At 42.8% G+C, this 121,896-nt stretch overlaps 2 protein-coding genes across 2 annotated transcripts; both read right to left on the bottom strand.

Moving 5' to 3' along the window:
• Window positions 1–333: 333 nt before the first annotated feature.
• On the bottom strand, window positions 334–25,296 carry PLCXD2 (phosphatidylinositol specific phospholipase C X domain containing 2). Its single transcript, XM_082221281.1, has 4 exons — window positions 24,209–25,296; window positions 7,203–7,663; window positions 4,792–5,033; window positions 334–957 (listed from the first exon to the last, which is right to left on the bottom strand). Exons 1-4 carry the CDS (start codon window positions 24,297–24,299, stop codon window positions 807–809), a joined length of 945 nt encoding a protein of 314 aa, XP_082077407.1. The 5' UTR covers window positions 24,300–25,296; the 3' UTR covers window positions 334–806.
• A 12,865-nt stretch (window positions 25,297–38,161) lies between these two features.
• On the bottom strand, window positions 38,162–71,156 carry CD96 (CD96 molecule). The gene is made up of 12 exons (XM_082219754.1): window positions 70,937–71,156; window positions 67,802–68,206; window positions 62,863–62,909; window positions 60,746–60,836; window positions 59,977–60,150; window positions 59,088–59,162; window positions 58,512–58,592; window positions 50,408–50,482; window positions 48,222–48,311; window positions 45,342–45,434; window positions 41,298–41,421; window positions 38,162–39,238 (listed from the first exon to the last, which is right to left on the bottom strand). The coding sequence occupies exons 1-12, from the start codon at window positions 70,995–70,997 to the stop codon at window positions 39,067–39,069; spliced, it is 1,488 nt and encodes a 495-aa protein (XP_082075880.1). The 5' UTR covers window positions 70,998–71,156; the 3' UTR covers window positions 38,162–39,066.
• Between the last annotated feature and the right edge of the window lie 50,740 nt (window positions 71,157–121,896).

The raw sequence follows: 121,896 nt of genomic DNA, 5'->3' as shown, positions 1-121,896 counted from the left end.
ATATATTCTTTCACCACCCACTAGATGGTACACAATCTGGGAAACATTTCCTACAAAATACACAAACTTATTACATCCACAAACTTATTACATACTTCATACCACCATAGATATTTCAATTGCTACAAAATAAATATCATTGTATTTTAAAATGCCCATCTTTCTGCTCCAATAGTTTTAACTTACCACATTTTCTTAATAGATTAAAATGAGAATTCAAGTAAAAAAAGAAAGAAAGAGGTTTAAAAACTTCATTTATACCTCACAATAATCTCTTGAAAACTCATACACGGTACTATATTTACAAAAAGGTCACTCTTAGCAATTGAGATGCTGTTTGTGCTTTGTATTTTAGTGACTGAGGTAGTTTAATATACAGTACAGTTGAAAGGAAGAAAGCAGGGCTCATGCCTGACTTTTGTCGCCAAGAACAAAATCTTTTGGCTAGTCTGGTAAATGTGTACTTAGAGTTCAATAATTATCTTTAGAGTTGGGCTCCTGGGTTTCATAACATGCAGGATGCACACACTCAGCAAGTCTAGAGAGAGGCTCCTGCTAATGATTTACAGATGTTGAAGTGTCCAGCCGGCACACATTCTGTATTTCAGCAGATGTAGGCAGAGCAGCCATATATGCAGCACAGGGATGAAGGAAGCCGTGCTGTTGAGGACTGTGCAGTCCAATCAACACATGGCCTTGTGCCTTGGCATTGTGTGAAACAGCAAAACTGATAGGTGGAGAGAGAGCTTGAAAGAAAATTCTTGATATGACTGGACAACATTCCCACATTAAAACTTCTCCCGTTGTCAGGATTCATTGTCTTCTAGGAGAAGCTCATTCAATGCAATTACGGTAGCTGCAAAGTCAACTAGCTCCACAAAATCTGATGTAATTATGTTAACGCCCATGACGCCTGGTTTCTGCAGCTTCACCCAGTCCAGAATCGAAGGGAGATTCCTAAAGGGAAAAGAAAGGAAAATGTAACATGATCCTTCGTCGTGTGCATGAGGCACATTGCATCCTGCATATAATCAACATGCTGGCACTGTATACTGGATTTTACAAATACAGCATTCTCCCAAACTGTATTGTCTTGAATCCAGAGTTCTGTGAGTGGAGCTCAACTCACAGAAAGGAGTGCACTCAGGTCTCACCCCCCCTTCCTCCTGCAGCTCACTATGCCCCATCTGCTGTGGAGTTGGGGATGGGGGCTCTCCAGACCTGGGGTCTGCAAGGGGTTTTGGCAAAAATGGTCCTTTCTGTGCTTCTATTAATGTAAGCCTCCTTTGGATCTAAGCCCTGTTTCATGAATGGAGGAACTTTTCATGAGTGGAAGGCTTTGGATTCAAACCATTATGCCAATAAGGAACTGTCCCTTTGAGAAACAGGGGTGGCAGCAACTCACCCAATATGAGATGCAGCAGAAGCTCCTAGGTGAAGTTATCAGTGGAGCAAGCCACATCTGATAATCTCTCACCCATTAAAAGCAAAATTCTGATTGGCTCGGGAACAATGCTACAAGGTGTGTGAGAAGGAAATAAACAAGGAAATGTTTTGGAGCTATCCTTGTATCTGGTTTAGAGGCTGCAGCTAATGCAGAATGAAACCGGCAGCATACTTTGCTACATGTATTATACCAGCATTGAAAGATCTGTACTGCTGCCTATTTATTACCAAGCTAAATGTCAACTACAAAGCCTTGAACCCAAGGCTCTAAACACCTTGGAATCAGGTACCTAGCACACCATCTCCCCTTGTACAGACCAAGCCAATCTTTAAGATCTTTTGATTAGCAGGATGTCCCCTGGTGACAATACAGAAACAGATGAAATCACCTGGCATCTGAAATGCCCCCCACCTTGGGTAATTTGTGAGGCAAAGCGAGTATTGACCTTTAAGCACTTCTTAAAACCTTATGTTTACCCAACCGATCCTAGACTCTGACTCTTCATTTTTATTTTGTTGTTTTGTACCCTGCTTGGCTTTGTTTGTGATATACAATTGGGTTGTATTTCCTTGTGTTTTGGAAATGTTATTGAAAGTTGCTGTATTTTTATTGTTTTTATCTAAACTGCTTAGAGGTTATCTAGCTATATATGCAAACGAGAGAAACAACGTTGTGCAACATTTTTGCATTCTAGCTAAGATACTAGGGTGAATGTATCAGTGTCCGAGTATAGGATTCCTTTTCAAGGTCTAAAGGAAACCTCTGTAAATCACAGTGGCCTTGTTCTGGCACTCAAAATATATGCAATGAATGTGCATGGAAGTGGCAGGTATATGTTCACACATTCTTAAGGAGTTGTATGCTGAGCAGTTTTTCACCCAAGCTTCCCTTAAAAATTAATATTGCTGTATGTTATTCTTTCAAAACTCTATCTGAATGAAACGAAAAACTACGGTACATTTTGGCAGTAGACAGCATGCCATGACAAATTTCTCAGGAAAGCTGCAAGTTTAAAAGTTGAGATTATCTGGTACAGTAGTAAGTCTTTATAAATGTAATGTGGAAGTTATTTTTTGTTTGTTTGTTTGAATTGCTTATAAAATATGATGTATTGGTTTTAACAGTGGAAGGTATTGTACTGAAAGGAAATTCTCTATTAAAACTGTGTTAATAACATCTTTATGTATTACCAGGCTTTGCAGTAATTTCATTTCCGCTCTTTTTCCTAGAAGCCTCCTTCCATGCTAACAAAGACTACCTGGGCCATTATATACATATTTGGCTTGCATTTATAGTCATCTTTACGTCCAGAAATTTTCAGCGATGGCTTAGTTGCAATGCTGGATTAAACCATGCAGAGGCCCCAGGCAGTAGAAATCTTGGCTCTCCCCCCTCACATAAGCTCTAGTGGGATAGCATTGAACTAATAAAGTTTGATTTTACTTTTCATTCAAGATTAAATCAATATTATTTTGGTCCATTGTTGCAGGACCCCTAAAAGGCATGGAACCCATAGGCTGGGGCCTACCCTGCCTATTCGGTAATCTGGCACTGCTTAGCTGGGTGGCAATGAGGAATTACAGAAGGAAAAGTTAAGCAAAAGTGTTAGTCACTGTGTTAGACAGGACAATGTGTTAGTCCTGTCAATGGAATGAAGCTACTTGATTTCAATGACCCATAATATTTGGTTGAACAAATACCACGTAATTTATACTAGGTATTTCGGGGTATTTGTATCATTTCTGAATTGGCATGCTGATGGTAATCCATTCTTTTTACATTTTTGCTATTAAACATTTGAGTAAGGGGACTAAATGCACAAAAGTTCTTAATCAAATACATTTGTTCCTGAGAAGGGAAAAAAGCACTTTAGCACCATCTAGTGTCTTATTACTGCAGGTACAACTACTTTGGAAAAGTGGCATTGACAAGTTGTGGATATGAGCTCCTCCACAGAGCCTGTTTGTTGAGAATTAATCATGATTTGCTTGTATGTAGCTCATGTGGAGGTTAGACTATATTCAGTCTTTATTAACCATTCATCCTGATTTGTTTGTGAGGTATTCAAACAATCTTCCTGTTCATCGTTCACCCCACACTTTCCAATGCTTTCTCACACTTTTCTCAACACCCTATCAAGTGCAAAAGACACCCCCCCAAAAAAGCGGATTATACTAGGGTGACAGAATGATTTAACCCATTTTATCAGCACAAACCTAAATTTCCTGCAAGTGCTTGGGTCCCTCTCACAAAATAGTGACAGTCTGGAGGCAATGTATAAGAAATGTGTCAGAGATGAAGATACGTCAGTGACATCCTAACCCCATATATGATTTTACTGTTAAAATTATGCATTTTCCACTTGCAGCCAGTATTGCTGGTTGCTATACTAGCACACCATGCCACTGTAGCTTTAATAGATTGATAGCTGTGTTGAATTAAAAGTTCTCCTGCATTTAAAAATATTCACTTCAATAAATGCAGTGCTTTCTCATTTCATTCAGAGAGCATTCTGAAAGTAATTAAAGCATTACATGGCTATTTTAAATTTGATCAGTTAACCAAGAAATGAAATGAAAGCCATCACTACTTACTAATATGTTAAATGCATGGATATGTAATATAGTGAGGAGATATGGGCTCAATTCCTTACTGTGGTCTGTAGGTGGCAGCAACTTGCAACAGTATCGGCTACAGTTTCTAATCACATCAACAGTAAAATGGAATAAAGTTTTGAGCACAGAATTGGAACCCATGGAACCATCAGTGTGTGTGTGTGCGTGTAATGGATTTTTGCCTTCCTAGTGAAAACATTTGATCTGATTCAAACTCTGAGCAAAATGCCTGCAGTTTAATTAAAGTTTGCCATCCTTTGAAATTTGCACTGTTCTGAATTTTGCAAAAGCATGCAACATGTGCCTATCCAAGGAGAAATTGCACAAAAATGCTGATGAACTGTCATAAAGACTTTTTTAAAAATTGCAAGCTGATATGGAAATGTGGAAAACTGAATTTAAAACTGGAAAAAAGAAAAAACAGAAAAAATGAAATTGGCAGATTCACCCAAACCTACTTCCAGTTAAGTGTGAACAGGATTGCACCCTGAGTAAATTAATAAGTGGAGTCAATTTATTCTTTCTATCATTTATCTTCTGTTGGCTGGAGGTTTGGGAGAGGACTCTTGATTATTTTTATATGCATTTCAAGTAAGAAGGACAAGGCTACCATATCTACTCAGAAGTAAGTCTTATTGAATTCAGCGAGTCTTACTCCTAGGTACCTGGGTTTAGGACTGCAAGCACAGGTTAGCAAGGTTTCCAAAGGAAGCTAAAACAGGCACTTACTTGTGGACAAGTGTGTTTTTCAGGCCACGGATGAGGTTCCTTGCAATGGTTTTGACCCTTGGTGTAAGAATAGCTTGGGAAACGTGAAAAGTTCCTTGTTTTGCTCGTTCCCCACGAGTAGTGTCCAAGAACTGTAGCAGTTTATGTACGTTGGTCGTATTTGCCCATGGTGCTGGGATTTTATTCCCGGGCCACAGAAAGGGATGTTGTTCATAGAAACAATGATGGTAGAAAATGAGAACCTGGGAAATTGAGAGAGAACATATCAGAAGCCTTTTTCCCCACACAAGCTCTTCTTTCACTTACATTCAGCGGTAAAAAATAATTTCACACAAAATGTTGCTTTTTATACACTGGGCAAGCAGGACGACAGCTTGCCCAGTGTATGTAAGCCCTATTTGCCACAAATAGGGCTTACACAGAGGTTAAAAGCAGGAGCTGGGGAGTTCAAGACTCACTTCCCTTCGCAAGGTGACCATAAGAATGCAACTATTGCTCAGTCTGCTTTTTGGATTACATCTTTGGGCTGTGAGGAGGTGAGGATACTTTCCTTGGCTGATTGTAGGTGAGAGACTGTGTGTGTGTGTGTGTGTGTGGTACCTTGGCTTCTGAGCGAGAGCAGAAATGCTGGCTGAATCTGTGGTAAGTGCATGTTGTTGTTGCCGTAGTTATATGTGGCACGACACTAAGTACATTTGCTGAGAAACAAGTCCCTACAAATTCCATGAGACATGCTTTATTAGGTGTGTTTTAGGACTGCACCTTTAGTGGCACTAACCCCCACCCCCCGCTATACTCATATGTGCCACCAGGAGGAGCTCCTTTAGCACTGACTGCTGTGCTGTCAGCCTGATTGGTTACTGAGAAAAAAGGAACTGAAAATCAAGTGGAAGAGTGAAAGACAGTTTCAGGGGGTTGGTGCGCTGACCATCTGGTTGGTGGTAGGTACAGGTGACCATGTCTGCAGCAATCCACAGGACCAACAGAACATGGTAAGTTGAGAAGGGCAAGCATAATAATAATAATAATAATAATAATAATAATAATAATAATAATAATAATTTATTATTTATACCCCGCCCATCTGGCTGAGTTTCCCCAGCCATTCTGGGCGGCTCCCAATCAAGTGTTAAAAACAGTACAGCGTTAAATATTAAAAACTTCCCTGAACAGGGCTGCCTTCAGATGTCTTTTAAAAAGAGGATAGCTGCTTATTTCCTTCACATCTGAAGGAAGGGTGTTCCGCAGGGTGGGTGCCACTACCGAGAAGGCCCTCTGTCTGGTTCCCTGTAACCTCACTTCTCGCAATGAGGGAACCGCCAGAAGGCCCTCGGCACTGGATCTCAGTGTCCAGGCTGAACAATGGGGGTGGAGACGCTCCTTCAGGTATACAGGACCGAGGCCATTTAGGGCTTTAGCAGAAGCAGGGCTGTCACCACAATAAACAAAAGAGACTGAAGGCCACAGTAGCTCAGGAGAAGAGAAAGCCTGGGGTAACTGCATCAGACACTTGTTCATAGGAAAGGCAGTGATTAAGGAAAGCACAAGAGCCCTGCTGTACTAGAACACATGTCCATCCAGCCCACCTCCTCTCACAATGGTCAACCAGATGCATATGGGAAGCCCTAACAGCATTCTCTCCACCTGTGATTTCTAGCAATTGGTATACAGATGCATAATGCCTCTGATAGCAGAGTAGAATATAGCCATATCCAGCCTTTATGAGATGTGGATTTCAGACTGGAATCTCACAGGCAACAGGAGCAGAGTAGGTTGGGAACTGGTCACTAGGACAGTGGGGTAGCCAGATCATGATAGGTGGGGGATCTGGAAGGTGGTGAGATACCAGGTGCTTCAGAGCAGGAATGGGGAATCTGTGGCCCTCCAGATGGACACTGTAGACTCCAAATCCCAACATTCCTGCATACTAACTATGCTGGCTGTGGCTGAAGGGAGCTGAAGTCCAATTACCGGCTTCCCAGCCGTACTTTAAGGAACAGCATTTCAGTTGCCATACCATGATATAAGTTTTAGTTTCATTCAGGCCCCATAGCAGTCTTTTAAGGGGGTGAGGGCCCAATAAGGAACAGAAGCCATGAAAGATCACAGCCCAAAAGTAACCCTAACAGTACTGAACACACACAATTAATGAATGTTATAGACAGGAATCAAACTGGGGCTTGTCTTACTGGCCAACTAGAGTTCTGTTCATGAAGGGACAAGGTATTATGCTACGCTTCTGAAATGCAGGATGAACTCAGGGGGAAATCTTCTGCTCCTTTCTCCAGCTCAGAGCAAAAAAGGTGCACTCCATGCTTGCCTCCCCATTCCAGCTTCAAGCAAGACACTTTCAATTCTAAGAGTTCTTTGAATTATAGAAATTTGTTGCCAAATGAGAAACGCTTTCCTACCTGCTGCTGCTTTTCCCAGAGGTTTTGTAATGTCACGTTTTCCACACACTCCTTTGGGCAGAGTCTTGATCCAAAAACCTCTTGGATCCTACTGATCAGGTATGCATGGTGGTTGTTGTCCATAGCATAGAAATGGTTGAAATCCAGGAAGATCACTTCCTTAGGGTGGTGTTCTAGGAAAGTGTTGATCTCCATCAGCCCATCCCATACTTTGATTCCGAACAAACCATGTATGAAGTAGATTTCTTGTCCTGCTTCACCTGGTTTGGAAGATACACGCAGGTCAAAGTAGCGGATTCCACCTTCAAGCTGCTCCTTGAATGTTAGGTTTTGTGTCACTGACCATTTCTTCATTACCTTCCTCACCAAAGAGATTTTAGCCAACCGCTTGATTGCTGTGGCTTGATCTGGTCCCACAGGAGATTTCTCATCAACCCAGTAGCTGAAGGAATCATGTGACCCTACAGAGAAGAAAGACAACATCATTTTAGTCCTACAACTTGGGGTTTGCCAAACGCTCTTTGCTGAAGCAGATTCTGGAAAACTGGATTCCATTCTTGTGTTGCTCATTTTTAACACTAGGAAAATCACTTAGGGCCACTTGTTAACACTTCTAAATCACTACACACAGCTGTAAATAGGGGTTATAAGACCAGATGGAGCTACTGCTAGGATGAGTTTGGTTCAACAAAAATGGAATACCATCAGCCAGGACTGTTGGGGGGAAACACAGTTGCAGTCACTGACATGTGGGCACCTCTCTCTCTCCACATGTTATTCAATTCAAGAGATTTATATTCTGCCTTTCTATACCAGAATTCCTAAGGCATTTAATTAAAATCAAAACAGTCACTGTTTTGCAGCATTACAAAAACATAGAAATGTTACTAACAATTATTTTTTTTTTAAAAAAACCATCATATATAACAGCTGCACGTATCCTCAGTGGAGGAATTTTACAGCCTGAACTGGCCCTTAGTTGTGGTGTTTGTTTTTGTAGTTGCATTCTGGAAGCCAGGATTTGGAGAAACAGAAGCTCCAATGTTAGATGTTTTGCACCTCAATCTCCCCACCCAATATTTGGTGATGAGAAAATGTCATCCATGGGTCATCAAAGGAAAGCCTTTGTCAATCTGCTGTCCTCTAGTTGTTTGGGACTGCAACTCTCATCAGCCCCAGCCAGGACAACTAAGGGCACCAGATTGGTAAAGGCTGCCTAAGGAGATAAGCAGGTGACCAGACTCCTGTGTAGACTCCTTGAAAGAAGAACCATGCACACAAAGGAGAAAAAGAGATGTTTCCGGCTTGCAATGTCAGGATTCACACACACCTTTACCATCCACCAATTCAGCATTTACCAACTCAGAATTTAACAAAACCTTGAACTTCATGTTTCACTGCCAAGACACTATTTTCTGTAAAAGCTACTGATATCCCCAGCTGGGACCTTGTCTAATGAGAAATGGTTATACAGAAATATTAGAAGCTGACAAGCAATAACCCCATTACAGTGGTACCTCGGGTTACAGACACTTCGGGTTACAGATGATTCAGGTTACAGACTCCGCTAACCCAGAAATAGTACCTCGGGTTAAGAACTTTCCTTCAGGATGAGAACAGAAATCACATTTACCTCAAGTTAAGAACAGTTCCAGGTTAAGAACAGACCTCCACAACGAATTAAGTTCTTAACCTGAGGTACCACTGTATTCAAATGTCATTTTTTGTAATACAGAAGTGTCTTCGGGAATGCAGTTAAAGGGTTAATTCTCCACAAGTCAGCAGAGACAACTCATTCCCCACAATGCATCTGCAGGCATCTTGCTACTCTCTTATCTGTGTTACTTGGTAAGTCACTTTGTATATAAACGAGCTCAAGTTACAGCATACTGTGTGGGTCCTGGTGGAAGATTGCAGGAATTGTTGATGGCTCTCTGCTGGAACTGTGAAGACTGTGAAGATTTGAGTGAAGACTTTTTCAAGAGATTTTCTGAGGAGGGAGTTGGAAAACTGCTAGACTTCAGCACTTGAGAGAATTCCGCCAGTTGCAGGACTTTGAAATCAACTGAACTAAAGACTTGGCTACAGACTTTAACACAGCAAGCACTTTGAAGCAGAGAGCCCTCTCTAGGTTCAGAGAGAGAAGACTACTTATAACAGGAGTACTGCAAACCCATAGTCACCTTAGACTGGATGTAACTGTCCAGGGGTCCTTTACCTTTGTGTGTGTGTGTGTGTGTGTGTGTGTGTATGTATAGTAGTGTATAGTAGTGTATGTTGGTGTTGACCTAGTAAAAACAACTCTGCTAAACAGTTGTTTTCTGGGGTGAGCTTAATTGCTTGACTGAACTTCCCCAGAGTGTATACACCCAACACACCCAAATAAGGTGCTCCAGATAAAGCCATTCATTCCTGTGATGATTTATCCTCTGACACTGTAGCCTACCCTGGCCTAAGAAGGCGACATCCTATGTCTGCTATGCGATTGTGTTAGGTGAGAGAAATGCTTCCTAGATGTTTGCAGATCAAAGGCTTTAACTGCACATTCCATGTGCTAATATTGGACTAGTCTTACACTGGACAGTCTTCCAGCGACTGGCACCGGCAAACAAGTCAGAGATAGGGAGTAGCAAGCAGTCAGCTTACCATTAGCTTTTCCCTCTGGATTACTTAGCCTGCTGCGTTGAACACTGATACATAATGTATCACCATTGTTTTGTTATCTTAAGAAATATCTTCTTGTTAAAGGTACATCATATGCTAAACACTAAAGAGCACATGCTGGTATGATGACACATCTAGGCTGCTTCAGCATGTCATGGAAAGGCATAAATCATAGCTTGCTGTGCATGTACAAAACTGTACTCACTTCGCTCCTCCTGGCTCACAGAGGGATGAAAGGAAACATGATCTGTAGCCAGAGTTTGTTCTTGGAACATAGTCATTGTAACTAACATGATATTTTATTTTTAATTTCACCAGTTGTTTCCTTTAAAAAAACAACAACACCGAACAGTAAAGTTTACAAAAAGGGTTCCTTATTTGCAAAGAGTTATCAGACATATGCCATTTGCTGGGGGTTGGAATCCACCTAGAGTGTGCTTGGAAGCAGACTCTTCAAAAACATGTCTCCTGCCATGCCCAGTTTGAGCTGCAAATGAGATGAAGGTCTTAAATGGATTACCTTGTTAGTGGCATTGAATCCACCTGGATGCCCATACTGTGTACAAATCAAAACATCAATGTGCCGCATTCTGAGAATGCCAGCAACAATCAGCATCACGAAGGATTTACGCTCCTCACTTCTTTGTTTGGGACTTTTTTATTTTTACTTTACACATTTGTTAAAAATTGGTTCTTTTGCTTCACACATGGAATTCTTGTTCAAAGCACTTCACATATTTGATCTTCAGAGACCGAACAACAGAAGAAAAATAAATGTTGAAGAGATAAGAGCTTCTTTCGCCTGAAGCCAGAGCAGATAAACAAAGAAGAATTTCTTCCTCTGTGACTGAATATAAATGACAGTGAGCTGGCACAAAACCATGTAAAAGGAAAGATGCCAGCTAATGAGAGTTACTCATACTCTGATCATCCAGGAGGAACTAAACGATGTCTCATAATCAGAACAAATCCAGCTCCCACACAATTCAAGGAAGTGCACAACAGCTTTTCAGCATGCACTTATCGGGGAGCAAGTCCCATTACATAAGACTGCAAGAAGAACCTGCTAGATTGGGCCAATAGCTCACCTCGACAAGCACCCTGTTCTTACAATGGCCAATCAGATGCCTGTGGGAAGCTTGCAAGCAGGAGCAACAGTACTTTGCCCATCTTCAAGTCCCCGTAACTGCTATTCAGAGACATACTGCCGCTGACAGTGGAACATAGCTGTTGTTAAGTTGTGGGCGAACATATCAGACGACACAGCGATTCTTCCAAAGCAGCTCTTTATTTGTAAGCTGGAACAGAACTAACTGAGGAGCTCAGTCAGCCTGCTTATATAGAGCTCCAGAACAATGTAGCTGTTGCCATTTTCTAAAACTATCCAATCACTGAACGTCACTTTTGATCCTTCATTTGCATACAAACTATCCAATCACTGAACGTCACTTTTGATCCTTCATTTGCATAACTATCTACAGTATCCCCCTGCTGGCCCAGGGCGAGAACTTCAGTACATAACAATAGCCATCATGGTTAATATCCAGCTGAATACTCAGATGTGAATAAACATGCACTGTATTGCACTGAAAAGTCTAGAAAGCCACCAATGCACATGTACCCTTGGAATGCAACATAGCAGGGGCAAACAACTGTTCTACAACCTATTTGCATGTTCACAAAATTAGCATATGGGCATATCACGCCCCTATTAAGCTCTCCCCCAGCCCTCTTATCTTTTTAATCATAGAAGGTAACTACAGATGCAGAATTGCTTTTTTAATCTTGCTGTTTAGTGTCACAACTCAACCATTCTAACAGTGCGATGGTAAAAGGCCTTGTGAAAGAGTTCAATGTAAATTTAGCTTCCTGGCCACTCCATGCTCTTCAAGGCTATGAATGCACACATAAATAGAGCTTGATAGCAATATTCATGCATTCAGATTCTTCTCAATATACAGTACTGGTCTCCATGGGAAAGTTACTATTCCAATGAAAACCAATAAATGTTACTGAAAAAGAAAGAAAATTAATGTTGCCATTCCTCCCTTGCAAGAATTTCAGAATGACAATGGAATGAAGATGCATTAGCTAGCAATCAGAGCACAGAGTTAAGTACAAAGATTTGCGGGCCCTCACATGACTATAAGTACCTCCAGTGTGAAGTGAGGCTAATCCCTTATATGTATATTGGTTTTTCCATCTGTAATCTACCTAATTCGTTGCACTGGAAGAAGCTAATATTCACAATCCACAAAACCATTTTAGAGCCAGCTGATTCCAGCAAATCATGCACACTGTCAGTCAAACGGTTGTATTCGAAAATCTAAGAAAGATTTGCAAAATGCCCTCTCCCAGTTTTCTAGAAAATAAGCTTTTTTTAAAAAAAAGGACTACAACATTCTGCACCTTTACAGCAGAAGTCCTGTCATTTGAAAAAGTACATATCAGAAGGGAAAATGCATGTTAAAACACACATATTGAAACTAATATTTCTCAGCTTTAAAAAGAAAACTGATTTGTCTTCCATATATTTGAGAAGAAAGTGAAAAGGCTGGATTAGTTGTGTCAGTTGAGTCAGAGAGAGGGAGAGAGGAACAGGGGAGAGTGATTGACTTTGCTTAACTTAACATGTCATGCCCTTTGGATAATCTCTTTAGCCTTCCTAACATTCTTGCAATTAGCCCAGCCAATTGCAAACCCATCACTTGCCCATTCTAGCACCCCTTGCTAAGCAGTCACTATGTTGAATAACAACAGCAAGTATATACACAACATTTGTAAATTATTTCTATCATTATTTCTAAAGGAGTTACAGGAGCCTCATTTGAACTTGCTGTAGAGTGTATGGGTTATTCTAAACACATCTGTCCAGGAAGTGGAAAAGTAGCTACACCTCAAGGAGCAGACAGGTCTATCTGTGTGGGCCCTATGTTCGGGATGGAAAACTGGTGTGCCTCCATATGTTGTTGGATTCCGCATATCTTCAGTCCTGGCAAGCATGGTCTGTGATCAGGAGATCCATCAGTTCTCCATCCTTGTCCTATGCAGGAAAACAATAATTCCCAATCTTGGGTCTCCAGCTGTTTTTGGACTACAATTCCCATCATCCCTGACCACTGGTCCTGCTAGCTAAGGATGATGGGAGTTGTAGTACAAAAACAGCCAGAGACCCAAGTTTGGGAAACCCTGCAGTAAAAGGCTAAATATTATTTTGGTCCCAGAAAGCTACCCTCTGTAGTATATACTGTAATTTCCAAACACCACCATACATTTTCAGAATAGCATGTGCTATAAAAAAAAGTCTGTATGAAAATATGTTGCATTTTGTTCTCAAATAGTAGATACACCACCATAAATCTTCATAAAATGCCCCCTCAGGTCAACTGTGGAAAAGTGCTTTTTTATTTATTTCCTGGCTGCCAGTTTGGCACTGCACTGCACTAGCAAAGAAGCAAAGCTGACCTAGTTGGGAATGCACCCAGTAAAACCTCATGAGGCTTGAGGATTCAAATCATTAATAAGCCGATTAGTATCTTTAAACCAGCCTTTAAAATATAAGCTAACAGAACTGCTCACTTCGCTTTGGTTGTTAGAAGGCTAAGGGCTGGAGGAAACATTATGTTGACAAATTAAGCCAAATGAATAACACAACTGACCTCTCTTGACAAGCAAACTGATTTAATAGAGTTCTCTTCAGTGCTGCAGCAAAGAGACAAGGAAGGCCATCAAGAGCCTTCTTAGGGCCAACTTAAATGTTCTGCACAGTTGGGTTGGGGTTCTTGTTTACAGCAGATTCAGTGGCAACATTTGAGACCGGGAGAAAGATGGGGCAGAGGCTGCTTAACCATTTCCCTTCTTGCTATTTTTTTCCACTTTAAAAATGCAGCTTCTAGGGAGATTTTTCTCTCACATGTCAAAGCATTTGAATGCTTAGGGGGTTCTGCGGAGTATTTTTAGACCATGTTCTCATAGCCACATAGGGGCATGGTAGCCGTGGGATACATACTCATCTTCACTCCTAGCCCTACCCAGGGCATGCTGAGTCAATAACATGCACTCACTGCCATTTCCTGAACCCTGTTTTCAGCACCCCCATCACTAACCCACATTAAGAAACGTTTGCAGACATGGTTCAGCAGCAGAGATCAGCATGATGTGACGATGCACACAAGATAGCAACATGGAATTCTGCCGAGCATTCACACATGCTCTCTCTCTAAGATCCCATTTTTACAGTGAATTGGATCTTTTGAGATAGATGCTCAGTGGTTTCAAAACACTTATTCAAATTCAGCCCAGGGTCATTTGCTGTTTGAAATCAGCAGGTCTAATGCATGCAACCATATATTTTTTTTTAAGATAAAAAGATCACCATTATCTTTCTGGGATAAACGTGAAAATGCCATACACAGCAAAAGTGGCAAATACACAATACTAGGAAACTAACAATATTCTGGATACTGAAATTTGTTGCTTTTCCAGGGACAAATTATCTCAAGATGATGAAGATGATGATGATTTTTACAGTGGCTCATCCACATCCTTCTCCTTTCTCAGAGATATGTTCTCATATCTGCTTTTAGGTACTGTCTTTGCAGGTGTGATATGATTTTGACTTTTGCGCACTTACTTCTTTCCCATATAGAAATCCAAGCAGAAGTTGTAGGCTATCGATAAATGTTATCAAACGTATGAATTTGGCATACTAGAGCTGAAGGCTAATCTGACAGCAAAGTCAGTATCCACTCCTTTAGGAAAAAATCTAGCAGTCTAGTAGGCAATTGTAGACTGACCTGCCCACTGCAGTGCACTGTTTGGAAGCCCAATTAACCAGCATTGAGCTTTTAAGTATAATGCTTGTTCTATTCAAACTGTTTTGTGGAGTCATAATTATGCTGCTGTAAATTGGAGATTAAATAAAGCAGGGGTGTTTTTTTTGTAGTGGTGTTGCCTTCTCTAAATTTGCATCTTTGCATTTTCATGCTGACATGACCTCCAAGAAAACAGATGGTCAAGCTTAGCTGCTTTGCCCTTCAACGAATCTCTTCATCAGCCTATTCCAGATTGGTCCTCATGCCATAGGAGTAGAAATCTGTTCCCCTCTTAGCCAAGCTTTTAAAGGGAAGCATTTGCCTTTATGCTTCCTACATTTTTCCTGGGCTGTGTGTATTTTCATACTACAGAAAATGATTTTGCTGTAGGTCAGGGTCCAAGGTTCAAAGTTAAACCATGAAGTATTTTACAGTTGTTATCTGTAATCTTCTGTGAGTTCAGTTCCACACTGTACAAGAACATTGCAAGCTTATTACTTTCCATGAGTATGTATTACAAATGAATCACAGCTTGAGTAAATGAAATGACAATTGCAACAGCATTCTAGGCCCTGCCCCAAAAGTGACATAAGGTGGCATGGAATCTTCAAATGCCTCCACTGTGTTGCAGAATCTTTATTTTGTTGAATCAAGGAAGGAAAAATGTGGAATAGAAAATGCTGATGGGCAGAATTGCAGCATACGTCAGAGAAGTCAGAGGTCGCCTCTTGTGCAACATTAAACAATGTTTCCATTTAACCAAGTTTTGTTCTAATTTCAGTGCTTAACATGGAATGCCTTCTGTCTTTTACTAGACGATCATCAAGGTGCAAAGGTAATTTCAACTACGTACATGTTAACTTGGGGAAGTGGAAAATTAGCAGTGAGCACCCACTTCAAATATTTCGTCCTTGTCTCATCAATGCACACTTGCCCATCAACACCTGTCCTCTTCAAATTTATGCTCACCACATTCTCTCTCAAACTGAAATCCTGGAATTGCAAACACCAGAAATATATGACAAGCAAGTCTGTGATGGAATTTCCTCGTTACCACTGTCAAAGGGTTTAGCCCTCTCAAGATAACAGCTTCAGTTTTGGGGCGATTTCAATAGCTATTGAAAACTGCTATCTCAGGTGACACATGCATAATCTCACTGAAGGAGATCCGCATAGTAATAAGCCTACCACAGACAAGATCTTTTGATGTCAGTACTTTTCATAACAGGATGAAACAATAACACGGTTAGGGTGTGTGATGGTGTGTAAGTGGTATGTGTGTTTGTGTGTATGGTGTGTGAATACATGTGCATAAGAGTGTGGACCTTACTGCATATTTGGCTATAACCACTCTGCTATGCAGCCCCCAGAGAAAAGTGGCCCCTCAAGCTGAAAAGGGATATCCATCCCTGGTTTACTGTTAAGACTTAACACATCCAGAGTAAGAATAATATAGGTGTGGACAGCTAGGTTGGTTAGAGTGCGGCACTGATAACGCCAAGGTTGCAGGTTCAATCCCTGCATGTGACAGGTGCATATTCCTGCACTGCAGGGGGTTGAACTAGGTGATCCTTCCAACTCTACAATTTTATGATTCTATTATTAATGTGTGCAGCAGTAATTGATAAGAATAACTGTTTACACCAAGAGCAGATCAGTGTGTATTAAACTGGTTTTTAAAAGAAAAGAAAAACATCAACCCAGAAATGGTTAAAAGCATCTGACACTTTTAGCTTTTTATGAAGCAAATCATTCAAAGTAGGGTAATAAACACGTGCAGTCATAGACCTAGCACCACAGGCTGTAAGAATCATGATTTTGCTAAGTGCTGAGGGAGGGACGAGAGCGGAAGGGCGTAGTGCAGGCTGTGAAGAGAAACAGCTGAACCTATCCTCATGGAAAGAATTGTGTCAAAACCCAGTGAAACTACTATCCAGCACGGACACAGAGAGATGAAAGGAAGGGAGGAGGGGGGTGGAAGAGAGAAGGGACAGTTCAACAGATGCCACAGAGATTAAAGGCAGCAGCTAGCAGATCATCATTTTCCTGGAGTTAGTTCTAATACTGGAAAAACAGTGCAGAAAACATAATTCTTGAAACTCGGACCATAAGCCACTCTTTCTTATGTTTTATCCTGAATCACACATTTTAAATGTTTGATGAGTTATTTTAATATTTTGTAAAAAGCAATGGTAACATATAATTAATCATTGTCATTTACGGTTTTCTAGTTGAGCAAGTAATCAAATAATTAAGCAATCAAACACAGACTTTAAAAGAACCTGTTGCTATTTGTTAAACTTCAAACAAATGTAGTACAGATTGAAAGGAGTCCAATGCAACTTATTTTTTTATTATTTGAACTAATTCAGGCTGGTTCAAAACTATTTTGAGGAAATTGTAAAGAATACTTTATTCATTGCCCTCATACAAGCACACACAATCCTCTTACACCATTTCGCCAAATTAATTTACCATGCTTTACTCATGCTTCTGTTTAAAGCAGAGCTGGGTCTATCGACACACACAAGGGAGCTTTTTGGAGGGGCTGAAGATGTTATTAGACTGCTCCCCTTCCCCGGAGGTGCACCATTGCTGGTGGACATCCGGGACCTCGTGGTGACCCAGGAGTGGGCGGAGGGTGCTGCCCACGTCATCAGGGCTCCCGGCAGTGTCACACACCCCGGACTTGACGTTAATCTGGTCCCAGCTTTTGGAGAGGCGTTGTTGGCAGGATTGCCCCCATCTGGCGGCAATCAATAGGGCCAAGAGAATTGCTAATTGTGCGGTGGAATGGAAGGGCTGGGTGATACGGCACCCCGCTATTATGTCCGACCAGGTGGCCTTGTTTCGTAACGATGGTGTTCACCTTTCTGATAAGGGTAATGGTATTTGGCTGGTTGATATTGTTGAGGGCATTAGGTGTTGGTTGCAGGTGAGGTTGTTGGCGGCAAGCCTTTTGGCTTGAGTGGCGGTTAGGCATTGGGTAAGCCTTGTTTATGGGAGGGGAAGTTGTTGCCTCTGCCTGCCCCTGCTTGTTAAGGGTATCCCATTAAAGGGATCTGGGGGTGTGGTTCCTGTCCAAAGCCTGGGCGTGGGCTAGGGCCATGCCATGACCCCATCAGTGACCCTGGGGGGTGCTCTCAATTGATGTATATCATAGGGCTCCCCCTTATCGGTGGTTGACCCTTGAGAGACTTGCTGCAGATGGGCAGGAGAGCCAGGATATAGTCTGGCTTCACCCAAATGCCTAAGCCAAACCACTAACATCTGTAACCACTAAAGTTGTGGCGTAATTTATCCCATTAACCCAACATACTTGTGTCTGTGTGTTTATTTCTGCGGGGAACTTTGGAGCCAGGGCCTTGTCAAGCAATTCTAACCAATCAGGACCACCTGCAAGAAATCCACCATTTATATTGCATTTGACCAATATAAACTTTAGTGTAACAATTCTGAATGAGTTAAACTAGCCAACTTGCCAAAATGAGTTTACTTGTTTACAATGGTAAGTTAAAGGACACCAAATGGCTAGAAATTTGGCTTAGCAAACAGACATACTGGTGTCCATGAATTTGAATGTTAGAAGCCCGTGACATAAAATGTCATGTGCTATAAGTAAGTAAAACATTTGTTCCTGATGTATGCTGGTTAAGGAAAAGTGAAAAAGGCAAGTCAATAGCTTGTCATCATTTCCCTGCATCTTCCTAAACTTGCTGCTAAAGAATAGGAACCTTGTATGTGCCATCACCCAATCCCATGTGTCTTGTTTAATCATATGCCAAGCTTGGATGAGCATCTATTAAACTTGATGATTTAACAAGCACCTATGTATTCAGCACACTGCTATCAACTCTTCTTCATCACAGGGATTACACTTGCACAGGGTTCATCCACGCTTCTGTTGGTGTGACGATTTCTAGTCACAGGTTCATGATTTGTAGGTACAGGTCTGAGCAGTGGGGTGGGGGTGGGGGGTTGTCCCACTGTTTACTGTTAAATCATAACATGTGAGATAACCAGCCTCATATAATCAACATACAGTGGTGCCTCGCAAGACGAAAAGAATCCGTTCTGTGATTCTCTTCCTCTAGCGGTTTTTTCGTCTTGCGAAGCAAGCCCATTGAAGGATTAGCGGATTAGCACTATTAGTGGCTTTTAGCGGCTTATCTGCTGATCGGATCAGCTGATAAGTGGCTTAGCGGCTTAGAAAAGGAAGGGGAAGGGAAAAAAACCAGCAGGAACTCGCAAGACATTGTCGTCTTGCGAAGCAAGCCCATAGAAAATTTGTTTTGCGAATCACCTCCAAAACGGAAAACTCTTTCGTCTAGCGAGTTTTCCGTCTTGTGAGGCATTCGTCTTGCGGGGCACCACTGTACTTAAATCTAATGTATGAATGGGTTAATACCAGGCTTAGCAAGGTCACTTCCCCTTACCTTGGGAGAAAATGCATAATCAATCCTACTATTCAACCTCTAGTCTACCTGAGCAGCTCAACATGTGAAGAGGTTTGAGCTGGTTGCTCCAGCTCAGAATACATGGCTCTCCCATTCCATATTGTCACAATTTCACTGAGCAAACATTAACCAAGAAACAAGTGTTTTTTTATTGACACATATAGGATACATAACTACTACTGAGGAATATAATTAAGGTTTGATGCATCCCTTCCACTCATTACTAATATTCAGCAGAAGACAGCATGCAATTTCAGCATGATCAGTTATGTAAGGTACATCAAGTACTATAACATATTCATATTACACCATAGGACAGATAAAATTACAAGTAACTGAGGCTGAAGTCCTATTCCCACTTAAATGAGAGTAAGCTCCATTGATCTCAATGGGACTAACTTCTGAGTAGATATGCATAGGATTGCACTGTTAAATAGATACAGAGACGGCTTAAGTTGCTTAGTGTAAAAGCTGCAAAGTATCTGGCTCATGATGTAATAGGAAATGATTTCAGTACTCAATGTGACTTACCAATGTACAGCATCGCTCAGAGTGAACTGATATGCTATGCTTACTGGAGAAAGAAAACAACAACAAAATATTGGATAGTATTAACTTCCAGGAGGGAGACTAAAGCCAGTTATAATTCAGCTGTGAAAACTAGAGATATGGGGAGTTAGCCAATATTAATCATACTTGAATAAGAAGAGATATAACAGAGATATACAGAATGATGTGGAGAAAGTGGATAGAGAAAAGTCCCCCCCTCTCCGCCTATAATACTAGAACTCAAGAAGAGCCAAAGAAGCTGAATGTTGGGAGATTCAGGAGTGGAAAAAGACAGTACTTATTCACACAGCTCACAATTTCTCATGTTATCTTTATGTTAAGGCACACCAATGGAATGACTAGAATAAACATTAGAAATCATTTGAGCATTACTCATTATCAGCATTATGGCACGTGGCTATTTATGATGTAAGCATTAATAACTAAAGGAAGCCATACCTAAAAGTTATCATTGTTAGCTATGTTTCATTCCATATATGCTTTGACTGAAGATAAAGTCCTAAAGGACTCAAGCAGCCTCTGGGGCTAGAAGTGCCTATGCCCAGCCAAGGCTAGTCTGTTAGCTATGGCTTCTCCTGAATCCAGATAAGAGAAGCACCATAGCTCAGTGGTAGAGCATCTGCTTTGCATGCAGTCCCTAGTTCAATCCCTGGAGTCTTCAGGTAGGGCTTGGCAAGAATCCTGCCTGAAATTCTGGAATGCTACAGCCAGGGAGCTCTTCTTATCTCTCCCCATTCTATTCCATTGGCAGCATACACAAGGCCTCTCACAACTAGATAGAGGAACTAGATTGGCGTAGATGTGGTGCCCTCTACATTATTGGACTCCACTTCCCATCAGCCCAACCAATCTAGCCATTGAACAGGGATGATGGGGGTTGGCTATCCCTGAACTATAGAAGACCTGCAAATTTTGATAAAGATAGCCTCTTTTTTGCAACATTATAATTATCAGTTTTATGGTCAATTTTAGATGTTGAGCCATTTTGGAAAATGCAGTAGCAGGATCTGGGTTTGGAGAAAGTTCTTTCAATAAGCCAATCGACCTCTAAATTCAAAGCATGTTTTCATATCTCCTCAGTCTCACTAGACATTAAAATGAGATTAGTTTTAATAGGGATACACTCCCCATCCCTTATCAAGAAACATATGGAGGATTATGAGCAGACATTTACTGGAGCAGTTGTACTGTTATGCCCCAACAGGGCCTTTCATAGACTTATTAATATCTTGAAGAGCAGGGCTGAAGCTGTGGTTCTGCTGAACTGTGACATTCCTTGTTTGACAAGTGTCCTGCAAATGAAAACATGACAAGCCAAATGCCAGGTCGTGTCTAGCTGTGCTTTGCCAGTTCTGGGAGATGAACAGACATGGTCATTACTACAGCAGAACAATGATTCATCTAGTCTGGTATCCTGTCTCTAGCAGAAACCAACGATGAATATTTCTAAGAAAAGGTCACCCTTCCTCAATAATAAGCCTATAATTGCAATAATACACAGTCTACCTAGGCTGTGTTGGGGAATGTTGTTTGACCTCAGCTAGTTATCCGATTACATCCTAAAGCCGGAGACAGTACTGAACATTTTATCCTGGTTAACCAGGCTCATTTACAGTAATGTTCAACCACCATCCTCTTTATCTTAAAAAAGGGGAAATTATTCTATCACACCTTTATGGGCACTGGGCAGAGAAGCGTATCATGCAGAATACATATGAGTATGTATATAAATGTGTTTCCTCTCCCCACTCCCCAGGAAGAAACCAGGCATATATAGTCATCTGTGCTATTTCAATTCAGTTCAATAACAAAACATTAGGTCACAGGAAACCCCTTTAGAGAACAGCTTGACCCTATCACCTTTTTGATAAGACTTTGGCAGTGGTACCAAGAATCAGTGGCGTAGCGTGGGTTGTCAGCACCCGGGGCAAGGCAAGTAATTTGTGCCCCCTAACCCGTGCATTTGCGCCCCCTAACCCCCAGATGTTGTGACCAGTGCGGCCAGCCCCCCCTGCACCCCCACGCTACGCCACTGCCAAGAATGAGTATTCTCTGCAATCAAATGTCAAGTTTTGTGCATATCTTCTCATTAAATCCTTCACATAAATAACTCCAACTTTCACTGGCGCAGTGACATGAAAGCTATTTAGGCAGCAGAGACTCAGGGGGGGATTATGGGGTATATCCAAGTCCTCTTTTAAAGTGGACTTCCACTTGTGCAGTGGAACTTTCTCATCCCTTCCTCTCCCCTCCCCACAACATCAAAATCTAGTCCAGACTGCCCGGAAACCTTGCAGAGCAAGGGGTAATCAGCAAATCTGTGCTTTCCAGTGCTTAGCTTAGTTGCCCCCATCACACACACATCCCCAACAATGACAGATACAGGTGGGAATTCTGCCTCCACTGATGGTTCTACAGCAGTGGCTAGTAGTCCCCATAGGAAAGCTTCTTCAATACTGTACTAGTATGAGTGTTTGAACAGGCCTTTACTTATTCAGAGGCTGTTTGAGGGGGATACAGGTTTGGGAACCTGAGCAACAAACCATTTAGGTGGATTCTTTTTTAAAAAAACAACAACCACAAAACCCCAGTCTGTATCTGTACTTGTTTTTCTGTTCTTTTTTCAAGAAAGCTTTTATTGTTGATATATATTTTTTTAAAAAAATTGCTAATCACTTTTGAGATGTTTCACCAGAATATATGCGTAAATGAAAATGAACAAATGGTAAATAACCATACTGTAGCCAGGTACAAAAGTTACTGGTAAGGTGGTCCATTTCAGGTGGAAGATTAGAGGATGCCCTTAAACAGCAAGACACTGACAACTAGTTACCACAGATTTAACCACAAAGAAAGGATCATTTCTTGAATAACACCAGATTGTTTTGAGCCACATTTGACTAGTGCTCAGATATTTAACAAATGGATATGTGACTGGGAGAATGGAATACCTCTGCACCAAAGAGTGTGAAACATAGGAAAAAAACACATCCAGGGCACTAAGCTCTTCCCAAGATATATATTTCAGAGTCAACACTTTCTAGTTGTAAATACATCTAGTTCTTTGATCAAGCACTAAGCAACTAGTCTAGAGTGTTTTCCTCCACTTCCTAATACTGCAGCCCTAGAAGCACCTTGTTTCCTTATTTTTTTTAGGTTTTAATAACTTGGGTGATTACCCCAGTTTCCAAAAACTCAAAAATTATGCTGCAGATTGGTATTCTGAAATAACCACACACACACACATTCCTTGAGAAAAAATAATTGAAAAGAGCAGCTTCTGATCGCAAACCTTCCTTTTGGGTACTATCCAAAAGAGGCCTTTCATTTTTTGTTGTTCTGCCTTGCCTGAAGATTGGTGAAAACACATTAGGGAAACAATAGTATTCCAAAATGTTTTTGTTACCTATGGAGTATCTAACCTGTTTCAGTGAATACCCCTGATTTAGCTGACAGCATAGAATAAATCAACAATAAAATCTGAAACCCCATAAACAGGAAGGGAAAGACATCTTAACCCACCCTCATAAATAAAACTGCAATCAGAAGAACTATATGTTTGTGTGTTAGTCACCCCACCAAAACAATACAATTTAAGATCTCATTTTCCTCATTGTGATAGTATGGTTTAAGATTGATGATTTACTCCACGAGTGCCTAATAACAGCAAAACTGTATTAATACTTCACATTTTGTACAGCACATTAAAATGTTTCACAAACATTATCCAACATAGCTCAGTTGGCAGAGCATGAGACTCTTTATCTGGGGGTCGTGGGTTCGAGCCCCATGTGGAGCAAAAGATTCCTGCATCGCAGGGGGTTGGACTAGATGACCCCTGTGGTCCCTTCCAACTCTTTGATCTATTATCACATACATCCAGTGCTTTTTTTCTAGGGGGGGGCACATACCCCTAAAGATTTGTGAATCTTTTTACTTCTGCCCATTTACTGTATTTATTTTCCCCGATTTGAACTATAAAATGGGGATTTTCTCGAGTCAAATTGAGAGCACCCCCAGACATTTTTTTAAAGGAAAAAAACCACTGCATACATCTGTAATCGTTACAACAAGCGAAGTCAGCGTTATCCCACCGGAGCGGTGGTGCTGAAATAGAGAGTGGCTTCCCTGGGATTCCCTAACCGGTTCGGCTAAGTCTCTTAACCACTAGGCTACACCGCTTAGGAAACAAACAAAACCCCCTTCCTAGTAATTCGAGTGGATTCCCCGACACAAGCAAGCCAAGAAGGAGCAGGTGCTCCAGGGCAGTGGCGTAGCGTGGGTTGTCAGCACCCGGGGCAAGGCAAGTAATTTGCACCCCCTAACCTGTGGATTTGCGCCCCCTAACCCGTGGATTTGCGCCCCCTAACCCGTGGATTTGCGCCCCCTAACCCTAACCCCCAGATGTTGCGCCCGGTGCAGCCGGTCCCCCCTGCACCCCCCACGCTACGCCACTGCTCCAGGGATACCCTAGAGGAGCCCAAAGTAGAGCAGGTCTTACCTGGGATGGCCAGATTGGCCAGAGGAAGGGCGCTGAGGGCGGACGGCAGGGAGCCCATCCAATGCGCGCTGCTGCTGCTTTCCAGCGCCATCCTCTCCGCGGCACCCCGTTGCCCGTTGCCGAGGCTGCTCTGGCTCGCCGCTTCCCGCTTCGCCCCAGTCCTCCTCGTCAGCAGCCGCGGCGTCTCCTCGGAGGTCTCGTCCACCTGCCGCTCTCTGGGTCAGCCAGCGCCCGCGGCTCCCTTTCTGCCATGCTCCGAGCGGCTGCCTCGCCGCCGCCTCTGCGGCTTAATCCCGCCTTCTTCGCGCCAAAGGGGCTCGCTCAGGACGCCTGACCTCACGCTCCCTCTGCCAGGGGCTCGAGCGGAGGCCCCGCCCTCCCCGCTGACGTCACAGCGCGCGGGTCCCCGCGGCGCACCTGGCAGGCGAGGGCAGAGGAGTCCCGCCTGTGCGCCAAGAACAAGCCTGAGGACATCTCCCACGGGAGCGCGCACCAGCGAGCGGTCAAAACAAATTATCGCTCTCCGGCCAAGCCTCGGCGCGCTGATTGGCTGGCGACGAGCTGATGGCACAGCCCTCCCTTCGTCGCGTGTCAGGGTTGCTGGCGCAGCCGGTTGGTACAGGAGGGCAGTTCCCAGCCAGCCGCCCATTGGTTGAAGGCTGGCTCAGCGCTAATTGGGCTAATTTTCTCCAGGGCGCTCCCAACGTGCTCAGTTTGCGGATTCTTTGAGGGCACGTGGCGCTAAGGTGGCAGAATCATAGAATCGGAAGGGACCCCGTGGGTCATCCATCCCAACCCTCTGCGCTGCATGAATTTCAACTGAAGCGTTCGTGACAGATGGCCGTGCAACTTCTCCTTAAAAACCTCAAAGGAAGGAGAGTCCGCAGCCTCCAGATGGAGATCATTCCCCTGTCAAACAGCTCCTGCTTTCAGAAAGCATCATCTGGAGGGGACACAGGGTTCCTTTCCCAGTTTTGAAGGAAACATTAAAAATGAAACTCCAGGATGGACAAACGTCTGATGAAGTTGGTTCTCTATTCAGCAAAAGCTTCTGCTGCAATAAACATGTTAGCTGCAAGGTGATACAGGCCATTATTGTGTGTGTGTGTGTGTGTGTGTGTGTGTGTAACTGTTTGTGTCTCTGTAGTAGGAGTGTAGTAGCCAAAAGGATCTTCTGAATGTCCTTTATGATTTTTCTTTTTTTTGGGGGGGGGGAGGGATGAGGCTCGTCATCTGACTGTCATTTGTGAGAGAATTTTACCCACTTTCTCCAGAAGTTGCTTTTATCTCTTTTGTCAAGATCCTTACTTTTTAAAAGGGTGAAAAAGCATTGGACAAAAATCGTTTTTGAGATTTATTTTTTTTAAATTTATCATTGTGTGTAACTATTAAAACAAAACAGGATCAGCACAATGAGGTTGGAATCCTTTATCAAATAAATAAATAAATAAATAGAAACTCTTCCTCTGTAATCTCATTTCAGCTGCCCTACTTATTTCCAAAGCCTTGACAACATGCTTCTACCGTTTCTTTTCTGTAAAGTAGATCAAACTGGAGCAGCAGGATAAATAAAGCCACGTTCTAATGTTTGTTGAAATGTGCTTAGTGGCTGTGGTTGCAAGTCTGCTTTGAAACAAATACTGAAGCACACTCACTCTGTTTCTTCTTCTTTTTGATGCTGGTGCATGTAATAAAGTTAAATGCAAAACTGTTCTGAATAGCTATACTCTGTTACAAGGATGGGAATTCCTCCAAATGTTGTTGAACTATAACTCCCATCATCCCTGACTTTTTGCTGCACTGGCTGGGGCTGATGCAGTATAGAAGCAAACAACATCTGGAGAGACATAGGCTACCCACCCCCCTTCAGCAAGATCGTGCTACTGTAGCAGTAGCAGTACAGCTGAAACAACAGTATTTCCCATGGTTTCCACGAATATTTTTGATGCGAGGTCTGTATGCTACTATTCCTTCTGATTAGCTAAAGCAAAAAACAAAAACACAAAACATGCAAAATAAGAGGACTCAAGCAAATGTGCATTGTTTCTCCGGGTTGCAGAATTTTGCTTTTTTTGTGGGATTTGGATTAGCTTGGCACAGCAGTTTGATTATGTTTTGTTTAGTACAAAGAACGCACAGAGCACAATGATGAACTGAACTGGTCTTTGGTCTGATCTTGCAGGGATCGCTTGATGTTCTTAATGTTCCCCTCTATTTTCATGATCAAATCATCTGTCCAAACTGTTATGTTCCTCAGTGGTTAAAAAACAAAATACCAGTGTCTGTATCATGCCTGTATTCTCTCTCTGAGATAGCAACATGCCAATCTTGTTCAGAAAAATCGTGCAAGAGAAAGGGTTATGTATCCCCCGCGGTCTTCATCACAATAACAGCCAATATAGCTGCATTTAGGATATATCTCACAAATGTCATAGCATAAGGTTTGACCTCTTTCTTGTAATTCCGCCCTTCCATCTTACTTTCAAAGATAAACAAATGCACTTTGCTACCAATAGGCCAAAATACACAAGACCCTGCATAACAAACATCCAGCTGAAGTTAACTCTGATTGACAGTGCAATCCTATTTATGTCTAATTGGAAATAGATATGCCTCTACAGTTTAGTTCAGTGGGGCTTATTTCCTGTAAGTAGTCCTAACTCCCATACACTACCCTGTGTGAATTTATGGACTGACAGGGCTACTGCCACATGTGCATTCTTGCTTTGCAGAGGGCAGCAGCACTGGGGGGTGGGACAGCTCCATCCAATTCAACTTCCTCACCCAGCCTGGCATCCCAGCCAGAAATACAGCTTCAGTTTGTTGCAACCAATTTGTTCTCTGAGGTTCAATGGAATTCAGTCACAAGAACTAAATTTCAATGGGACAGAGCCTATCTTTTTATTCCTGCCATCCAAATCTATTAATGCTGAAGCAGAGCTCAGGTTTCCGAACTACAGCACTGAAGTGAATTTTCTCTCTCTTTCATCTGTTACCTCTTGAGCTTAGAAAATAATAGGCACCGGTGCCTATCTTAAATAAGCCCTATGTCTCTGAGACACATAATGACTAATGTGTTGCTCATTCACCTTAATTTAGGAGTGTTGGATTTGAAAAAAAAAATGTCAGTGTTGAAGCTGAGCACACGAATTTTTGGTGTGACCTGGAACAAACCTCTTGGCCATTGCAATGAAGTCATTGCTTTATTAACCTTATGGAAGCAATTGGAAAATGCAAAGCCTTTATACAGAATCTGGATTGCATTCTGAGATGCCTGGAAAATTCTCCAGTGGCTTTACCTTATGTCCATAACCTTTGAGAGATTACAGTTTTTCATCATCAAATGTATTACGTGGTTTCATTGTCACTTCCAGAAAATACTTCATGTTCCTAATTCAGTAACCTGATCCCAGAGGCTCCTTTTAAATATGTGTTAGACGCGACACTTTGGAAAAGAGCCCAGTCTCTGCAGACCGAACACCACGTGTACTTTGCCAAAACATTTCAGGGTTTTATTTTCACTGAGGCATGCATGTCCACTATACTGACAAGTGATAGTGCTGGTTTCAGAGCTGGATCCTGCTGCAATGATATCTGTCACATTGCGAGGTTGAGAATGAATTCACAGGATGAATTTCATCCCAGACTGTGGGATCAACTTAAAACTGAATTACAGTGGAGCTCTTTGTTTGCCACACTTGTATGCAGTACTAGTTTTTGTGGCTCCCTACCCTTCATGTTGGCAAAAAGGCACATACAGAAGGGGGGGGGTAGAGATGAACTTCCAAATTAACTCTTAAGACTGTTTCACAACATTACAGTTTTGATGCCAAAAACACATGCCCTCGAGCACATACCTGCCACTCTCACAGCATGTGTTAAAACACACAAAAGATGTAAGTGATATACAGGCTGTAACTATTTTGCATGGGGGTTCTATTCCTGGCCCCCTCGTGCATTGGGTGGAGTGTGCCATGCCCCGTTCCTCCCCACCCATGTTCTGCCTTCTTCCATGTCCAAAAGGACCTGCGCACCGGCAGCTGTATATCAACTGGAAGTGCCAAATATGGCCACCTCCTTCCTGTGGTATAACATTACAGGGGCCAGTCTTTCCTACAGATAAGAAATCTGAGGTGTGATTTTAAGGTAGGGTTGGGAAACCTGAGAGCCACATTCTCTTGTGGGCACATGCCAATGGGGCAATGGGCATGATACCTTTATACAGTAAAGGTAAAGGGTAAAGGACCCCTGGATGGTTAAGCCCAGTCAAATGTGACTATGAGGTGCAGCACTCATCTCACTTTCAGGCCAAGGCAGCTAGCATTTGTCCACAGACAGCTTTCTGGGTCATGTGGTCAGCATGACTAAACTGCTACTGGTGCACGGAGGACCGTGACCCTTATACAGTAGGCTGCATTCCAGGCATGCAAATATCAGAGTTGTTGTTATTACATACAATCCTCCACCCAGGCAAGCAAGAACCATGGAGTTTGGCCTCACCATCAGCCTGACAAAGACCAACAACCTGGGTTGGTAACCACATGCTTGAGGTGGTCGACAATTTTGTCTACTTGGGCTCCACCATAACCAGCAATAACCAGCAACCTCTCCATCAACGCAGAGCTGGATAAGACAGCTACGGCAATGGCTTGCCTCTCCAAAAGTGTGTGGGAGAATGTGATGCTAACAATCAATACCAAGATGATGAAGAAGAAGAGTTTGGATTTGATATCCCGCCTTTCACTCCCCTTCAGGAGTCTCAAAGCGGCTAACATTCTCCTTTCCCTTCCTCCCCCACAACAAACACTCTGTGAGGTGAGTGGGGCTGAGAGACTTCACAGAAGTGTGACTGGCCCAAGGTCACCCAGCAGCTGCATGTGGAGGAGCGGAGACACGAACCCAGTTTCCCAGATTACGTGACTACCGCTCTTAACCACTACACCACACTGGCTCTCCAAGACTTGCATGTCGAGCACACTGCTTTTTAGAAGTGAGCTGTGGGCAACTTACACTTGCCAGGAGCGACGCCTCAGTGTCTTCCATATACAGTGCAGCAGGAAGATTTTGGGCATCGCATGGCAGCACAGATTCTCAAAGATGTACTCTCCCAAGCCCACCTTCCCAGCATGTTCACACTTCTGTCCCAGTGATGTCTACGCCGGCTTGGTCACGTCCCCAGAATGGAAGGTGGCAGGATCTCCAAGGATGTGCTCTACAGGAGCTGCCTTCAGGTACCAGGCCTGTTGGCAGACTAACTTTGCATTACAAAGAGGCCTGCAAATGTGACATGAAGACTGGCAATGTGAACCCCACCCTATAGAAATCCCTTGCAGAGCCAGTGTGGTGTAGTGGTTAAGAGCGGTAGTCATGTAATCTGGGGAACCGGGTTCGCGTCTCCGCTCCTCCACATGCAGCTGCTGGGTGACCTTGGGCCAGTCACACTTCTGTGAAGTCTCTCAGCCCCACTCACCTCACAGAGTGTTTGTTGTGGGGGAGGAAGGGAAAGGAGAATGTTAGCCGCTTTGAGACTCCTGAAAGGGAGTGAAAGGCAGGATATCAAATCCAAACTCTTCTTCTTCTTCTTCTTGCAGGTGACAACAGTGCCTGGAGACAGACATGTTGTGTATCCGCAGCAGTGACCAGAGGAGGAATGACTGCTTGGAGGAGCACAGAGAGAAGAAGCACAATGGTGCACCAATAGCAGAAAACTGGATGTCTTCATCCAGCCAGTGTGGTGCAGTGGTTAAGAGTGATAGACTCGTAATTTGATGAACCGGGTTCGGCTCTCCGCTCCTCCACATGCAGCTGTTGGGTGACCTTGGGCCAGTCACACTTCTTTGAAGTCTCTCAGCCTCACTCACCTCACAGAATGTTTGTTGTGGGGGAGGAAGGGAAAGGAGATTGTTAGCCGCTTTGAGACTCCTTCGGGTAGTGATAAAGCGGGATATCAAATCCAAACTCTTCTTCTTCTTACATCGGCTGCAACAAAACATGCCTCTCCTGCATTGGTCTCTACAGCCATAGCAGGTGCTGCAACCTTCCAATAGTTTGACTTCATCCCCAAAGGCACACTTCTCCATTGTCTCCTGAGACAGACATGCTCTAATATGTACAATAATGTTGTTTTCAGGATCTTTTTAATGGTAAATATGACATGTCAGCACTGGCTGTACAGCTGTGATAGACATGTAAGGCTTGTTTTATCTGTTTTTCTCAATGCTGTGAATGCAAGTCAATAGCCAAAGTATAAAGGAGAGGAAGGGCTTTGATGTGGAATGAGTTAGTTTCAAATAAACATGCACTCAATTAGATAAGGCATCTTGGAAGGAATTGGATCCACTTTCTATGCGAATACAAAAACTGGAATGTGCACTCTCTCTCTCTCTCTGTGGTGGAGACAAAGTTAAGAATGCAGTAGGATATCAGCTGTTGTCCGGATGAAATCTCACCCTCTCCCCCAGGCATCAAAAAAGAATCCCTGGCTTCTAGTGGCCTGCTCTTTATGTTCTCCTGAGTCAGCCTGCTTATGTTTCCCACAATTCCATGCAACTTCCTCCTCCTGCACCAGCTGTCCACACAGCAGTCAAATAAAGTGGTTGCCTTTCATTCTTAATGCATCCATCCTCAACCTCTATGCATATGACGGTTTCTATATACCGTCGTAAAATGTAAAATGAGAAAGAGTCAGAGGTAAGGATTAAGTAGGATAGCACATGTCATTTATACAATAGGCTATATTACATTGTCGTTAAAAAGGTTGACAAACTATTATTTTCCAAATCCTTTAACTGAAACCTGCTGTATGGCAAAGTCAAGAAAGTAGCAATTATAACTGCAAAAAATGTTGTCCTGCAATATTACTGTGTAACTAAATCTATGGACAGCAATCATGGGGATTTACTATACAGTGGTACCTCAGGTTAATTACTTAATTTGTTCTGGAGGTCTGTACTTAACCTGAAACTGTTCTTAACCTGAAGCACCACTTTAGCTAATGGGGCTTCCTGCTGCCGCCATGCCACCGGAGCACGATTTCTCTCTCAACCTGAAGCAAAGTTCTTAACCTGAAGCACTGTTTCTGGGTTAGCAGAGTCTGTAACCTGAAGCGTATGTAACCTGAAGTGTATGTAACCTGAGGTACCACTGTACATATTTTCATTTAATGTGTAGTTTGGGTCTCGCTTCCCTTGACACCACAAGGGAAGAAGTACGAGTGTATAGTCTGAAGGTGAATGAGGCCAATACCTTGCTGAAATTAGGCAAGTCTGGGGCTGGTCACACTGGAAGAAATGCAGGAGATATATTGTATAGGGGGGGAGTTGTCTGACTATATATAATGTATAATAACATACTATACAGTGGTACCTCGGGTTAAGTACTTAATTCGTTCCAGAGGTCCGTACTTAACCTGAAACTGTTCTTAACCTGAAGCACCACTTTAGCTAATGGGGTCTCCTGCTGCTGCCACACCGCTGGAGCACGATTTCTGTTCTCATCCTGAAGCAAAGTTCTTAACCTGAAGCACTATTTTTGGGTTAGCAGAGTCTGTAACCTGAAGTGTATGTAACCTGAAGCGTATGTAACCCGAGGTACCACTGTATATGGATACAATATAAATGTGTATCTAGGTATATAATGTGTAAGAAAAAATGTTGTCACATTGCCAATAGGCATCCAGGTCAACTGCAGTGTGATGACAGAGGAGGAGGCAAATAAGCGAGCACCCAAATGGCCCGGGTGGCAGGTGGCACAGCCAAGCAGCAGAGGAACAGTCAGAGCAGGGCAGGGCAGCACCTCAACAGCCTCACACTGACAGCGCCATTTGGTACTCATCAGCATTGGAGGCCGAAGAGGAAGAAGGTGGAAGCAAAGCAGACAGTTGCATGGAAGCTGCTCAGCCTTGTCTTCCTGCTTCCTCTGCAGCTCACCTGGACTTTAGTTTGTAGGACAAATTGTGCTGGTAGGTGGCAGGAAAGGGCAAGCAAGGCTGCTGGGATCAGGAATGGGAGCATCTTGGAAGTGTGCTTAGTATTGCAGCCTTAGGACATTAAAAAATACTACTTGGAGGGCAAGCAAGAGCAGGGAGAGGGCTAAATGCCTCTTTTGCCCGGCACATAGTCATTTATTTAAAAGCATTTATAAACCGCTGAATATTTTACAAAATCCCTAAGCTTCTGATGGCCTCTGCAAGCTTTGACAGATGGTCATTGCATGCATGTGATTTGGGCTTTAGGCTGCAATCCTGACCCCACTCATCCCATTGAACTCTGTACTGACTAAGCATGTTGAGTATTGCCCTGTTGAACCTTTGGTTTTACAAATAGTAAAAAAAGTTCTCCCAGGATCATAATACCCCTTGCAGGTAGCAGATGTACTTTTTATGCTTCAAACACACAGAGAGAAAGAGAGGGAGAGGGAGGGAGGAGAGAGAGAGAACACTATATACTCCATAGCACAAAATACAATGAATCCTCACACAGTGCTTCTGTCATTAGAATCTATGGACCCAGCATAGTTCATGTCAATCCCATTTACGGGCAATGTTGCACTTTGCTTTTAAAGCTACTGAGGTCAATCAGAGGACAGCTCAGGTGCCTGGAGCAGGAACGAGTGCAAGGCCCCGTTAACCCAAAGCAAATCCATAACTCTGCAGCTCTGAAAATCGGAATTTTTCAGGAACAGAAAAGCTGCTTTAGAAGAAATGTGGACCAGGAAACAAAAGCATCTGGTGAGATGTATCATCCATAATAAAAGTGAAACAAATTGTTTCCACCTCCCAAGTGTTCCTTTGTTTTTCAGGTAGGTACTTCTATCGCCTACACACACAATGACGCCAAACTGGAAGAAGAGAAGTTGCACTTTGTAGGAACATGGGAGCCTGCTGTTTACTGACTCAGTTTGTTGATCCATTTAGGTCATTATGGTCTGTACTGACAGGTAGGAGTTTTCTAGGGTCTCTCCCAGCCCTATCTCAAGATGTCAGGGATGGTACCTGTAACCCTTTGAAGGTAAAACATTCCCTTTACCATATATAAACAGTCACTCTTTCCTCCTCTTCCACACTGTTCTAACCATCCCTAAGCATATCTCATTCACTGATTGATTTTAATTTTTACCAAATCTGTCCCTGCTAACTCTCTTCTCAAGCATGCTGGAAAGACAATGCACTGTAATTATCAGCACGCTAGCTTTGAATGAAGGATTGGAATCTTCACTCAGGTGAAACTTAATAATGACTTCAACCTAGGTGTAGCTAACACACTGGCTACATTCAATGAGGCTCCTTCAGGATAAATGGCAGGTTATAGAAAGAATGAATGAATGTCAAACCATTGTTTGCTACTGTAATTAAGCCTGAGGAAGCCTTGGTTTCATGAGGTCCCTCATCCACTTTCTCAGTTTTGCAGTGACACCCTTCTGCCGGCAAACCACAGTGGCATGTGTGTGCTTGTGTGTTTATATGGAGGTGTTTACCTCATACGCAGCGCTTTTTTTCAGCCAGAACTCACCGGAACTCAGCGTTGGCACCTCTCAGGTGGGCGCCATTGTTATTATAAGAGAACAAGGAAGGTGTTCATGGAGAATTCCATCACCTCTTTTTCTAGAAAAATGGCACTGCTCATATGAGCCCACAACTGCCACTTGGAGTGGTTCAGTTTACACACAAGTTTACTACTGCAGTGACCTAAAATGATTAGGGCAGTTCTTGAACTGCCACCACCAGTGTTCTCTGGGTCCTCTAATTATATTGGGTGTTATCCACTGAAGTGATGCTCAAAGTAGACCCCCTTGAAATCAATAGACTTAAGTCTTGATTTCAAGTAATCTGCTCTACAACTTTGTATGGCTATCACCCAAAGATAATTAAAATAACAATTCACCACTGAATTGGAGTGTGATTGTACTCTTCAAACTTAAAGTAAACAACAAAACAAGGAAACAAAGTAAACAGAACAGAGAAGAAGGTTTTAGTTCAATGTAATTATTGCAACAGTTCTTTGGGATCACACCCTATAGAACTAAAGTGCAACACTGTGTTTCTGTCTTACTTTGAATGTATTTTTACATGATTAGGAGAGCTTATTAGCAAACCTCTTGACTTCCTGCCAATAAAGCTCTTGGGAGCTATGCAAGGGGAAGAGTAATCGGCTCATATTCACCAGGGATCAAATCTCAGATGAAGATCAATGTGATATTTTAATTTCATGCTCCTTCTTCAGGGAGTTTCTATTATGGATGGATTGCACATGTTTGGCTGTGGGGAAAAAAAAGATTTCCAAACCAGTCAAACCAGTCTAGAAATCTCGTTTGTTTTGTTTTTTATTGTTTTAACCTCACAGGCACATTTGGAAGTGATGGTAAATTTAAAATGACTTTAATATTTTTGGAGGGGACATAAACTCTTCTTCTGAACAATCACCATGCTTGGCTTCTTACACCGGAGTAGCTTTTGAAAATGGTAGGTTGTCTTTATAAACAGCACACTACTAAGAAAAGACAGAAAGAGAGAAGGGAAATTTGAAGCGATAGCTTCACCAACTCACCGTCATCTAAAATATAGATTTGAGCATTTACTAATTAAGACCTTTTCTAGAGCATAAGAAGACTTGTAGGGGAAAACAGTCTAGTATTTCCCAATCTCAGTAGTCAGGAAATCTTACTTTGGTTTCGAAACCACAAAGTAGCACTGAGTCAAACAAGGCAAAATCAGCAGACAACTTTTTGACGTAAATGAGTCTTTCCCATTAGCTGTCTCTCATTTAAATAGTGGAGTTTCAAGACCTGTAAATTAAAGGTATAGTGAGAAAAGGGTATTGAGAAAAGGGTAGTTTTAAAACCTCAGTCCCGGATGCTTTTGAAAGAGCAGTTTCTCAACACTTGTCCTAGCTAACTTGGGGCACACATCCCAGATAATCAAACTAGATGTGGCATTAATTTCATTCAGGAATGCAAGTGTGTGTGTGTGTGTGGTTTGTTATGCAAACAGCCTTTGTGGGAAGCAGCTGAGCAGCCTTGGGATTGGAGGTGGGAAGGGAGAGTTTAATCCTTTCTATCCCAGGCAAGGTCCTGTTAAAAAAGGGAGGGGGGCTCTCTGAAGCCATTTTCATTTCAAGGTAAGCCTCCACTGATGCCAGTCAAACAGCTGTTTGAACATCAATTGTATTCACGCAATTAACATCAAATATGATTAATGTCAAATCTAAACCCTCAGCTGCTTCTTGAAATCTTCCTTTACCCACCCAGTTCACACAGCTCTGCCAGCTACCCACACCCTAAACCTTCAAAACTGCGGTATTATCTATGTCACCTGTCTGTTTTTAAAACATAGTGTGCTTTATTAATGAATCTGGAAGGCGAAACGGCTTGCCTTGAGCCTTGGAAATCACATGCTCTTCCAACGTTCTGTTGCATTTACAGGATGTGACGATCGTCATTTGCTGGGCATGGGAAGATCACATCACGATCAACATGAGCGGCTCTGCTAGACTGCTTTCCTGATGCACTGCTAAGATTGCCACGTGCCCCATGCTAGCATTCCATAAGTACCTATGCATACCATTGAGAGATTCATTAGATGGCTTCATGACTGAACAAAACACCTGATGTGAGCTACAAGCTTCCTGCAAAGGAGAACTCTGGAGAAGTTTCTCTTGAGCAGCGTGCAGTTATTTTTTGCAGTCATTTAACAAAATTTTGATACCACTTGATTGCAAGAAAGCCTCCAAGTGGCTTACAGAAATATGAAGTATTTTGATTTTAAAAAATAGTTAAGATTGATATTTAAAAATATTCAAAATATTAAAATCCACACTAGCTAACTAGAAGTAAAGCACATGCAACTTCTGCATGTCTGGATAGGCTTGGCTAAAAACACACATATTTAAGCAAGTACAGTGGTACCTCGCGTTAAGAACTTAATTCGTTCTGGAGGTTTGTTCTTAACCTGAAGCACTTTATCTAATGGGGCCTCCCACTGCTGCCGTGCCACCAGAGCACAATTTCTGTTCTCATCCTGAAGCAAAGTTCTTAACCCGAGGTACTATTTCTGGGTTAGCAGAGTCTGTAACCTAAAGCGTATGTAACCTGAATCGTATGTAACCTGAGGTACCATGGTACTGAAAAGAGTACAGCCAAGGCACCTAATGTCAGGAGGCTGGGAGTTCCAAAGATCATTTTTTTACAACAGACCCTCCAAGTGTCCCTATTTTCCAGGGACATACCTAATTTAGAGAAGCCATCACGGTTTCTGATTTGATCCCAGAATGTCCCACTTTTCCTTAAAAGGTAAAGGGACCCCTGACCCACTTTTCCTTAGGATGTCCCTATTTTCATTGAAGAAATGTTGGAGGGTATGGCATTATCTGACCCCCAATATTTTAAAAAATAAGTTTAATCATTTATTATGTTTTTATATATGTTGGAAGCTGCCCAAAGTGACTGGGCAACTCGGTAAGAAGTCTGGGGTATAAATAGTAAAATTATCATTATGGAATGGGACATCCCTATTTTCATCAAAGAAATGTTGGAGGGTATGTTACAAGTGCAGAGTCCGTATTATGCGGCATCTGTAACAGTACTAGTTCCACAGAATAAAGTTGTCAAGTGGGCATATGTGAGGTGAGGAGATCCTGCAAGTACAGAACACAGTCTATCAGGACGGTTACATCTGTGACAAGACAGCTTAATTCTCCTAGTCCATGGGTAGGCAAAGTAAGGCCTGGGGGCTGGATCCGGCCCAATCACCTTCTAAATCCAGCCCACAGATGGTCCCGGAATCAGCGTGTTGCTTTTATTTAAAATGCATCTTTGGGTTATTTGTGGGGCATAGGAATTTGTTCATTTCCTCCCCCCCCCATATAGTCTGCCACCCCACAAAGTCTGAGGTACAGTGGACTGGCCCCCTGCTGAAAAAGTTTGCTGACCCCTGTCCCCTAGTGGTTAAAAGATTAAAGGTGATGGCTCTTAATGATATCTTCTTGGCTCCCTACTCCAGTTTTAGCCAAATTATGACCCCACCTCTGATAACTTTCTAAGAAACAGTAATTAATCATGGGATATCACAGAATATGAGGGGGCGGCCTCCCTCTGATCCTCTGGAACTGGAACACCAGTAACCGTGGAAGGCTCAGTATTCTGTGTCATTTGAAAAACTGAGCGATTTGATTGAATGTCTTTATGCAAACACTTATAGGGTCATGGAATTGTAGGGTTGGAAGGAGTCACGAGGGTCATCTTGTCCAACCCCCTGCAATGCAAGAATCTTTTGAGAGCCAGCGTGGTGTAGTGGTTAAGAGCGGTAGTCTCGTAATCTGGGGAACCGGGTTCGCGTCTCCGCTCCTCCACATGCAGCTGCTGGGTGACCTTGGGCTAGTCACACTTCTTTGAAGTCTCTCAGCCCCACTCACCTCACAGAGTGTTTGTTGTGGGGGAGGAAGGGAAAGGAGAATGTGAGCCGCTTTGAGACTCCTTAAAGGGAGTGAAAGGCGGGATATCAAATCGAAACTCTTCTTCTTCTTTCACCCAACGTGCGGCTCAAGCCCAGGGATTAAGTGTTTCATGCTCTACCGACTGAGCTATCCAGACTCAAAATATGATTAAAATTAAACTGGCAGCTGCTTTCACATTTCCTTAAAGACAAAGCACCAAACCATTTCAGGGTGACTTTATCTCAAGCCTCCTAAATAAAATCAGATAATCTATCCATCTGCAAGACTTCCTAACAGCATGCTTAATCGTGTCAGAAGTAAGTCCTATTGAACTCAATGAGCCTTACTCCCAGGTAGGTGAGATGAGGATCGCAAACTCAGTATCACTTTCCACCTTATAGCAAACATACATGAACTGTGGTTAGGGGGAAAAGAATAAATCCATTAATATTTAGCACTCATTTAATTTTATTTTAAATTGTATTTTTAAATTATGATAATAAGCTTAGCAATTACGAGATTTGGAAACCATTTGGCAAATATATTATTTGCATCCTAGTATCAGAGCTTTTCAGATATGAAGTTCACAAAAGTCTAGCTACTGTTGACAGAAAATCAGAGGCAAATTCTGGTATGGATATTGTTCATGTTTGGTTTAAATTCGTACATTAAAAAAAGAAAAAGAAAAGAAAAAGAAAAATGTCAACTACTCAGCCTACTTATCTCTGTTTATATCCACAAATCACTTATTTTGAAACATATTGCATATTAGCAGATTTAGCAGCTGTTTATATTCTGGGTTATCACCATATTATGGGAAACATTTTATATGCAAAAATTAAGCCTACAGAGCCACCTTCTGGTCCTACATAGTTACTACAGCATTATTTTTTAGCTGTTTATTATCCTGAAGTGCCTTTAAAAACATACACAAGACAGTGTTTGGAAAATCAAAATACAAGGGTAATTTAAAATTGCACGAAAACTACATTAAAATTCTGATTCCCAAATGCCTCACAGATTGCATAATTATGGCATTTTCCAAATCATGGGACAAACAAGAAGGAAGAATAAATATGTATCTGCCCAATTTGTGTCCCCCCCCCCCTTCTTAATGGCATCTCAAAATCACAAGGCAAGCTTAGAGATAAGGAGATCTGGAAATCACCTGGCAATGATTTCATTAAAATTCTGATGTTAGCGCTTTTCAGAGACGCTGCCGTTACTATGCACTGAATCCAGACAAAGTAGAATGGATATGATATGGATGGTACACTTAGCTCTGATTTATGCTTTACTTCCTGCAACACAACCACTTCATGGTTCCTCCACAAGCTGCTCAACATTTGCATTATTTTCTGACCACGTAGTTATGCTATATTGCAGCTTTCGCATCCATGCAGGTTTAAGCAGTCTAAATTTCCATGTGGCTCACTGCCACTGCATGCCTGTGAGGTTCATACGATAAAGACTCGTATTATCCTGGAAGGCTTCAGGCCCATTTTCCTGTTCATTGCATGATGAGTACATTCCCTCTAATTCTTGAATAGAGGTGTATTTAACTGGAGGAGGAGGAGGCTTGAAAGACGGCGGTCTGTTCAGACTAAAATGAAAAAACAACACCCAGTGTATTTAAAAATAATACGCAGCAAAACACAACAGCAACACACAATAAAATGGTAGGGAAGGTAAACAAAATTAAGAAGTCATCCTTCTGAGGAGAAAACAACCTCATACATAAAGTTTCTGGACAATATACAAGGGCAGCCCCACATAGAGCAGATTACAGCAATCTAGTTTTGAGGTTGCCAATGAATGGACTACATTAGCCAGACTACTCCAGTCCAGAGGTGGGTATAGACAATGCTGATAATCCTAACCACAAAGGTCACTTAGGTCTCTGATGGCAAAGGTGCATTGAAGGCTACCCCCAAGTTATGCGTGTGCTCCTTCAGAGAGCATGCAAGCCTCGGTCCAGTATATCTGAAGGAGCATCTCCATCCCCATCATTCTACCCAGACACTGAGGTCCAGTGCCGAAGGCCTTCTGGTGGTTCCCTCACTGCGAGAAGCCAAGTTTCAGGGAACCAGGCAGAGGGCCTTCTCGGTAGTGGCACCGCACTGCGGAACACCCTCGCACCAGATGTCAAAGAGAAAAACAACTACCAGACTTTTAGAAGACATCTGAAGGCAGCCCTGTTTAGGGAAGCTTTTAATGTTTGATGCATTACTGTATTTTAATATTTTGTTGGAAGCTGCCCAGAGAGCCTGGGGAAGCCCAGCCAGATGGGTGGGGTATTATTATTAATAATAATAATAATAATCAAGAACAAGCGATATGAAAATCTGTTAAATCTCAAGTTTCAGGCCAGGGCAAAGAGGTGCATCTTCATAATAAAACAGAAACTACTCAGGCACACCTCTGTGGTGAAGGAACTACGCATCTTAGGGACTGTCACAGAGAAACCCCTCTCTGGACACCTTCTGAGGGCAGTGGAAACCCCTCCTTCCCAAACTTCTGAGGCAAGTGGAACTATCAATCTTAACATCTGAGAAGGTCTGTAGGGAAGGAAGTGGTATTTCAGACATTTGTGAACTAAGCTGTTTGGGGTTCACTAATGGTGAGTACCTTGAACTGGGTCTGGAAATGAGCTGATAACCCATGCAGCTGTCTTAAAAAATAGGGTCTATGTCAGCTGCATTTTGGACCAGTTGAAGTTTCTAAGTCATCTTCTAGAGCAGCCCCACGTAGAACATATTGCAGTAGTCTGGTTTATAATTATGACTTGCCCCAATCCTGTCCTTGTCGTACGCAATAATGGAGGTCATGGATAGTTATATAAAAAGACACAAACAGCCATTTCAAATAGTATAGATGTCTCTTTTAGGCAAAATGTTATACTTCATTACAGTTGACAGGAGTTGGAATTGCTTGCATGATGCCTCACACTTCTGTGTATATGTGAGTACATAAAATGCTGAGGATTTCAATAGGGATGCCAGCAGGAAAATATGTTTTGTCTCTTATTCATCATGCTTGATAAGCATCTGTGATTCTGATGTTGTCTGAAGAAATTAGCCAAGGTTTTACACAGCACCACTCGTGTTGTATTCCATTTCTTTATTGTGATGCAGCCTCCAACTGGGGCAAGTCAATGGGATGCCTTGAGATGTTGCTGGATTCAACCTGAATGGCCAATATTTGGGGGTTGATGGGAGTTGTAGTCCAGCAATGTTGAAGAAGGGTGCCATCTTGGCTACCCTGCATTATGCAGACTGGCGCAGATGCACTGAACATGCTCAAGTCCCACTGTGGTCAATGGGACTCAGCAACTGCAATTTCAAGAATGCTAAATTACACCCCGTCCTAATCAGATTGCAAATCTCAGGCATGCATGAAGCTGCTTTATATTGAGTCAGACCATTGGTCCATTTAGCTTATTGTCCACTGTGACTGCCACCATTACCCCAAGTTTTTGAGACAGGGGTCTTTCTCAGCCCTTCCTGGAGAGGCTGGGGATTTAACTTGGAAGCTTCTCCATGCAAAACAGTTGTTCGGCCACTGAGCTATGGCCCTTTCCGAGTGCTTTCGTTGGGGATTTATTTCACAACAGCACATTTTGTATTAGCATGCAAAATGCCAGGAGGGCATGTACTACTTACATTTCTCTTTGATACTGACACCATTTTCTGACTCCCAAAATGAATAAGCATGTGCATAAGAGAAGCAGAACGGCTACAACTGCTGGCCAGGGGAAGGAAGTCTTTCCTGGTCTAGTTGCAGTACCTGAAAAATGAACCTCAGCTATCATAGGCAAAAACAATACAACTTCAAACAGCTGCTTTCTCCTCCGCCATTTCTAAATCAAGGGCTGATTCAGACAATACATTTTTCTTGTCAACATGCGAGTTGTACCTGGTAGTCACAATGAGAAACAAATTGTGTGAAATTGCTGTTTGCAAGTAAAGCGGCAGCGCTTGTTCACAGCAGCTGGCAACCGAGGGGCTATGAGTCTGAGGTTCCTCTAGTGGAGCTGTTAATTGAACAATCATTCTGATTTGATGGTACAATGCATGCATGACGGTTATGCAATGTCCACTATTTAATGAGCATTCCTTCTGATGTGTTTGTGCAGAGGCTATACGACTTCCCGTCAACCAACCACTATCTATTTCTAGTGCGTTTCCCTGTCACTTTCCTTACAGCAAAATGTCTGGGTTTCTTTTTCTTTTTTAAAGCAGATTTGTTATGATAGGGTATTTTAATCCTTTTTAATTTCACAAATCTGCATTTTTGGTATGCAAACGAATCCCTCCCACGAAACAGTGGCAGTCTGGAGGCGACCCTGGAAACTACGACAGCCATATCTGCTTTTGACTGACTGACACATTAATACACATCTCAATCCTTGCAGCGTTGGAAAGGTAGAAGTGCCAGTTAGCTCTGTGAAACAGAAGCTTGAGACATATGAAGTACTGTCTGAAGTAGTGTCAAGATCAAGGAAGCCTTACTCTGACTGGTACAGACTCTCCAAGATTTCAGACAGGGGTCTCCCCCAGCCATATCTGGAGATGTAAGGGATTGAACCTGCAACCTTATGGGTGCAAAGCAGATGTGATAGGACAAAAGGTTCTGTTTCTAAGCAGGCAAACCATCCCAATGGTTTTCAGTTTCACAGTCAAAACCAGCATCTTGCAGCATGCCTAGCAAGCCATAAAAAGTAGCTCTGAGCAACTAGTTCCCACTCAGGATGTGAGTAGCCACATCCTGCAGTTTCAGTCTTTCAAGGCAACTGCATGTATGTCACATCTATGTCATTAGAAGCATTTGGGAGGAGCTGTCCAAGCGCTCCTTTGCCTGTTGTCCTCTGACAAGGGGAAAATAGAGGCTTTTGCTTATCTCTGCTCTGCTCTAACCTATATTTTTGGTGTTGCCCTTTCTGCCCACACAGAAATTCTCAGATTGGTCTCAGAGGAGTGAATGGTGCAAAGGGAAGAGCAAAGAACAGGAAGCCTAATTTAGTTTTGTATGACTGCTCAGGTGGTTATAAATGGCACTGTGAGACACTGACATATGCAAACTAGTGGCTGTTACTTCTAGCAAAAGGAAATGAGGCAAATGTAAGATGTTTCTCTGGAGCATGTACCATGGCATAATGGTCACTGAGGATTTTTAATTTGAGTCAAAATAACAAAATCAAACACACGCTCGTGTCTCAAATTGTCTGTCGGTTCACCGGATGTATGTTTCAGACTTATGAAATTGCTCTTGGCGGATATGCTTAGAGTTGCTCTGTGCCACTTTTAGGGCTTATTTGATTGCATTCACTGGCTTTTGTTAGGCTGTTTTATTTGTTTTTGTTCCGAGTACATTGTTGTATTACAATTCAAAATTCAAAAATATCACAAAAGCTGTACAATGTACACACACATACATAATTGGTATGCATTAAAAAGAACTGACCAAGAATAGCACATGTTTCCTGATTAAGAAAGGGCAATTTATGCACAGATTTATATCTACAAAGAGCAATTTTTGCATGAGATTCTGTGCTATTCATTTTTCTGCATGTGCTCTATGACAGATTAGGTCTCCCAATAAAAAAAACCTCATAAGCGGCACCTACTGCTCCTGTACCACATACACAGTCCCAAATGAATGGTTAGTACTGGTGGTGTTCAAACAGCCCACTCCATGCAGACATCTAATATGTGGCTGCACCTCCAATAGTGTACACTCTGCTGGCACCATCACCCTCTGATGTCCATGTGTGACATTTGAAAGAAAGCCGGCCAGCATATGTACAACTGTATAAGCGTGGGCTCACCATCCAGTCAGCTGTCCTGTGAACAGTTTTTAACTGAATGGAGAGCCCATGAGCTATACTCATGTGGGCTCCCGTTTCAAACTCTATGCTGAGCATGTGGACAAGGAAGTAAAAAAACGAAAAAGAAAGGTAAAGGACCCCTGGATGGTTAAGTCCAGTCAAAGGCGACTATGGGGTTGTGGCTCTCATCTCTCTTTCAGGCTGAGGGAGCCGGCGTTTGTCCACAGACAGCTTTCCAGGTCATGTGGAAAGTCCAGGTCATGACTAAACTGCTTCTGGTGCAACGGAACACCGTGACGGCAACCAGAGCACATGGAAACACTGTTTACCTTCCCACCACAGCAGTACCTATTTCTCTACTTGCACTGGTGTGCTTTCAAGCTGCTAGGTTGGCAGGAGCTGGGACAGAGCAACGGGAGCTCACCCCATCGGTGGGATTTGAGCCTTCTGATCAGCAAGCCCAAGAGGCTCAGTGGTTTAGACCACAACGCTACCTGCATCCCAGATAAAGAAGATAGGGATATGGAACCCATGGTACTGGAGGTGGAAACACCAGGCTCAACCTGGTCCTCCCTCCACCCATTGCATGTATGCATAGAAAAGGCCACTTGAATGCTCTTACTGCTAGATTTAATGGTGTTGTGGTGGAGAACCAGTATGGTGTAATGGTTAGAGTGTTGGACTAGGACCTGGGAGACCAGAGTTCAAATCCCCACTCAACCATGGGTGACCTCAGGCCAGTCACCATCTCCTAGCCTAACCTACTTCACAGGGCTTTTGTGAGGACGCAATGGGGAGGAGAAGAACCATGTACACCACCTAGAGATCCTTGGAAGATAAAGGTAATAGATATATAGATGATAGATGATAGGTAGATAGATAGATAGATAGATGATAGACAGATACTGTCAGGGGCTCAGGAGCAGAGGCACAGGGGAGAGAGGAGATGGAGAGCGAAGAGGAAGGATCTGAGGGCAGCGTAGGGGAGTATGGCAGTGACCCGAGAGATTCCATGAGCTTCTCAAGCGAATCAGATGATTCCCAGAAGGAGGCGCCGATGGTCAGGGCAAGGGGGGTCCCAGGGAGGACACACCAAGAACGGGGGGCCAGCGGGGACTCCCAAAGCAGCAGCTGGAAATCAGGACCAGCTTCCCCACCAGAGCATAGTGGGGGGGAAGAGTCTCAGGTGTCAGGGGCAGCATCCCCTCCAGCAGGAAGAGAAGATGAGTCGGAACTGGCCACGCCTCTGTCGGAGGGGAGGTCAGGTTCAGCTAGCCTCCCTGAAGGGGGAAGCAGTGACAGGAGCAGTGAAACGGTCAGGAGGAAGGTTGGCGGCTGGGCGCGCGCGCCAAGTTCAAATGTACAGGCGCGCGGGACAGCAGAAAGCCCGGATGGGGAACCAGGTCCTAAAGCCCGCCAGAGGCAGGGGGAAGACTCAGGGGACTCAGCGTCAGAAGAGTCTAGAAAGGGGGAGACTCCAGCTGACAGGAGGACCCAGAGGCGGAAAGAGCAAAGGAAGAGGTGGAGCAAGGCTAGAGTCTTAAACTGGTGTATGGGGGGAGGAGACTCAGACGGAGCTTCAGCGGTCTAGAGTTTCAGACGCAGAGCTGCACGCTGCTGATGTGAAAGACAAACTGAACTTCAATAAAGACTTTTGTATATAACAACGAAGTGGCGTTGGTCCTTTGTGAGCTGGGACCTAGGGCAGTTCTGACAGATACAATCATTATCATCGAGGGTTGAAGGGTAGGATTTAAACATGAACCCCCCTTCATATAATTCTCTCACCTAAGAAATACATGTTACCAGAACCAGCACTGGAAAACCTACTAGATCTGGGCCCAAATGAAGTAGGTTTTAAAAAGAAACAGTAACTCACCTGTGCTTTTAAACTGGTCCTTTATTGTGGATGAATTATCATGGCTAGTCAGAGGGGTTTCTTCAGTCACTCTTCTGGTGGAGTTAAGATCACCTTAAAAAAACAAAAACCCAGTGATCCCCACATGATATGTTACAGAAACTTTAAATTCCTATTCTGAAATGTTAACCATCTTAGCCTTTTGTTTATCTTGATGATAAAATTGTAGCCAACTAGATAATTTCTACTTTGAAAAGGGCTGAAACTGGCATCAACATAAATAAAACAATCTTAAAAGCTCAACCACACCCCAATGGGTTATAAGGTAAAGGTAAAGGTACCCCTGCCCGAACGGGCCAGTCTTGACAGACTCTGGGGTTTGTGCGCCCATCTCACATCTATTGGCCGGGGGCCAGCGCTGTCCGGAGACACTTCCGGGTCACGTGGCCAGCGTGACAAAGCTGCATCTGGCGAGCCAGCGCAGCACACGGAACGCCGTTTACCTTCCCGCTGGTAAGCGGTACCTATTTATCTACTTGCACCCGGGGGTGCTTTCGAACTGCTAGGTTGGCAGGCGCTGGGACCGAATGACGGGAGCGCACCCCGCCGCGGGGATTCGAACTGCCGACCTTTCGATCGGCAAGCCCTAGGCGCTGAGGCTTTAACCCACAGCGCCACCCGCGTCCCTCCAATGGGTTATAATTAAGGGCTAATTTGTTTTGTTTCAGGCACTTAAATTCAGTAATGCACACACACAAAAAGCATGGAAATGTTAAGTTAAGGTACCTGCCTTAACTTTTGTACACGTAAGCATTAGCGCATTCTCTAGCTGCACATTTTGTGCTCACTTGTGCCTGAACCTTCATATATCCAAATGCATATGATGCCATGCAATTAATTTTTATGTATATGCTTGCTGATACACAAAGGGAGACCCATAATGAGCACCCAGTGCCCCTGTACCAGGTAAACACTTCCAAATCAATGGATACTACTAGAGGTGTTCAGGTGACCCCTTTCATGTGTACAACTAATGCATTCCCTCTTCTTCTTTCTTCTTCTTTGGTGATCACTCGTAGCTGAGTAAGATTGTCTTCCATGAACACGGTTTTAGCAGTGAGTCCATAAGTGACTGTGGAGGCCAGTTCTGGATCCACACGTCCTTCCACAGTGGGGTCATAGGTTTCTAGGTGGGAGTTGATCCTGGTGAAGGTTTGCCAAGCGTGCCTTCCTCTTAGCACCTTTCTCCCTTTCATCCTGAGTTTGAGCATCTTCAAAGTCCATGACACCTTTGGTAAAGGCTGTTCTCCAAATGGAGCACTCACAGGCCAGTGTTTCCCAGTTATCAGTGTTTATACTACATTTCCCCCCAATTTGCCTTGGGAGAGTCTTTAAACCTCTTTTGTTGACCACCAGCATTACGCTTTCCATTTTTAAGCTTGGAATAGAGTAGTTGCTTTGGAAAATGATACTCAGGCACCTGCACAACATGACCAGTCCAATGAAGTTGATGTTGAAGAATCATTTGCTTTGACACTGGTGATCTTTGTTCCTTCCACTCCACTTGCACCATGCAAGGTTGGAGGATGGATGGCGGCTAACTGATTGAGGTTGAATCCTGACAAGACAGAAGTACTGTTTTGGGGGGACAGGAGGCGAGTAGGTGTGGAGGACTCCCTGGTCCCTGAGGGACCAGGTGCACAGCCTGGGAATCATTTTGGACTTGCAGCTGTCCATGGAGGCACAGGTCAATTCTGTGTTCAGAGCAGCTGTTTACCAGCTCCATCTGGTACGCAGGCTGAGACCCTATCTGCCCACAGACTGTCTTGCCAGAGTGGTGCATGCTCTAGTTATCTCCCGCTTGGACTACTGCAATGCGCTCTACATGAGGCTACCTTTGAAGGTGACCCAGAAACTACAACTAATCCAGAATGCGGCAGCTAAACTGGTGGCTGGGAGCGGCCACCGAGACCATATAACACTGGTCCTGAAAGACCTACATTGGGTCCCAGTATGTTTCTGAGCACATTTCAAAGTGTTGGTTCTGACCTTTAAAGCCCTAAACAGCCTCAGACCCAGTATACCTGAAGGAGCATCTCCACCCAATCATTCAGCCTGGACACTGAGGTCCAGCGCTGAGGGCCTTCAGGCAGTTCCCTTACTGCGAGAAGTGAAGTTACAAGGAACTAAGCAGAGAGCCTTCTCGGTAGTGGTGCCCGCCCTGTGGAACACCCTCCCACCAGATGTCAAAGGAAAAAGCAACTACCAGTCTTTTAGAAGACATCTGAAGGCAGCCCTGTTTAGGGAAGCTTTTAATATCTGAAGGACTATTGTATTTTAATATTTTGTTGCCAGCCTCCCAGAGTGCCTGGGGAAACCCAGCCAGATGGGCGGGGAATGAATGAATGAATGAATGAATGAATGAATGAATAAACAAACAAATAAATTTCTAATGTCCACAGGTGACATCTGATGGGGACTCCAAACATATCCAGCTGTACACACATCCGTTCCACCCAATACACAGCCCTGTTTGTGAACCATTCTCAATGTAGAGCCAATACGTACATATCTGTACTCTTGAGGGCTCCCACTTCAAACATGGTGCTGAGTATATGGACAGTGAGGGAAGGGTTGCTGTGACACTGGAGGGAGAGACACCAGGCACACCTGGTTCCTCCAACACACATTTGCTGTATTCGGAGAGAAGGTCATTTGAACATCCCTACTGCCATAATTGATCGTTATGATCATGGAGATTTAGGGAGGGGAAATTTAAGCATGAATCACCTTCCTTTATTCCCACACCTCCACCCAAGAGATCAATGGAAAGATTTCTAGATCAGGATCAAAAAGAAATGTTTGAAGCAGGATACATCTGAAAGAGAAACAGTAACTCACCTGTATTATTAAACCAGTCCTTCCCAGTGGATGAAAGATCAAGTGTAGTCAGTGTGGTTACTTCCGGCTCTCTGCTGGTGGATAGATTCCCTTTAAAAACAAATCCAAACCAACACCCCCAACATGATATATATTATACTGGCTTGATTTCCGTGTTCTGAAATTGTAACAATTTTAGCACCATTATTTATTTATATGATAAAAAATTAGCCAACTAGATATTTCAGTTTTGTAAAAGGGCTGCTGTTGGCATCAACATCAAGCAAAACAAAAACATTGGTTAAATGATGAACTAGTGAGTGTAAGATGTCACTCACTGTGTTGTATCCCAGGGTTGCCATATTTTAAAGAGTGAAAATACAGACACAAAAATTGTTGAGTTTTGTTTTGTTTTGCCAAAGTTGTTGAGCTTTGGGCAAAATTGAAAAATAATAATATTTTTGAGATATTTTTAAGAAAAATCAGCAAAAAACCCAACATAGATTGCCATACACCCGGATTTCCCCAGATATTTTTGCCAATTTCCAACCACATACTGCTTCCGACTGCAGTATTCCAGTAAGCCCGGGAAATTCCAGACATATGACAACCCTATGAGCAGAAGTGATGTACATGGTGGCTTTAATTATACATGTTTATAATTAAATTGCAGACACACAGAGATTTTTGAATATAGTTATAACAGAAAAGCAAATAATGTTCTAGCATTCCTCCCAACATGTCATAAATATATGTGGACATATCTTCATTTAGCCCCATATCTGAAAACAACCTTTGTTGTCTGGGCAATTTCAGACATTGTGGTACAGGACGAGGGAGGAATTCTGTGAGAATCGTCCATCTTTCCCCAGATTTCCATTATAACATCCAAAGCTTCTCCCCCCGTGGTGAGGGCATTGAGTTCCCTCAGAATCTGCAGCTCTTGCACCTCTGCACTGGGGAGATTTGAGCAAATATAATTTCTTTTCCAGTGATCTATTGCACCCCATGTATTTGGGGTGGGTGGGTGAAGGAGGAAAAGGGTATTCTTGTCAGACCCTCGCCCTCCACATTTCATCCGACACTTCTCACTTGTGTAGGAAACAGTTTGGGAGCGAGCGATCAATATTAGTTTGTTGGATCCTAATTGCGTGTTATGTATGTGAACTTTTAAGCAGAATGACTTGCCACAGGGAATAGCTTTTCACAGCTTGTAAGTCAAGCAAGCATCCGCAGCCTGAAAGAGGAGCAGCCTGCTAAGCGTGTTACACATGAGAAATGATTGTGTTAAGAGAATCGTAATTGTGAATAGCAAGCACTAACCCTTAGGCCACTGGTTAGAGTCTTCCCGGATTAATGACTGGGAGCCTTTTTCCAGGCAGCAAGACAAGCAACATTTCAGTCAGAGCAATATGGTACAGCTGGGGGGGGGATCTAGCACGGTTTGAACTATTCCGTCTCTACGGGAAGGGCAACAGAGGGCTCAGAGTCTGGATGAGCCCAGAGTCAAAGGTAGAGGTGTAGTGGGACAGAGACAGGCATGGATGAGCTCCTCCCACTTAATCCACAGCAGGGAGGAGGATATAACCTTCTGCGTGCCATATAAACGAGCTTTTCTCAAAGAGAAAGCCACCTGATAAGGTAAGCAGAAGAAGGGGTTGGTTGTATCTGCATGCCCGGCTAAGGGTTACATTGCCACATTTAGTTTGATAAAAATAAACAAATCCCAAATTCCCTGTCTTATGGACAACCAAAACGTCACAAAATAGTGAGCAAGCTCTATCATCTTTCTTTGATAGTACAGTTATACCTTGGTTCTCAAACGCCTTCTGACTCGAACGTTTTGGCTCCTGAATGCTGTAAACCCAGAAGTGAGTGTTCCGGTTTGTGAACTTTTTTGGGAAGCTGAACGTCTGACGTGGCTTCTATGGCTTCTGATTGAGTGCAGGAAGCTCCTGCAGCCAATTGGAAGCCACACCTTGGTTTTTGAATGTTTTCAGAAGTTGAACGGACTTCCGGAATGGATTACATTCGAGAACCAAGGTATGATTGTATATGCAAAGGAATAGTTTGCATTTCTCTTCACTTCTGGATCTTTCATTGAAGTTAACTTCCCTCTCCCCCCCCAACCAAAACAACTGGTTTGTGTTGGGCAATGGGAAAGCGCATCTGGCTGTTAACATAAAAAGCTACTGTAGGCTACTTACTTTGTGGCACTGCAGAGTAACTGGAGATCTTAGTAACGGTGTTATCTTGCAGGTTTTTAGTCGAAAGCCCGGGCTCTGTGGAAATCAAAGTGTCTTTAAGGTCCTTGTTCAAAGTGTTGCATCAATCCTTTGTTGAAGAGATTTCCCATGGGACAGGTCACAACGCTAGTGAAAAAGCTTCATTTTGTGGGGATACAAATGCCCTGTTCATTCATTTGAACAACATGCATGGACATGAAGTGTGGCTCGAGTAGGGGTGTGTGCTGTGCATAGCAACACCAATGCCATGTTCCTGCCACCTCCAACTCTGAAGGGGTATTATTCCTGCATTTGGTAAATGGACTTAGAATCTTCCACATAAACAGCGGAACGTACTTAAAATCTTCCTGAGCTTCCCTTTAGCCTCCTTGCCCCTCTCCCCCACTTCTTCTGGCTTCTTCCCCATTTCTTCCTCCTCCTCCCTCCTACTGTAGGTTCCAGTGCTTTTTTCCCTTAAAAAATATTTAGGGCGACTTTCATTTTGATTCAAGAAAACCACCATTTTATAGTTCCAATCAGGAAAAATAAAAACAGTAAATGGACACTGGAGGTAGCAATGGGACTTATGATTCACCATGCTAGAGAAGAAACTAAACATTTAATTTTTTTTTTAGTTTCTGCTCCCATTAGATTCACAAAATGTTTAGGGGTACGTGTAGCCCTGCGTACCCCCAGAAAAAAATGCACTGGTAGGTTCCCTCCCTTTCTCCCGGCCGCAGCTTTCTCAATACCTCTTGCCCAAATTTTACGGAGACCATGTTTTGAAGGATGACACATTTCAAAGTCTTATTTCAGACATTTCTATGGGAAGAGGTCAATCATCCTTGACATCTATCTGGGTTTGGGGAGAAAAGAAACTGGCTCTTTGACACTGGCTGCAAGCTTGAGAAGGAGAGACGTACAGTGATTAACACTCTGTGTCAAAGTGTCTCTTAGTGCCTGGCGCACAAAGGATGTTCCTATGGAAGCTAAGCGCCGAACAGCTGTCATTCGGATTATCTCACTGAGCAAAGTTGAATGGGAAACTTTTACAGTGAAAAGAAGAAGGCAAAGGGAAGTTACAGCTTTATTAAGGCAAGCAGGGGATTTGTCAGGCAGCAAGAGCAACAAAAGCACTTTGCAACCAACATGACATTTATGAACCATGACATGGGGCGTCTAAGGAAGTCGAGTGCCCTGTTCAATTCGGCAGCGGAGATATTCCACGCACGCAGTACAGATAGTCATGTTGAGCAGTGCCAGTCAATGAAGTGAATAAAGAAGGACTTCCGCAAGTGTTTTCTCATATAACATTGCTGCATACAAAAGAGGAGGCTGTACCAGGGCCCCCTACACATCAACTAGATAAGAGAGCATACTTGAAAGCAATGGAGTTTGTATTCAGGTTCATGTTTTTAAAAGGCAAGTACATGTTGACATTTCAAAGGAGCACAGGAATCTGTTTTATACTGGATAAGGATCCCTCCTCGTTGTCCTTCCACTGGCAGGTGAAGACTTTCTTTTTTTTTTATAATAATTTTTATTACACTTTTCCAAATTACAGAAAGAACAGAAGAAAAAGCAGAACAGAAGAAAAAAAAAAAGAAAAAAGAACAAAAAATCACATCCATTTCAACAGCTTATTTCAAATTTCCATTGGACTTCCCCACATCTCCCGCATAATGCATTCTTGATAATAAAGTCATCAGCAAATTATACCCTTATTTCGTGTGTTTCTGTATATTTTCAGTTGCAATTTAAGTTTAAATCTCTTATTCTCCATTTACTCTAAAAATATAACATGATATCATTTTTACCCATTTAAACTTTGATTCTTTCACAAATGTTAGCAATTTCATAGATAATTAAATTTCATTGCTGGGGCTAACGTTCCAAATCATACGACGTCTTATGTTTCATACAACTTATAATACTTTTGCAAATAGTCTTTAAATTTTTTCCAGTCCTCCTCCATTGCCTCTTCTCCCAGGTCTCGGATTCTTGCAGTCATCTCGGCCAATTCCATGTAGTTCATCAATTGCGTCTGCCACTCCTCCAGTGTGGGCAAATCTTGGGTCTTCCAATGCTTGGCGATAAGAATTCTTGCTGCAGTTGTAGCATACAGAAAAAAAGTTCTATCCTTTTTTAACACCTTCTGGCCGACAATGCCCAGAAGGAAGGCCTCTGGTTTCTTGGGAAAGGTGTACTTAAACACCTTTTTTAACTCGTTATAGATCATTTCCCAAAAGGCCTTCAATCTTGGACAAGTCCACCAGAGGTGAAAGAATGTCCCTTCAGCCTCCTTACATTTCCAACATTTATTATCAGACAAATGGTATATCTTAGCGAGCTTGACTGGGGTCATGTACCACCTGTATACCATTTTCATAATGTTTTCTTTCAAGGCATTACATGCCGTAAACTTCATACCGGTGGTCCATAACCTTTCCCAGTCCTCAGACATAATATTGTAACCAATGTCTTGAGCCCATTTTATCATGGCTGATTTAACTGTCTCATCCTGAGTGTTCCATTTAAGCAGCAAGTTGTACATTCTCGATATTACCTTGGTCTTTGGTTCTAACAACTCTGTCTCAAGTTTCGATTTTTCCACCTGGAATCCTATTTTTTTATCTAGCTTAAAAACCTCATTAATTTGGGCATAATGTAGCCAATTTTGCACCTTATCCTTTAATTTTTCAAAGCTCTGCAACCTCCAATTACCTCCAATGTTTTCTATTATTTCCCAATATTTCGGCCAATATGCCTCCATATTGGATGTTTTCCGAGCTTTGGCCTCTATTGGTGAAATCCACCTCGGGGTTTTACTTTCCAATAAGTCTTTGTATTTTTTCCAGACCATAAATATTGCTTTTCTGACAATATGGTTTTTAAACATTCCATGTGTTTTCCCCTTGTCATACCACAAATACGCATGCCAACCTAACGAATTATTAAAGCCTTCCAGATCTAGGACATCAGTGTTTTCCAATAAAATCCAATCTTTCATCCAGCAGAAGGCCGCAGCTTCATAGTATAACCTTAAGTCCGGCAGGGCAAACCCCCCTCTCTCCTTTGCATCAGTTAGTATTTTAAACTTTATTCGGGGCTTTTTGCCCTGCCAGACAAATTTAGAGATGTCCTTCTGCCACTTTCCGAAACAATCCACTCTGTCCACAATCTGCAAGGCCTGGAACAAAAACAACATTTTTGGCAAAACGTTCATTTTTATAGCTGCAATTCGGCCTAACAAGGATAGTTTCAATCTTGACCAAATTTCTAGATCTTTTTTAACTTCTGACCAACATTTTTCATAATTATCTTTAAATAAATTCAAATTCTTGGAGGACAGATTGACCCCCAGGTATTTCACTTTTTTTACAATGTTTAGTTCTGTTTCCTTCTGAAACCCCTCTGTTTCAGTAACCGTCAAGTTTTTCCCTAACACCTTAGTTTTTTGTTTGTTCAGCTTAAAACCCGCCACCCGACCAAATTTCTGAATCAATTCCAAAACTCTTTTTGTACTAGGTTCTGGCTCCTGTAATGTTAAAACCAAGTCATCTGCAAATGCTTTCAGTTTATATTGTTTCGCTCCGACCCGTATTCCTTGTACCTGCCGATCCTCCCTTATCATATTCAGCAAAACCTCCAGGACTGAAATAAACAACAGAGGGGATAGGGGGCACCCCTGGCGTGTTCCTTTTTCAATATGAAGTTCTTCTGTCACCACATTGTTCACTATCAACTTAGCTTTTTGTTCTGAATAGATTGCCTCTATTCCATTCTCAAACCCCCTTCCCACTCCCATCCCTTCCAAGTTTTTCTTCATGAATTTCCAAGAAATGTTGTCAAAGGCCTTCTCCGCATCAATAAAAATTAACACTGCTTTGGTGTTAATATTTGTTTGTAAAAGTTCCAGAATATCGATAATGTTCCTGGTATTATCATACAAATGTCTACCTGGGAGAAAGCCTGCTTGGTCCTTATGGATTACTTCATTTAGTACTTTTTTAAATCTGTTAGCCAAAACATCCGCAAATATTTTGTAATCCACGTTTAGGAGTGAGATGGGGCGGTAGTTCTTGAGTTGAGTCTTTTCAGTTTCCACTTTAGGTATCAGTGTGATGAATGCTTCTTTCCACGTATCCGGTGCCCTCCCTCCCCCCATAATCTGGTTGCAAACCTCCATTAATGGTTGTATCAAATAGTCTTTTAAAATCCTGTAGTACTTGGAGGTGAGTCCATCAGGGCCCGGAGATTTGGCAGGTGAAGACTTTCTTGTTCCAACAGGCTTTTGGGAACTGCCTGCTTTTATTGAAAGAGCTGGGGCCATGCTGTTTTTACTGGAATTATTGGTATGTTTTAAGCATATTTTACACACACACACACACACACACACACACACACACACAATATATATAATTGGTTTTTATTGATTGTTTTTTTTCTATGTTTTTAGTGCTTCTTATTTTTATTGTGTAGGGACGCAGGTGGTGCTGTGGGTTAAACCACAGAGCCTAGGACTTGCCCATCAGATGGTTGGCGGTTCGAATCCCCGCAACGGGATGAGCTCCGATTGCTTAGTCCCTGCTCCTGCCAACCTAGCAGTTCGAAAGCATGTCAAAGTGCAAGTAGATAAATAGGTCCACTCCAGTGGGAAGGTAAACGGCATTTCCGTGCACTGCTCTGGTTCGCCAGAAGCGGCTTAGTCATGCTGGCCACATGACCCGGAAGCTGTACGCCGGCTTCCGAGATGAGCGCTGCAACCCCAGAGTTGGCCACGACTGGACCTAATGGTCAGGGGTCCCTTTACCTTTACTATTTTTATTGCAATCCATTCTGAGTCCCACCAAGGAAAAAAGGTGAAGTATAAATATATAAGTGTATTGGGCCATCTCAGGAGCTAAAGCCAAGAAATCAAAGCACAACATGGTGTCAGTGAAATCAATCCCTTATTCAAGAAACCAAAACAGCGCAGGACTAGTGATCCCAGCAACTCTTCCCTTGCTTCCCCAGCAACAAGGAAGTTGCAAGGACTGAAGGTCCCCACCTTCCCCTCACTTCCTAAGGCTCCTCCTCTCCAGGGTCTTTCCCAAGCAGTCATAAACTGTGCCTGCACACAACCCCCCTCCGTTCTGCCTTCTTCATTTCTTTGAGTTCTAGGAAACTGGTGGGGAGAGACAGAGCTAGTCACAACAGGAGGGGGGAACTGCCTGGGTTTTTCAGCAGCCTGCCTCTCTGTGTCCTGGCCCTACTCCCCTCCAGCCTCTACTTCTACCTCAGAGTCTGAACTGCTCTCTGCCACAGCCTCTTCCTTCTCACCAAATCTTGTTACCGCTTCTGCTTCTGACACCTTCTCTTCCCAGTCTGCTCCTTCTTCTCCCTCTGACCACTCATTATCATTCCACCACCACTCCCCTGGCTCTGAGCCTTCTTCCCCTAGGGGTGCCCTTGGGGGTTCCTCAGCTGATGCCTCCTACCACTCCTAAGCATCCAGCCAGTCCATGACAATCCATCTATCTCAGTATTATCTACACTCAAGGGCAGCGACATTCCTGGGTTTCAGACAATGTATCTTCCCAATCCTATCTTGATGTCAGGTATCGAACCTGGGACCTTCTCTGTGCAAAGCAGATGCTCTACCACTGAGCTCCATCCCACTTTCTCACAGACATCCATGAAAGAAATTAAGAAATGTTTTAGAAAAAGTTAGCTTGGCAACAAATGCGGCCGCAAGAAAACAAGCTCAGGAGTAGGTGAATCTGAACTAAAAAAAGAAAAGGAGAAACAGCCGACTGCTGCCCTTTGTCAGATGTATGAAATCTCATCATGATGCTATGCTGCCCCTGTCCTACAAGGAAATCCGAGCCAGCTCAAGACAAATGTTCAGCAAACAGCTGACTTTGTGCTCCATCTGGACCTCCGCAGCTCCTAATGTAATTTCACATGTGCACAATGGCTCCCAGGAGAGATGGATTCAGAGAATATTTTAAGAATCTCTCAGACTGCATTCCCTTTTGGGCTGCATCACTTGGCTATGATGAAGTCACTTCACTGCCGGTACTTTGTCTGCTTATTTTCTGAGGTGGACTTAAATATGTATATTAGAGATTTGGCAAATAAAAATAAAAATGCTGCAGATGAACAGAGGAAGCGGGTTAGTCTTTTGACAAGTCTGTGACTTGGCCAGGGAAGGCAAAATGAAGAGAAAAACAAAGGAGAGGACACAAAACCACCCTATAAGAACTTGGAGAAACACACACATAGATTATCTGCTGTTTCATGTTCCCCTCTCTCCTTCTCTACCTTGAAAGGTCACACTCCTATATGTAGGGTAATGGGGAGTAGATGGGGGAATATAAGGAGAAGGGAGATGGTGGTTGAGAAGATTTGGCAGTGGTAGTAGATTAGCACAGAGATGGGGGAACTCAGGCCTGAGGGTTGAATGCAGCTTTCCAGGCTTCTCTATATGTCTCCCAGAATCCTCCCCAAACCATACCCCCTTCTGCCCAGACCAAACCCCTGCTTTCCACACTCATTTTTCATCTCCGCCAAGCTAAGCAGTTGGCTCCTTATCTCTCTCGCCCTGACCTAGCCACTGTGATCCACGCAATGGTCACCTCCAGACTGGATTATTGTAACTCGCTCTACGTGGGGCTGCCCTTGAGACTGACCCAGAAACTCCAGCGGGTGCAGAATGCCGCGGCGAGACTCCTTATGGGGTCTTCACTGTGAGATCATATTCATCTAGTACTATACCAGCTGCACTGGCTCCCGGTGGAGTACAGGATCAGGTTTAAGGTGCTGGTTTTAACCTTTAAAGCCCTATACGGCCTAGGACCCTCGTACCTATGGGACCACCTCTCCTGGTATGTCCCACAGAGAAATTTATGGTCTGCAAATAAAAACATCCTGAAGATCCCAGGCCACAGAGAGGTTAGGCTGGCCTCAACTAGAGCCAGGGCTTTCTCGGCTGTGGCTCCAATCTGGTGGAACGCTCTGTCACAAGAGACTAGGGCCCTGCAGGACCTGACATCTTTCCACAGGGCCTGCAAGACAGAGCTGTTCCACCAGGCCTTTGGTCAGGGCGCAGCCTGACCCCCTCCTCTGGCAATCTGCGCAGAATGTTGCTTAATGGTTGCCATTAATTTGATTTTAATTAATTTTATAATGAATGTTTTTAGAATGTTGGATTATTTTTATTGTTGTTAGCCGCCCTGAGCCCAGCTTCGGCTGGGGAGGGCGGGATATAAATAAAAATTTATTATTATTATTATTATTGTTGTTGTTGTTGTTGTTGTTGTTGTTGTTGCCTGGCTAGATTGCATCTTTGAACTTTGCCCATGCTCCCTGTTTGCCTGGATGGGGGATGGAGAGAGGTATGCGAGTGAATCAATGTTTTGCTTCTGGCCCCTGCCCACCACTGACCTGTGGCTGGCTGTTGGGAGGTTGGCTAGAAAGGAACTGCAGCCGTTTGGCTGGAAAGAGGTCCTCAACCCAAGATCAGAACATTCTCCCTTCCTTACATGAGCAGTGTGTAAGAGCAGCTTGAGAACATATTTGCATACTTGATATATCTTTCGTCTTTCGAGGTGCAAATCAGACATTCCTGAATCCCTACGCAACACCGGACTGTAGGAAGCTGCTCTAGACTGAGTCAGAGCAGTGGTTCGCCTTACTCAGTAGTATCTGTTGGCTGACAATGGTTCTTCAGGTTTCTGGTTTTCATTGTTTCTAAGCTTTACCTGGAGATGGTGGGAATTGCAGCCTAAGATTTCCTGCAGGCAAAGCACACACTCTACCACTGAGCTACCACCCTTTCCCCATCCTTAGGCTTTGAGGGGGAAACTTGATGCCACTTAGCCTAGGGGCATTGCATGGAGCATGTGGGTTCAATTTGCCATATTGAACTTTCCACATAAACAACAAATGTAGTGAGATGTTTTCCAGTTGGACCATCCTAGGTGGAATGGGATACATGTTGGAATAGCAATATCAGAGCTTGGTAAGTATTTTAATCATTTATTGTTGGATGAATTTCTCAGAAAAGTGCAGAAAGTGATTCATGCAGATAAACATAACTTACCGGTACTTTTTGTGAGGGAATCCAAAACTGGAGTAACCTGACTACTGGATTTTGAAGTTTCCATCGCCGTAGTCTGAAGCCCTGTTGAAAATAACAATAGTCTCAAATGTAGTGGATGAACTGTCTAATAATAGCTTAAGAACAACTTAGTACTAACCGAGAGATTTGATCCTTGGTACGTTAAAGCAATAGTAGGGTTTGTATGGTGGGGTAAGTCAAACTATGGTTAAGCAAGAATTCAAGAGTGCAAGAATTCGGGTTTCTCACTGGTCATTTTGCCACTGCACATGTGCTGTGCCATGGTTTGGCTTAGGATATTGACTGAACCTGGTCTTGTGGTTTAGCTCTTCCAGCTTAGTGAATATCTTTGCTTGTTAAATTCATTCTTCTTACAACAGAGTTTACAATGGAGCTTTAGTAACCTCCCAGAAACTTTATGGTTCTGTATTTAGGTGGGGAAACAACATCATGGTAGCTGAGAAAATGCTCTACCATGGCCACATTTACTCTCAGTATTTATGTGATTTTTGTGTGTGCAGGTTTTAAGCAAAGCACAAAAATATAGACTTCACTTACTTTGTGTGGAGGTGTCCGAGACTGGAGTAACTTGAGTAACAGATTCTGAGAGTGGCAAAGATGTAGTCAGAAACCCTGTTGAAAATAACCATTGCAGTGAACAATCCAATAATAGGTTAATGACAACAATAACTGAGAGTTTGATTGGATTCTTGATGTACCAACACAATACACACAAAACATGACTTTTCATCAATATTGCAGTGACCTTACAATGACAACACAGGCTAATCCCTGGAGGCCAATGTTTTAAGATGAGAATATAAATTTCTAAGTACTCTGTGGTGCTGGGCAACATAGTAAAGAGTGAAGTTTCATGTCTATTCTAAATAATTTCTAGATTATGAAAATATTGTAGAGAAAGTGAATAGAATTTTGAGGCCACAAAAATCCAGCAGCATTTTTTGCAAAGCAATGTTTGCACTGACATTACAAACTTTTCTCCAACAAACGAAAACATTTTTATTTGCCCAGGCATTTTAAATTTGTTTTACTGCCTGAGCCTGCTTCATAGTATTGCTGCCTTTCAGGGTTTTTTTTCCCTATAAAAGATGTGTGGTGTTGATGTGATGTATTATCATTTTTACTGTTGCTGTACACCACTGTGGATTCTGTCATAAATGTGGTTTAGAAATTTTATAAATAATACAAAAAAAAGTATTGCCTGCTGAACATGCATTAGTACTGAATATATACCAGCATATTCAACTGTTTTCTTAGCATGACTGAATTTATACCTTGAAAACATGTGTGCGGTGATTTATGGAATGAAGTGTTTTTCTTTTGTTTCTGCAGACGTCGCATTGTCAAAGAGGCTTCAGTTAGATTGAGTTCATGCATATCATATGCTCTTTGGATTTCAGGTGGCTCATAACTTAATTTGACTTACCATAAGGGAGAACTATTTCTTCAGATGAAATGTCATTTCCAGGGAAGGGATACACAGACATGCATTTGAAAGCCTGATAAATGGATGGCCAAGTTGTACTTCGTATTGTCAACAGTGATCTCCTCTCATAAAAACCTCCCTCAAACTTTGCATCTTCTTTTTGTATGGATATTCCTTTGAAAAATAAGTAGAAATGAGATCGGTCTTTATTTATTCCTTTTTTAACCTTTAAAACTCATATTCAAACCTTTAAAACTCAAAGAAAACTCAAACCAGCTAACAAGAAGGATAAACCCATAGCTCAGAGCTTTAGCACTGGGCCACAGTAAAGTGACAGAGCATCTATTTTGCATGCAAAAGATCCTGGGTTAAATCTTGGTGCTTCCAGAAAGGGCTGACAAAGACTTCTGCCAGAAACCCTGGAAAGTCAATACTGAGCTTTCTGGAACAATGGTCTGACTTAGCTTAATGTGAACATCATTTCAGTGCCAGGTTAAATTGCACCTCTTCTCCCTGCTTTTGAGGAATTATGATAATGGAATCCTTACTGTTGTGTGTGCCTCTTTCTCTGTATTTTTGAGGAAGGTGGAGCATTAGTTTATCATTAAATGAGAGTTGTGTTCAGCATAAAAGCTGCTTTTCCTCCCACATAGATTATGAATGTTTACATTCTCCTGCTCACAGAAAGAGTACTGTGCTCTCTGGTTACAGCAGGATATTTTTTAAAAGTGAATTTTTGAAATGCCATTTTAGATAATGTTTGCATTACCTCTGGATTTGTCCTTCAGTATCTCTCCATCCATGTACCACCGAAGGTCGGGCTTAGGAAATGCCTTCCTTACCACACAAGTAATATTAGCCTATTAGAAAATCAAAGGAGAACAAGTCAATAATGGCTTGGCTATAATGAACATTACATTGCAGAGTAATGTTGGATCTTTGTGTGGGATAATCAGCCTCACGTAACCTGTCTTTTGTACTTATTTATTTACAGCACTTATGTGCTTATCTGCCAAGGTACCCAAGGTGGTTTACACTTTTAAAATACCCAAACAAATACATGTTATTAAATGTAAAGTTGCCCTGTGGTGGCGATGAGACTGTCCAACTGATGTTTTGTTTACCTGTCTCCCTCACTGCCTTCTTCCCTGAAGAAGTCCCAGTGTCCTTTAACCTGAGGGGGAGAGCAGTTTGACTGGAACAGGGACCAGGCCTTTTCTTTTGCCTGCCCCCTTTGCTTTCTCCCTCTTCCCCCACAGGGAAGATGGTCTAAATCACCATAGTAAAGGTGCCATATCAATCAATAAATCAATAAGATGTTTGAATACTTCAGGGTAAGCTTTACAGAAACATTCAGTCTTTGATCCTCTGTCCCCATAATCACCCTGAACATTTTGTACAGAGCTGCAGGTGTAATGAAACCACTAAAACATTACCACTAAAATAGTTCCAAACATGAAGGAAAGGACGATCATAGCTGTGGCTCCATCTGGCATGCGTTTAGTCTAAAGGCAGAGAGGATGTGGTTTGGTACCCCGTAGACAGTGCTAAATATGAGGACACGGCGAGCAGACCGCAAGAGCCTTATTCTCGATGCATACAATGCAAAATACTAAACTACCTAGAGAAAGATGAGCTGTTAAAAAAACGCTTTTACCTTCATAGATCTGCTCGTACCTGCAGAGTGTTTTGTTAACTGAAGTTTGAAACTGAATGTGATCTGAGGTGCAAAATATAGACAGGGACTTAACATTTCCAGCCGTTTTAGAAAGCTCAGAACTGTGGGTGGTTGCTGTATTTTTTACTGCCCCCCTGTTGACCATATAAATAATTTATTTCACTTTTCTCTGCGGGTATAAAACTGAGAACAAGAAATGCAATAGGAAGATGGACAGATATAGGAACAACATCACATGAGATTGAAATGATTCCTTAGGCTATCGAAGCAGGGATTATGTTAAAAGATGGACCTGTGTTTTCAAGCATATCAAACTTAGGGAAAATGTTATGATCTGAAATGGGCCAAAGAAAACATTTTATTTTAAAATTAAAATAATATTGTTTTAATTATATATATATTTGTTAAAATCTGAATTAGACAGGATGACTCCTGGAGCCTTCTTCGGTTGCTTCAGTTGTTCTTCTTGCATGTAAATATATACAGTTACCAGTGTACAAAGCTTGGCTCTCATTACCAATCCCCTCTATGCATTGCCTGATAATGCATAGAGGGGATTGGTAATGGGCGTGGTCTGCTCCTGAGATGATCCCATTCATAAGAAGGGAACGACATGGAGGGGAACGACATGGGCAACTGTCTTATACTGAATCAGAGCATTGGTCCATCTAGCTTTTCATTGTGTACATCGACAGGCCTCAGCTCTCCAGGATTTCAGAGAGGGGACATTATGAGCCCTGGAGATGCTAGGAATTGAACATAGTGCCTTCTGTATGCTTCCAACTCTATGATTCCATGATTCTATTCAAGGCAGCTGCTCCAGCACTGAGCTACAGCCCTTTCCCTGTGGTCAGGTAAATCCTGAAACAGGTTGCATGTGAACAAAGGACAAGGATGAGATAATGAGATAATGTGTTGTTCTTTTCTATTCTTTTATACCACCTGCAGATGTCAAAGAACAAGTACTTCAAGCTAATGAGCATTCTGAATTCTTTCCTTCAAAGGTTCAATACCACCCAAGGGCCACATAATTACTAGGAGGAAATTCTGACTGGATGATTCCAAACTTGAGGGGGAAATGTTCCCAGATCAGTTGCCCTAGCTGGTTTGCTTGTGGCTGAATTCTCAATTTTGTCCCATTTGATTGGATGACTGGAGCAATAAAGCTATACACTAACTCATGCATTTGTACCTCTAAATTTACTAACCTCTCTTGTGAAACTTGCTTGGAGTCCAATAGAGATTTCTGGTTTCACTTGAGCACAGAAAGAAAATACACGTTTATATTAGTTAGACAGCAGCCAAGTCAGCACTGCAAATTCTTACACAATAATCATTACTTTGCATTTATGAAACAGATTCAAATAGAAGACGAGATGATGTTCAAGAACAGTACTACAGATACTAGGATCCATTCAACAGCCTAGCAATAGCTCAGTTATGGCTTTGGTTTCAACTCCCCACTGAGTGCAGTTTCTTGGGGGAATGAGACTAGTTTCCTTATTTCTACTTCGCCAAAATCTGAAGGACAATTCACAGAGGCTTGACTGTTAAAATAACTTAAGACATTTTCTTCCCATTTCTTCCTATGCAGCCACCTGCATCCTTTCTCAATCTTGGGTTCCCAGATGTTGTTGGACTACAACTCCTATCTTCTCTATCTAGCAGGCCAGGGATAGCTGTATTCTGTTGTATTCTGAGTTGTATTCTGACAACATCTGGGGACCCAGGTTTATTGCAGATATTAATATTGCACAGCATGAAGAAATTGGATGCATAAAAATGGAATAATTTTGGAATATAAATATCCATAAGTATTATTCAAAGTTCTTCAAAAAACAGATACAAAACAATCAATGATACATTCAGAAATTTGTATAAAGCATATGCATATTCAAGCATAGGTTCTTCTTCTTAAATATATAACATAATTGTGATCAAATCAAAGATCAAAGCTCTGTTTCTTTCATATCCTGCATTAGTCTGCATCCAGCCTAAGGTTATGCAACTCCTGGAGAGGCATCTTATCATATCCTTTTCTCACTGTGCCAAAAGGCAAAGGCAACTACCTTTCAAAATGAAGATTTGCAAGTGAATACCTTGAACACGTGATCTAAGGTTAAACATTCATGTGAAGAGAACATCAACAATTAATTATCAACCCAGTTAGAAGCTCAAAGAGCTCTTTCTAGCTTAGCATATTCCAAATAAATTTTCCAATGTTAAACCCTTAGCAACACACATACAGGCATTCTCTATTTCAGTGTGCAATTAAACAATTAACAAAGTTGAGCAACTAGAGGGTCAGGGAGGCTTTCTGAACAAGGTGAGGCAAGGCAGATGACTGCTGAGAAAGGATTTGCCACAAATTGGGCTTGGATCCTAAACCAAGATAATTTAAGGAAGTCCCCAGAAGGAAACTTTGCTGTCTTTTCTTTCCTCCCCTGAGCAGCCCCCTGAGCTATGTCCCACATTTTTCCCCCTCTGAGGAAGGTTATAGATTGGTGGCAGAACATCTGCTTGGTCAAAGGGTTCACTCCCCAGTATCTCCTGGTAGATTTGGGTAAATATTGCTAAGCAAGATGGAGCAATGATTGACTCAGTATAAGACAACTATCTATGTTCCTCCATAGAGACTTTCTTAGGGTTGCAGACGGCAGGTAGTGGGAAGAGCTGACTTGAAGCTTTCATTCTGTGAACTCCCTTCAATTCACTTAGATTGGGGTCCAAGGCAATTTTCCATCAATGGCGATGATCTATGGGCAAACTCAGATTGTGCGAGCACCCCATCTCAAGCCCAGATGCCAAGCACTGGGCATTCCAGTACATGGATACTGAGGCTATTAAAACACTCCAGATATCATAAGCCACTGGTACACCAGATCATCAGAGGATTTGGGATAATATCTAACATGCTCAGGATTGCAACGCTGTAGAGCAGAGCCAACAAAGGGATGCATTTCCTGAGACTTTATAAGGCAGGCATTACTCTCCCTCACATCGTTGGCATGCCTTTCTTCATTCAAACTCCCCAGTAGAAAATCTATTTATACAATTAGGATGCAACAAGTTGCAATGCCATCATTCTGTTATAGCAAGGACATTGGTAAATAGAATCCTGTTGCAAAGAGAACGGCCTGCTTGTAATTAATTTTTGGCTCCTCTGTGAATGTAGGCTTTGTACTGACGAGCACTGGACAGAATGTAACACAGGAGGGGGAAGAACTTGTGGTCCTCCAGATGTTAGAATCCTAGAACCATAGAATTGTCAAGTTGGAAGGGACCCCGACTCTACAATTGTTGGACTCTAGCTCCCAGCAGACCTAGGAAGCATGGCCACTGATCACAAACAATGGATGTTGCGGTCCAACATACGCATGGCCACAGTTTCCCTGTCCCTGCAGTACAGCATTGCCACACAGTGGCCTTGTTTAAACCATACTATGGGGTTGGACAGGGACGCGGGTGGCGCTGTGGGTTAAACCACAGAGCCTGGGACTTGCTGATCAGAAGGTCAGCGGTTCGAATCCCTGAACCGGGTGAGCTCCTGTTGCTTGGTCCCTGCTCCTGCCAACCTAGCAGTTCAAAAGCACGTCAAAGTGCAAGTAGATAAATAGGTGCCGCTCCGGCGGGAAGGTAAACGGTGTTTCTGTGCACTGCTCTAGTTTGCCAGAAGCGGCTTAGTCATGCTGGCCACATGACCTGGAAGCAGTATGCCGGCTCCCTCGGCCAATAAAGCGATATGAGCACCGCAACACCAAAGTCGGTCACAACTGGACCTAATGGTCAGGGATCCCTTTACCTATGGGGTTGGACTAGATGACCTTTAAGTGCTTTCCAACTCTAGAATTCTATGATTCTATTCAAATGAGTTTAGATGAGTCTCAGGTTTGCATCACCTCCACCACCACCACCCCGCTTCACATCCTCTCTTCTTCTAGCATGGCTGCAAGGAGGCGAAGAGAAGCAATTGCTTCCCGTTTCAAGGGACCGTGGTTTGGTTTTATGTCTGTTGCTCACCCAGCCTTGTTCCCACAGTGCTGAATTGTGGTGTTTAGCATCATAGCCAAGGACAGTGTTTGCTAGAGAAAGAGCAGGCCAATTATATAGTCAACCAGTAAACACCCCAAGCGGATGAATGCAAAAAATGCAGACCAGGTGGTTTAAATTAAGGTCAGGAAGAGGTTGGTTAAGTAGCTGAATATTTTGCAGCTCCCAGAGCTGCTCTCTGCATTCTCACAATGCTGCGTCAACAGTCTTATTGTGTCATCCTTCCTTTGATCCAGTTCTGCAGTAACACTCATTGCCTCCACTTTGGTCCTCCACGTCTGCCAATTATCCTTCCCCAGTGACTTGGGTTGGGCTTTGTTCCCTCCAGATGGGTTTGTTTTACTTTGAAGTGAAGTTATGTTTTCTTAATGACTAATATCCTTCATCCCCCAACTCTGTTTCTGAGCATCTTCTAACCCAGTTGGGTGAAAAGACAAATTTTGCAGGATGTTGGGGTTTGTTTGTTTTCTTGCTAGCTATTATTTTGTACTCTCAACCAGGGAATGCAGCAGACAGCAAGGGCTAGTGCTATTATATGGAAGAGAGGAAATATAAACTAAACAGTCTGTCTGACTTTTGTCCAGTAGTTAGTGATAATACTGGGGTGGGTGGTCACACTTCTGTAAGAAGTGAAGAGCAAAGCTTGAAAAGGGCAGCATCAGGAGCAAACACAAATCTATCTCAAACAATCCATCCATTCCACTAGGTGCTCTATCCATTTGACCAGATCATCTTTATGGTCTTGTATTTTTTCTTATCTATCAAGTTGTCAATGGCAGATAAAAACCCTGAACTATGTATGATCAGTGTGCCTGTCACAATCAAAACTGCATTTATCAGTCCAGTTAGTCCTGCCTCCAATACTCGGTGACCTTCAGGTTTCCTTCCAAGTCTATAATTCTATGATTATCAGAACAAACAAGTCCTGCCCCTTGTTTTCCATGCATGCCTGCAGCAGGACGGTCTGCAAGAAGGGAGCTTGTACAGTAAATCCTTGCTTGCTATGATCCTGCCTCCAACCTTTGGCAAGCATCCTTATTCAAATGCTTGTAACCTCCCTAGACTCATATAGACATGCTCTAGGAAGTTTCTTTCCACAGAAAAATAATAATCCACATATTAAACTACATATCAAGGAGAGGTGTCGACTCTGTCCTAGTCCCTGACATGTTAGTTTTCCATATGCAAGAATGTCACTCCTCTCCTCAGTGGAGTGCATTTTGTTATAGAAACCATCACCAGACATAGACTTATCTAATCAATGAGAACTGGGACTAAGGGCTCATGAAGACTGCCACTTGCCCCTGGGAAAACCCAATCTTTACCGCTGAATCGGAGCAAACATCAATTGGGTTTTCTGCAGATTGACATTTGCTCTGATTCAGTGCTAAAGAGCAGGTTTTCCTGGGGGAAGTGGTGCTTTCTAGACATGGCACAAGCGGGTGTGTGGGCAACCCGATATTTCAGGAGAATGGTAAATTCACATTATGGCAACCTTTCCAGCATCTGAAGTATTCTATATTCCTTTCACTCTTCATCTCAGCTTTCATGGAGTATGATTCCCTAACACAGATGCTCAATCAAATTCTGATTGCCATTGGAGCTCCTGCTCCAGATCTCACAGCCATGTGAGGAAAGGCAGGTGTCAATTTGGATTAGGGCTGTTGCTGCTGGGCTGCCCACCCAAGCATGGTGTGACAGGTAACTTCTTTGTGGGCACCAGGCAGAGATGTGGCTTTTTAGTAAAACATTTTGCTGATGAAATAACTTTTGGGCTGCCTCAGCTTGCATTTATGTTGATGACTGCTGGATTTGTCAATTTGAGTTTTATTGCACTGGTAAAACAAACATTATTGATTTTACACAGCACGATTATTTAATCTGTTGGCTGCGGAGCAGAATTTTTAAAAAACTTGCCCTTTTACTGTTTCTGCCCTGAATGGAATGTAAACTGAAGCACATTACTTGCAACAGGAACACGGTCAGTCGAGCAGCAATGTAAATGCATTATCTGGAGTCACTGCGAAAGAGATACTGTTTAAAAGATTATAATGCCCCTCATTAAAAACAAATCTTAATGTGTCAATTACTGCTTACCACTGTTCTTAACAACAAGACTGATTTCTGAGCGGCTTGTTCCAGTTGGATATGTAGCAAAGTTACACTCATACACGCCAGACATTTCCAGACTCACATTCTTCAGCTGCAGAATCCATTGACTGCATTCTATGTTGCTGGCTGTAATATCAGTGTGGCCACCCAGGCAATTGTGGACATCCTTCCTGAAACTTACAGAGTAGTTGTAAGCCTTTTCATGGTATCGTGTGCCATAGGTAGGGTGGTATACAGCTATCTTTCTCGGCCGACCATCCCGAATCTTTGTCCACTGCATTTGTGTTACATAGATATCCTTTTCCTTCGGGATGCTACATGATAGAGTCACATTGCTGCCAGGCAAACCATAGACAGTTTTCCCGTCCTGAAGGATGATGTTAGACTGGGCTGCAAGAGAACACAAATGCACACAGTGTCATTTTCACATGCTCTATATCCTCATGTTTATAATTCCTAGGTTCCCACCACACACCTGGCAGTAGAATATGGGGAAACTGGCATGAGCAATGTGATGGAGATAGTGGTGCAAAAACAGTGGTTCTCAAAGGGTGTGGCCTGGTGTGGCAGGAGACTCTGACAAATGTGGCATGAGATTCAAGGGCAATCAATATTATATTTGGGAATGATCCATGTTATTACATAGCTGCATTATTTTATACCTTCGGGATGTCCCACAAACATTATAAATTAGCTGTGTTCTATGTTATAAATGTAGCACTGCTAAGAGTTGTCTCTTTTTGTTTTCCATTGTATTTGTTTTCAATAAAAATTGGAATGGCACGAGCAAATTTTTATTCTGAAAGTATGGCCTAGAGAAAAAAGGCTAAAAGATTGGCCCCCACAGCCCTTTTCTACCTGTGTAGAATGCTTCAATGCTGGAAGAGTCTCTTTGCCTGCTATCACACCTCAGAAAGCCAAGAGATCTGGGGACCCCTTCTTATGTGCACATAAGGTAAAGGTAAAGGTAAAGGTAAAGGGACCCCTGACCATTAGGTCCAGTCGTGGCCGACTCTGGGGTTGCGGCACTCATCTCGCTTTATTGGCCGAGGGAGCCGGCGTACAGCTTCCGGGTCATGTGGCCAGCATGACTAAGCCACTTCTAGCGAACTAGAGCAGCGCACAGAAACACCGTTTGCCTTCCCGCCAGAAGGTGTCCTGGGCATGCTTGCAAATGGGGGTGGGCCAAGGTAGCCTGGGCTGGTAAGGGACGGGGGGGTTGAGGGAGTGTCCCCGATTTGGGACAGAAAATGTTGGGAGCATATTCCCGTGTGAGAAGAGATTGCATGGGTTTTTATGAGATGGTGCAGGGGTCAAGTGAACAGCTTTATCTAGGACCTACAATCATAGTATCCTGGCCTTTAAACACTGTGTGAGTACGCCTTAAGAGACTTTTTAGAATAAAGAGCAAGAGTATATATTTCTCTAACGAGGAACAAAGAGCAGTATAAACAGCCCAGGGATCTCAATTCAGCATCTTGCATTCAGGAAGCTGCTTCACTTTTGAGAGAATTCTACACAGGAAATTCTTCCTGAGAATTATGCTTAAGAGCATGCATGAAGATCAAAGTGCAACATCAACAGGGAATTAGGAATAAATATTTTAATACTTAACTTTTATTAATAGTCCTTTTATCTCAGAACGTGCTGCAACTCTTGAGTATCTGTATCTTTCAAGTTGTCATGAGGGGTCTATTATCAGGCCAAAGTTGTTAAGTATGGGCTGACTCTAGTTTGACTGTCTGGTCTGCATTTAGGTTTATAATCCTAGCCAGAGAGATTCAGCTGCTTGCCCTATCTGATAGGATCAAGTCTATCCATGAGACTCGCTGAACCAGCACAGGAGCACTTAGGGAGAACCAGTAGATAGAACTACGGTAGCACCACAGCCATTTTGCTTATATTGGTTTTTGGCACATCCTACCATAGCGGTAGGGATAGGGGAGAAACTTGATTCCATTCACTTTTAAAGGCAAACCTGCACAATTTGCCCTTTCTAAAGCATTACACAAAGCAAAGCAGCCAATTTTCTAAATTCACATTTCTGTAAATTCAGCACTGTGGTTCTTCAGTCAAGCAATGTGTAGCATACACTAGGCTGAAGTCCACATAAAATGCATTACCAAAAAAACCACACCATACAAAATGCATTATATTAGGGAGGAAAATTGTTTTTAAAAAATGTATATTGTAGGCAAAACTGCATACAGCTTCTCCCGTCTGCAAACATGCCCATAGGCTCCAAAAAGGTTGGCGACCCCTGTCCTACCAGGATATTCCAGCAGCAGACTTAGGGCACCAAGCTGAAGAGATGCATAATAATAATAATAATAATAATAATATCTATATTTATATAGGTACCTACTGAGAAGATCCATTAAAAAGAAACTGTACTAAAAGGAATTATTGTGAAAATAAGAAATATTTGGGAGGGTGACCAAATTTTGTTTTCACTCAGGACACCATATTGCCAAAGTCCACCCATGGATATTCTCTTAAGCCCCACGTGAAGGAAAAGCTGCATAAGATCACTATAATTTGTGATTAACTAATTCGTGATCAATTCGTGTACAACTAACACCCTTACTTCTGAAATGTTGCAACAGAGTGTGGAACCTGCGGCCCTCTAAATGTTATTGAGCTAAAACTCTTACATCACTGACCAGTGGCCGTGATGGCTGTGGCTTATGGGAGCTGGAATCAAGTATCATCTGCAAGATGCTTCCTGTTTCCCCATTCCCTGTGTTACATTCTGTCCTCTTTAGTGCAAAGTCCACACTGACAGAGGTTCCAAAAAACAGAGAAAAACAGACAACCCAGCACTTTCCTTCAGAAATGAAATTACAGCTTATTCTTGAATTCTTATTAATAAATAGTAAGAATATTTTAACCACATCGTTATTAGCAAACTCCCCTTGAAAATACAGTTATGGTAAGAACCAAAATAATTGTACTTCATATCCAAAAGTGACTTTTCGGAAGTCCCCAAGAAATACGACCATGGCTATAGAGCTTGAAGGAGACACCACATAATTGACTTGGGTCCTCACCCTCAGCTCAGGCATGCAACAGACTTATCAACCTAACAGGAAGAGGTTTCTTTAAAGAAAATGAACTTACCATTGATCAAGTGTGTGAGGATGAACAAATAATGCACCTGAAACTGCCATCTCCTCTCCATCTTTACCTCACGTTGCTAAGAAAAATTATTTTTAAAGAAAGAGTAACAACACATTCAGATGTCTCTCAAAGAAGATAAAATGTTCTGTCCATGGTTAGATATACAACAGAAGGACTTTTCTACTATTTGCATGATGAGTTCTGCTTTTCATGCTTTCTTTCTCACATCTCTGAGAGGAAATAGATGCTTACAGGAAACCACTGTGTTTAGGGTTTTTTTATTTGAATAAACGTATGTTCATATGCAGTTTGCCAGGAAGAAGGAGGAGGAAGAGGAGGAGGAGCAGAAGAAAATGAAACAGCGTATGATAAGAAAACTTGCCCCTATTTCCAAAATATTTTTGGTCATGTTTAGCTGGAGTTTTCAGCTCTAAATAAAACAGTTTGACCTGACAATGGACATTATTATTATTGACTTACCGGTAATTTGTATAGCGCCCTTCACCCAAAGATCTCAGCGTGGTTCATAGCATATAAATGCTAGATGAGAGCCAGTAGTGGTGTAGTGGTTAAGAACGGTGGACTCATAATCTGGGGAACCGGGTTCGCGTCTCCGCTCCTCCACATGCAGCTGCTGGGTGACCTTGGGCCAGTCACACTTCTTTGAAGTCTCTCAGCCCCACTCACCTCACAGAGTGTTTGTTGTGGGGGAGGAAGGGAAAGGAGATTGTTAGCCGCTTGGAGACTCCTTAGGGTAGTGATAAAGCAGGATATCAAATCCAAACTCTTCTTCTTCTACTTCTTCTAGATAAAAACACAAAATACATATTACAAACAAGAACAAAACAAACCAATAACACCTTCTGGTTCCCTGGGAGAACATGAAGCCATTAGTGACATATGTATATCTCATGTGGTGTTAGAGCAAATGCTTGTTCTTTCCCCTTTTATATTATAGCAGGAGTTGTCATCCTAATACCTGTGGGCACTATTGTGACTGCCAAAGGTCTAAATAAATAGCCGCTCCAAAATCCACAATACACAAAGGTCCATTTGCACTTCCTATTCGGCCCATGTTTGCAGCAATTCAGTCTTTCCTACATTGAATACACACCCTTAAGTACACCCATATTTTACTGGATGCTACGATCGCACACCCACCCCCCAATCTGTACTGAACAGGAGTGCTGTAAGTAGGACCAGAACCACTGTAACACAGTGCCCCCAGTTCCCACCCCACAGAGCCAAACCAGGAGGGAAACATGGTCAGCGACACCAAAAGCCATAAAGAGATCAAGAAGCAGGATCAAAGTCACATTCCCCTTGTTCCTCTCTTTGTAAATGTCATCCATCAGGGTGACCAAGGGTGATTCGCTCCCAGAGCCAGGCCTGAACCTGGTGCCGTTGATGAGAGATGCTCACCTAAAGCTCACATCCTTTGCTGGTGGGAAAAAGGTGTGTGCGTGTCTGTGACTGCTGATGGCATTACTGTAGTATAGATGATATTTGAAAAACAAGAGGGTTGTGACAAAAATTCTTAGCAAATGTACCCGTATTTATGGTGTGAAAAGAATAGAGTGCATAAGGGTTTTGAAAACCACATCTTTAGAGGATCGTTGATGGAAGTTTGGAATAGGTATAAAAATTTACTAGAGTCTAAAACTCCATACTGGTTATCACCATTGGAGATAATGAGTGTGAAAAAGATCAGTATGACAGGGAGATGGATTACTTACGAGAATTTGATAATTAAAGAAGGTAATAAATTGAAATTGAGACCATATGAAGAAGTTAAGGAAAACGTAAATGATTGGTTGCATTACTTTCAGTTAAATGCAATGTTCAAAAAAGAGTTGTCAGAAAGAGGTTTTCAGGAAAAGAAATCTAGGTTTCATCAAGAAATTTTGGATAGTGATGTTAAAATTTTATCAAAAATGTATAAATTATTACTTGAGTGGCATACAAAGGACGAGGAAGTTAAATCAGTTATGATTCAGTGGGCTAAAGATTTTGGTTATAATATACAATTTGATGAGTGGATAAAATTGTGGAAAGAAGGAATGAAATTCACTGCATGCACTACAATAAAAGAAAATGTTATGAAAATGATGTATAGATGGTATGTAACACCAGTGAAACTTGGTAAGATGTATAAAGTTAGTAATAAATGTTGGAAATGTCAGGAAAAGAAGGAACATTCTATCACATGTGATGGGAGTGTAAGAAAGTGAAAAGCTTCTGGGAAATGATTTATAATGAGATGAAGAAAATGTTGAAATATACTTTTGTTAAGAAACCAGAAGCGTTTTTATTAGGAATATTAGGGAATGAAATTAAAAAGAAGGATGTGAAACTATTTAGGTATGTAGTGACAGCAGCTAGAATTTTGATGGCCCAGAAATGGAAACAGGAAGAAATGCCGACGAGGGAAGAATGGAGAATGAAATTGATGGAATATGCAGAAATGGACAAATTAACGGGGAAAATTCGGAATCAACGTGATCAGAGATTCACCGAGGACTGGAATAAATTTACAGAGTATACCAAAAATGTATGTGAGAAGCAAATAACGCTTGTTGGCTTTCAAGAAGCTCTGTGAAAATGATGGATAGAAATGTTGCTTAAAAGATATGATAAGATTAAGATTGTTAAAGTGCAATATAAATTTAAGAAATGTGAGTAATTGTGATTATATGGAAAATTGTCAGATAGGCTGAGGGAAGTCTAAAAGATGTATATGTTAGAAGTGGATGTTATATATGGATAGAATGTATATTGGAAACTGAATAAAAATTATATATATATATATATATAAAGATTCTTAGCAAATGGCTTTTTCATAATTTGAAAGGAACCAAGGATGGGCCTCTGCACCATTATACGTTTTGCTTCAGCCAACCAACTCTGAAATGTGAATTCAACTGCAGAAGTAGATGGGCGGAAGCTCAGAAGGGAGACTGGGATGTTACTAATTTACTGTGAATTGGGGGTGAGTGTTGGTGGGGTCCACTGGCAGATCTCTGGATGGTTTGAAGTACGTAAATCAGTGAGGATTGCTTAGCAATGGCAACCATAAATGAATTCCCACCCTACCCCAAATTATTTGGCTGAAATGCCAGAGATGGGAGGTTCTTGGGACTGTTTCCTATGTAAGCTCAGTTAAGTTTCGATACTCAAAATAAATTCTTGTGCTGAAAATTCTTCACCCTTAAATGATAACACCTTATATGTACAGTGGTACCTCGGGTTAAGTACTTAATTCGTTCCAGAGGTCCGTTCTTAACCTGAAACTGTTCTTAACCTGAAGCACCACTTTAGCTAATGGGGCCTCCTGCTGCTGCCGTGTCGCCAGAGCACGATTTCTGTTCTCATCCTGAAGCAAAGTTCTTAACCCGAGGTACTATTTCTGGGTTAGCGGAGTCTGTAAATTGAAGCGTCTGTAACCTGAAGCGTATGTAACCTGAGGTACCACTGTACTTTATATACTCTGCTTGGCAGATCTTAGGGACCTAGGAGACAACAACACAGTAGACCCCACAAGCCTGAAGTCTACTTTCACCTGATTTATATAACTGCTTCAACTTCCACCCTTTTTTGGGAGGCACACTGTTCCATTTTCTGCTTTGTTGCCTTCTACCTCTCTCTCCCTTCACCTACTTCTCCTTTAACAGCAGGAGGGAAAAAAGAGCAAGAGGTCAGCATATACAGCTATCTGTGTGACACAGTAGAAAAATTGCACAGTAGCAGTTTTATTGATCCCATAACTATTCATCACAATTGGAGACGACAGCCCAAGCGCAGTATGATATATGCCATGTGCACAAGAGGGTCACTCTGAACTCCACTGTAGTTCCTAGGTCATTAGGTCCTGTCCTCAGAGAGGTATGCTAACAACCATTATTCATCTGCACTGGCTTTCCTTGGACCCTGTTTGCTGGCCCTTGTCATAACACTGGGAATGGGCACGTCAGGGAAGATGAGACAAGAGGTTCCTGCTTGGTGGTAAGATTTAATTTATCCTGTTCAAGCTGATGTGGACAGGACCGCTAGTCATTTACACTTGAGATAAAATATAGCATTGGAAAAGAATGTAAGATCATGAGTTACGACTCCGATTCAAAACGTGCCTTGGCTTGCCAGTGGTATCCTTATGCCCGAAATGCTCCTTTGCAATATTCATGAATGTGCAGGATAAGATAAACAAATAGCTTGCTTACACACACACACACACACACACACACACACACACACACACCCTAACACTGCAGTCCCTTCAGGTCCTGCAGTCTGGGCAATAATATCTCAAAGAGCAATCTTGCAGAACTGATTGCTCAGCAGAAGACATTGTTTCTTTCAATGCAATATATGGAGCGATTCTGAAAAATCTCTCTCTCCTTGACTCTTGCAGACGCCAACTTCAGAATGCCGGTGGAATGGAGTTCTTCCTTTTGCCAATGGGTCATATGAGGCAACATAAACCAGGAAGTAAGGTTTGTCTGATACAAGGGTTTGATCGACTATGTACACAGCAGATTGGGCACTGACATTGCTCAGAAGAGGGCCATTAGAGAGAAAAAAAGAAGCAAAGCTACTGAACAGATATGAGTATCTCGCCTATAGAAAAGTCAGGGCAGGGAGAGGTTGTTGCAGCACAAAGCTGCTGCAACTCTTCAATATCATGTAGGGAAACATCAGGAAGAACTTTCTGACAGTAAGAGCTGTTCAACAGTCGAACGTTGTGGAGTCTCCTTCCTTGGAGGTTTTAAAGCAGAGGTTGGAAGGCCATCTTGTCAGGAGTTCAGCCTACACTCGAGTAGGACCCTGGCAGAGATACATGCCCGACTGGCATGTTGCTTCATAAGCTTTCTTCAGCCCGAACATCACAGCGACCGATGCCAACCAACACTGGCACACTTAGGGATCTGCAGAGTTTGTGCATCATGCGTAACAGACCTCAGCAACTCAGCATTTTGGCTAATCTACTTACATAATCTATTTACATATAAACACACACAGAGCACTGCAACATGGCTCCCTCTCTCTCTAGCATCAGACAGCAAAGAGAAAAAGAACAAAGGACAATAGTCCCACTTCACAGAATACAGTAACACAAACATCTTGTCTCCATCACTTCCCACTCTGTGGAGTCAAAACATATACCGTCATGTGGTAGACAACAATCCCATGACTGCAATCATGGAGCAGGAATTCTAACACATCTGTCATGGATGCTTTAGCTGAGATTCCTGCATTGCAGGGGGTTGGACTAGACTGGCCTGAGGGTCCCTTCCAACTCTACAATTCTGATTCTAAGAGCTCCATTATAGGATTGAGTTTTGGAGGATGTTTGGGCAATGCCTTGTTCCAATTAGTCTATGCCTTGTCCCCTTGCCTTATCCTCACACTGCTCCTGGCAGTCCACACTGATACATTGGTGCAAAGACCCCTGGCCTCTATTCTGTCTCTTGAATCTGTACTAGGCACACAGGTATTTCTGACGTCACAGGTTAATTGAAAGGATTATAAACAGATCCATGGCAGGGAACTATGCAGAGGACCTGAAGCACAGTGCTGCTAATCCAAGAGGAAAGAGGAAGAAGGCTGAAAGCTAGGCCACAGTGCGCAGCTAACTCTCGAGAGCCAGTGTGGTGTAGTGGTTAAGAGCAGTGGACTCATAATCTGGGTAACCGGGTTCGCTTCCCCGCTCCTCCACATGCAGCTGCTGGGTGACCTTGGGCCAGTCACACTTCTTTGAAGTCTCTCAGCCCCACTCTCCTCACAGAGTGTTTGTTGTGGGGGAGGAAGGGAAAGGAGAATGTTAGCCGCTTTGAGACTCCTTCGGGTATATCAAATCCAAACTCCTCCTCCTCCTCCTCCTCCTCCTCCTCCTCCTCCTCTTCTTCTTCTTCTGTGTCTCAGATAGGGATGGAATTTGCAGGATAAAAAAAATGCAAACCCTGACAAAAATTCATTAGACTTTTAGTGCAGATTTCTCCTGATATATATACACATTTTTGTTACATTATTTTCACTACTATTATAATTCACAGTTTCCCCTCAGATACATACTTTCCTTTGGTGAACAACACCACAAAATGAGGGGAAGTGCAAGTTTTGAGGGAATTCTGGGTTTCAGATCACACATTGTTCCAGGAAGCACGGGTTAGGTTGGCATTACAACGCAAACCAAACTAAACTTCTTCCGCATCCTTAGACTGAATATAGCACAGCCAGTGCCAGGTGAGAATCCTGGATGGAAGACAATGTGCAAGATTCTCTGCTTTGATATGCAGACCTCCCTGGGAAATGTGCAGAGCTTGCAGCTCCAGAAGACACGATAGTTGGGAGGGAGAGTCAGGAAAGAGCTCGGTGGAACTGTGGCCACAACTTCACAAAGTTGGAATGCTAACCTAAAACGAGACAAATTCTGTGTTCTGTGTAGACAGTGTGTAGTGTTCTGCTTCAAAGTCATCAGTTTAGGAGGCACTGTGATGCTCTGCTTTAGAAAAGACAGAAGTCTTTAGCCGTATCCCAAGGACATACGCTTTCATGTGAACATGATTCAATATCTACGTTTCAAATCGCCAGCTATCCATGCTGGAACACTTGCTGGTAAAACTGAATTACTGTGTCGCGAAATGATGCAAAACCGAATTACTGTGTCGCCAGATGAGGCATGTCTGAAAAGTGTGTCACCAACATGAAAAGTTTGGAAAGCTCTGTTTTAAGTTCTTGGCAGTTGACCCGGATCCCACTTTCGGAATTCACTGCTTTTTGCTACCGCTCCCCAGAGAAGCAGTATTGAAGAACCGTCGGTAGGTGGCGCCGCAATCTCATTTGCGAGCCTCGACGTGCAGCTAAGGGAAATCAAATCCCCGGGCGCGCGTTAACTTTGCTCACATTTGGAGGATGGCGACGGGGCTCCCCAATTATCTCCTCTTGGTGCTTTCACTTCCAGTGAAGGCAATCCTGAAAGTTTTGGGGTTTGTTTGTTTTAAATGGCTTTCGCAACCCAAGGCCCACCAGCCCCTTCCATTATCCCTCCCGCTCAGAAAAACAACATCAATTGCCTGGCAATTCTTCGACGGTTGCAGCCGCGCCGCCTCCGAGAGAGCAGCGCAGGCATGCAGCCCCCCCCCCCTCCCAGCAAAAGAAATCCTGAACTCTGGGGACACTTTCAATTATTCACAAAGCGAGCCTTTTTTTTCAGAGAACTTGGCGCGAGAGCTGTTCGTGCTAGAGGCGAGAAATGATTCCCTTGCAGCCCGGTGTCCTCTAAACATCGCTTAAGGAAACGCAGCTCCCCACCGGCCGGGGTGGGGGGTGGGGAGGACACTTTGAAGCAGGAATGTCATTAAATGATAAACTAACTTTGCAAAAAAAAAAAAAAAAAAAAAAAAGACTTGTGTTCAAATACCACGCAGTCTTACTTTGGCCTATTTTCTGTTCCGCAACTTTAGACAGCTGTGTTAGTTAGCAGGGGGAAGGGAATAACTTTCAGTCTTATTCTTTTTAAAGGATATATCAACTCTTCCCATTTATTACATTTAAAACCCATCTTTCCTCCAAGGCAGTATCCATGACTCTCTGCCCTCTGTTACATGTTCATAACAACCCTGAGAGTTAGGATACCCTAGTGGTTCCTACTCTCCCCCCCCCAAGTCAACGCTCACTGGGTTCCATAATTCAGGTAGGTAGCCGTGTTGGTCTTACACAGTTGAAATAAATTAAAAAATTAAAAAATTGTCCAGTAGCCCCTTAGAGACCAAGTAAGTTTGTTCTGGGTATAAGCTTTCATGTGCATGCTCCTAGCGCCCCTTATCCTATAAAAAGCACTACAGTGGTACCTCGGGTTACATACGCTTCAGGTTACATACGCTTCAGGTTACAGACTCCGCTAACCCAGAAATATTACCTCAGGTTAAGAACTTTGCTTCAGGATGAGAACAGGAATCGTGCAGCGGCGGTGCAGCAGCAGCAGCAGCAGGAAGCCCCATTAGCTAAAGTGGTGCTTCAGGTTAAGAACAGTTTCAGGTTAAGAACAGACCTCCGGAACAAATTAAGTACTTAACCTGAGGTACCACTGTATTCAGAACTGAGGCTCACACAACCCACTGAGGAAGACAACACAACGGAATTCAAAACAGTCACAATTAATTGCACATTTATTCGAAATCCATGCACTCCCCAATCTGTTCTGGGGGGCTGGGGGACCCCAGAACTATTTAAGGGGTACTGTAAGAGAAAAGGGAGAAAGCTCTATCGTGCAAGCATGAATCCTTATGCCGACAAGACATTTAGCACTACATTGGATGCAAATCTTAGATTGCTCTCAGGCTATTCAAAGGCTGCAGTTGACTCTCTCTTCAACACTATCAACAGGACAGGCTGTACTGGCAGGCAGAGGCTAGCCTAGAAGGGGCAGAGCAAGCCACATGACACACACACACAGCCCTGTCCTCAAACAACTCACCATCACTCCCTTTCCCTTAGGATCTGTTGCCTGAGGTAGCTGCCTCACTCAGCCCAATGGTAGGGCTGACCCGATTGTCCCTTATTTTGAGGCACCTTTTGAGGTGTGACGCACTTGATGGATCGCACCAGATGTCAGCTCAAAAATAAAATATGAGCACAATCCTGCTTCTTTCACAGAATCTCCCATTGATTAATTCTTAGGTTTGTCTATCACACAGGTTACAAAAAGAGTTTTATCAAGAGAGTTCAGCTGTATAATTTTATTGTGGGCCTCAGACCTGTGAGGTCTCAGTTCAGATTCTGGTTCAGCCTTGAATACAACTGGTGGAGTTTCTCAGTCGGTATTTCTCTGCCTCACCTGTTCACCCGTCATACGGGAATAGTAGCAGTTTGCCTCAGAGAGTGAAGACAAACAAGAATAAGAGGGTGTCTCACCCTCATATTAAATAGCCTTTAAGCATGCCTCACACTATTTGTGCATGCAAACAGTCCAGAAGTTTCTGGATGTTGCTTACCCCTGCAGAATAAATATTTCATGGAGGAGCCGTTCAGAAGTCAATAATGTCTTAATTTCTTTCTTTCGTTCTTTTCGTGTGGAAACTGCATTTCATGCTGCATCTTAAAAAGCCAACAGTGAGGATTAAGAGTCAATTCTCCAAATCCCCAGAAATTAGAAACATAAGAGACTTTGAATCAAAGCAGAGACAAAAATAAATACATAAAACAAACATCCTTCCTTCCTCCCCAATCAGGGCTTATCACTGTCGTTTTTTCATCCGAGCTGCCACAAAGCAGAGAAGAACAATTGGCAGAATCTGTCTTTCCTGCAGGAAGGAAACAAACCCCTACTTCACTCGCCAAGATTAGGGTTTTTTATATAAATAAAAAAACTCCCAAAAGTTGCATGACTCATAGACGTAAGCAGTTTGAACTAAATAAAGATTAAAATGAAAACCAAGCAACACATGTATTTATAAAGTTTGAAGATGCATGGAGGGTATTCTGAATATTATGAGCTACTGTGCAGACCAAGCAATGCATAGCAAAGGACCCTGGATGGTTAAGTCCAGTCAAAGGCAACAATGGGGTGTGGCACTCATTTTGCTTTTCAGGCCAAGGGAGCAGGTATTTGCCCACAGACAGTTTTCTGGGCCATATGGCCAGCATGACTAAACTGCTTCTGGTGCAACAGCACACCATGACAAGTGCCAGAGTGCATGGAAACGCTATTTACCATCCCATCACAGCTGTAAGCACCGTATTTTTTGCTCTATAAGACTCACTTTTTCCCTCCTAAAAAGTAAGGGGAAATGTGTGTGCGTCTTATGGAGTGAATGAAAGCTGCGCAGCTATCCCAGAAGCCAGAACAGCAAGAGGGATCGCTACTTTTGCTGTTCTGGCTTCTGGTATTCAGAATATTTTTTTTTCTTGTTTTCCTCCTCCAAAAACTAGGTGCGTCTTATGGTCTGGTGCGTCTTATGGAGCGAAAAATAGCGGTATTTATCTACTTGCACTGGTATGCTTTCAAACTGTCAGGTTGGCAGAAGCTGGGACAGAGCAACGGTCATGTGTATTTGAACCACCTAGCTTGAAATCAGCAAGCCCAAGAGGCTCAGTGGTTTAGACCACAGCACCACTCACATCCCTTTACCTTTACCAATGCATAGTATCTAGATAATGACTGTAGTAGGAAATCAGAATCACCTTGGTTTGTCATGAGGGGAATGAGTCTTGCTCCCCCTGTTTCCACCAGTTGTAAGGAGGTGCTCAGAATGTTTTACGTCCCTTCTTGATTAACTACAGCTTGCAATAAACTGTGATTAATCTTATCTATGGCTTGCTTGAAACAAGCCAACTTCATTTTGCAGTTTATGAAGCTGGGTTGTTTTTCAATAAACCATCATTAAGATCAACTACAGTTTCCTGTTCAGGTTTAATGCTAAATTGTGGCTAATTCCAATCATAAGCGAAAGTATCTAAGCCGTTACTTGTGGCTATACCAGAAGAGGACACGGGGGAGTTTGGAAGCCCAGGGGAAGGCTGGGATTATTACCATGAGGATAAAGCATAGTTTATCATGACATTCACATGTACTGTAGCAAGGGACTTAACTTTTCAAAAGCAGGAAGCGGCTCATCACCTTGCTTGGAGGCTCAGAAAAGTTAAGTCATTGGTCCTGATCCAGAAGCAGACTTCCTGACTGTGATGCTGAATAGGCAAAGAGCTCTGAGACTTGGATGGGCAGAAAGCCGTCAAGGTGTTGCCTGGCATAGTTGCCAAGGGGAATCAGTTACACACAGATGATCTGAATTGCGGTGCTTATTTCTCATGTTGTTTCTCAGTGGTTAAACACACAGAGACATGCAAATGATTGACATTGTGCTTAGCACAGTTTTTTGAATACCCCAACACCGCTAGTCTTCTCCTCCTTGGACTAAATTGCTCAGTAAACTTTCCCTTCTAACATCTCGCATTTCAACCTTTTTGTAGTTTTTATGGCTGTTCCCTGAACACTCTCCAGTTCATTAATCACCATAAGTTGTCAAGTCCAGGCAACCACTTGACTAATAGCAGAAGGCTAGGAAGGAGGTTCTTTTTTCTAGTACATTATTTCCAACAGGTTTTCCCCTCCTCTTCAGCTGGGGGCATATGCTGCATTCGAAGACCCCAAAGTAATGATGGCTAATTTTGATCTCTTTGCATTTGGGAAGGGTTTTATTGAACATGTAGTATCCAGCAGTAAACAGCAGGCTTAGGTCAATAGCATCAATGGTTACTGGTCCATTGTTTCCATCTTAATACCACTTGCTGGGGGAAATGAATGGGAGGGATGCTGTGGCACTCGGATCTTCCTTGTGGACTTCCTGTAGGCATCTGGTTGACCAAGAAAGTGGTCATCTAGTTAGATCATGATGTGCCTATTTTGGCCATTGAGATCAGGAAAGGAGGTTTTTTGCTGGTGAACTACCTTTTGAGTTGAGAATGGTTATATTGATAATACCTTGGATCCCGAACACCTTCAAGTTGAACGTTTTGGCTCCTGAATGCCGCAAACCCAGAAGTGAGTGTTCCAGTTTGTGAACGTTCTTTGGAACCTAAATGTCCACTGCGCTTTGGTTTCCGAACATTTTGGAAATCAAACAGACTTCCAGAATGGATTCTGTTTGACTTCCAAGGTACCACTGTATGGCCTTTTTGATGCTACCTCCTTGATTGCTGATTTCCCTGCCTCCTTTTTAGAAAAGCCATGAAAACCATCCTTGACCAGTCCTATGAACATGATTATGGGTGCTGAAATTTGCTGTTTCGAATCTTGCCTCCTACCTTATCTTGATTTCTTTAACTGATGTTCTTTTCATGTCTTGCAGTTACTGGGCTGGATCCTAAGGTAAGTTAACTTATGTTCAGAGAAAGAAGTTTTCCATCTCTTGCTCCCCCTGCAACCACCTGTCATGATCTCACAAGATTTGAAGGTCTTCCTGAACAATGTGGTCTGGGGTAAGGAGAGCAATTGCCCCAAATTAGGCTCAGATGCTAACACATGTTAATTGAAGGAAAGCTTCCTCCCTATTTGAGCATTTTCGTGTGCCTCCCACAACTCTCTGAAGAGGCTTGTCGAAAGAAACAGGGGTCAGAAAACTTCGCTTCTGCAAAGTTATTTGGCAGAGACAAATTGGCTTGGCTTCTAAGATAGTCATAAGTCATTTAGGGGAGGTGAGCAGGTTATATAAATCAGTAAAGTGTCCTCAACTAGAAGTGGCAGTTTTGCCAGGCCTGTGCTGTGAAACACTCTTCCAGCAGAGATTTGTCAGCCATTTTAACTTTGAATTTCAGGTGTCTCTTGAATGGAATTCAATGAAAGAAGTACAAGATCCAATTGATGTGGGTGTGACCCAACAATCGGCCACTGGTAGCTGGAGCTGACTAGATGATGCTTGATACCTGCTACTGCTGCCATGCAACTGGTTATTTTAAAAAAGAAAAACAAAGAAAAACAAAGCCTTTCCTAATACTGCCTGATAAGTCAGGGTGAAGGCAGCTAGGAGAGCAGACTGACCAGGACACTGAGGAATGGGGAGAAAACAGGGTAGCAAAGGGACCAGAGTGTTGTTATGGGTTGCCATTCCTCCCCTAAAACCTAGTTGTGTTCCTCCACATACATTAGTTCAGTATTTATTACAGAACACTAGACTCCCAAAAACACCCCTGGAAATGGATGGAGGTAAGTATGGTGAGCTATGAGCTGGTTTGGTTATTAAGTAATCACACATGACTGATTTACTGTGGACCCAGTAAGCAACACACACAAAGGATGTGGATACTTACATTGGACACCTATATGGCACTGCTAGCACAATAATACCATGTCTATGGTGTGGGCGGGTGGCGCTGTGATTTAAACCACTGAGCCTCTTGGCCTTGCCAATCGGAAGGTCAGCGGTTCGAATTCCCATGAGGAGTGAGCTCCCGTTGCTCTGCCCCAGCTCCTGCCAACCTAGCAATGCAAGTAGATAAACAGGTGACGGGAAGGTAAATGACATTTCCGTGCGCTCTGGTTTCAGTCACAGTTTTCCATTGGGCCAGAAGCAGTTTAGTCATGCTGGTCACATGACCCTGAAAGCTGTCTGTGGACAAACGCCGGCTCCCTTGGCCTGAAAGCGAGATGAGTGCCGCAACCCCATAGTTGCTTTTGACTGAACTTAACCGTCCAGGGGTCTTTTATCTTTTACCTTACTATGACTTCCTCCCCCCCCTCTCTGTGTGTACACACACACACACACACACACACACACATATATGACAAGCCATCCTTCATTTGCAGCAAATTCATGGTACCATTTCTACAGCATGGATTGTGCAAGTCCAATTGTAGCATTTATAAACATTTTACATCAACATCGGCTATTCCTCATTCCTTTTGGGGGTGGGGGATAATCAACTGAAGCCAGTAGAGGCTTGCCCAATGTCAGTTAGTAGATTAGTAATTGATTTTCAGATTTTTCATTTACCTATTACTCTCTATATTATTGTTGTTTAGGCAACTCTGAAGTTTATAATTATTTAATTGTTCCGAATTGTTGCAGCCAACTCCTGCCCCTTGAAAAATCAATGATACAGTAAATTAATTTCAGCCTGCTTCCATAATTGGATTTTGAAGAGAGCAACTTGCAATATCTTTTTTAAATTAAAAAAAGGGCGGGATAAATGCAATGTTAAGTGTTTTGAAAACATCATAAGCAGCTTCCCTTTTTTATATACTCCCCCCCCCTTGTTTATGCAAGGGGGTGCACAGGGAGGGGAAGGAGAGCGGAGATTGCTCCATCACGCAAACAGAAAAGTATTTGGCAAATAAAGGGGTAAGTTTAATTGCCAAACTGAAAGCATATGCATTATGGGCAACTACTTTTTACATATAGGCTAGAGAGAATGGCTCTCTCTCTCTCTCTCTCTCTCTCTCTCTCTGTGTGTGTGTGTGTGTGTGTGTGTATGCATGCATGCATGCATGTGTATATCATTACACAAGAACGAACAACAGAAGCAGCTATTGAATTATATTATCTATCATGAAAGAGGACGAGGAGGAGAGAAGGAGATTTACAATGGTAACTTGGAGCATAATTTCCCAACAGAGTTTAGTAAAAGGGCACTTAATTCGATTCATTTTAATATCAGCTTTACTGTTAAGTGAGAATGCTACAGATAAGTTGGCCTAGTTGCTCAGTTTTGCGTGTGAAGACCCCCAAAACCACCCCCAAATGAAGACACAATAGACACAGATTTTAGTTTAAGGTTTTTGGCATTAAATTTTGGCCACAACTTTATTGATTACAGCATGTGAGTGGTTGCTTAGGCATTGGTTCCAGACTACCTGAACGTGGACAGTGGCAGGAACAGGACTGACACTGGACTCCACCATATGTCAGTAAGGGAAAGCATCCCGGGAGAGCGATAACTCCTTTGATCTCACAGCTCACCCCAGATGCTCCCAGGGGTCTGGCGTGGCCCTAGCCCCTTGACAGGGTTCAGAAAAAAGCAAGGCGAGCCCCTGGATTCCTTTAATGGAATTCCCTAGCAGCAGCAATGGAGGGACAGGAATAGCCAACCACGTCCCCTCCGCAAAACATTGAACCAAATGCCTAACCGCCAACCTTACAATGTTGTGATGATTTGCTGCACGGTAGGCAAAAACCAAGTGGCACCAGCCAATCAGCCAAGTGGCAAAATTCCTACCGGGCCCCTGTTCCGAAAACAGACGGCCCCTAGACAGGCATGGCAAGGCCAAAAGAACAACCCTAAATATAGTGAGAGGAGGGCGGGTGATCTGCTGCACTTCGCAAGAAAGTGAAACTCTCCAGCGATGTGCAGCGATTGGCAGCTTAAGGAGCCCCTCAGCAGCCAATAGCCAACCCAACTGATCAAATTTCTGCCCCAGCAACCAATGGGGTGTTGTGGCCATCCAAACGGTCCCACCCCACAACAGGGAGACAGTTTCTGGTGATCTCACTGCAACACGTGCCCTCCATGATGGAGGACCCAACTTGCAGATATTTTTCAAGATGTTGACTGCAGTTCAGTTAAAGTTCAGTCAGTCACTCAGCAAACAACAATAATATTAGCAGCCTAATGTTTTACTCTTCCAATAAAGCTTATGACAAAACCAGAAACGAAATGCTAGCAATAATAATCAAGGCAATAATGTATGCCTATGGAATTTGAGCCACACCATCACATCCTGTTCTGATGTTGGTACATTTCAGGCAGGTTCCTGTGCTGCTTTCCTAATGACTTCCTGGGGAGTAAATGAACAATCAGAGCTAAGATTCGTTGGGCCCTGATCATATGCATGCAGGTCAGACTCTGCCTAGACCTTCCCCTGAATGGGCACAGAGGTTGGGGCAAGCACTGGGGGTGTTATCCTCCTCCTCTTCCACACATACATGGCATTGGCTTCATGTTTTCTCTCCAGGTGCCTTCAATGGCTAGGTTCTACCCAGGGCTATTATTCTAGAGAAAGAGGTGCTGGAACCCAAGTTGTTGAGCTTTCTTTATGTCTCTGAATACCAGTTGCTAGGAATCTCACATGGGAAAAATGCTGTTGCATTCAGGCTTCTGGTTGGCCACTGTCAGGACAGGTTGCTGGGTAAGTAGGGATAGCTCAGCTGATAGAGCATGAGACTCTTAATTTCAGGGTCACGGTTTTGAGTCCTACATTGGGAGGTTGGACTAGATGATGCTTGTGGTCCCTTCCAAGTCTACAATTCTCTGATTCTCTGACAAGAAGAAGAAGAAGAAGAAGAAGAAGAAGAAGAAGAAGAAGAAGAAGAAGAGTAGTAGTAGTAGTAGTAGTAGTAGTAGTAGTAGTTTGGATTTGATATCCCACTTTATCACTACCCTAAGGAGTCTCAAAGTGGCTAACATTCTCCTTTCCCTTCTGTGGTGATCACATAGGGCCCCCGGACGTTTGATGGTCTATTGACCCTGTGCCACCACTGTGATTGCTTTCTTCGCTGCCACCAACCCGTTTCTCCTCACGGGTAATCACGAAGTCCAGACAGTTGTTAACATTAACAAATAATCAAGTTTATTTATAGGCATGAACAAACTTATTGTTTCAGTTAATTTTTCTTGGCAGTTTCTTAATCTTAGTTCCGTAACTGTTCTATGTGTTCCTAACAACTTCAAACTGATTATTCCAACTATCTATCTGACTCCACCTAACAATCCCTATCACTCCCTCACCACACAACTCGACCAACCCACAGACTAAACCTCCCTCTTCCTTCTTCAACTCCCAACTCTCAACTGACTTTCACACAACTCCCCCTCTAATCCTAACTCCTCTTATCAGTTTCCACTGGCCAATCACATCACACTCATTTTAACCCTTTCCTTATGACCCACCTAGGAGGCAAACACCACACCTTCCTTCCCCACAACAAACACTCTGTGAGGTGAGTGAGGCTGAGAGACTTCAGAGAAATGTGACTAGCCCAAGGTCACCCAGCAGCTGCATGTGGAGGAGCGGGGAAGCGAACCCAGTTCACCAGATTACAAGTCTACCACTCTTAACCACTACACCACACGGCTCCTAGATGATGTGCTGTTGGGATGATCTAGCAGGGCTCTTCATGCATTCTTATTTTGCTACTGACTGACTAGGCTGTTGTCAAACAAAACATTTCACTCTCTAAGTACGGCCATGGCTGCCTATTCTACCTCTGTCCTTGTCAAGCATTGAGTGAAGGGAGATCCGTTTTAGAACCCTACCAATTAACTTAAATTCAGCCATTTGTCACAACATCAGGGATGGCTGTTTATTTGCTTGACTTTAGCTAGCAAGCTCAAGTTGGCATTGCATATCCAGACACAAGGAAGGTGCTTTGTCTGGCTTCTGCAGCCAGACCCCCCAGTGTGATGTACTTTGAGAAGCAGCCAAGTGCAGTCTCAGGGGATTGTTGTCTCGTTTCCAGAGAGCAAAATCCACCCATCCATCCTTGCTTAGTGGTTCTGGAATGGAAGATTAGGACTCTCAAGGCAGTGAACTCAAACCTCTCAATTAATTTTTCCAGGATCAGCTAGATGCTCATTAAGTCAATTATCAACGCAATTGGTCAATGTGCATATTTTGTATGACATCGCTTAGCATCGTTATTATCAAAGCAGTAAAATTGGGGAGGGGGAAAACTTTTTTAAAAAAGAGATTTTGTTGCTTCTCCAACCTAGGGAAAAGACACACTGTCCTCTCCTTTTCTCTTTTGGAGAGCTTGACAGAGAAAGATGCCAAAACAAGAAGGGACTGAATTCAACTTTGCATTTATATTTCCTACAATGCAACAGGGGCTGAAGTTGGACTCTACATTATTCTTCCTTGCAGTGTGAAAGGTGAAGAGCATTGTAACAATACCAGCATGACAAAAGTTCCCCACTCCTGCAGTTTCATGTCCTGGAGCTGGCTGTAGATCTCATTGTTGCCCATATTTAATCCCCACTTCTAGCCAAATACTGAGAAAATCCTGAGATTGCAAGATCTGAGTCATATGAAAACAGAACTGAGTGCCATCAACATATTAATGGTTTTGGCACCTTCATCTAGTCTGGTATCCTATTTTAACTGCCAGTAGCTTTCCAAGACTTCAGGCAAAGTGTGTGTGTGTTAAATTGGGACAATCTAAATGCAAACAATGTGCTACATCACTGAACTATGTCTGTTCTGCAGCATCTGATTATTGGAAACACCTGGTATAAAGGCAGCTAATAGCAAAAAAAAGTGTGTGTTTTAGGTAATCAAGCAAAGTCCTTTTTCATTTCCTAGAATTTCCAAACCTTGTTTGCATTTTTGTACACGGCAACACCTAGTGCTCCCATTAAGCGAGTGCTTCTCTTACCCAGCAGAGCGATAGGAATCTTCCACAGTGCTGGAAATGAGCCCTAAAACAATGGGATCCATTTCACATGCAGCATGTAGTGTGCCTTCGAGGTCTATGTATTTTCGGAGTGAGTTATGGAGCAGTTTTTCTGTCTGACAAATGATGGTGTGGGAAGCCTTGCCAAAGGTAGTGGCAGTGGGCACAAAACTATTACGCTGCATGCAGATTAAACCGCCCTGTGGAATTGTTGAGCAGGAAATCAGTATAAATGCTGTCATGCTCTTTTTTCCTATTAAAAAATGTTAAGTCTCACTAATATATCCTCTGCCCAGCTTCCACTAGGAAAGTAACATGGTACCAGGCCACTGCTTACCCACTTGTAAGGGTCACTTACGAGAGATAGTTAATCATGTCACACATAAAAGGCTGGATGATGCCAGTAGTCTCTCAATCTGGTCTCTTGGTGTAGGGTAAATTCCTGCCTTGAGTTGTAGGGAAATAAACAAATGACATTGTCTGATAAATGGATGGGAAAATCACAAAGGGCAAAAGGAAAGGAGCAGATAAGCAGGAAAAAATAATAATTGTGAAACCTTACCTAAATAAAGTGATGCATCCTGGGAGAGCTACAGAATGAGATATGGAGTAACCTTAGTGATAACAGCTTCAGGACAAGCCCACTTCTAACTCTATCCATCTCCAAAGATTTGTATTGCAATAGTAATAATCTACCTCACCAATTAAAAATGAGCAGATGGATTTTTTAATTATTATTTTATTAGGTCAACAGTGATGCTTTGTCTCACAATCTCATTTCAGATATTCCTTTTTGGTTGCCCAAAAGCAATATGGTCTAGCATAGACATAGATCAGGAAACCTGCACAACACCGCATAAAACTCAAACAATTGATGAAATCACATCAAGATTGCCACTTTTGTGGTGTTTTACTAATGCACATTGGAAACAGTGATGCAACTGAGACCGAATGCTAAACCACAGTGTCTGCATGGAGCCAATTTCCTACTCCCCTTCTTGTGCAGCTGCAAGAAAGATATCAGAAGCATTCACTTTTGGTTTAAACTGTGCTTGTTGCCTTGTCTGAACTGTGGTTAGCTGTAACAATGGTTTAAAGAAACAAGCCAGAATCGGAAACTGTGGTTTGATCTTGGCTTGTTCAGACAAACCATAGTTTAAACAAACTGACAAACTGTGGGTGGTTCAAAAAGAAAGACTCGTCACAGCCATGCCAGAGGAGGACAAGTGTGGAGCACACAAGGCTGAAATATGATTTAACATTACATTTGAAACAAAGATGCAAATGAACTAAACACTGCAGCAGATTGCAGAGGTTCCAATTCCAGAAATAGGTTTTTTTACAATAGAAATTCTCCTAGTTAAACTAGAATTTAGAAGTGGAATGACGGGGCAGAGTAATTCAATGTAACAATAAAGAAACTGAATGGCATGCTTATCTTTAAACAGAACCCAGTGGGATGTACTTCTGAGTAAGCATGCTTAGGATCGGCTTTGAAGTGCCTCATCTCACCGTTCTCCCCCACCACCACTGACATTTTCTCTGCAGCGATCTTTGGGAACTCATTTCCTTCCTTGCTGTGGAGGCATTAGGGCAGCAGAGAGAGTACATCATGTGCAAGTGATGAAAAGTGTGATGAGGCCCCATGTTGCCTGCATACTGATGGCTCTGATACCCAAAGGAGTTGCCTGCTCCTCATAATTCCCAGGGGCTTCATTTACATGCAGTGCTGCAGATGCCCTGAAATAGAGCACTCTTGCGAGATAGCTCCTGATGAAGGCACAATTTACATCTAAAAGAATTTGCACAGAATGGGAGAGAAATTGTATCTTTACGGTCAAACACTTTAGAAACCCTGATGAATGCCGTCCATTTGTATTGGATCCTCACATGGCAGGCGCCACTGGGCAAGGACAGGCATGCATGTTAAAATATCACATAGTAATATTATATTAGCAGGATCGGCATGAACAAAAACGGTCTGCAACAATATTTAGCATTATGAATGCATCATGAATGCATCTTAAGAACCAAAGTATTTGATGTATTAGTTAGTTAGGATGACTCTGGGGTTGCGGCGCTCATCTCACTTTACTGACCAAGGGAGCCGACATACAGCTTTCGGGTCATGTGGCCAGCATGACTAAGCTGCTTCTGGCGAACCAGAGCAGCACACGGAAATGCCATTTACCTTCCCGCCAGAGTACCTATTTATCTATTTGCACTTTGAAGTGCTTTCAAACTGCTAGGTTGGCCAGAGCAGGGGCCGAGCAATGGGAGCTCACCCCGTTGTGGGGATTCAAACTGCCGACCTTCTGACCGGCAAGCCCTAGGCTCTGTGGTTTAGACCACAGCGCCACCCACGTCCCATTAGTTAGTTAGTTAGTTAGTTAGTTAGTTAGATGTTTTATTGTATTTTTAATATTTTGTTGGAAGCCGCCCAGAGTGGCTGGGGAAACCCAGCCAGATGGGCAGGGTATTAATTACAATGGTACCTCGGGTTACATACGCTTCAGGTTACATACGCTTCAGGTTACAGACTCCGCTAACCCAGAAATAGTGCTTCAGGTTAAGAACTTTGCTTCAGGATAAGAACAGAAATTGTGCTGCGGCGGTGTGGTGGCAGCAGGAGGCCCCATTAGCTAAAGTGGTGCTTCAGGTTAAAAACAGTTTCAGGTTAAGAACAGACCTCCGGAACAAATTAAGTACTTAAGCCTAGGTACCACTGTATTATTATTATTATTATTACCAGCAGGACAAAAGATAAAATGGATCAAGCCAATGGCCCATGTACTCCAGCATCCTTTCTCATCATAGTCAAACAGATGCCTTTGGGAAGCCTGTAAGCAGGACCCAAGCACAAAACTGCTCTCCTTTCTCCTTGGAGCAGCTGTTACCAATCTAGGCTGGTGCACCAACAGCAGTTCTTCCTGGACCGGAACAGCCTTGCTTTGGCAATCTATATACATTAGTATCCTCACAATTAGACTACTGTAATGTGCTGTATGTGGATCGACCCTTGCACCTGGTTCAGAAGCTGAGGCTAGTGCCAACTGCAGTTGCAACGATGCTTCATGGGGCACTTGGCTTTACACATCACACACCACTGTTAACAGGTCTGCACTGACAGCCTAACAGCTATAAGGCCAAACTATAAGCTTTTGTTGTTGCTATTTCAAACCATGAACAACTTGAGACTGGGATATCTAGTAGATTGCCTTCCCCAGTAGGGTACAGATCTGGGAGATCTTCCTCATTGTTCCACAACCAGCGGAGAGCCAAGTCCCAGCATATGCTCCAAAGAACCGGCTGAGTAGGTCTTGCTAACCAACATTGTTACCTACAGCGAATGCTCAAGCATTCTTCTCCATCTGCTTACAGCACCTGGACTTCTGCTTGTGAAAACTCATGGCAAAAATGGCACTGAGCTTCTATTCTCAAAGTAAAGGATCATTAAAAGTTCACTCAAGTACACGCTTAACCTTCACTCGCAAACACCAGCCTTTGAAGCAAACTTCTGTCTCATCTGTAACCTTTTGCCAGTACAGCTGAGCCCCCTGGCACTGAGGGATAATACATTAGGTTTAGAATCTTGCAATATAAATCTCCAGTATTAGGACTTAACAAGGAAAAATACATTTCCAACAGGCACTGGTGTTCTGTTCTCCTCTTTTATCTGTTCAGCACTTTGAACTGAAGGGCGCAATGTGTTTACATTCTATTACTATAAATTCAATTGTTTGCAAAAATTCTCTCTCAATTTTCTGCCCTCTGGCTATAAAAGCTACATTTAGAGTGGCTTGTCTTTAGCAATTGCTTCCTTCCCTTTTATTGATGGGTTCCCTGGACTTTTCACTGCGTGTTTTATTCTATTATCCTTTTTAATGGCTCCTCATTTCCTTAGCATAGCCAGGCAGGCACAGATGTATCCAAGGGAGCATATCTCAGTAACAGGTGGAAGCGCTGTTGCTCACTATCCATGGGGGGGGGGGAACAGCATGCAGAAGATGTGTGGTTTTTTATCCAGTAATTCAAGAAGTGATTTCATAATTCACTTACTAAACTGAATTTAGCTTTTGCATACTGTTCAACTCTAAGTGGTATGGATTATACCTCGGGATTTCTTTCATTTTTAATGCACTCCTTAGGTGTAAAGCTGCTGAGATGCATGTACTCTCCTCTAGAGTAAAGCAGTGCCAATCAGAACTCAGATGTGACAGGTGATCTAAGACAGGTGATCTCATTTGGCATTTTTGTGCCATGTACACATTTGCTCTTCAGAAATGTTATCATAGTGCTAGCAAAATATATGATCTCAGGAATAATTTCTTGTTATTTCTGAGCATGCACACTATTCAATATTCCATCGGCCTGCAGATTCATTGATAATGGAACAGCATGATTCTTTATTGGGAAGGTAGATTAGTCCACCATCTTCAAAATGCCCATAAAAAGCAATGTAATAAATGTTAATTGCTGACTGGAAATTTACATCGCGTGGACAGGCGGAGTCCCCAGATCCCAAGCAGTCCCCCCCGCCATGTGTAATAACGACTCAAGACAACGTGCTATGGGATTAAATTGGCCACAACTTTATTAAATTTCAAATGTGGGTAGACCTTGGCTCAGGCATTGGGCGTTCTCCTTTCCCAGTCCCCAGCCGGGGACCTAGGGAGCATCAGGGTTATCCAGTGGGGGGGGGGAATGGGCCGGCTCTGGAGAACATATGTTCAAGCAGAGATAGCCGCCCCCATTACGCCGCCGCTGCAGGGGAGAGCAATGACTACCTTTCGGCGTACGGTCAAAGCCTCCCTTCAGAAACCCCTTTAATGGGGAACCCTGGTATCGCCGCCGCAAAGAGGAAGATGGACTAAAGGATTCCGCCCAAGGCCTGATACCGCCAAAGTTGTGACGTTTTGCTACGGGAAAGGCGAAACCTGCCAATGCAGGGAAATTCCTTTCCGGCCCTTTAACAGCGACCTTATCGTAGCAGCGCCCGCATACCTGTGAAGAAAAGTTAACCTGCGCACGTCCACGCAAAGGGCGCCCCCCATTTTAAGCGGGGAGCGGTCATTATTCAATACAGGCAGTACCCCCGTTTATGCACGTTCACTATGTGTGTGACTGTGTAAACATGCATCATGCCAAATCTGGAAGTGAACTGGAAAAATCATGAAGATGTCAGTGAAACATCACTAAAAGGCCAGAACGAGGGTGGAACAGAGTCAGGGTGGGGACAGAATGGGTGTTTGCAGGCTTTTTTCAGTGGGTTTCAATTATATGTGATTTCACTGATGCTCACAGTTCCTCAGAATGTAAACCCCCCGTAAACAGGGGGCTGCCTGCATTTTAGAGGCTATAGATGCACAAAGGTTGTGATTGGCCTCACAATGAAACTGGCGAAAGATAAATGACAAATGACTTACATGATAAAAAGTTTAAGGATCCCCCTTTTGCCTTCCTTGTTCCCCTTGTGCAAAGATTATTTATTTATTTTGCCAAAGTTCAGCGTGCAATACAAATACAAACCTATGCGGAAAGGGAATGCCGTGGGTTCAAGGTGGTAGGTCCCAACAATATCTAACATTCATTCACTAGAGAGAAAATGAATGAAATCAGGGGCGCCGACATAAAAAATATTGGGGGAGCCCGCGAAAGCTCATGAATAATAAATAAGCTCATGAATATGCAGATAAAGTGGCACCGCCTCCTCGTGAGCGAATAGGGGAGAGCGTGCTGCGCCTATTAATCAGCTCCGAAGGAAATTGGGTGGAGCTTTTGCTCGGGAGGGAGGGCAGGAGGCATGCAGCCCGACCCTGTGCATTTTGGGCTGGGGGAGGGGCGGCGATGGCGCTCTGCTGGAGGGGCGCCCGAGATTATTGGGGGGGCAGAGCCCCCCAAACGAATTTTTGAGGGGGCTCGGGCCCCCTCAGGCCCCATGGAGTCGGCGCCTATGAATGAAATGCCATTGCTTCAAGTCATAGTTCACCACAATATAAATTATAGCAATCCATTTAACATATTCAGTAAATATATATATACAACCCCTCCCACGCCAAGAAAAAAAACCCAAATACTCCCCGCATAATATAAACCAAACATTGTCCCTCCACAGGGAGCTATACATGTGTTAAAAATACAATAGAACAAAAGCACATTTTACCCACTCACCCTTCCTGAGTGAAACTCCCTGGAACCTGGAACCTGGCTTGTATGTTCTTAGCTGCCAGAGCAAATTTTGCTACCTTGATCTTAGTGAATACATGTTTGCCTGCAAGTACTGTAGATATCTGGCCCAAGAGGGATTTATTTGACAATGATCAAAAGATACAAATAAGAAATTTGTGCATAGGGTAACTTAGTAAATAATTCTAGTTACAGGTAGGTAGCCGTGTTGGTCTGCCGTAGTCAAAGCAAAATTATATATATATATATATATATCCTTCCAGTAGCACCTTAGAGACCAGCTAAGTTAGTTATTGGTATGAGCTTTCGTGAGCATGCACACTCACGATACCTTAGTAAATAATGGGAGACATCCTTGAGCTCACCTGACTCACAAAGTCTTTTGTGGGTTGGAAAGTTTTTTAACCACCCAACCAAGAAATCAGAGGGCAATAAGGCTGTGCTGTGAATGATTGTCTTAAAGGGTTACAAAGTAATTCTCTAGACGAAGTATTGTTTTGTATAATGGGTCCTAAGGTGAATTAGACGTTTGTGTGATTGATCAAAAAACCCCACCCCTTAAAATAGAGATGGATGCTTTCTTTAAACATCTGCTTGACTCTATTAGAACAAAAAAATAGGTTATACCTCATTATTAATCCCATAAGCATGCAAGGTAGTGCTGAGAGAATTTAGGGGATCAAATTTGCAGTTGTTCTTGAAGGCGTTTGGGGGGTGACAGTTATTCATGAAAACTAGCTTCAACGAAGGCAAGTGCAACATGAACACAGGTTTCAACAGAGAAATCTTAAGCCTAGTCAGGGCTGGGAATGCTCAGTAGTCACAGACTGTTGAGTGTGAATTGAAAGAGGAAAACATTAAAGGAAAGTTGGTGGGAGCTTCAGTCCCTGACAATATGCAATACCCTGCAGGAGGGTATGGCTGGCAGTAATTCTTACCACTAGCTCTCCTGCTAGTGCTGATTATGCTCTGCAACATTTGTTAAAACAAATATAATAGCTGTTCTCCAGGACGCTCTCTCCTCCACTAACACTGTCCTTGGACTTCTTAACATCTGGAAACGTGCAGAACACTTAACAGTAACTTTTCGGAGGTCCATATAATTAAGCTTCGTAATGAAGCAAACTTTCTGAGCATCTTCAGAAGCAAATGATTGTTTTATTTTAGAAGGGCAGTGAAAAAGGAAGAGAAAATAATCTGGGGTCAACTCATCATTATACAATTATTGGCTTAACGTTGCTGCAATTTGCATTATTAACACAAAAGAGGTCAAGCCAGTAGAAGGGTGGCATAAAGGTTTTCAGTGCTCCATTCACAAGGAGTCAAGAGGAGAGGTGTTTGGGAATCATATTAATAGTGGGAAACATTTGTTGAAACATATTTCCACCCTTCATTTTGGGTAATGTTGCTTCTTGGAACTTTTAACCTGTGCTTCCAAAATATAATTGCTTTGCTTCTGATAAAAGCACCAGAGTGAGTGGAAGAGACTCTTTTCTATTTGACTTTTAAATAACTTTGGTAGATCCACAGACTTTTATAGCACACTGAAATTTCTTTAGTCCACTTTAGGGCATTCCATGAGCTCCTAAGAGTTCCCCTAGGGATCCCAGGATGTGGAAGCCAACTCCTAGGGGCTGAGGGGTCTTTGCCCCTGCCCAATAAAATATTTGAGATAGCTGGGGAGCCCCAAAGTTGATGGGTATTGCCATTCAAATGGTGCTCGTGCACTGCGTCATGTGATTGATTATGTGGGGTGGGGCTTAGCTGCCCCCCTCAATATTTTCTTCAAGTTGGCACCCCTGTTCCAGGAAGTGTTGATTGCATCACTGTGAAGATTGTGGAATACGGCATATGTTCACCAAATCCTATTGCTGTGAACTGCACTAGAAATCGGGATCACTCTCAGAATCATTTCCTGTCTTACTATTTCTGCCCCAGTTTTATTTGTCCACAATTTACCCATCAGGGCTGAAAAATGTATCTGTGTCACCTTCTATCCTATCTTCAGGAGATCTTATCCCTACAAATTGTAGCATCCCCTTATCGAAGCTTGACTGTGTGTGACTGTTCTTTCAAAGCCAACCTCAGATCCCTTCCTAACTCAGCCTCCCATTCACTTTCATGGCAGCTGCACGTGACTGAGGCCTAGTGAGTCAGAGTGAAAGAAGAGATAAGTGTACCACTTCAAGCAGTGCTGAGGACTCCTCTTCTTCTGCAACCCTGTGTTGCCTCATAATTCAGATTACACTCTCTTTCACTCCTCCATTTCTATAGACTTACCCTTCACCCACCTCCTCTAATGCCTCATGCTCCTCCTCAAGTGTGAGCTGTATATGCATTAGTTTAGTTGTGGCTAGAATTATCTAGCTAATTTTTTCAAACCACACACACACACACACACACGGGGAATAATTTATATTCCTAAACTAATCCCCATTGCCATAATAAATGTGCCTGTTTGCGAGCTATTCCCCACTGCTGTAATAAATGTACATATTTTGATTCCATGTGTATATTCAATAAATATTATCCCCATTTTAAGACCTGTATGAATGTAAGTTACTGGATAAATCTGCCAGATGCCCTATTGCACTGTCTAAAAGCTCTAATACATGAGACTCTTAGAACATCTGTAAATGTCTATCAAAGAGGCTTCCTAACACAGCATAAGATTATCTGTCCTTTAGTCAGAATTAATTGCAAATGCTTCTACCTCTCTCCTTCCAATAGCAAATTCCCTGATAAGGGTATTATTATTATTATTATTATTATTATTATTATGCATGTTAGAGCATGGTAGTTATCAGTGCATGTGTGAGTTTGTGAGACTGGAAGATAAACTCTCTTACACATAGATGTATAGGCATAATATAGGATAAATGTACACCTAGATTCATAGCTTATGTTAAACTATGCTTGGGCTGAATAATTTTATGCAATGGAACAAACCTATTTTCCTCTTTCAAAGCTCTCTTTCCTTTTAGTTGTCATGGAAAGACATTTGGAAACGATTCTATAGAAACATGAATCAAAATGTTCCCATTTTTTCCCATCTTCAGAATGATGCATCCCATCATATTATATAATCCTAAACTATCTTCACCAACTACATTGGGGGTGTGTGTGTGCAGATATGGAGAAATTAAATTCAAGCATGTTTGTGTGAATTTATATCATCACTTTGGTTTTACCACTATAAAGCCTAGGAAGGCATTATGCTTGAAGATGTACCTTCAAGGGGAAAGAGCTCTCCTGGATGCATTTTTCCAATAAGTTCTTAATTTGCCTTGCTCTATAAGGTTTCATATTGTCATTTAATATCGTAATAAAAACCAGTGAAGCAGCTAAAGTCCTCACTTTTATCCTTAGCCTTGATTTATCGAATAGCAGCCAGGATATCATTGGTCTGTATAATTGAAAGTCATCCAGTTTCTACAATTAACTTCCACAAGGCAGCTTTGAACTATCTGTTCTGTTTATGAGCAAACAATATTGAATCTGGATAACAATGGAAAGACAGAGATGCTCCCATGATACGGAAATCCCCACAGAAGAATACTGTCAGTAGCAAATGATACAGGGTTTATTGTTTATTTCTAATGCGCACATCATATCCTCACCAACTGGGAGAACCTATACCTGTTATAGAGGACCAGGCCAATGTCCATTGGATTTGGCCAAATCCTGAACCAATTAGGACCCATCTGGGCTTTGGCTAAGTCAAATCAAGATAGCCCAAAATTGGGTTAGGCTGCCCAGGGTGATCCAGAGCTTTCAGGAGGTGGGGCATCAGGCAGGAAGGCAGAAGGCTGCTCCTTCGCCTGCATGTACCCCACAGTGAATGCGGTAGGAACCACATCAGGATTGAATCTTTTGCTCACCAGCTACTGAGCAGACAGTTCAAGCCTGTAGGCTGCTCCTTTGCCATGCCATTGGTTGATGATGAGCTAGGATGAAGTTACATGCACAATTTCCCCTTACCTATTCCATAGGGTCAGATCTACCATTAGGCAAAGTAAGGTAACTGCCATTTGATTGTTACTATTAGTAAAACCCTAATGACCGATCACGTTGTTGGACTTGATTTCTGTACTGGATAAATGATTTGGTGAGCAAGGCCTCTCTGAAAGCTGTATCATCCAGGGGATAATTATTGCAATGTGTTTCAGCTTTGACAGTTCAATCTCTGTTGTTTCTACTTATTTTCTCCAATGTTGCATTATGCATGGTGATGGCTTCTGGGATATAAATGCAGTATACAACTTGGATAATTAATGTATTAATGTTCATTAATACTACTATGCAGCATTTAGCCCACAGAGAATGTTCTTCCGCAGAAACAACAAACAAAACCACACAAAGAGAGCAGGGTGGGAGTCCAGTCCTAGCATCCAATGAAATAGGAACGTGGAGGCATCTTCAATAGGGTTGCCGTAAGTCAAAATCCAGACACAAAAGTTGTTGAGCTATTTTTAGTGGAATTCATGAAAATCTACACTACCGGACATTTCAGCGATTTCCGCCTGGATGCTGTTTACGAGGGCTGAATACTGACTGTGTCCAGGAAATTCTGGACGTATGGCAACCCTGATGTAGGAGATGTTGAGCCAGTTGAAACAGGAATTAAGCATGAAGAACAAACAGTCTTGAATGCACAGAAACTTTGCGAAGGGACATTTACTGGGACCCATTGCTGATGCCATAGGAGGTCCTGGCAGGCATACTGTGGGAACTACATTTTCTGGTCCCTGACCAATATGCACTTAGAAATTGTGCCCATCGCTATGCTGTTTTTCTCCAGACAGAAAAAATGGGGAATTGTGAAGTGAATATGGAAAGTGCAGTCCACATAAATTAGCTCAGAATGTTCAGTCTCTCTTTCGTGTGAGGTACTACTCCTTGCACTTCCAATTCAGCATGAAATTTTGTATTAGCACAGCTGCCCTCTATATGGATGCAGTTTCTGTTTCCCCATCTTTGTAGACAGGTGCAGAACTGTAGGCCCTGACTATGGCTAAAAGACCATCTCCAGTGGACAGGTCGTGTAACTTCACTGTGAAACAAAGGCAATGATTTGCACAGCAAGCATCCTGAAGCTATAAATAACTTTAGCTGTGGCCCAGGAAACAGTAGATTTGTCACTGGAGCTACAGCAGCATCAGAGAGTCGAATTAGCTGGCTCTGGCTCTCCCATATTTGCAAACCACATCCTATTTTCCCTGTGGATTGACAACATGGAAGGAAGCCAGATTTCTCCAGCCTCAGCCAAAAGTTCATCAGTTAGGCATACATGAGATAGCCTACAGCAGGGCTTCCCAAACTTGGGTCTCCAGCTGGTTTTGGACTACAATCCCCATCATCCCTGACCACTGGTGCTGCTAACTAGGGATGATGGGAGTTGTAGTCCAAAAACAGCTGGAGCCCCAAGTTTGGGAAACCCTGGTAAGGAAGCTTTCTCCAACCTGGTGGCCTCTAGATGTTTTTGGGCCACAGGTCCCACCATCCCTGACCATTGACTGTGCTGGGTGTGACCAATGGGCATTGTGGTCCAGAACCATTTGGAGAGCACCCAAAAGGGCAAGGCTGACCTTGGACCATGCCTCCTTTCTCTTTTCATACTACTGCCACTCAGATATTATGGTGTGCAACATACCCAACCTTGGGAGTCATTGCCAGTGGGCAATAAGACTAGATTCCTTCATTCATTTCAACAAAGGTTGAAAAGAAGATGGCCAGAATCCAACAAAAGTTAGTTTCATTTGAATCCCATCAAATCCAATGGGACAAGTCAGTCACAACGAAACTCTCATTCATTTCAATGAGATTTTAGCATTCTCTGGGCTTGGGCTAAATATGTTTAGCATGCTCTTTCAACCGATATGAATGCAGTCAAATCTGAAATCTTCTCTGCCAGAAATCCCACTGAGCATGAAGGTATTTACAATGCATAGATATTATTTGCATTCTTTTATACTGGTGTGTTGTTGTTGTTGTTGCTGCTGCTGCTATACCCCTCATTTTCCCCTGACAAGACTCAAGGTGGCTTATGGATAAAGACTAAAATGCTAAAAACACAGAAGGTAAAGAACTCTTAGCTTAGCATAGAAGCTGAACATGCAAAAAGTTAGCTGGATGCCTGCCTTTTTCAGTGTTCTCTGCAATAAATCAAGATACACCTTAAGCATTCAAATGATAATGTAGAATATTTGTCCTAATTAGACTGACTAATAACATGAATCAGAAAGCAGACAGAGAGACATCATGACATGCTTGGTTCCAACTGAAATCATACGACCTCATCTAGTCAAGGGAAATAAACTCTGAAGAATTTGAACAAGGAACGCAGGCTTAATGGACAGCAGTCAAGACGGTGAGATATTTAATCTTGAAACGACAGCCTTTAAAGTTAAAGTCCATGATGTGCAAGATGGTCTTTGCTTCTTCCTGTTATTATTTTTTAATATTATATCCAGAGATGCCTCAAATGAAATGCAAACTTTCAGTGCCTGCTATTTTTACTTTAAAAGCTTCAATGTATTGTGCTTTTCCCCATCACTTAACAATCAAACCACTCATAGCCAGTCATGCAAATGAATTAGAGAAGGCTGTGGACAAAAAAATATTTTCTTAGTTACAATGAGCTCAGCGAAGCGTAACACCACAGAATATTGGGCAGCCAGTTCAGGTTACTTAATAACCAGCATCAGATCTACAATTCCTGAGTGGTTAAGCAAACAGGCATCTTCTACATACAAGTGGTTGTACGGCTGAATAAAAACGGGTTAGCTAAGATAGCTCAGTGTTGGAGATGTGGCAAGGACAATGCCTCTCTGAAACACATGTTTGTACAGTGTCCTTTACTTAACAGGTTTGGGGAGAAAGTGCTGGACTGTTTAACTATGACTGTGCAAAAAAAGTTAAATGTTTCAGCGGAGAATATTTTATTGAACTATATACCTCCACTATGAAAATTATCAAAGGGACAACAGAAATGGATTTTCCATGCCCTATATGGTGGCCAAGAGATTGATATTGAAGAATTGGGGGGGGGGAATAAAGATGTGATACCCTTCAATCATTGGACTGACGATATGACATCCCTGGCAAATTATGAATGGACTGCTTCCAGGCACAGGCTCTGTGTGGATAAATACAATAACATTTGCAATGAGTTTATACAAAACGTAGTAGGCTATTAGCATTTACATAAGCACTAGGACAATAACACTATACCAATTTATACAAGGATGTATGGGAATATCATATATTGCATCTTCCTTTTTGCATATTTTTGCTTTTATATGTATCTTTGTTGTTGTTTTTCTCCCTCTCACTTTTCCTTCTTTTTTTCCGTATCACTTTATTTATTTTAACTGAAATCACCTTAGTAAAATATTGATATTAATACGTACAAGTGGAGAGGCTCAATCAAGGCAGATATAGAATGTGGGTCCCTCAAAGGATGACTGATGTGTCTCCAGCTGAAATTCATCCCCTTAAACCTACAACATAAACCTATGTTGGTGCCTTCATCCTGTGTTGGATCAGGAGATACTTCTCAGTTTTACCTTCCTGGCTTTTAGCCAAAGCTGTTGGCATCTGTCTGTCTTGAGGTACAATGAGGGGTGAAATCAAACTGCTGCATTAGCAGCACCAAAGTGACCTCTCTGGGGCGCAAGCCTGGCTGGTGCATCTGGAGATCCTGGGCTGCTCAGATGACAAGGCCCCCCTCTTGGCCTCACTGTTGTGGTCCAAAGGAAAGCAGAAGAATATATTTAGCATCAGCTTGGCTGCAGGAGTTGCCAGAAGGAGGCGTACAAGGTGCCATCCAACCGTCTTAGGGACTCCACTCTAGATTTGTGTACAATCATACCTCATGTTACGTTCTTTCAGGTTACGTCCCACGGCAACCCAGAAGTACCAGAAAGGGTTACTTCCGGGTTTCGCCACTCGCGCATATGCAGAAGCGCTAAATCGCGCTTCGTGCATACACACAAGCACCAAATCACACCGTGCACCTGTGCAGATATGGCGCTTCTGGCTGCGCTCTTTTTATGTTGCAAACAGGCGTCCAGAATGGATTCTGTAGCAACCAGAGGTACCACTGTATTGATTTACTCCTTAGCCTTTTCTTCTCCTGAAATGTGTGTGTAATGTTTCAGAATAAAGTTGTGGAGTCTGAGCTGCATTTAGAAAGAAACATTAACCTGTAACAACTAAACCTATTCGCAACTGTCCATGGCCAAAGCTCTCTCTGTGTAACAAATTAATCAGAACTGCTAAAAGCCCAACACAGAAAAAAGCTAGCTCCGTGGAGGGGGGGCGGGGAATAGCCAGGAACAGTTCTGGTAATAGAGAAGCAGAATACCTCAAAAGAAAAGATTAATTGGAGCTGTACAAAAAGTATGAGGAAAACAGCACAGAACCAACCCCCTCCAACCTAACCCAATGTAAAATTATTACAAGTGGAAAGAATGACCTCTAAAAGTGGTCCCCCCCTCACTGCCTACAGCATAATAATAATAATAATAATAATAATAATAATAATAATAATAATTTATTGTTTATACTCCACCCGTCTGGCTGGGTTTCCCCAGCCACTCTGGGCAGCTTCCAACAGAATATTAAAACACAATAGTCTATTAGACATTAAAAGCTTCCCTAAATAGGGCTGCCTAAAAAGGCATTGGGGGCAGGGAACTATTGTGTGAACAAGAGATGGAGCTCTGTGCCCCCAAATGCCTTTTCTCATCGTAGGCTGATTCTTTTTCTCCTCCCTCCTTTCATTTATATCAGGCATTTGTTTCTGTGTTGGTAAATGACATATCAGGGGGCAGAAACTTGCAAAAATAGTTTCCCATTGTTTTAGGGGTCATGTTCTCAAGCCTTATCAGGGAACATGTTAAGCCCATGAAGGTCACTCAGAGCTGCAAGCTGTAAGAAGTAACACATCCTGTATCTTCTCCACAGTGGCACCTTGCCATAAAACTGAGGTATTTCTGCTTCCCACATTTCAGAGTCTAGGCAGAGAGAGACATTTCTGCCCTCAAGACAGACAGGCAGACAGACAGGCAGATGGACATCCATTCAGGCCAGCTTTCTTGAGCCTGAGTTTCTTGACCAAAGATTGCTTCCCATCCACCCCACAGCTTTCTGAAGTTGCCATCCACACCATTCCAATGAGTTGGAAAATGTTCAGAAAAGGGCAATAAAAATGATTAAGAGAGTGGAGTAATACCGCATTAGGAAAGGTTACGAGATTCGGGCTTTTTTGGTTTATATTCTTAAAAAAGTCAATAAGGAGGGAGCATGACAGAGGTGCATAAGATGTGGTGTGGGAAAAGTGGAGAGAGAGAGGCTTTTCCCTCATAATATTAGATTTTGGGGCCATCCAATGAAGCTGAATGCTGGACGATTTGGGACAGACAAAAGAAAGTATTTCTTCACACAGTGCATATTATGGAGTTTGCTTCCACAAAATGTGATGCTGGTCACTAGCTTGTTTGAATTTAAGAGAGGCAAATTAGGCAAATTAATGGAGGATAAGGCTATCAATGGTTATTGGCCATGGTGTTCTACTTTCGTAGTTAGAGAGAACGTGCTCTACATACCAGTTACTTTGAGTTACAAGGGTTGCAGCACTGAGGTGCTTCCCATAGGCATCTGGTCAGCCTGTGTGAGAACAGGATGCTAGAAGAGATGTGCCTTTGACCTGACCCAGCAGAGCTCTTGCATTCTTGTGTTAAAGGAAGTGAGTCAACAGCTTGTATGAGTCTCACACTCTGCTTCTGTTTATTTCCTTTTTGCTTCTCCTCCTTGCCCTGTCCTGCTTTGCTGGCCCTTTTCCTGAACCTTTTCTGTTTAGAAGTGCTGCCTTTTAGCCTGCTCCCTATCTGCCTCCCATGAGGGCTCTTGATGTTGCATCTGAATTGTATCTTCCCGGGCCCTTTCTAGCAATTTCCATCCCTCACAGTCCAATACTTCCAGCCCATCCACTCTGCAGGAAATCAATCCATATCACTGGAGCAATGCTAAACATGGCTCCCATTCAAAAGTTGCATTTTGTTAACTATCCTCTTCCTCTACAGTTGTGGCAGGATGATTACTGTAAGAAAATGGGGGGAAACTTAGGAGGATTAAATAAGGATTTTTGGTATAGACAAATCTGTACTGCAGCTGCGGATGAAAAATTAACTCTAAAATTAAGGGATGCTAGAGGGCAAAGAAAAAAAAGATTCATTTTCAACTTTGCGACAAAATTTCATTTTATATAAGAATGATAACAATGTTCAAATGCATTCTATGAAATATGCTACTATTTGGAATTGATCATAACTTTCTGGTTTCAAGTGAAAATATTGTAAGACCTCAAGGACAATATTCTGATATTTCAAATAAAGCAAATATTTTAAAAATATGTTACCACCTTCCTACATGAATAATATTTATTATTATTCCCAGGGTGTGTGAATGAAGCAGCCCAATTTTGGGTTTCGTGTGTGTGTGCATATGTTAAATTTTCGTTTTCATTCTGCTGCATTGTTTGCAAAAAAAAAAAAAAATGTGTGGAGGGAGAGGGGTTTATACCCAATGCCTGTGGTCTCCTTATGCAGACTGTTCACACATGAAGCCCAGATAGGTAAGAGAAAGTAAACATGATCTCATGTCCTCTCCATGTAGTGATTGCACTTGGTTGGAAAAAATGGCTGATAAATATAGCTGATAAAATATCATTAGCTGCTTCATTAATAGTCAGTCATGTTTGTTTGCTTAGACTCAGTGCTTCAGACAATCACTGGGTATTTGTCAAGATGTTAGTAAATCCCCAGCACGATGTATTTTAAACTATGCTCTGAGTAATTGTGGAAGCATTTTGCTGTCATCTAGTCAAGAATCAGCTGTGATACTATGACAAGTGTAATCCATTTGCACAACCTAACTTAATGCAGTGAATGGGAAACAGCTGAAGCAGAGGGCTTAAGCAAATACTGAAGCCGCTCAGCTGTTTAACCAGCCAATAAATACACATTTACATTCAAGCACCCAACTTGATGATGTCACATCCCATGGTGAGTTGTGCGAGTTGTGTAAAGGGAAGAGAAGAGCTAGAGATCACCTTTGGTGGTAGATATGACATTGTCACTTACAGCCGCAGGGTGGTGTCTGCTGAGCATCTGTTTCCAGAGGGCACCCAGAGGACATCAGCATAGCTGTCAATGTTTCCCTTTTTTAAGGGAAATTCCGTTATTCCGAATAGGATGCCTCGCAAGAAAAGAGAAAAGTTGACAGCTATGGACATCAGGAAACAAGTAGATATGGATCACCTGGTCTCTTGGCAATAGAAGCAGACAAGCCAGTGTCACATGGCCCACATAATACTCCACCATGACCTAGCCGTAGGACAATAGGACAATAGCAAAAACAAAACAAAAAAAAACCCAACCCAGTACAGTCGTACCTTGGGTTAAGTACTTAATTTGTTCCGGAGGTCCGTTCTTAACCTGGAACTATTCTTAACCTGAAGCACCGCTTTAGCTAATGGGGCCTCCTGCTGCCACTGTGCTGCCGCTGCACAATTTCTGTTCTCATCCTGAAGCAAAGTTCTTAACCTGAGGTAATATTTCTGGGTTAGCAGAGTCTGTAACCTGAAGCGTATGTAACCCGAGGTACCACTGTAGTTCAAATAGTGCAAACTTCCACACATTCACCATCATTTTTGTGGGGTGGGGGTTTGAAAATTCTTTTCCTGAAAATTACCAGTAAGCAGTCGACTTACTTTTTTGAACTGAGAAATCCTGATATTTCATGACTGGAACAGTCAAGGCTGTGCTAGTATGTGCAGGCCGAACTTCCTACCTTCTGCTTGAACAATAACAGCTGAGGAAATTGATATCACAACCCATGCATGCAGTACAGATGCCATCCACACATTGCAGAGTGATCTGGGCAGGCTGATAACATCATGCACCCTACTTCTTATTAGATGTGGTTCATCCACTTGTGGGCTGGTGTATGTGGCATAGATCATTGAACCAGATTTAGGGTAGCATGATTGATTCTGCCACACTGTGTGCCAAGCCTAGGGGGCTCTGCGAGGTGCCACAACTATCACATAGTGAATTGAGCAGAATGGGAGGCAAGAGGTGGGGTGGGGTGCCAATTTTTTTTTTATTTTTTTTTTGCCTTGCACAGGGTACTCCTGAAATTTGAAACACCAAAGTTGGCCACCCATTGAACCAACACTACATGAGCGGTGGGTGGAAGGACACAGGTGGGCAATACTAAAGAGCTCTGGTGCTGAAGAGACCTACTGTTATTTGAAACATCGTTCTCCTTGTTCTTCCTGCTTCAACTCAGCTTAAGCGTCCCAACTCTAAATGTTGACATTGGTTCCTGTTTGTCATTCAGATCATATTGTTCCTTTGCACCATTCTCTTCCTTAGATTTCCATCTACTCTTTAAACTTCTTATACTTACTTTCAGAGATCTCAACAGCCTATCTAATGTTCTTTTTCTGTATGCTGTTATGCAAACCCTTCACTCTACAGCTCCCAGTCTTTTAGTTGAGGTTAAGATTACCCTCTCTTTCCCTTTCAGCTCCCTGTCACTGGAATGGCTTTCCACTTGAGAAGTTACTCTCCTCTGATTTTTACATTCAAGCATCTCCTAAAATCACAACTGATGCCTCACTCTGGCTTTTTCTAACTGGCTCTACATTTGTTTTTGTTTCATACTTCCCTTCCCTTTTTATATTGTGTCTTGGTTTTTGCCTTTAGATTCTGAGCCTGCAAAAAGGACCTATTTCATTTCTCTTGTTCGCACAGTGATGTCTTGCTTGGGGTAGTCTAGCTATGAGTCCACTGCAGGCTTAGGTCAAAATGCAAAATTGCCCAGCTGTGTCAATAGGACCGCATAAAGTAAGGGCAAACTGAAGTTAGGCACAAGAGATTAGATCTGAGACAAAACATAATCTATAATAGACAATAAAACAATAAAACAGGAATTCAGGGGGTTGGCAGCTGGGGAGATCTGGAAGAAAGCAAGACAAGAAATCAACTTTTAGGAGGGGAAGTTGAATGGCCAACTGAAGGCTGATATGGCCTGACCTCCTGGGCAATGCCCAAGGTTCTCATAGAGCATTTTCACTCAAGGGACTGCAAGTGTCCTCAAGCACCCTTTAACCTAGAGCAGCCTTTCTCAACCTGTGGGTCCCCAGATGTTGTTGAACTACAACTCCCATCACCCCTTGCTAGCAAGGCCAGAGCTCAGGGATGATGGGAGTTGTAGTCCAACAACATCTGGGGACCCACAGGTTGAGAACCCCTGCACCTAATGCAGTGACATTGGCATCTCTGGTGTGTGCCCTGTTGACCTGGGCTTGGACCTTCCAGCATTGAAACTCTCAAGGTGTGGCTTGACCTCCTCCTTTGACATAGCCATGGGTTTTGCTGCTGGAGCTGAGTTGGGAACCTACCCCAAAAGTCCTTCATGGACATCCCCTGGATACAGGCAGGGAGAACATCATCCCTTCTTCAGCGGCTCACTGTGTTTCCAGACTGTAAGTTCTCCCTGACTCCACCCACTTAGCAGCCCACTTAGTTCCTACACTGGGTGGGAAAGAAGCAAAGCACCCTCCTTCGTGCCTAGCAGTGGGCTGCCAGAAGAAGAGATGAGTGCTCCATCCCTCTCCTGGCATCCCATGCCCTTTAAAGGGTGAAATTTCTAGTTATTGATGGTGACCAGCCTAATATGATACAGTACAAATGTAAGAGACAATCAAACCAATAAGGGACACCACTGGCTCCATCACATGAATCCTGAACTTTCCTGACTCCCTAGTGGAGATGGGCCACAGCTTTACATGGATTAGATCCCAGGTTCCTCTCAAAGGATTTTGGGTTGCATGTGGCAGGAAAGACCTTTGCCAAATATTCAGAAAGCTATTCTCAGGCAAAGTACACAGTACTAAGCCAGCTTCATATGTTTCAGAGATACATTACACGCAGCCTTACAGATGTTGAGCTCCAATTCCCACCAGCCCCAACCAGCACAGTAGGAATGAAGAAAGTCCAGTGGTCCATCAACCTCTGGACCACAGCTTCCTCACCCCGATATATTGATGTGCAGATACAGGCAAACAATTCAAGGGTGCCTGCTGCAATAGAAATAGTGGGTAAATCCAAACACTCAAGCTATGTTCACACTCCTATGTACTGTGCACTCACTGCATTGCCAGTGCTGGGTTTTTAACCCATGTTCATGGGACACTATCCAAAATGTATCAGTATCTTGCATTTTATTATAAGATGCTACTGTCTGATGTGTTGTTTCTCAAATCGGCTTCATGCTGATTGGCATCCTTAAGCCTTAGCATAGGTTAAAGACATTCCTGCCCCCATCAATGCCCCCTGGTGTGTACGCAAACAGAAATTAATTGAAGCCATGCTGATGTGAACAGCTGGAGCAGGTGAGGGGAGAGTTGTGAAACACTAGGAGAAAACAACAACTTCACTATTCCCTAACACAGTAATGTGAACAGTACCTAGGTCTCCTGAATGGCCAATCTGCAAATGAGGAGTATATGTCTTAGGATCCCCCCTGCTGTCAAAGGGGATCTTGGCTGCACTTCCAAGTTGCATGGATGGCCGTCCTCTCCCTACAGACCAACTCCCCTGCCCTTGAGTTGGGCTTGGAAAATTCACACAGTTATATAAAGGTCATCAGCTGAGTCAGCCAAATCTATTCTGAAGTCCATCTAGCAATCCATTATCAGTCCATCTGTAAAGAGGGCTCTCAGATGTCCTATTTCAAGACACCTCAGGATCAAAACACTTGCCCCTTCCAGGGATCTCCAAAGTGGGTCACTCCAGGCAAACAGTTAAGTGCTGGGAGCTAGAAGTGAAACACAAGAGGAGTTTGGAGAAGAATTACTAATGTTAAATACAGACTAATTTGTTATTCATATTAGTACATTTTCATCTGTATTCTTCAGATGACATCCTCCTGTAGCAGATTTAATCTCACTCACAGTATATAACTCTCTGGAGGATAAAGTAGACACAGTTTTTCCTATCTCTAAGAACTTATTTTAATGTATATTAAAGTCAAAGGAAATTGTCTATGCTAAGCACCAAAGTTGTGTGCGGGGTTTTTTGTGGTCTCTAAATCACAATGCATACAAAATTAATAAGGAAACCAGCACCCTATGCTCCTAATGAGTATAAAACTAGGCCAGCAATAAAAAAACTAGAACCAATGAGGACTTGGGAGATGAGGTGGGGTAAGGAGACTGGGCAAAATGATTTCTCTCTCTCTCTCTTTCTGACTTCCCCCCCCCAAACCCCCACCCCAGTTCCTTACCCAGCTAATGAGGCATCCCTGGAGAGAGCAATATTACATACCTAAATCTCTGAAATCAGTCCTCCTTAGAGTCTTTTCAGTGGCCTCTGTGATGAGTTTGGGTCTCAGAGGTGGGAAGCGAACTTGTCCCTAGTGCCATTGTGGAGCTTGTCTTGGGCTTAGGAAAAGAACACAGTAAGCTACATTCATCCCCAATATATTCTATACCTGTTGAGGTCTGAAGTGTCTTGGGCAAGAGCAAGGGGACTTTCACGGAGTGAGCTACTTGCTTCCCCGCAGCCATCTGAACTTATGGTTCCTCACAGCAGAAGGCAGTATTTGGGAAGTTGCCTTTTCTGAGTCAGACCAATGGACCATCTGACTCAATATTTCCTGCACTGACTCCAGCAGCTCTCCAGGGTTTCAGGCAGGAGACATTCCCCGCCATACCTGGAGATGCAAGGGACTAGACCTTCTACATGCAAAGCAGATGTTCCACCATCGAGCTACAGTCCTTCCCCATGGGCAACCTTTGTCAAGGAGGAGGAGGAGGTGTCGTGGAGCAATATAACATTAATCTGACTCCCACTATTTTGTTTTGCAAAATAGAAGAGACTTTCCTGGGACTGCACCTGGGATAAAACGTAGGTGGCTTAGTTAATGAACAAAACAATCTACAATCAAATAACAGGAACATGTCCTAAGGCCTCTCTAGGATCACATAATTGATACAGCAGTGGCTACATCTCCAAAACATCTGGAAGGCAACAGGTTGGCAATGGCTGCCAAAAGGCAAAGGGGAGGTGGGATTTCAGAACCTCCCAGCAACAGTTTCTTCTTCATACTGTTCATCCCAGCACCTTACCACCCCCCATGGACATGATTTCACAGCATCTTCAGATCTCGATATCTTCATCTTTGGTGGCCATGGTCTTTGTGCAGTAGTACAGTAAACCCACAACTTACTCAGGGTTATGCTTCAGGGATCGTGCCTAAAGCCAAAGTAGTGTATAGTCAAAACACATTGACTTTAATGTCGAGTAGAATTGCCACAATGGGTGGTGCTGTAGATTAAACCACAGAACCTAGGGCTTGCCAATCAGAAGGTCGGCGGTTTGAATCCCCGTGACAGGGTGAGCTCCCATTGCTTGGTCCCAGCTCCTGCCAACCTAGCAGTTCGAAAGCACGTCAAAGTACAAGTAGATAAATAGGTACCGCTCCAGTGGGAACGTAAACAGCATTTCCGTGCGCTGCTCTGGTTCGCCAGAAGCGGCTTAGTCATGCTGGCCACATGACCCGGAAGCTGTACACCGGCTCCCTTAGCCAATAAAGCGAGATGAGCACCGAAACCCCAGAGTCATCCGCGACTGGACCTAATGGACAGGGGTCCCTTTACCTTTACCTAGAATTGCTAAAGTCTTTCTTCCTGTATGCCCGTCCTCTTTTTATTTATTTATTTGCCAAGCGTGTAAAGCTGAATGCGCATAAGTTAAACGTGTGAAAGTTGCGGACTTGCAGTACTATTAATCTGGATAAATCTGGTAGCAACTGCAGTGGGTCTGCCTGGAGTGTGGAAATTAAGGGTCAAATGGGGTTGCGTTGCTTCCTCTGCTGGCTCAGCTTTGCCGCAGCAGCTGAAGCCCTCTACATTCTTGTGTCAATACGTTTGCATGGCTCTGGGTGGTAGTGTTTTTCTGTTATCTGCAGCTGATTTTCCCCAGCAGCTGAGAATGGGACAAGAAAGGGACAGTGGCAGTAATGCAAAGAACAAAGAAGGAAAAGAACCAGGCAGCAGGTTTTTTTCTTGTATTCTCACTAGGTGAGTATGAAGAGGTCAGAGTGTTGTGGTTTCGTTAAAGCAGGGCTGGGAAATCTGTAGCCTTCCAGATGTTGCTGCACTATCACTGTCACCATCTCTGGCCATTAGCCAGGCTGGCAGGAGTTGGAGTCCATCAACATCTGGAGGGCCAGTTGCTCTTCATCCCTGCTTGGAAGCTTACCTTTTCTATGTGGTATCTAAATCCAATGAAAAAGAGAGAGTGCCTCCAATAACCTCCAAATCACAGCATTTAGGACCACATTCATAGTCTAAATACATCAAAGCTGTGTCTAAATTTTCACTTCTTTGCTAATGATTCATGTGTGTGCCAGATTACGTTGAGGGGAGTGTTTTGAATCACAGTGTGATTAGCCTATGAAATACAAAGCCTGGACAAGCTAAACTCTTTGAAAAGCAAGATTAAAAACTGAACGGGGATCATTAGGCTCAACTTCCCTTTATCAGCTCCTACCCATCAGGTTTTTGTATTCTCTTTTAAACAGTATGGATATTTGAAAGCAGAGAAAAAATTATCACTGTATGGTCTCCCATTATGAAGTGATGAGCAACACATTAGTCAGGCACACCGTGCAGGAAAAAATCATGCTCTCATTCAGTTCATTGTGTTTTGCCAGCATCATCATTAGCCAGTTCCAGAAAGTCCAACTGTGCTTTTATTTCCTCTAGGCAGGACTTCAGTAACACTCATCTGTTCACCTGTCACAGATAAGGTGATCCGTAATCTTTTGTCAGCATCTCAGAATCTGGCTGCCAAGAGGGCTGTGCAAAATAGCCTAGGTGGATGTGTTAAAAACTGGTTGCATTGACTGTATGAAATACAAGCGTTTGGCTTCAAGATTGGTGCTGATTTAGGAGACTAAACAGGCACATCTCTGATATTTTCATCCTTGTTTTAAAATTACTGCGTTATACAACTAGTTCTCCACTATGTCTATGCTGAGTACACACACACACACACACACACACACACACACACTTGCTTTAAACTACAACATTCAGTAACATCGGGCAAAGCTAGGAATTATCAACCATGAAACAATCCCTCTTAGTCATCCCTGTGCAGGTGTAGCTAAGAGACAGGAGATCAGGATCTTCATGAGATCTGGAACATCCCAGGAAGTGCTCCTGTTTTACCAGGCTGAAGAGTTCACATCCCCAGCAGCATACACAGTTTAACTAAGCTTATTTCCTTCTTAAAAAATCAATTTCACTACAGGTGTTTACATCAACAATGTGTGCAATGTCATGTCTCTCACATTGTGCATCAGGCTGGTCTCCTGGTGAGGCAGTACCCTGGGTGATGAGCCATTAAGGTGGTTGGTGCAAGATGGCAAATGGATGGAGCCCCCTGCTCAACAGATAAAGTCAGAGTTTAGAGTAGAGAGTTTTGGTGACAGTGATGTGACCCAGGAGTAGAGCAGCAAGCTGAAGAGACAGTCAGAGCAACGTTTGAGTTTGATTTCTGTTTGAATCCAAGGCTACAGCTGTGGGAGAAACAATAACTTCTGGGTGTGTTAATGTTGTAAACTCCTCCATTGTAGGCTCAGGTTGTAGATATGTGTAAATAAACCATATATCATAAAAATACCACAGTCTCCGCTGTGCCTCATTCCCACAAGGAAACACAAACTTTGGGTAAACACCTGAAACCTCTGGAATCTAGCACCGCTTGGAGTTTGGGGTGGTCTGCAACAATATGGATAAGAGCTCTCAGTCACGGGAAGTCAGCTGGCAAGTGAAACGAGACACCAATAAAGTGAAACAAAGTTCCTCTTCATCTTCTAATTGAACCTTCTGTCCTGAAACTAAAAATGTCCTCTTTTCTAAGGAGTACATCTAAGAAGAAAAGATCTTTGCTCCTTCCTGGCAGACATGCTTTTATATCCAAAATGAATAGGCACAGGTCATCAGTTAATCACTGCTCACAGCACTTCTAATGATGACTAGGTTTGCCGGGGGGGGGGGTGGATAAGAAAATCCTAATTAATCATAATTCACATATTGAACTGTCAGGCAAACACTTGTTAGAGAGGTAATGATAATTGCTGTAAAAATAAGTAGGCAGATGACGAGGCCAGCACTTCTCTAAGTAGAAGTATCTGATTCTCTGAAACTTATTACAGTAATGCTGTCTTCCAGTGTGTTAATCTCTTAAAGCATATTTATTAAATAAATAAAAGTACATTTCTTTTAAAACTTGGTTGGATGCCCAGCTGCTTCTTTTTAAGCCCTAAACATAGTGACCCAAATACCTAAAGGAGAACCTCTTTTCATATTAATAAGCTGTTGTACAGAAGATCTTCTTCAGGTGCCTCCTTTGCCATCGCATTAGAAAGAAGACTCGAGACAAACAATCTTATTGCTGAACAGGTTGCATTTATTAACATATAACAAACTAGAGGATCTGTAAATCAATTAAACCAAACAGACCAAATATGTCTATGCACGTGAGTGGCAACAAATGGAGAGATTCTAACTTTTCTATCTCCTGGGTGAGTTGACAGCCAAGCACTGGGCCAATGCAACAAAGTTTGTCAAGATTTCTGCCTCCTTGGGTGTATAAACCTGACATGCACACTGTGCCCCCATTCGCCAATGTTCATCTCAGCGTGCATACCAGGTAAAGGACATCTCAAGTACCTCTGCAGGCCTAGCTTGAGGAAGGCTTGAGGAACAGTGCCCACAACCCAAAACTACCTCATCTATTAGCCCAAGCATTTATTAAATTCTCTCACCCACCCGGATTAAATGCCAATCAAGCCAAATTAATTAACACCATGCGGGTGGCGCTGTGGGCTAAAGCCTCAACGCCTAGGGCTTGCCGATCGAAAGGTCGGCGGTTCGAATCCCCGCGGCGGGGTGCGCTCCCGCTGTTCGGTCCCAGCGCCTGCCCACCTAGCAGTTCGAAAGCACCCCCGGGTGCAAGTAGATAAATAGGTACCGCTTACCAGCGGGAAGGTAAACGGCGTTCCGTGTGCGGCTCTGGCTCGCCAGAGCAGCGATGTCACGCTGGCCACGTGACCCGGAAGTGTCCTCGGACAGCGCTGGCCCCCGGCTAATAAATGTGAGATGGGCGCACAAACCCCACAGTCTGTCAAGACTGGCCCGTTCGGGCAGGGGTACCTTTACCTTTACCTTTAGTCATAAAGACAATACTCACAGTGTTGTTGGCATCTGTCTTGAGAGACAATGGAGTGTGTCTCTGGGGGTAAAGCCAAACTGATGTGTCCAACAAGGAAGTGACCTCAAGCCTGGGCTGTGTGTGTGGAGGCCCTGGCCTGCCCAGATGGCAAGACCCCCTTCTTGGCCTTTCTGATGAGGTCCAAATGAGAGGAAAGCAATATGTTTGGCACCAGCTTCGCTGCAGGAGTTGCCAGAAGGAGGCGTACAAGGTGCCATCCAACCATTGTAGGCACTCCACTCTGGATTTGTGTAATAATAATAATAAATTTTATTTATACCCCACCCTCCCCAGCCAAAGCTAACACCAATAAAATTACAATAGAAACATAATTGGGGGGGGGCAATTTAAAATACAGGTTAAAATACAATTTAAAATGCAGCCTCGTTTTAAAAGTAGCCCATAGATCAAAACCATAAGGGGAAGGAAACATAAGGGTCAGACTGAGTCCAAACCAAAGGCTAGGTGGAACAGCTCTGTCTTGCAGGCCCCGCGGAAAGATGTTAAGTCCCGCAGGGCCATAGTCTCTTGTGACAGAGCATTCTACCAAGTTGGGGCCGGTACTGAAAAGGCCCTGGCCCTAGTTGAGAACAATCTAACCACCTTGCGACTTGGGACGTCCAAAGTGTTGTCATTTGTGGACCTTAAAGTCCTCTGCGGGGCATACCAGGAGAGGCGGTCCCATAGGTACCACTCCATAGCCTTTTCTTCTCCTAAAGAAGAAGACAGTGGAGGTTTAGGATAAAAAATGATCACCACGTTGCAAGGTGGTCTTCTCTATCCAATACTGGCTCCTAAAGCTCTAGATAAGGCTAAGAAAGGGCTGAAATGCTGGCCAGCCATGAAAACAGCAAAACCATTGATCAGGCTCAGTAAAAGACATCATTGTATGTTATGGTGTGTTATACGATTTGCAGGTCTTAATTACTGGTAATAGATCAGAGATGAGGTGCTTCATAAAATTATACGGCACTCTCACGCTCTCTCTTTTAAAGGATCCTTGTTTCTTTTCCTCTGGCTTTGAAAATGGTGTGAATTTGTCTTGCTCCTTTGTTCCAGTGCTGTATTTATTTCTATACTGCAGGAGGTTGGATGAGATGACCCTTAGGCTCCCTTCCAACTCTACAATTCTATGATTCTTTGATCTAAACCTGAACAAAATCTCTCAGAAACAAAATAAATTGTGGTTGATGAGATGGATATGTTGGCTGGGAAGAGCAATATCAGCATTTATAAATAAGTTTTGCATGAAATCACTAGTCAGTTAAATACGATATTTTTTTCTATGGTTGGCATCCCATAACATTTAACTTAAGTATTTGACAGTTGATGACAAAAAACCTTGCAATTAGTATGTAACAGTAGACAGCTTATGAGATTTTGTACATGAAGTCTGCTACAATGAAAACAAAACAACAGATGCCAAGAAATCTGAAAAATTCTAATTGAAATGTTAACAGTCAGAGTCCAACATTTGAAGTTTTACTTTTGCAGATTCTCATTCAGGCATCAGAATGCCCCAAACGGAAAATTCAGCAGCTTTTGAATATTTGTGAATGTTCATTTCAGCTCTGTTGTACACAGGTATAAAATGGGAACACACAAATCTCCCTTTCTTTCATTTGCTGTCGGTTCTTCAGATGCTTCAAAGGCAGAACATCAGCACAAGTCCCAAACAATGAGATCAGTATGGAATGTCTATGGAGTTTCGCTGTGGATTTATTAAAAGGTAACATTACACCCAGGGAATGTGCTGCATATCATCCAAGCGTAATGGTAGAGTTAAAAATATCACCAGCTGTTGATGAAGCCACTTAGGAATTATTTCCTATAGTCCTTTTATTCCTTTGGGAGTATGGCTCTAGAGATTGAAAGCAAAGCTCTCTAAAACAAGGGTCAGCTGGCAGTCACCTTCACTCAACTAAAATGTCCATGTATCAATTATTTGATCATTAATAACGTGCAGTGCTTTTTTTCTTTAAAAAAAATGTTTGCGGGTACGCTCATACGGGTACTACTCATATTGAAATATTGCCCCCTCAATGAGGCCAAACTTAGATTCACAAAATGTTTAGGGGTATGCGTCCCCCCAGAAAAAAGCACTGATAACATGTAAGAAGTCATAAACATAATTCTTCCCCCTGCCACCAACTCCCAAGTGCTCAAAGGTTTAAAACAGAGGGTCTCTATATGACATGCTTGTTTCTTGCCTAATGGGGGTAAAAAATGCTATTCCAGATCAGACCAAAGGCCTTCCTAGTCCAACATCCCATTGTCACAGCAGCCAAGCAGATGGCTGTGGAAACCACCAGCACAACGTGAGCATAATAGCCTTCTCTTGCTCAGGATCCCCAGCAACTAGTATTTAGAGGCCTACTGCCTTTGATACTGAAGGTAATAAAGCCATCATGACTAGTAGCCAATGGTAGACATATTCCCCATGAATTTGCCTTAACCCCCAAGTTGGTGGATGTCAATACATCTTGTGATAGCGAATTCTGCGGCTTCACTATGCAATGTGCAAAGTAATCCTTCCTTTGGCTAGTCCTGAATCTCCTATGGCAATGGTTGAAAAAGCTGGGGACTCTTTTTTGCATATAGTCAGGTAAGATTTGGTCAGGTAAGGACCTTGTCGGGGATGCAGCCGTCCACCTTTCCTTCTGAATCAAGCACAGTTATGAATGTAGAAACCACTGTATTTTGAGGCCACTGATCTGTTCACTCGCCACAGATGTTAAAACAGAAAAATGGACAGTTGTGTTCCATGGTACCTAAGAAGGCTGCTGATGAACGAGGGGTTTCTCCTCCTCCTTCCCCATACAACTGTCTTGTCTTTCCCTGTTTATGGGACCCCCAGGAAAGGTCTTGAAGAGGCGAATCAGGCAGACGCAACTTGTTCAAGCAGCTTTCCCGTCTTCTTTGCTTATAAAATTCTGCCATGTTCCTCCTTTGCATAATAGTAAGAGCAACGTTTGTAATACTTTTGCACTCAATGGGGAGCACTGAAAAGCACTATTTATTTGTTCCTTTAAAATTACCCCCCACTGTTCTTGTAGAGAATGGCCGCCAACAACCAAATATTGGAACAAGAGTCATAAACAAATACTATAAAATACAACAAATGGCAGAAATGGAACCAACACAAAGCAGGTAGAATTGGGCACTAGGAGGGGAGGGGGAGATCATTAGTGGTATAATACTAAGCAGCTACCATCAATCCAGCCCAAATGCCTCACAAAATACCTTCTGGCTTTAAGGTCTCTAAAGCCTGGGCCGGGCTCTCCAAGAGGCAAGAGAGGAGGTGGGCTAATTGAGATTTTCCATTCCAATGTTACTCTGGATTGATGAAAAGCAGGCACACAAATCACTAGCAAATCCCCCCTTTTTGGCACCTTTTTTGAGAAAAGCTGCCATCTGTTCTTGAGCACTGAACTACTAGCTGCAAACAAAAGACTCAAAGGTATTTGCACCATAAAATGCACAAAAAAGAAAGCAGAAATCTGTGCATCGAGGTTTTGCTTCTTCTGGCACCATCCGTACAACAATGGAAAAAAACTTCATTTACTTATAAAACAATCAAATTGCATATACACAGTCAAGCTTCTCCAGTTTGTCCTTTGAATGGCTGCATCAGAATAAAAAATGATTCCGCCCTTGGAATAAATAAGTCCTAATTTTAAGAAAATTTGCTTATAATTGGAAGCTGTGTGTGTGTGTGTGTGTGTGTGTGTGTTTTCAGGCTGCTTAATATTATTTCTTGGACATGCATATCATTTGTTCTCCATGTCGCAGCAATGCTGCACGTTTATAAGTACACTTATTAATGACCACGAAAATCATCATTGGATTTACGTATTACTTGCTTGCACTAGACATGCATGACTGACAATTATGCTTCATAATAGTTCTATGCATAGAGTTACTGGGAGAACAAAAAGAGGTGCCACATAGGCTATACTTTTTGTTAGATGTTGGTTAAAGTCATGTTAGGCATCGTTCATATAAATCTGGGCTGTCCTTCTAATAACACAATGCTCTTTGGAGTCTGCTTTTGGCTCCAGTAGACAAACATATTTTGTTTGTCATCCAGTTAATGTTTCTGAGACCAGAGATTTCCTATTGAACAGCATATTATTTATTAAAACTCCCAACTGAGTTATCTCAAAAGAATAATATCTATAAGAATAATTGGCACCTGTCTCAGCTTATGGCATATTTCACTACCCACTATCTTCAGGAATGACATCTTTATTATAATGCAATTATGTATTTTTTTTCCAAAATGGAGCCTCCTACATAATTCTATCTCCAGATGGGTTTGTGTTGCGTGGATTTAAATTCATTATGAATGGAGGCGTCTGCACAGAGAAAAGGAAAGTGAACCTAAATTATTTTTTAAAAAAGTGATCATTACAAAGAGGGCCTGCCTTGGGGTAAAGGTATTATCGCATCTGATATTAGCCTCTTCAACAAAAGATGACTCTTTTATAGCTGAACATGTAGACAAGCTGGAGAGCTGTTTAAGACATTTATATGGAAATTGCAGGATAAATGTTTCAATTGCAGCACTTGGCATAATGTAAATGCTAATGCACTGAATAGCTTCACTGTCCAAGGATAGCATAACTACAGGGAGCAGCCTAGGAGGAAATATATGGCAAAATATCAGCCTGTGTCAGTTCTGGATGAGTAAAATTGTATCTACTTTGTTGGGGAAGGTTTAGGGAATACCTCGTAGCACTTTCACACAAAAATGTGCTAGATAAATGCCATTTGCAAAGATTTCACCTAAAGCATATGAAACAATATTCTCCTTCAATGTGTGACTATTTGATATATCTATAAGTGTTTGTGTAGAAATAAGTATCTCTAATGTTCTAATTAAAAGATGTTCTCTTCCATCAAAATGATAGCTCAGGATATAACTTCTTCAGAGTATGGGTGTCACTTGTGGAAAAGTAGCTATGGGAAATACAGCTATGGGAAACATAATAAACATAAATATAAGACCCTGATGTTGGGAAAGATGGAGGGCACAAGGAGAAGGGGACGACAGAGAATGAGATGGTTGGATGGTGTTCTTGAAGCTACTAGCATGAGTTTGATCAAACTGCGGGAGGCAGTGGAGGACAGAAGTGCCTGGCGTGCTCTGGTCCATGGGGTCACGAAGAGTCGGACACGACTAAACGACTAAACAACAACAATAATATAATACAAAATACAGCTATGGGAAACATAGCATCTATGACAGGGTTAACTAACATGGTGCCCCCCTCCCCTGATTTTCTTTTTACTGCAGCTCCCATATTCTTTGAACATTGGTCATACTGGCTGGGGTGGATGGGACTTTAGTTCAACAGCATAAAAAAAGCCTGGTCCACGAGCAGAACTTTTTTTCACTCAAGAGAACCTGTCTGTTCCTAATACAGTTTCCTAATACAGGAACAGTTTGAAAACTGTTCCTGTTTTCAAACACAGAGATAAAATGTAGATGAATACAAATGCCACTATCCTTATCGAGACCACCTTTGTTTAAGGGAAATTAACTGTGCGGGGTCATGTTAAGTTCAAATATACATAATGGTTCTAAATTCCCCTAGTAGCACAGTAATAATTAGATTAGATAAGCCTCATTGGTTGCCCCTTGATAAGGCACACAGGCTCTCCTGTGCTCATGAAGGGTTTCTGAACTCTGTGCTTTTTCATGGTCAGATCTGCACCATATCAGGAATTTCAACCAACCCCACAATGCCAGTTGCAGTATTAAGGTAAATACAGACTTAAGGACATTCTTGGCCAAAAGCTATTTAGTTTTGCCTGTCTTCGATTTATATGTTGTTGTGAGCAGAGGGGCAGAGTCTGGACATAATTGTCACTCTATAGATTGCAAGGAGTATTTCCTCACTTCCACTGAAATGGGGTCAGCAAGTCTTGTTGCCTTTGGGGGACCCACCTACCCATCTCAAGGTGTTTCAAGCCCTATTGAGCCCCCAAATATCCAAAAGATTACCTCCTTCTCTAGCGACCCTCTCAGGTGTTAATGCACAGAAGGTGCTGTATTGGTTGTTCCATCATCTTCAGAAACTCAGAGGATGGTGGCCTGGAAGAGGGCATTTTCTGTGGCAGCCCTTAAGTTGTGGAATGCCTGGCACCTTCATTATACAGCCATACCTCATGTTACGTTTGCTTCAGGTAGCATGTTTTCAGGTTGCCTCCTGCAGCAACCTGGAAGTACCGGAAAGGGTTACTTCCGGGTTTCGCCGCTTGCACATGCACAGACATTCAAAATGACGTCACGCGCATGTGCAGAAGCAGTGAATCATGACCTGTGCATGCGCAGATGCGGGTTGCATTCTCTTCAGGTTGCGAACGGGCCTCTGGAACGGATCCTGTTCACAACCAGAGGTACCCCTTTACTGTTTTTGGTAACTGCTGAAGAAGCACCTTATTATTCTGGGCTTTGACGCCAGATATGTTTATTTTAGGACCCACCTAATTTTTGTGATTATAAGTTGTTTTAAACTATTTCCAATGC

Source organism: Podarcis vaucheri, assembly GCF_965113315.1.
Source record: "Podarcis vaucheri genome assembly, chromosome: 4".
Lineage (NCBI taxonomy): Eukaryota > Metazoa > Chordata > Lepidosauria > Squamata > Lacertidae > Podarcis > Podarcis vaucheri.
The sequence above is the reverse complement of the archived record's forward strand: the minus strand, read 5'-3'. Positions and strand labels throughout refer to the sequence as shown.

Excerpts from the sequence above, each read along its gene's own strand:
- CD96 (XM_082219754.1), bottom strand. The coding sequence starts at position 70,997 with ATGGAGAGGAGATGGCAGTTTCAGGTGCATTATTTGTTCATCCTCACA. Across the intron at positions 50,483-58,511 it reads TTCCCTCACAAAAAGTACCG|AGCCCGGGCTTTCGACTAAA; the intron begins GTAAGTTATGTT and ends TGATTTCCACAG. Across the intron at positions 45,435-48,221 it reads GGACTGGTTTAATAATACAG|GTGATCTTAACTCCACCAGA; the intron begins GTGAGTTACTGT and ends TGTTTTTTTAAG.
- PLCXD2 (XM_082221281.1), bottom strand. The coding sequence starts at position 24,299 with ATGGCGCTGGAAAGCAGCAGCAGCGCGCATTGGATGGGCTCCCTGCCG. Across the intron at positions 5,034-7,202 it reads TCTGGGAAAAGCAGCAGCAG|GTTCTCATTTTCTACCATCA; the intron begins GTAGGAAAGCGT and ends TCAATTTCCCAG. Across the intron at positions 958-4,791 it reads AAAAACACACTTGTCCACAA|GAATCTCCCTTCGATTCTGG; the intron begins GTAAGTGCCTGT and ends TTTTCCCTTTAG.